We start from the raw sequence: 143,127 nt of genomic DNA, 5'->3' as shown, positions 1-143,127 counted from the left end.
AATCAGAAACAAGCTGTGTCTGTCCAGAAACCATCGAGGAGGTGACAGCCTAGCAGTGAGACTAGACGTGGGAAGCTGTTGAAAAAGCAGTCCCGGCCTGCTCCCTCAGGATACACAGGAGCAGGCAGGCTGCAAGGTGTGGGGTGAAGTTTGTTGGCTGCTACTGTGTGTGTGTGTGTGTGTGTGTGTGTGTGTGTGTGTGTGTGTGTGTGTGAAGAGCGGTCATGTAAGGGGGCAAGAATCCTTGAGGAGACACGGGCATTGGTTCTGAGGTGGCTGGGGGGCTGGGAGGTTGAGGTGACAGACTGACTTTGTGTGTGTGTGCGTGTACGTGTCTGTGTGTGTCTGTCTGTATGTGTGTGTCTGTGTGTATCTGTGTGTCTGTGTGTGTATCTTGTATCTGTATATATGTGTGTATATGTGTGTCTCTGTGTGTCTGTGTGTGTGTGTGTGTCTGTGGAAGTATCTGTGTGTATATGTCTGTGTGTATCTGTGTGTATATGTGCGTCTGTGTGTGTGTCTGTGTGTGTGTCTGTGTATCTGTGTGTATCTGTGTGTATATGTGTATATGTGTGTTTATGTATGTGTCTGTGTGTGTGTCTGTGTGTGTGTGTATCTGTGTATATGTGTGTCTGTGTGTGTGTGTGTGAGTGTCTCTGTGTGTCTGTGTGTCTGTGTGTGTGTGTCTGTGTGTGTGTGTGTGTGTCTGTGTGTGTCTATGTGTGTCTGTGTGTATGTGTGTCTCTGTGTGTCTGTTTGTGTGTGTCTGTGTATGTGTCTGTGTGTGTCTCTGTGTATCTGTGTGTATATGTGCGTCTGTGTGTCTCTCTGTATGTGTGTGTGTGTGTGTATGTGTGTATATGTGTGCCTGTGGATGTGTGTCTGTGTGTGTGTCTGTGTGTATATGTGCATCTGTGTGTATGTGTGTCTCTGTGTGTCTGTGTGTGTGTGTCTGTGTGTATATGTGCATCTGTGTGTATGTGTGTCTCTGTGTATGTGTGTATGTGTGTCTGTGTGTGTCTGTCTGTATGTGTCTGTGTGTCTGTGTCTGTTGTTGGAGTGGGGCAGAAGCCTTGGGCACTGTCCTCTGCCGTTGCACTGGTGCTGCCCTGCTTGTTTTGTAAGACAGTGTCTCTCACTGGCCTGGCACTTGGCAGGTAGGGTAGGCTGCTGGCCAGCAAGCCCCAGGGACTTGGCTGTCTTGTCACACCAACTGTGATGACAAATGTGTGCCTTCACGCCTGCCTGTGCTTTCTCTTTCTAACCTTTCTAAGGTGGGTTCTGGGCTCTTAGGTGAGGGGCAAGCACTTTGCAAATGGAGTCATTCCCAGCCACTCCCTCGAGCCATGTGATCTCATGCGTGCTTGTGCCTTTTAACCTGCTTGACTTTCTTTTATTCTTTTGTCTTTTTAAATTTCTTTCACCTTTTGAGCTTATAAATTGCATCATTTCCCTTCTTCCCTTTCCTCCCTTTCTCTTTCAAATCCGTGGCTTTTTTTTTCCCTCCCACTTTCTTTTGTTGTTCAAAGTAAGTTCTCTCTGTAGCCCTGGCTAACTTAGAACTTGATATGAAGAGCAGACTGGCCTCGAACCCACTTAGATTCCTGTCTATAGTCCCAAAGTGCTAGCATTAAAGGTGTGTCCCCCGTTGGGTCCCATAGGTTTGTCTCTGACCTACGTTTTGACCCTGAACTCGAGAACATCTGCATCTCATGTGACCAAACCCCAACCTTCTGCCTTGATTTCTCCTCCCAACATTTTCCCCAGCCAGGCTCAGACTGGAAGCTGACCGATCCTGGCTCCCAGTCCTGCACATCAGTACCACAAGAGACTCCAGAACCCAACACCTCTCCCTTGCCCTCCACCCCACCTTCTCTAGACTTCAATTCCTCTGCCTCCATTTCCCTCGAAAGCACAACAGGCCACACTATGGTGCTGCACAGAGTCTTAAAGTATCACAGAAGCCCTTGAGACCCTGTGGGCAGGAGGGGCTTCATTCCAAGTGAGGTGGGCCCTTTAGGACTCTGTGCAGCACCGTAGTATGGCCTGTTGTTTCTGCAGATGAGAACTTGGATCTGTCCCCTGACCCCCACCTCCAGCCCTGTGTACCTGGTTTCTAGAGTAAGGTCATGCACATTCGGGACTTGAACTCGTGTCTGTTGATTAGTTTTTGGAGATAAGATCTAACGTATCCCAGGCTAGCCCTAAACTCTCTAGAGAGGAGCAGGTGACCTTGAACTTTCGATCCTCCTGCCTCTGCCTCCCAAGAGCTGAGGTGGCAGCTGCATACAATAGATCTCTGTTGAAACACCAGGTGAACCCTTGTTACGTGCAGGGTGTGGGTCCAAAGCTCCTTTCGCCGTCCCACAACACCCTGAGGAAGGAGCTGCACAGCTATCGTAGAGGTGGGTAAACTGAGGTAGCACCGTGTGCGGCGACTTGCTAGAAGGTGACAGCCACTTCACACCCAGGTAGATGGGCCCACAGCTGTGTCCAAAGCTGCTGGACCATCAGCCTTTGCCCTGCTCTCACCACCCAGGGTCCTCCAGACCCCTCTGCTGGGAAGACCTGTCCCTTCTTAGTCCTGCCCAAGGCCATCGCTGGGATCTGCTTCTCCAGTGCCTGGCCACCTTCCCAATCTGCGCACAGAGGTCATTTGTACAAGGGGCTCTGAGGACACTTTGGAGCACCCTGTCCTCTTAGCCCATAAATATGTTATCAGGCACGCATAGGGCCAACTGCTGATTAAGACCTGCCCTGCCTCTGCCAGCCTTGGCCTGCAGGACAGTTAATAGCTCTGAGGACACTAAAAATAAGTTGTCAGTCGATGGAGAGGAATCACCCAGGGACACCAGTCACTGCCAAGCAGGGCCAAGAGAAAGCAAAGGGCTGGGCAGGGAGAGAGCAGTAGCCGGGCCTCAGATGCACAGCATCCAAGCAACTGCTCCTTTCCTCGGGTCAACACTGGCTCTGTGACCAAAGTCACTGGTTGCCATCTTAGTTCCCCATGTGTATCTGACCCTCCACTCTCCATGGCCCACGTCGCCTGCACACTGGTGACCTGCTCCTGTCTAGAAGGGAACCTTAAGATCTCAGAAACTAATGCTGGAGAGATGGAGAGGTGGCTCAGAGGTTAAGAACACATCTTCAGAGGACCCGAGTTCAGTTCCCAACATCTGCATGCAACTGCTCTCACAAACATGTTAACTCCAGTTCCAGGAGATCTGGTGCCCTCTACTGGCCCCCTAGGCACCAGGTGGTGCACGTATACACATACACGTGCTACACACACACACACACACACACACACACACACACACACACACACACACAAATCTTCATGATAAACAGTCTCTAAAAAAGATAATAATCTCAGAACTCTTCCAGCCCCACCCCCCGGAGTCATTACTTATTTTTGGGGGGCTCCCCATGCTCAACCCCGTGTGGTAGCCACATTCCTTGGCAAGCTCCAATTCTAAGACTTTGCTCTTGGTGGGGTTGGGGATTTAGCTCAGTGGTTAGAGCGCTTGCCTGGGAAGCGCAAGGCCCTGGGTTCGGTCCCCAGCTCAAAAAAAAAAAAAAAAAGAACCAAAAAAAAAAAAAAAGACTTTGCTCTTGCTGTCCCCCTGCCTAGAATATTTCCAAATTCCCAGATCTCTGAAGCTAGCTTTCTTGACATACAGGGACAGTGCAAACAACTCAGGGAGAGGCCTCCCTACGCCTCTAGCTGTGACTCCCAGGACAGCTCTAATCCCAGCCCTGTTTGCTACCACACATTGACTTCCTCAGCCATTGAGCATGCATCCTGGGCCTTAGCTCCCTGCCCCAGCCTCTCTGAAACACAAGCGTTCCCAGAAGGACTGAGGAACTTGAAGGAGCTTTGCAGTAATTCTCAGAATCACAGGTCTACACTCTACAAAAGCAAAAGTAAAAAATGCCAAGGTCATGGAAAGCAGTGAGAAGAACAGAACAAGCACCAGACGAATGGACACCGAAGGTACAGAGTGGCCAGGCACCACGCAGATGCTGACACAGAGGCCCCGGCAGGATAAGCTTTAAGTGGCTACAATGGTTCTCAGTTGTCAACTTGAGTTCTAGAATCCCCTGGAAGACTGGCCTCTCAGCACGCCTGTGAGGATAATCTTGCCTTAACCAAGATGGGGACCACTCCCTGGGTGGCTCCACTCCTAGGCTCTGCACTGTGTCAGGGGACAGAGGAGGTGAGCATTGACTGTATTCACTGTGACCAGAGCCCACACCGCCGTGGCTTTCCACAACAACGGACTGTAATCTTGAACTGTGAGTTAAAACACTTCTGTCCTTTCTAAGTTGCTTTGGTTGGAGTATTTCATCCCCAAAACAGAGAAGAAACCGGGACAGAGGCACATTTGGGATGACTAGGAGACACAGGTTAGACCGCGATCATGAGTCTGAGCTAAACCTTGTCGTTTGACATCAGGCCGTAGGACGATCTCGCTTCCTGGAGACACTGTGACATAAGCAAAGGAGAAGAGTTGGGTTATTTGCAACTTGGCCACAAATGGGACCAAACCACAGCAGGAGCGAGGGAAAGAAAGGAACTGAGGTGCGAGAGGTTAGAGAACCAAGTCAGCATGTACAGGAGTCCATTAAGCTATGTACAGAGTTTATAGACTGGAGGCAAACCTTTCCCAGAATGCCCAGGCTTTCATCTATCCCAGAACCATATAAACCAGGCGTGCTAGCACATGTCTGTAACCTGGCGTTCTACAGGAGGAAGGAGGATCACGTGTTCAAGATTATCCTTGGCTACATAGCACGTTTGAGGCTAGCCTGGGCTACATGAGTCCCATTTTTCTATCAGTCTGCCATGTTTCCCTATAAAGCCCATCATTTGGACCACCCGTTTACAAAGCTGCTGGCCCAGAGAAACAGTGTCGGGTGGGTCGATCAGTAGGCTGCGTGCTCACGCGTGCCCTCACCTGCTCACACCAGCACACGCACATGAATTCCACACCTACCCACTCATGCTTACTTGTGTGGCCCAGAGCTGCAGCACCAGTGCCCGGGCCTGCATGTCCTCTGACACCCCCATCTCCTCAAGATGTCTCAGGTAACTCTCCAACCAGCTGCTCCGGTCAGCCCTGGAGGCCAGTCCGGCTGGAGACAGCAGCTTCCACAGGCGGCTTTTGACACTGCATGCATGGTCTTTATCCCCTGCGGGGGACAGAGCACAGAAGAGGAAGGTTATAGTCGTCTCATTGAGGGCCACCCAGCCTCAGCCTCTCATAACTCGTCTGGTATCACCGATGGGAAAACCTGGGGTGAAGCCCTGTAAAGTTGCCTAGGACCCGTGTCTTTTGCAGAAAGGCGTAAGGGCCTGCTCCTGCAAGAGAGAATTTCTCCGTAGCAAGAACCCATGGAGATCTCCTGAATGTGGGAGGCTTTCTGGGGCCGTCTGGGAGGACCACATTCAAGGCAACGGCCTCTCTCCCTGGGACCTAAATCATGCATGAAAGGCAGGGGCTCAGAATCCCAGAAAGAGCCTCACTGGCCATGGTCAGGACACAGATCTGGGGTCTCCACTCAAACACCTCCAGAGCAGAGAGGTAAGGTCAGCAGAGGAAGATCCCACAGAGGAGGAGGCTAAGTAGACCTGAAGAGAGGGGAGACCTCCAGGCCGCCCCAATACACCCTTAGGCACCGCAGAGCAAGTGGCTCCACCCAGGCACATACCCCATTTTCTTTTTTTTTTTTTTTTTTTTGGTTCTTTTTTTCGGGACTGGGGACCGAACCCAGGGCCTTGCCCTTCCTAGGCAAGCGCTCTACCACTGAGCTAAGTCCCCAACCCCCATACCCCATTTTCTAAGGAAACTGATAATCCAGGCTAGGTGTAGTGGTGCATGCCTTTAATCCCAGCGCTTGGGAGGTAAAGGCAGGCAGTTAGATCTCTGTGAGTTCGAGGTTAGCCTGGTCTACAGAGCGAGTTTCAGGATAGCCAGAGCTATACAGAAAAACCTTGTCTTGAAAAACCAAATTGGGGGGAGGGGAGGTTGATAATCTAGGTGCTCTTGTGTCTGTCTATCTGTCTGTCTGCTTATAGTTCCTGGTTCTGTAAGAATTTGTTTTCTTGGGCTGGAGAGATGGCTCAGCCATTAAAGGCTAAGCTTACAACCAAAAAATATAAGAATTCGTTTTCTCTTTTCTCTTTGCTTCATCTCAATTCTTTTTTTTTCTTTTCTTTTCTTTTCTTTCTTTTTTTTTTCGGAGCTGGGGACCGAACCCAGGGCCTTGTGCTTGCTAGGCAAGTGCTCTACCACTGAGCTAAATCCCCAACCCCTCATCTCAATTCTTAAAGGCAAAAATCCAAGCATATGGCTACCACATCTGGATTGAGGTGGAAGGTCTGGCCAGTGTTCCCCACCTTGATCGCCAGCCCCCGTGGGTTTCACCCCCTTTCTCTTCCACAGGTTTGGGAGCTGATGTCATATGATGTTCTCACACATTGTGTCCGTTAGTCAGCCCCTGCTCTGGCGCAGTTCAGTTCCAGCTCTTCAGTCACAGTGTGGCCATTGAGTATTCTTACCGGCCACTACATGTGAGCACTTCTGTGGGATCATTGCCTGGAAGAGGCATCATGGGAGGAAAAGATGTACATTTGATATTTTTGGTAGGGTTTTGCCGGTTGGTCTTTCCGTGTATACCGCACCCACCAGGTCTGGGAACTGCTTGAATCCACCCGAGAGCAACTGTCCAACACTGCCACCTGCTGCTCACGCTGGGAAACAGCCTTTCACGGATGCGTCCTCTGCATCCCTTGGAAGGAGGACGAGTGAAGAAACTTTTTTCTGCAGAAGCAACCGGTGCTGCGATGGGACATATGTTTAACACGTTGGATTTCGCAATCAGACAAAGTGTGCCTGTTGCCTACTCTGCCACCTACCTCTTCTCCTGTGACGAGTGATTTCACCCGTGCGAGCCTCAGACCCCAGGGGACTGCATCAGACAGTGAACAATCTCTGTAATGACGATTGTCTGCACAGCTCACAGAGAGGGCTTGCAGAGACCGGAGAAGCCAAACCATCGCTCAACAGGTGAAGCGGGGAGGTGGGCAGGATACCAATGCTCTTTTCCGCCCTCCAGGTTGATGACTTGCATCTGACAATGCTATGACAAGAGGAAGCTATGGCCTCTGCCCAGCAGGCTGGCAAACCAACAGGAAGACAGGTGACAGCCCTAGGGTATGGCAGATCTTTGGGTAGGTGTGTGAATTGCTCGTGAACACCTGTAATCTTAGTTCTTGGGAGACTGAGATAGGAGGATCCTAAATTTAAGGACCAGCCTGGTCTACAGAGAGACCTGTTTCGAAAAAGCAAAGTGAAGCAGGGAGAAAATACATTTTAAAATGATAGGGTGTCTCTCAGATGTGTCCACACTCGGCCTGGTTGACACTCAGAACAAGGTTAAGTCCTCAGCAAGCAATGATGTTATCCATGGCCTCGGCGGAACCTAAAGGCCACCTAGGATGACACCGTCATCCTTCCCATTGGACACAGTAACACGACAGAGATCTGAGGAGGTGGAGCCCAGAGTCTGTTATGTCCCCTCCTCCTCCTCATGGTTCCTGTCAAACATGCACTTGGCTCAGTCTCAAGAGCTCTGAATCCAAATGGACCGCAACGTTCTGGATATGAAATGTGTCCCCAACAGGCTCATGTACTGAAGATTTGGTTTCCAGCTGGTGGCGTCCTAGAGAGACAGCTGGGTTGTGAGGGAACCAGCTACATAGGTGGATTAGCGCCCAGATGAGCTTACGGCTGGAAAGGGCTACTGGGGCATGGGGGTGCTTGAGGCAGCAGATCACTGGTATGTGCTTTTGAACGGTGTATCTTATCCCCAGACCCTTCTTCCAGCTTTCTCCACTTCCTGGCTGCCATGAGGTCGCAGCCTCCTCTGCTGAGTGCTCCTACTGAGGGCTCTGCCCCCATCAAGTTCAGATATACCACAGGCCCACAGCAATGGAGTCAGGTGGCTGTGGATCGACACCTCTGAAACCGGGAGCCAAAACACAGCCTTCCATCATTAGTGTTTTCCTTGGATATTTTATCACAAGGTTTTTGCTGCTTCTTTAATGTTAACTAACTAATTAATTGGTTAATTTTTGGTTGTTTGAGACAGAGTCTCACGATGTAGTAGCCCGGGCTGTCCTGGAGTTTGCTATGTAGACCAGGCTGGCCTCAAACTCACAGAGATCCACCTGCCTCTGCCTCTAGAGTGCTGGGACTAAAGGCGTGCTCTACCCTGCCTGGCTGCTGTTGCTTCGTAGGAAAAGACCATCCAGCCTGCCGTGCGTGGGACGCACCACCTAGGCACAGTGTTCTTGTGCACAGTGTGAAGATTCAAGAGCTCATTTCTGTCTCCCTTGTATCTGGTTGCAACCCTAATTCAGAGAACCTCCTGCCTCAATCTTATGTAAACACCAGCTCCTCAATTGTTTCCAGACATGTCAATAAAGAGCTTAACAGCCAATGACTGAGCAGGAGAGAGAATAGGGCGGAACTTCCTGTCAGCTAGGGAAGGGGATTCAGTCCAGGAAAGAGATCCAGGAGAGAGGATGAGAAAGCCAAACATGCCAGTATCTTGGGGATGTGGGCCGGGAGTTAGCCAGGTCAGCATAAAAGATTAAAACAGAGTAGTAACTGCTCAGTTGTTGTGCCCTTAATGCATGTTACATAAATATAATGGCCCAATCTCAATTATTTGGTAGCTAGCCAGGAACGAGGAAAACTGTAACACACTTATTGAAGTACCATGAGCAATCACCCATTTCTGCTGTGACATCACGATGCTTACCCACTGACAAGGAGCCTCGAGCCAGTTTGGGGAGCATCAGATCCAGCTGGCGGAAGGTGCGGAAAACGTCGGCTGAGTGGACACGGTCGAGGGCCTGACTCTCATGGGTGCGTGGTGAGGCCTCCACTCCATACAGGGTCAGGTAGCCAGCGCTGGGGTGACAGCAACAAGTCAGGTCCTGTCTTCAGTTCCTACCCTGCCTCAGTTTCCCCTCTTCAGTTCCTACCCTGCCTCAGTTTTTCCTCTTTAGTTCCTACCCTGCCTATTTCCCTTAGGGATGTTGTGTGACCTGAAAATGTAAGACGAAGTAAACCCTTTGTTTCCCAAGTTGCTTTTAGTGGGAGTGTTTTATCATAGCAACACAATGGAGCAGAACACCACGTCACCTTCCTAAGCTCCCCCAGCCATGGGTCTCCCAGGAGAGGGTTTTCCAAGCAGGGAGAAGGAGAAACAGGAAGAGAGGTGAGACTGAGAGAAGCACGTGTAGCCCTCACCCTGAGCCTTACTCACACCGTGCCTGCAGCAGTAGGCCCCCAACAGATGCTGGACCAATGGTGGTGGGAAGCCATGTCTATGGAGCAAAGAGTGAGTGGCTGAGTGGGTAGATTCGTGGGTGGATGAATGGGTTCACAGAGGTGGATGGGTGGGTGGATAGATGGGTAGATGGAGGTTAAGTCGGACGGTGGACAGGTTGATGGGTGGATGAATGGATGTGAGTGGTGTGGGTGGGTGGTAGAGTGACTGGAAAGATCGATATATAAATACAACACACTCCTGAGGACTCTTGTGACAGGCCATCATAAGTCTGTCTACCAGGAGCCATCCATGTCACCATCACAACCCCACCTGCACCCCACTCCCGTCTCCAGCCCAGCCCAGTGTCTGTGCTGGAAACAAACTGTCGAGGTAGGAGGCCCACACCTGCTCTCTCCTCTGTGCTAACAGGAAGCCAGCTTCGCCTAGGAAAAGTTAGGGCTCAGAGGCCAAGCTCAGCCTTCCCCATCCTCATCCTCAGCCTGAAAGGTTCTCGTGTTTTCCTCCCTAACTCTGGGCAGATGTGGGGAATGCATAGCCCAGGAACATTAAGTCAGCTCCCCTACAAGCTTATGTGGACCCAGGTGGCCACTAGGTGGCGCTCGGTGCCATAAACTAAAATGGAGCTGCCGAAGCCCACAGCTCTTGGGAGGTGCAGAGTTAGTGGCCTAGAGACTATGTAGCAAGCTTTTCCAGTCGGAAACCCAACTGAACCGCCCTGGAGAGGAGCCCTCTGCTCAGGGTGAAGTGAGTTGCCTCGGAGTCAAGGAAGCCAGAGTGGAACTTAGGATGCCACTTTGAAGGAAGGCCAGGCACCACAGGACACGTTGGAAGGTTCGGAAGTTGGGGCACAGGGACCATCACCTCGTATCTGCCTTTCTGAATCTTACGCACTTTCATTGTTCAGGTAACTGCAATGCCTCAGCACACCAAGCCTGGTGGAGGTAGAAACTCAGGCTAGGCCTAGACCCTGTGGGACTCCCTATGCTGGTGCCGACTGGTGCCCCTGCCTAAGCCCCCCCCCCCCCCCACCCCTCAAACCCCCCCACCCTACCCACCCCTGTACCTCCTTGCTGTTCCACAGGAAGATGCAGGGGTGACAGAAGCCAGGACACCTGAGTGTCACCCTGCTGAGAACTTGCCAGTCAGGGACAAGGTTCTGCTGTCCCTTGCTAGACCAGTTCTCATCCTAAACAACAGGGGAGCCAGCAGCATGCAGACCAGTATAGCCCTACTGTGTGTGTGAACTGTGCCAAACAAAAAGGCTGTGTCTCACAGAAGGCGTGCTGAGAGCAGCCACCTACCACCCTGACAGGGACCCTGGGTGAGTCCCCAGGTCTCAGTTTTCCCATCTAACTAGTGGGTCTGTAAATTACCACCTCAGGGAGCATGAGGTGAGTTTACCCACCCTGTCCAAACAGACGTGATGGCACCTGGGTACACACATGCACCCATGACAACAAACAAATGGTTGCCTCTTATCGGAACGCACGTGCGTCTCTCTCAACTTCTATGAATAAAGTGTCTTTTGTTGTTGTTTTGGGTCAGTGCTACTGACCATTGAGGTACAGTCTCCCAACTCTCCCTCTCCTGTTAAAAACCTTCCTGCCAACCTTGTATTCTTGCCCTCTCCTCGGTCCAGGCTATCGCTATGACCCACGGATGTCCTGGTGGGTCCCCTTGCCTGGGTCTCGCCTACATAGACACAAATCAGATTGTATTGGGGCCCCTTTGTGGGTCCCTAAAGGTCACCACCATCCAGCTGAGCCTACATTCCAAAGCCTTCCACCCGGCTGTGAGGCCGGCTTCTGCAGATATCTCTACCTGTTCTCTCTGCCACTTCCCCGCTTTGCTCTAGCGGCCCTGGCCCCTTCACCCAGCTTCTTGCCGCTCCAGGGCTTAGCACTTGCTGCTTCCCCACCAAAGTCTTCACACAGCAGGTGCCCCACAGCCCTGCAGTTAAACCTTAGCATTGAAGCTGAAAGCCCCCAGATGTCCCATCTCTGGATCGCTGCCCTCTCAGGCATAAGGAACTCATCTGCTATGTCCCCTGCTGTGTCCTGGGGGACCACTGAGGATGTTGCACAGCTGAAGGGGTTGCACTTTGCTGCACTGTTTTTACTACAGTTATGAGGTCTGACCTCAGGTCGAGCTCCCTGGTTGGTCTTCCAAGCATCATTGCTAGCTGACGAGAGCCAGGTGCCGGGATGCCCACCCAGGGGACTGTGCTGGCTGCTTTTGTGTGTCAACTTGACACATACTGGGGTTGTCACAGAGGAGCCTCCCTTGAGGAAATGCCTCCATGAGAGCCAGCTGTAAGGCATTTTCTCAATAAGTGATTAAGCAGGGAGAGCCCAGCTCCTTGTGATGGTGCCATCCCTGGGCTGGTGGTCATGGGTTCTACAAGAGAGCAAGCTGAGCAAGCCAGGGGGAGCAAGCCAGTAAGCAACATCCCTCCATGGCCTCTGCATTAGCTCCTGCTTCCTGACCTGCTTGAGTTCCAGTCCTGACTTCCTTTGGTGATGAACAGCAATGTGGAAGTGTGAGCTGAATAAACCCTTTCCTCCCCAACCTGCTTCTTGGTCACGGTGTTTGTGCAGGAATAGAAACCCGGACTTAAGATGGACTCCTGCTCTGGAGGACACTCGGACACTTGGCGCTCTTTACAGCTCACATCTGGTTCACAGCTCAGGTTGCGTAAGGTGAATTTGGGGTTCTACCTGAGCCACCTCCTTCCGATGTTCTGTTCTGAGCATCTCCCACAGTGCCCCCACCCACAGGGTACCCCCAATTCCCTCGGCCATGACAAGGTTGTGGGCTCACCTGAGCAGGGAGCTGTAGGAGAACTCAAGCAGACCTTTCTCCTGCCAGCCACTGCCTCCTTCTGTCGAGTCACCCAGCAGGACGGTGCGCAGGTTGGTATACATGGCTTCCGTGAGCGTCTGCAGGTCTTTGTGCATGAGCGTCCTGAGACCAGCAACACAAGATAGGCATTAGCCACTTAACATACTCAGAAAAAAAAGATTGCACGCTTGTCAAAGGAATAACAGCTACCACTGAGACAGTTTTACAGTGGAGAAACTCGGGCACAAAGAGTCCAGCGTCGGGACAAGGCGACGTAGGCAGGGAAGGGCACAGCTGAGGCTCAGACGCTGTTTGGACTCACGCTACATTGTGAGGTCCTGGCCAGGACAGTCTGTCCTTGCCTGGTGCACAAACTTGGACAAGGGACCCACAGGCTTCTAGACAAGTCTGAACCATTTCCTCTATAAAATCCAGCGAGGGGCTGGAAATCCAATTTCAGATGGATGGGGCATGGGACAAAGATTGAGCTGCTGACCCAGTCTCCCCGTGTGGACCGAAGATGCAGTCTGGGGGTGCGAGTGGCAATGGTGAGAGGAGCAGCTGATCTACTTCAGGCCGACCAAAGCCTGGAGAACTGTCAAGGGTCAGGGGTGGTCTGTTGACATGTAAGAATCTAAGCCACCAGGGGTTGGGGATTTAGCTCAGAGGTAGAGCGCTTGCCTAGCGAGCGCAAGGCCCTGGGTTCGGTCCCCAACTCCGGAAAAAAAAAAAAAGAATCTAAGCCACCAATAGCAGTGAGTTACTGAGTGTCTAGGGGACAGTGCCCCCCCCCCCGCCTGTGGAACCTCATGTAACATCACAGACTGCAGGTGTGGGCCAGGCAGTGATCCTGGTTGCATTTGTTTTTTAACCGCCTCTCCTGGACAGTGGCCTCAGGGCTGGGCTGAAGAGTTTTACAGCAACTTGACACAAGCTAAGTCATTGGAGAGGAGGGAGCCATGATTAAGAAAATGTCCCCATAAGATCCAGCTGTAAGCAAGCCTGTAGGGCATTTTTCCTAATTAGTGACTGATGAGGGAGAGCACAGCCCCTTGTGGGTGGTGCTACCCTGGGCTTGTGGTCCTGGGTTCTATGAGAAAGCAGGCTGAGCAAGTCAGGGGAAGCAAGGCAGTAAGCAGCACCCCTCCACGGCCTTTGCATCAGCTCCGGCCTCCAGGTTCCTGCCTGTTTGAGGTCATTCCCTGACTTCCTTCAGGGATGAGCAGCAATATGGAAGTGCAAACCAAGCAAACCCTTCCCTTCGCAACTTGCTTTGGGTCATGGTATTTCGTCACAGCAGTAGTAACCCTGACTAAGACAGGGGCCCAGCACAACAGGATGTGGGGTTGAAGCCCCTACAAGGGCCTGCCCACAGGCCCATCTCTACACTCACGGCTTCATCCTGGCCTTCTCCTCGCTGGGGTTGAAATTTGGAAGCTGCAGATCAAAAATCCTCTCCATGAGGAAGATGGCGTAGGGGTGGAAGTCCAGCCGTGTACGCAGATCCCACACCACTGTGTCGTAAGAGTGTGGGTCCAGGAGGACAGTGACGTACCTGCCCCCCACCAGCACCTGTTGGAGGAATGGGTGAATGGCACCCCTCTGCATTCAGGCATCTGTCAGCAAGCGTGGGCACGATAGGCACGGGCCGGCAGCAGTCTGCCTCATCCCTCCTGTCCTTTGAGCTAGGGACTGCCACTCCCCCATCTACCACTGCAAAACGTAAGCTGGGACACAAGACAACATGCCCCAAATCTCCATGCTGAAACCTATCCGGGCTAAGACTGGCCAATGCCTTCTAAAAGCAATGGTTGTAGCCAGGTGTATAACTGCAGCTCCTCAAAAGACTGAGACAGAAGGATCCCGGGTTCGAGGGCTGTCTGAATTAGAGTGGGTTCAAGGGCCAACCCAGGTCATAATAGTAAGATCCTGTCTCCAAATAAGAAGGGAGAGGGGGCCGGGGTACCAAAGTGAAAAATGATGCGGTCTTTGCCTGGTGTGTATGAGGTCCTGGGTTCGATCCTCGGTACCTCACCAAGGAGAAGGATGAGTGGATGGGTGGACGTTGCTGGGTGAATGCCAGCAGACTGACTGTAGGTGCTGCTGGGAGAGATGAACGGATGGGTGAGTAGGTGGGCGGGTGAATGCCAGTGCTGCCTGTAAATGAGTTGGGTGCATGGAGAAGGAGACATAATCTGAAGGGGAAATGGCTGGATGGAAAACAGGAAGGCAAGAGGAAGGAAGGAAAGGGAGGTGTCAGAGTGTCAGGTGGGGAACAGACCATATCGACCAATCTGCTAGATGTGTGACTGCAGGCTGGAAGGTTGGGGACCTGGGTGACAAGATGCTAGGTAGATCAAACAAAATCCTGAAGCATGAACAATGGGGGGCTGAGAGCTAGAAGTATTCAGGAACGAGGAGTGTTTGAACGGTGCGGAGGAGAAAGATGGATGATGGATGACGGATGAGTGGGTAGATGAATAGGGAGATGTATGAATGTGTGCGTGGGTCAGTGTATCTATGGGTGGGTGGGTGTACGTGTGGGTGAGTTGATATATGGTTGAATGTGTGGGTGGGTGGGTGGATAGGTAAGTGTGTAGATGGGTGGGTTGGCATGTGAATGAGTGGGTGTGTAGCTGTTATCTGTGGGTGGGTGGATGAGTGGGTGGATGTGTGGGTGGGTAGGTGGGTGGGAGGGTAGATGGGTGGGTAGGTGGGTAGGTAGACGGATGGGTGGGTAGGTGGGTGAATGGGTAGGTGGGTGGGTAAGTAGGTTGATGGGAGAGTTGGTGGGTGGATGGATTGGTAGGTGCATGAATGGGTGGATGGGTGGGCAGATGGATGGGTAGGTAAGTAGGTTCCTGAATGGGTGGATTGGTAGGTGGGTAGATGGGTGGATGAGCGGGTAGGTGAGTGGTGAGTGGGTAAACGGGTAGATGAGTGGGTGAGTGGGTGAGCAGGTAGGTGAGTGGCTGAGCGGGTAGGTGAGTGGGTGAGCAGATAGGTGAGTGGGTGAGCAGGTAGGTGAGTGGCTGAGCGGGTAGGTGAGTGGGTGAGCAGATAGGTGAGTGGGTGAGCAGGTGGGTGAATGGGTAGGTGAGTGGGTGAGCGGGTAGATGAGTGGGTGAGCAGGTGGGTGAGTGGGAGGGTGAGTGGGTGAGTGGGTAGATGAGTGGGTGAGCGGATGGGTGACTGGGTGAGCAGGTGGGTGAGTGGGTGAGTGGGTGGGTAGATGGATGGATGGTGAATACAGAAGTAGATGTGTAGGAGTAGACCAGAGTCAGGTGCTGAGAGGATGGATGCTGAGCGTTGGCTGGGCTACGGTGGGTGGATAACTGTGGGAAGAGGAAGGGAAGGAAGCCAGTGGACACGGAATCTAGAGATGGAAGCTGAATGGGTGCTGGGTGAAGGAGTGGAGAATGGTGGGTGACTTTTGATAGGTCATAGAGTCTGGAGAGCAGTTAAGAAGAACACTGGCGGGGTTGGGGATTTAGCTCAGTGGTAGAGCGCTTGCCTAGCAAACGCAAGGCCCTGGGTTCGGTCCCCAGCTCCGAAAAAAAGAAAAAGGAAAAATAAAAAAAAGAAGAAGAAGAAGAACACTGGCTACTCTTCCGGAGGAACTGAGTTCGGCTCCCAGCACCCCAGCGGTAGCTCACAGCCATCTGTAACTCCAGCTCCAGGGGGTCTGACACGTTCATCTGGCCTCCACAGGCACCTACACAGATGTCATAAACACGCACATGCACACACAGATACACACATGTATACATGAATAAAAATTAATCTTAAAAAATCTTTAAAAAAGACTAGATAGTTGATAAAAAGATATCAATACAGAAAGACAGATGGATAAACAGGCAAGCGGAAGTGTAATATTTAATCTTAATTGACCAGTTGATTGCATTGGAAGCACCTTAAATACTGACGTCCATCCCTACGAGAGCAGTTCTACACGCCCTTAGAGCACAGAACTCAGTTGATGACTAGTACATAGGAGGCAGCTGGAGGGACAGAGGGACAGTCAGCCTCCCCTGGGCAGGAATAGATGGATGGGTGGGTATGTGGGTAGATGTTGGAGGAGTGGATGGCCCCAGTATGAGCAGCCACTCACCCCTGTCGCTCCCAGAGATACTCACAGTAAATATGTCACCGTGCTTCTCCTTCATCCTGGTAAGGAAGCTGGCGGCATCCTTCCCAAACTCCAAGGCATGGCCCAGCCAGGGGATGCTGCCCAGGTCCAACGGAGGCTCACCGGGTCGCCTGCAGAAACCACAGCACCTAGCATCATGTGATGAAGCAAGGGAGGGGACAGAGAGCAGAAACCATGGGGAAGTCGGGGTGGGGCGGTGACTGGAGGTGGAAGGGGACCGATGGCTTCTGAGAGAAGAGCTTTTCAGTAAGAGGGAACCACAAGAGCAAAGACCCTGGGCTTGGTGTTATGGGCTCAAAGGACAGTATGGAAGTGGGTAGGTGTGGGCCAACAGAGAAAGGACAAGTGTGTGGAGCTACAGCCAGGTTGTGGGTGAGACCCTATGGTCATGTGGGCAGGAGGACTGTCTGTGGCTTTGTTTCTGAATGGGGTGGGGGTCCTGGGAGGGTCTGTGAGGAAGATGACTGGTGTGGGGAAGGCATCAGATATGTTAGCCTCTACACAGAGGATGGACCTGGGGTAAGGGTGGAGGCAGGGGGTGGGAGGGCAGGTAGGGTGTACGACATAGATGACTTCTGTGGGAGGGAGCTTCCAGCACCCAGAAGAAGGATGGAGAGTTCTCTGAGCCAGTCTGAGCTCAGGGCATCTCACGCTCCCTCTCCTGACCACAAGAAGAGAGCAGTGGCCGGGGCAGGGTGGCAGGGTGCAGGCTTCATCACAGTCTCTGCTCCATGGGAGCCCTGTGAGGCAAGAGCCAGGCCATGGCCTAGGGCAGGAAGGCAGACTGCCTCAGCTTCCAACAAAGGCTAGTCTGTAGAGTCCCTGGGGAAGGAACACTGTAAGGTCCATGCAGGTCCCTAAGAAAGGCAGGTCTGATCACAACCCATGGGTTTGATCCCTCCTTGCTGTGAGTGTGTGTGTGTGTGTGTGTGTGTGTGTGTGTGTGTGTGTGTGTGTGTGTGTGTAAGGCCTGGAGAGGCTAAAGAGTGTATCAGATTCCCTGGAACTGGAGTTACAAGCAGCCCAATATGGGTGCTAGGAACCAAACCAGATCCTCTGTAAGAGCAGCAAGCATCGTAACAGGTGAGCCATCTCTCCAGGCCCCAGGGGACAGCCTTTAAGACAAGCTTTCTTCTTACTGAGCCAGTCCTTATGGGGAAATGTGGCTTCTCTGGGCAAAGAGGTCCAAATCAGGAGAGGGATATGAGGACTGGTCTCTGTGGCTGGCTTTGAGAATAAAAGAGACAGCCACTGGCTGTAGACAGGGACACAGGGGTCTCTGTCCTCCACGTGGACTCTGTCCACCTTGGCCCCACCTCTGTGAGCTCAGGACCAGCTAATGGCTTAAACTGCTCCATTAACTACCACACAGGTTCCCAATGCCATGTGCTTGGCTTCCATGGGAAGTTATATTTCACCTGCTTCCTCCTGAAGGAGGGACGGTGGGCTAAGGAAAGCCCTTGGGAGGTCCCTAAGCCCCTATGAGGACCTGACTCAGTCTGAGAGACATCAGAACCACAGGAATGCCCCAGACATCCATCTACTACATAATGAATGAGTGAGTGCATGCATTAATGGGTGAGTGACAGTGAGTGAATGAGTGGCTAATGTATGAACGAATACTGACAGTGGATGAATGAATGAATGAGTGAGTGACCAGTGTGAGTGAATGACTGAGAATGACCGAGGGAAGGAATGAATGAACGACTGTATGAGTGAATGAGCAACCAATGTTTGAATGAATAACTGACAGTGATCTTGTGAGTGAATGAAAGTCAGTGAGTGAATGAATGAAGTGTTATATCTCTCCTCTCACTGTGGTTCATTCACTCACTCACCAAACATTAACTACGAGGCAGACACTGCCGTGGACACTGGAGACAGAGCAGAGAACTGGACAGATGGCCCCCAAACCCATCAGGAAGTGGCCCCCAAACCCATCAGGAAGTGGCCCCCACACCCATCAAGGAGTGAGAGAAAGAGAAGCAAGTTGGCCACAGAGAACAAACATTCCCAACTAAAAAGTGCATGAGGTGGGCGTGGCCCTGCACACTTGTGAGCCCAGCCCTGGGAGGCTGAAGAGAAAGGCGCAGAAGTCTGAAGCTAGCCTGGGCTACAGAATAAAACAGTCTCAAATGAACAAGGGCTGGGTATGTGGCTCAGTGGTACAGTGCCTACCTACCATTCATGAAGCTGTAGCTTTGAGGTATATATATGAGCCAGCATGTTGGCCGGACCTGGAATCAGTACTTGGGAGGCAGAGGCAGAAGAACCATGAGTTTGAGACCAGCTGTGATGAAGACTGTTTCAAAAAACCAACAGACACTTAATTATTAAATGTACAAAGGATTTGAATGGAATGTTCCCCAAAGAAGATGCCAAAATGACCGATGGGCATTTCCCTGGTTACCAGGGAAACACCATCACAAGATACTATTTTGCACCCACTCTTATAGCTGCAGTACTGCTTTGTTTTGTTTTTAGTTAAAAGAAGATTAAGAGTTTGTAAGGATGTGAAGGAACTGGACCACACAGATGTACACAGATGCAAATTGCTGTAGAAACCAGCCTGGCAGTTCCTTAACCAGAGTAGGGCAGGATGAAGGGGTTTAGCCCCAAGAAATAAAAACAGGTGCATTAACAGATACACTGTTGCGCTCACTGTTTCATGGAGCAGAAACAACACTGCATCCACTGACTGATGGGGGAAGAAACCAAGCTACAGAATAGTATTCCGCCTGGAAGAAAGACGTGATGGACCTTAAGACAAGGTGCTAAGTAGAAGCCAGACCAGAGAGCCAGGAGATACACAGGGCGAGGCTTAGTTTGGTGATTGCTTGGGGAACAGGGGTAGAGAGTAGCTGCCAACAGACATAGGGTTTCCGTTCAGGAGAAAGTGTTCTGGAATTAGGGGTGATGGTTGTTCAACCTTGAGACTGGACTAAAACTCTTGAGTTACTGTTTTAAACAGTGAATTCTAAGGTATGTGGAGTGCGTCTCACTAAATACAAAGTACGGAAGAGTGACTAGGACAGAAGAAGACAGGATAGATGAAAATGATGAAGGGAATGTCCCGGGGGCAGGGCCTGAAGGGTGAAAGACTCTGGAGGGAGGGAGAGGAACCTCCAGGCAGAGGGAACAAATGCAAGTGCCAATGTCCCAGGTGCCGGTGTGCCCATGGGGTCTCCCATAATACAGCGACTGGTGTGGCCCAAGTGCAGAACACGTTGATGGCATAAGTGAGGATGTCAGAGAAGACCTTGAAAACTGTGAGGGCCTGAAGGTCAAGGAGGGTCTGGCTTCTCCGCCAAGTACAGTGGGGACCCCGTGGAAGGATTGAAGCAGAGTCTCACAGTACCAGGACTGTTTTTTGTTTGTTTTGTTTTGTTTTGTTTTTTTTAACATGTGACAGCAATACAGAGAGGCAAGATGTCCGGGTTCAGGAGAGCACAGTGACTGTCCAAGGGGAAAGCCGTGGCATCAGCTCCCCCCACTCCAAAGTGAGGGGCTTTGGTCACTTCTAGCAATTCAAGGGAGCTCAGGCTTCCCCTATGCTTCCCCTCTGCTCCTCAGTCTGGCTGTCACTAGCCTCAATAGACAGTGTGCCAAGGGTATATGGGACAAGATGGCCAAGGCTGAGGGAGGCCCAAGGAGACACAGACGATGTAGGGGGCACAGGAAGTACCCCGCCCTCCAGCCCCCCAATACTACCTCACCACATTGCTTCTGGAGGCAAACTTAGCCTCCCTGGACCCAGGGAGGACCCACAAAGCCAGCATGGCTCTTGTGCTGGTGGCTTCTGAGAACTGCCAGCAACTTCTTCCTTTCTAATCCCTTTGAAGCCCTGGGCCAGAAGGCTCTCCTGGCATGCAAAGGAGCAGCCCAGTAGTCAGTGTGCATCTGCCCCTACCAGCCCAGACCCAAGCCTGGGATCAAGACCCAGAGCAATGTGTTGTGCAAGGGAGGCTGGAAGGCCAGGGGTTACCACCCAAACTTGGATGCCACACTTCCTGGCTTCAAATTCCAGCTGTACTTCTTGATAGTTTGTAACTGTTCTCTGCGTCAGTGTGCTGGTCTGTGTAATGGGAAGAGCTCCTTATGAACACTGTCAGTCTCAGGAGGGTTAAAGGGATGCCTAGGAGAGCACCTGGCAGCCAGGAGCACCTGGGAGAAGGACCCAGAGGCCCCCCAAGTGCCATTTACTGAGCCATGGCTGCACTTGAATAACCACCCATGACATCGGTCCTTGTTGCTTTGTTGGGTAGTAGCAGCTGGTGTTCAGAGGGCCAGAGCTCCGTGGCTCCTCCCCTCGAGGAACAGCTCTTCCCTCGAGGAACAGCTCTTCCGGCGAGGTCCATTTTCCAGAGGAGAAGACTGAGGCATGGAGAGACTGAAGCCCTTACCTGGAGGCTCCCTGCAGATGTTCTGGGTTTCCATCCAGAGCCCATATGATCACCCCACTGAGCATTTGTAACCCCCCCAGCCCCCCTTTACAGATGTGGAAGTAGTCGTACAGAGAGCTGGCAGCAGCTTACCAGTGCACAGGATCTGCCCCTGGGCCACCTCCTCCAGACTTTACCCTACAGTGGTGATGGGACAGTGAATCGGGTGTTATTTCTGGCCATGCTCTTTTTCCCCACAGAGAAACCCAAGAAGGTGCAGACAAAGGCAGGAAGCTGGAGCCTGGGCGCCGCCGGGGGCCCTTCCAGCAGTCTGGCGGCTCCCCTGCACTGGACCCCAAGCCAGTCCCGGCCACATTCCAAGATGACTCAGCCTGTGGACAGCAGGGGCTAAGGAGGCTCTATTTCAGAGCCTGTGGTCTCCCAAGGCTAATTGACACTCTCACTTTCTTGAGGCCCTGCCAGAGCAGGAGTTGGGGGAAGAAGGGCACTCAGGCCTTTTCATTCTGTTTTCTACATACCAAGATGTTCCTCCGCTCTCTGTCCTAGTGTGTCCCACCAGGTAGGGGCCTCTAGGCTCTGAGAGATTCTTATAAACAGAGCTAAGGGCCAGCTCTGCCACAGGGGAGGGAGTCAGAAAGGGCTGTCAGGCCCTCTAAGGCAACCCTGGCATGACGATGGTGTCCTCATTGAGTGGATCTATTCCAAGAGAGCAGGGGACCTAGTGTTCCCTCAAACTCTGGAAACTGTGCCTGGAACATAGTAGGTGCTTAAAGAATACGCATCACATGAATAAACGGTGCACATAGTCAGACTCAGTGAAAAAGCCTGCCTCCCAGAGTTGCTGAGAGGGACAAGAGTGAGGTCCCTAGCAGTCTGGGTTCTGGAATGACCAGCTCAGAGGCTGGCTCCATGCGCTGTGCAACATTGGTAAGCTGCCCAACCTTTCTGGGCAAACTGCAATTCAGAGCACAGCAAGAAAGGGCCCTGGGAGAAATTGCTGGGAAATGGAACAGGGCTCAGTCGAGTCTTCCTCCAGCGTGCACCCGCAGGGATTCCTATCTGCCACTAACACAGGCTTTTTCTTCAGCTACTCCATCTTGTTCGCCCGCCCTGCCGGCCCCGCCCCCTTCACTGCCTATTAGAAAAAGCATATGGCAGCTGAGTAGGCCTGGCTCAGTGCACAGAATGCTTGCCAAGAACGTGTGCAGTCCTAGGTTTCACCCTCAGCATGAATAAACAGGGTGTGGTTGCAAACCCCTGGGACCCCAGCACACAGGAGGTGAGTTAGGACTTATTCAAGGCTAGTGGGGTACGTGAGACTCTGTCTTTAAAAAAGACCAAAAAAAGAAGGGGGGGGGAGGAAGAGGAGGAAGGGGAGGAGAAGGAAGAGGAGGAGGAAGAGGGAGAGGAGGAAGCGGAGGGGGAGGGGGAGAAGAAGGGGGAGGAAGAAGAGGAGGGGAGGAGGAAAAGGAGGGGGAGGAGGAGGGGGAAGAGGAGGAGGGGGAGGAGGAGGAGGAAGAGAAGAAAAAGAAAGAAAGAAAGAAAGAAAGAAAGAAAGAAAGAAAGAAAAGAAAAGAAAGGAAAGAGAGGTTTTAGCATCATCAACATCCTCAAAAAGAAAACAGAAAAAAGAAAAGAAAAAAGACATATCTGCTTTTTGAGCACCCGACTCAGTGAAAGACGGTCTCAAAAAAAACCAAGCAATTGAGGACGCAACCCTGTATCTACCTCTCTGGTCTCCTCCGTGCCACAGAAGCACAGCACACGCACGAACGTGTGCACACAAGAAAGGGCCAGTGAGCAGGTCAGTGGGTAAAGACGCTTACCACCGAGCCTGACCACCTAGATTCAATGCCCAGAACCCCGAGGCGGAAGGTGAGAACGAACTCCGACGAGTTCTCTGACCGCAGCACGTGTGCCAGAGCACACAGACCCACACACGCGCGTGCGCGCACACAAACATAAATAAATAAACGTAAGCAAATCCTTAGCGAAAGGCAGCCGGAGCAGCGCAGACTTCTCGCTGCGGGTTCTTAAGTTTGGATTTTGCTTTTGAGGTAGACAAAGGAGTCAGATCACTTACTGGCCCGAGCAAACACTGCAGTGGAACCTGTCACGGACAGACCAGCTGCGCGCTGGAGCGGCAGGACGACGAAGGGGCTGTGGTGGGGGTTAGAGAGGGATAGACCACCAAGTACGGTGTGTTTTCTCACTTTCACGAGAAATTAGAAGACTGGATTTGGATATATGAAGCCCTCCACCCATCCCATCCCAATCCCAAGTCTCTTCAGCTAACACTGACGCTAGGACCATTTGGTGACCTCTGTCTTACGCTTGTTAACACAGACATCCATTTCTACCTAGAAATCCTGCCTCCTGCCTGGTCCAGGTTACGCCTTCTGTGCAGCCCTGGCCACGCCTTCCTCAGTGCCACCGAGGATGCCCCCTAATCCCTCAGCCACAGGTCCCACCCATGAAACCTCTCCACGCTCCCTGCAACAGCCAGCCCAGTCCAAAGGAAAGACTCCCTCGGCTAAGTGTCTAGAGACTGAGCACACATTTCTGCAAGCTACCTCGGAGTACCAATGGGGAAACTGAGGCCCGGGAAACAAAATAGAATGTTGCTGGCAACCACTTGCAAGTGACTAGACTGGGTGGGGGCCTACACGGGAGATTCCTAACTCCTCCTAACTTCACGATGTCCCCAGAGAAAAGTCACAGATGTTAAACCAGACTTTTATAACTCCTGTCAGCATTACAGAAATCTGGAGGGAGGGGTGCACGTTAATAAGAACTGTTTTTCTACTTGGACGGGATCACGGAATTGAGACTCTCTGTTTTTGATATATGTTCTGGAACATTTAGGAGTAAAAACATCATAATATCTGCAATATTTTAAACAAAATATGGGGTGAAGGGGGCTCTTAGATTCCTCCACAGGCATATTTGAATCCTCTGTACAAAGTTTTCAGTGTTTAACTCGGTGGGGAGATCAGGAGACCGGCGTGGAGCAGTAGAGAACCCCAGGTCTCGTCTGCTGTGTTTCTTATGGCCAGATCTTTGCTTAATTGTACTTGAAAGGATGTCACAAAGAGTGTGAGGATCTAAGAGTCACAGGAACGAGGTGGTTTGCATTGTCTTTTTCTTCACTGCTGACACAGACGTCCAGATTGAGGGCTGTGTTACTTGACAAGCACAGCAGCACCCTGTTAAATGACTGTGGCTGTGACCTGAGTCCTTAATGCTGTGTAGTGAGCCGCTTTGAAAAAATTAAAAAATAAAAATTAAAATTAAAATTAAAAAACAAGGTTCTTATTTTAAAGGAAAAAAAAGAAAGTTGTTTTTTTTTTTTTTGCTTTGTTTTGTTTTTCTTGTTCTTTTTGTAAACGCTGCAGGGCAGACTCAGTTGCCAACCCACTGGTGCAGTCTAGCTTTTGCTAGGAACAGTAGATCCTGGGGAATGGAAGGATGATGTGGAATATGCTCTCTGTAGCCCTTCAAGCCCCAGCTCTATGATGGGGGAGCGGTGTAGAAGTCACCCCCGGGTTTGGTCAGGAGAAAGGAATGGGGCAGGGAGGAAATACAGCCTTCCATATTTCACCCAAACAGTGGGTCCTGCCTACGCACACGTCTTCCAACACGTACCTATCTTTTCCTTCCTTGGAACTGTTTGGTTCAGAGCTGAGGTTCTTATCGTCTGGGATTTTTGAGTGGTCAGATCAGTGAAGTAATACAAGGCAAAGGAAAGGAATGCTCGCTCCAAGGGAAGGAGAATGCCGGGAGCCCAGAGTTTTAACCAGGGCTGAAACTTGAGCAAGTTACATGGCCTCCCCGAGCCTCTATCCTCCTCTACACAAAATGGGCAAGCGAGATGGGCAAGAGAGCTCCGCAGTGAAGAGCACCAGTTGTTCTTCCAGAGAAGCCAGCTTGCACCCCCCAACCCACACTGGATGGCTCCCAGCCATTTGTAACTCCAGTTCCAGGGGATCTGATGTTGTCCTCCGGGCCCTGAATACATATGGTTTACAGACATACATTTAGACCAAAACCTCGTACATACAATTTTTTTAAAAAAAAATGTAAATGGTAGTAACGAGAGCCCCCCTAGGCAAGTAGGCCCTTCTGTCACCCCACAGTGGCCGGGATCACCCATACCCAAGTCTCCCCAAGCCTTCTCAGCGACCTTCCCAGGTGCTCATTTGAGAAACAGTTTTGGTTTTGGTTTCTATAAAAAGTTAGTTAGTGGCCGGGCGGTGGCGGTGGAGGCCCACACCTTTAATCCCAGCACTGGGGAGGCAGAGGCAGGTGGATCTCTGTAAGTTCAAGGCCAGTCTGGTCTATAGGACAGCTAGGACTACACAGAGAAACCTTATCTTGGGAAGGGAGGGGGAAAAAAATGGCTAGCTCACCAAGGGCCAATATTTCATAAATCCCCTCACCCTGTAAAACTTTTATGAAAATCTTTTCATCTCCTACCAGGTGAGGCTGCCTCATTCCCAGAACGCACTGACCCTCAGCTGACCCCCATCCAACCCATAGCTGACCCCATTCAACCTACAGCTGTCCCCATCCAACCCACAGCTGACCCTATCCAACCCACAGCTGACCCCATCAGACCCACAGCTGACCCTAGCAGACCCACAGCTGACCCCAGCAGACCCACAGCTGACCCCAGCAGACCCACAGCTGACTCTATCCAACCCACAGCTGACCCCAGCAGACCCACAGCTGACCCCAGCAGACCCACAGCTGACCCCATCAGACCCACAGCTGACCCCATCAGACCCACAGCTGACCCCATCAGACCCACAGCTGACCCCATCAGACCCCATCAGACCCACAGCTGACCCCATTGCACCTGTCCTTTGTGTCCACACTGAGTCTTTCAAAGCTGCACAGCTGTAAAAGACTGAGAAGCCAGACCTCAGCCATCGGAGAAAAGACACAGTCACAATTCCATTAGAATAAACCTTAGGGTGTCTTCCTGCCCTGGAAGTGTTTGCCCGCCTGGCTTGGGTCCTGGTGCACACTTTTTACCCAAACAAATTCCCTGGCCCAGTTACTTTCATGTTGTTGGAGCTTTTGTGTGACATCAAGATTATTCTCTTGCAACAGCTTTGAGGTTTATCCCATATTTCAAAGCCACCGGGGAGAGTGTTTGGAGCCTTCCCCATGGGGGAGACATATCCTGTGGCCTACCGCCTTGGGCCACAGGGTCTTGACAGATGACTCTTTCAAATCAGTATCAATTCCAGGATGGAAAATTTCTCAGCAACTCACTGAAGGGCCCGGGAAAATATTGCAGTGAGTAGATTCTGTATTTAGACACAGAAACCTCCTTAGAATGGGGCCGTGAGCTTTAAGGTTTGGAATGTAAAATAATCAGGCCAAAAAAAAAGGGGGGGGCATAGATTCCCTCAGAGGGTTCCTCCATCCTGTTCAAAATGCTCCTCCTTGCCCCACGACTCGAGAGACCTCCAAAATGTAACTGCCGACCACCCTTCTCTGGGTGTGGGATTCTTCCTTCTGCCCCCTTCCAACCTGTTCCCTCAGAGAACCGGGGAGATTTTGGATCAGGTTTGGCAGAAGGAAGGTGAAGAGACATGGTTAGCCCAACACTATCTCGGACCACGAGATCCCAGGCGGCTGCCTCTGTGACCGAGGAAAACCATCACTGTAGAAGCTACTAGTGTTTTAAATCAAGATAAACCGATTTTAACAAGCTGGTTTCTCAGGGACCTAAATTCCTACCAGTGCCGGCTAGAGAGCTGGCTCGGTGGCTAAGAACACTTGTTGTTCTTTCAAAGGACCCAGGTTCAGTTCCCAGCAGCCTGTGATGGCTCACGGCCATCTGTAACTCTAGTTCCTAGTGACCTGATGTTTTCTTCTGCCATCTAAGGCGGCAGGCACACATGGTCTACAGACATGCATGCAGCAGGTAACTCCCTGCCAGACCGAAGAGGGTCATAGAGCAGCCTAAGGCCATGTCACGCTGAGGTGGGACAGAAGGACACCAAGGTCATGTTTTCCTGCCCAGTCTCTTCACGGGCTTCTGGAGAAATGGCGCCCCCTACAGGCACCGAGTGCACCTCCTGTTCTTTCAGTTTCCTTCATGGACCCCCAGCCCAGCAATAGTCTGTGCATGCAGCCCAGGGGACTTCAAAATGACCCCCAGGTGGCATTGTTTGACTCTCACCTAGAATCTGTGGTAAGACACAGGGACTCCCTGCCTTGGGTTGGGGCCAGGGAATTGCTTCTTGTTTCTTCAGTTTGCTAGCCTAGACCTGACGGTGTCCACCCTGAGTCTGACCATGAACAGCATGGATCCCATGATGCGTGCCCCGATGGGGATGGGCCCACTTCATCACAGAACTGAGCTCATAGCAATCAGAACGTAACTGTCACATGTGCTGCCATCTTGCCCAGTGTCCTATCAGGATGGAGGCAACAGTGTGACTTGGTTGCCATTTTGGCGAGTGACAACATCAAGATGGTGAGGACCATGGTCCAACCACATGGCAAGAACCAAGATGGCAGTGCCCTTAAAACTTCCTGGTACCACTGAGGCCTCAGAGGATCACTGCCCCCCTACACGTTCCTGCACCACAGGCATCAGTCCCAGGTCCAAATACTTTCCCGGTTTTGGTTCATTGCCTAATTTGGTCATGGAAGTAGGAGTCCCAGAGACGATGCCAACGCCGACTCTGTTGCCAGTGAGACCAGCACGCTTTTATTTCAAACTAAGGAATAAAAGCAGTTCACCTCGGACGCGTTTCTGAAAGCCTGACATGTTTTATATGATGTTTTCACTGGTATTTAGAGGGGACTTAGCGATTGCCCAGCCATGCTCCGAGAATTAGACAAATATCATCGGATGTGGTCAGACCTGGGAGGCTCTTGTGAACTTACAGCCGGCCAGGGCTGTGTCTCAGAAACGGAAGGTTAGACGCAAGACAGATAGACAGATGTTAGTCAAGCTGTCGGCCGCCGGGCTTGGGTCACAGCACAGCCTCTTCCGAGAAGAAATCACCTGGCTAGGTTTTTTTTTCTCCTGCTTTGTCCGTGTTTCTCGGTGCAACACTAAGATTTTCCTTTCTAACTCCCAGAGGTATAAAGACTGGTTCCATCCCAAGATAAAGGAGCTCTCAGATTGTCAGCCAACAAGATTCAGCCCAAACCACAGTGCTGGGGGTGTTCCTTCTCCCCTGCCACTCTACACCTCCATTCTCATCATCGTCGTCATCGTCGTCATCATCGTCAATGTCATCATTGTCATCATCATCATTGTCATCATCATCATCGTCATTGCCGTCATCGCCATTGGTTTAGACATTGAGAACTGGGACAGAGGACACTAAGAGCTTGGATGTCCTACCTCACAAGGTCAACCCTCTTCCTAACTGTCGTACCTGCCCTAGGGCGTAGCACAGGTTACAGACCCCAGCAGGCCAAGCAAATCGCCATCTGTGAAACACAAAAAGGTGTTCGAGTAGGGCAGGCAAGATGGCTCCTCGGGTAAAGGTGTTTGCCAGCAAACCTAATGACCTGAGTCGGATCCTCAAGACCCACGTGGTGAGGACTGATGCCCGTAAGTTGTCCTCTGACTTCCTGGTATATGCCATGGTGCACACACATCCACGCACACTAAAATAAATACACGTAACGTGCTCTAAACAACACGACAGCCAGGGCGAAGGCCCGTGGGCGAAAACATGAGCAGAAAGGATAAAGAAACCCACGAGTACCTGCACAGAGGCGTGAGCAGATGTCACCTCTAACATCTGACTTGAGAAAGGGAAGTCTGGAATCCGAAACCACAGATCTGGTGCAGAGAGAGCTAAAGGCACCCAGCTATTCCTGACAGGAATCCCTCCTTTTGGGGTGGATAAGCAAATGTTTTAACTTTTACCCGGAATTGTGGCTGGGGTGAGCTGACTACTGGAAAACTCAACTCAAACACATTGTTTAAAAACTCAAGTTCTCAGTGTTTCTGGGCTTTTAAGGCGCTCTAACGTAAACAGGCGCCAGAGCTGCCCTGTATTACCAGAGCTGGAGTCTGTGGAGGAGAGCAACTCTTGAAACATCTGGGGTTGTGGAGTTGGACAAGTTCACGCCCTGGAAGCTGACAGAGAAGACTGATGGGCTTCCAGAGCCTGAAATGCGGTTATCAGCCAGGGGCCGGGGCTGGCTTTTAAGTGAGACAAACATCCTCCAAGAATATAGGATGTGAACCTCTGTAGCAGCCGGAGGGAAGTCAATAACATTTACCACTTCTCTGAAATTCTCAAGCAAGTCTGAAGTAGCGTGATTGTGTCTGGGGGTGGGGGCTGGGGGGGGGGAGACTGGTTTTTGTTGTTGGTTTTTGGTTTTTTTTAAATCTGGAAAGTTCCACCCAAACGGAGCAACAGGAAAGGCCTGAGGAAGGCAGAAGGGGATTCCGAGTGAGAAGGTAGTTGCTTGGCTCAAGTCAAATGTATTCTGGTTCTGTGCAATTCAGATTAACTTTTCAACACCTTACACAAAGACCTCCTGCCAGTCGAACTCCCCGGGATAAAGAGAAGTTTGTGGTTTTCCTCCTAAATGTCAGAATTGCCACAACGCACTACACTTTTTTGAGGACCAAGGAGCTAGTTCGACTCTACCCAGGTTTCTCCGCTGGCAGGTATGTCCTGGATCCCATATGGGACCGTCATCCATGAGTGGGAATTCCTTGATCAGTGTGACCCAGGGAGGGCATCGCGGCCAGTCCCCAGCCTCAGCGTCCCCACCCGGGATCGAGCCACCGTTAAGTCTAGGAATCTAGGACATGGGACACCGTGGAGGCTGCAGAGTGGGTAGTACCAACTCTGTCCCGGTCCCACACTGCCGACCCTCAGTTTCACCTGGCGTCCTTTCCGCGCACCCTGGCCGGTCCCGGGGATACTCACCGCGCGCGCCGGCGGCTCAGCAGCAGCAGCAACAGTAACAACACGGCCAGAAGGCCGAGCAGAGCGGCCCAGGACATGGCTCGAGGGTGTGCGGCTGCCGGGTGGCAACAGGTCACCGCCACCAACACCGAACCACAGGATCCTCGGCTCAGCCAGCCCCACTCCAGGGGTCAGACTGGAAAACGTGGGATGGAGAGGGAGGAGCGGGGAGGGAGGGTTGGCCTGGCTGCTGAAGAGGGGAGGAGAGGGGATTGGGGAGGCGGGCCCCTGGTGGTGATGGGAGGGGGCAGAGAGGAGGAGACTGGACCAGAACGAACCAGGGGAGCCTTCCCGCCACATTCCTGCAAACCACGGTTCCCCGCCCATCCCCCACCCCGGCCCTGTCCACCTCACCGGGAACTAAAGCCACTCACGACTGCCCCAAGCTCACAGACCTGATTGTGGTGGAGATTGCGGCAGGGCCTTGGGATCCTATCACATACACACACCACTTAACACTCTGGGAGGGCTTAGCCTAGAGGAGAGTTCCCTTCGAAGACCAATGGTCAGGGCTGTACTTATCTGAGAGCAACCGATGTGTCTGCCAAGAAAGGGAGATTGCGCTTTCTCCCAGGTGTTATAAAAAGGTGGAACTGAACCTCTCACCCCAGTCCTGACACTTGTTCCCCCTCAATGTCCCCATTTGCTCCTCCCATCCCCCAAGTTGTTACCCCAACTGGTCCTCTGACTTCTCAGCTCAGTTTTTCTTGTCAAGCCTCCCCACAGCACCAGAGCTGAGCCTGTCGACCAGGCCTGTAATCCCAGCACTTGGAAGGTGGAGGATCAGGAGTTCAAGGCCAGCTTTGGCTACAGGTGAGTTGGAAACCAGTCTGAGTTCCATAGACCTCTAACACACTCTCTCTCTTCTCTCTCTCTCTCTATCTATCTATCTTGGGCTATGGTAGGTCTTAACATTTATAGACACCATGAGACAAGTGCCAGAACGAGGCAGATGGGTCAGTTCAGCTGTGGGAGCTTTGTCAGTCCTTCCCTACTTTCCAGGAGAGTGACTGGGGCCCCAGGTTGACCCCATTACCTGGGCTGTCAGTATGAGGGTCTGTTATATGTTCACAAGTCAAGCTGACAGACGCCACCACTTTGTCTATTCTTCAATCTGAATAAATATGAGATGTCATGCCACCTAGGGACCCGAGTGACCTTTTCTGAGCCGTGCCCCTTCCCTGTCAGGAGCTGAGAGGAAGCCGGCAGCCTGAGTGGGAAGAGAGCTTGCTTCTGCCTGAGCTCCCAGCTGCAGAGATGCTGGGAGGAGCTGGCCCAAGCCAGCCTGTTCTTGGCTGGTATGTCTGTGGTCCAGGCTGATCTGGCCTCTCGCCCTGTGTCTTTTGGTTTTTACTTTCCTCCCTTGTCTTAGTGCCATTTCTGAATGCCCTGCTGCTTAGCGGACCCTCATTGCAGGGTCTTTTCACTCGGTCTGATCTGATTCTGTGAAGAGGAAAGAGCAGCAGGCACGGAGCCTACTTTCTTGACCAAAATGAAGCATCTGAGATGTTAATAAATTCACTCCCTGTAAGCCTACGGGGGCCATTTTCATCCAAACCGCCATAGCATTCTTACAGTGTTCAGGATTCCCCTGCCTGGGGAAGGGTGGGGGGTCTTCCTATATCAGGTAATTTAGGCAGTCTCTCATGGACAAGCTACAGGCTAACCCAACCTAGATGCCCCCTCACGCTCTCTTCCCAGGTTGTGTCAAGTTGGCACAATAACCATCACACACAGTAATTGACCCAGCTTTGTGCTTTAGGATTGTAACCACGGTATCAGCAGATACAAAGTTTCAAAAAAAAGGCTCCAAGCAGTCTTTGACAGCAAAGAAAGTCAAAGACTTTAGGGCTGCATCAGGAGTCTTCTGGGGGTGTCAACTTTTAATCCTCTAAGCTATCGGAGCGGCATGGTTATCACACAGGTACATAGGCACATCTAATTTCTTTGTGCTCAAAAATAAAGATGATGGCTGTGACGGTGGTGCACGCCTTTAATCTCAGCACCCGAGAGGCAGAAGCAAGTGGATCTTTCTGAGAAGCCAGCCTGGTCCACAGAGCAAGTTCCAGAGTTCCAGGCCACCCACAGCAAGTTCACACACATGTGTGTGTGTGTGTGTGTGTGTGTGTGTGTGTGTGTGTGTGTGTGTGTACATCGTGGCACATATGTATCCTCCACACATTTAAGTTCCTTGCAATCATATAAACCAGTGGTCCTCAACTTGTGGGTTGAGACTCCTTCGGGGGTCAAATGACCCAGTCACAGGGTGCACTTCAGAGATCCTGCATATCAGACACTTAGATTATGATTCATAACAGTAGCAAAATTAGATTTATGAAGTAGCAATGAAAATAATTTTATGATGGTGGTGGGGTCACCACAAATGAAGAGCTGCATTAAAGGGTTACAGCACTAGGAACGTTGAGGACCATTGATATAAACCTTTAAAAAGAAGTCCCCTGAAATCTAAACAACATAATCTTTACTTTACTAGAAGAGGATGTTATCCTGGAAATCTGAAAGCCTGGATGTTGTAGTTTCTTTTCTTTTCTTTTTTGTTGTTGTTGTTGTTGTCGTTGTTGCTGTGATGAAAATATCCCAATAAAGACAGCTTGAGGGAAGAAGGGTTTGTTCTGACTTACAGATCAAGAGAACAGCCTGTCATGGTGAGTAAGATGGCAAGAGCTTGAAGCTCGCCCCTCTCATCCTCAATCAGGAGGTTCAGAGTGATGAGCACATGCTACCACTCAGCTCCCCTCGCCATTTATTTCCACTTATAGAGTCCAGGATCCCACTTAGGGAATGGTGCCGCCCACAGTGGACGTGTCTTCCCACTTCAACTAATGTCATTAAAACAAGTGCCTGTAGACTCTTCTCCCCAGTGACTCTGTGCTCTGTCCAGTGGACGGTCAGTGTTAGCCATTTCACCATATTTCTGAGTTATTTCCCTTTAAATCATTTTCTTTTTCTCTTCCAAAAATTTGGTTGGAACAAGAAAAATTATTGTTTTGAGGCAAGACTTCTCCATGTAGCCATGGCTGTCCTGGAACTCCCTCTGTAGACCAGGCTGGCTTCGAACTCAGTGATTTGCCAGTCTCTGCCTCCTGAGTGCTGGAAATAAAAGCATGTGCCACCCCACCCAGCAGAATCAGGTCTTTCCTGATATTTGGGGCAGTAAGTTTGTTCAGCTGCTAAAGGCACTTGTGACTGGGTCTAAGGAGAGAAGTGACAGCTGCAGTCGTCCTCTGAGCTCCACATGACAGCTGTGGAGCATGTGCACCAGCATGCACACCTCTCACATATACTGGCGAGCAATAAGATACAAAGTTTTTAAAAAGTGACTTCTGGTGTTACGTGTCAGTAACAATTACAAAATCCGTTTGAATTTCACTTCCTAGCTAAACTTAGTAAGTGGCTCTTGGCAGCTTTGAAGAAACTACTTGGCTAATTAACACGTGTGTGAAACCACATCTTACTCCAGACAGTCTGAAACAGGAAAAGTCTAAGGGTTTATTTGGTTTCGGTTTTTTACTTTGCCTCTGAATCTTCTTTGTGTGAGTATGCGTGCGTGTGTCTGTGTGTATGTGTGTTTCTGTATGTCTGCACGTGTGTTTAGACACACATCAGAGGTTAAAGTTGAAGCTGGCCTCCGCATGTCCTATGAGTGTGAGTGTGTGAAAGTGTGTGGATTTTGCACATGAGTGCAATACCCAAGATGGCCAGAAGAGAGTGCTAGATCTCCTGGGGGTGTTACTGGCCACCTGAGGTAGGTCCCGGAATCCAACCTCTCTGCAAGAGCAGCACACACTCTCAAACACTAACCCATCTCTTGGCTCACACTTACACACATGTGGATGTACACATACACACACAAATAAAAATATTTAATAAAAAGAATCTTTAACAAACATAGACAGCTATGATTTTTTTTATTCAATTTGTCTTTGCACGTGAGTGCAGTGCCCACACAGGCCAGAAGAGGGCGCCAGATACACTAGAGCTAGAGTTACAGGGCCTTGCAAGGGGTCCCATGTGGGTACTAGGAGCCCTACTAGGACCAACTGCAAAAGCAGCTATATCTTCTGCCCAGACTTCTTTGATTTGAAATCACAGCATGCATCTGGAGCTCAGAGGACAACCTGTAGAAGTCGGTTGCCTCGTTCAACCATGTGGGTCTCTGGAATTGAACTCGGGTCCTCTTATTTGAAGACACGTGCCTTAATCCGTTGAGCCACTTTGTCAGCCTGAGCATCAGTGTGGTTTTATGCATAGTCCTTCCTTCCTAAAATCTATTTAATAATTACAATCCTGAAAAATAAGCCCACAGCGATAACATAATAAAAGTGCTGATGACATCATTTGGATGGATCTGATCTCATCTCCACAGAGACAAGCTATTTATACAGCTGAGAAGCTCATGTACAGCAGACTCCACATATCAAGAAAGCATCAGGGCTGGAGAGATGGCTCAGCGGTTAAGAGCACCCGACTGCTCTTCCAGAGGTCATGAGTTCAATTCCCAGCAACCACATGGTGGCTCACAACCATCTATAAAGAGATCTGGTGCCCTCTTCTGGTGTATCTGAAGACAGCTACAGTGTACTTGTATATAATAAATGAATAAATCTTTAAAAGAAAGAAAGCATCAAAACAATTACATTTGGACCCCCTGTAATGTACTTCAAATAGTGCATTTTAATTAGCATAAGATATTTGTATAGCCGCTTTGTGTGTGTGTCCTTTGGCTATTCAGTAAGAAAATAAATGTGATTCCCTTTTTTAGAAATAAATGTGATTCCCTTTTTTAGAATCTACTTTAGACAAGTTTTGTTATCAATATCCTTATACCAATACAAAAATTCTTAACTTAAAACTTTTCTCCTGTGGTGTGGTGACACGGCTCGGCCGGTAAAAAGGGGCTTGCGGCCAAGTCTGATGTCCGTGGTTCAATCCCTGGAACCCACGTGGTGGGGGCAGAGAACTGACTCCCACAGGTTGTCCTCTGATCTTTTCATGTGCTCAGTGGCACGTGAGTCGCCCCAATATGAGCAAATGGTTTTTAAATGCTGTTCAAATTTAAATGCCAATCGTTAGTTTTGCTGGGGACTTTGGCTTTCTGGCTCTTTATCCAACAACAGTGGTACCCCAAAATCTAAGCAACCTCACCACCCATGCCTCAGACAACGGATACAGTTAAGGTGGTAAAGGCCCAAACCATTTCTTCTCCTCAAATGTGGAAATAAGGATTAAAACAGAATCCAAAGGGGTTGGGGATTTAGCTCAGTGGTAGAGCGCTTGCCTAGCAAGCGCAAGGCCCTGGGTTCGGTCCCCAGCTCCGAAAAAAAAAAAAAGAAAGAAAAAAGAAGAGAAAAAAAAAAACAGAATCCAAGCCGGGTGTGATGGAGCAAACCTTTAATCCCACCACTCTGACTTTGAGGCCAGCCTGGTCTACATAGAGAGCTCTGGGACATCCAAGGCTACATAGCAAGACTCTGTCTCAAAAAAAAAAAAACAAAACAAAACAAAACAAAAAAAAACAACAAAAAAAAAACCCCAACAACAACAACAAAAAAGAACAAAGAAATTCTATCCTGAAAAACAAAATAAAACAAAACACACAACAAAAATTAAAATTGAACGAACTAAATAACTCAGTTACCACATAGGCAGGGTGGAAGAGCAAACTCAGACGGACCCAGGGCAGCTCAACAAGGCCCAGGCCAGACTCACGCACTCATCGGTGCCAGACCAGCCCACAGATGTCCCCGCAGTCCAAGTGAGACCTCTTGCAAACAAAACCTGACCTGAGCCCCCTTGTCACATAGCCAAGCAACTCCCCAGCCCAGGCCTCGGTGACGAGCGTCTCCAAGGCCCCTGGCTTCTTTCAAAACATCTTTACGAACCAATGCCAAGACAAAACAAAACCAGGTCCTGACCCCGGCATTCACCAGGGACATTCCAGATCATAGTGCCGACTAGCACGCTTCCAAAATAAGACCGGACAGAGTCTAAGGTCACCCGTGTAGCACCCGTCCGTGCTGCACCAACGGCCTCCAGAGAGACATCCGCAGGAAGCTGTTAGCCCCTTGCACCCAAAACTCTAGGGCTCAGCCCTTTTCCTCCAGTGAAAATGAAGCTAAATGTTACCAGACAACCTGGGGCCTCAGTTTCTCTATGCTCCTGCAGAAACCAGGAACCATGAGATGATCTGGGAGGTTAATTCCCTCCATCGTACCTGTGACAGCCTTACAATCTAGAGAGAGCCATGAGACAAAAGCCAGAAGATGTGCAGATTTAGCTGTGAGACTCTCGGGTTAGTCCTTGGTGTGTTTGCCACTTCTCCTCGCTTTCCTGTATTGAGTCGTTGGCCGCATGGAGAACCTGTTGTGTCCTACAAGTTGACCTGTTATAGCCTCACACTGACCCCAGGGCCTTTGCCTGTTACTCCCTGTCTCCAGAGCCTTCTCCCTTGAGAGATTTGCACAGCTCACTCCTATGCTGTGTCCCCCAAGCTTCAGCATGGCTGTTCCCTCCTCAGAGAAGCGCTGACTGTCCTAGCTCGTTCCTATTGCTGTGATTAAAAAACAAACAACTCGGGAAGCAGGAGTGGTAGCTCACACAGATCTCTGTAAGTTTCGGTCTAGCCTGGTCTACATAGTAAGTTCCAGGACAGCTGGTCTACATAGGGAGACTCTGTGTCAAAATAAAAGAAAAAAAAAAATCACCCTGACCAAGTCAGTCAGAGAGAGGGTCTCTTTCGGGCTCACAGAGAGATGAACACAGGCAGGCTCACGGTTCAGCCTCCTCTACTCTCAGGGTAAGGCCCCTCCTTAGGTAATAGTCCCTCCAGCTTTCAGGGTGGCTCTTGTCCTATTAGTTAAGGCCATCAAGGCAAGTGCCCAAGGCACGCCCACAGGTCAGCCTGGTCTAGACATCCTCTCATTGAGAGTCTTCCCAGATGATTTTAGATTGCGTCCAACTGATACTTAAAAGCAGCTGTCCGCCTTCTGTGAGCCTGACACCGTCACAGAACACTTCCTGCTTCTCTGGGCCCTGTTTCCCAAACCCTGCTGAGGGACTCAGCTGCCTGCCTGCCTCAGGTTGGCCTTCAACCCAGCCACATGGACCTCGGGTGAACTCAGGCGACTCAGAACAGCAAGGGACAAAGAAGTTTCCAGACCCTCTTGTTTATGCATGCTGTCTGTCCGCTGCTGAAACCAGCAGTCCCCAAGAGGCCGTCAATGGATGGCTGTCGGGATGCTCCTTCAGAATGCTCACTCGGGAAAGCTCAGAGTCATAGACTGGCCTGCCAGCTGCCTCGGCTTTTTATTTTTTGCCACAGCAGGACAGTGATGCATCTCGGGGTAAGGGATACATCACAGACTCCAGCTGTGACAATTTGGAAGAGTATAGAGGTATGCATGGTGGCCCGTGCTTGTAATCCCAGCACTTCAGAGGGCAGGATTCTGAGGTCATCCTCAGCTGTGTGGTGGGTTTGAGGCCAGCCTGGACTTCTTGAGATTCTGTCTCAGAGCAGAGAGATGACTCGTTAAAAGCCTTGGTTGTTCTCGCAGGGGTTTTGGATTCTATCCCTGACACCCATGGCTACAATCACCTATAACAAACTGAACATCTGTAACTCTAGTTCCAAGGGATCCAGTGCCCTCTTTTAGCCTCCGTGGGCACCAGGTAGGCACTGTATGCATACCCATATGCAGGTAAAACACTTTCACACACAAAGTAAAGTAAAACAGAACAGAATCTTAAAACACTCAGAAAAACAAACTCTCCCTGCCTCTCAAAATTCCCACCCCTCCCCACACACCCATCACCCCTCCCCCCACACACCCTTCACTCCCCACACCCTTCTCAGTCACATCCCTCACCCCACATCTCTTACCCCTTGCTGAGGGCTTTAAGGAATCTGTTGAGGGCCTGACAGCTGGTGTTGCTTCAAACAGAAAGAGTGAGGCCTCCCCAGAAAGTGACCTCAGATCTGTAGTGCCAGAGTAACCAGGGTGACCAGGGTGACCAGGGTGACCAGGGTGACCAGGGTGGCCAGGGTGGCCAGGGTGGAATATAAGGATCAATGACCCCAGGCTAGTCCCTCACCTGCCCTGAGTCTCACATGCCTGGAGGTGTATGCTGGGACTGGGGGCAGAGGAAATGCCAGTAAAAGTCTAACCTTGGCATAGGGCAGGGGCAGGGGCAGATGGGGCTTCTTAGTGGCAAAAGGCACTTTGCCGCCAAGCCGGAAGACCCAAGCTCGGTGATTAGAACTCATGGGGCAGAGAACTAGTTCCCATGTTCCCTGTGGGACTCCACCTTGTGCCACGGCACGCACGCACGCACAGACACAAACACGCAATAAGAAAATGAAGCACAATCATTTAACAAATAGACCCTGCCAACCCCAGCATGGAAGCCTCCTTCTGGGGTCTGAAGCCCTATGTCCTGCAGACTCTCAGTTGGTAACGAGCCCGAGCACTTCCCTGGAAAAGTCTGTGCGTCCAGATGTCCCCTGTCCACAGCTGGCCAGCAGCTGGACGAGGCTCTCCTTCCTGCCGCTGCTCCTGCTCAGTCACAAGCGAAGTGTCAGGACATAACCCATCAAACAAGGGGCTCTGCCTGGGAACGCACGGCCCCTTGGTCCCATCAGGCCCTGCTTTCTCCTCCCAGGATTCCGTCTGCTTCATGTCTGTGACCTAAAGACTACAAACTGTCCAGAGGGGAAACACCACGCACTGCTCTCTTCAAAGCTGAAAACCGGCCCATCAGAGATACCCTGGCTTCAACTCATAGCTTAGGACATCTGGCACTTTCTCATAGTCCATTTAACTTTCATCTTTAACCTTTAACCCTGGAAAGTGGGTGCTGTCATTACCCCCAGTCTTCAGAAGGTGAACTCAAAACTCAGAGAAGGCCAGTAACTTGCCCAAGGCCACACAGCCTGTCCTGTGGTAGGCTGGCAGATGGGATTGTGATGTCCTCTCTGTATGCCCTCACTTGGCTCTGCTATGAACACAGGCCTCGGACTTCTGACCTCTGACCTCTGACCTCCAACCTCCATGCTTGGCTTGTGCTGTTTGCAGCCTGGATGCCTCTTTTTACTCTCTGTGGGTAAAACCCGTCAGCTATGGGAACAGGTGTTTGATCAGATCCCTCATCGGTCAGAACGGGAAGAGGTGTACCATGCACTAAGACAGCGTTCTTGTAGCTTTCTGTTGCTGCAGCAAGAAGGTCCAAGATGCTAAGCACAAGACAGGATCCTTGCCGCTTCCTGGCTTCAGAGGTCCATCTGGCAACAATGTATCAGTGACAATGTATCTGTGATAAGGCAGAAGGTTGTGGTGGGCGCCGGTGACTGAAGGGGTCTGCTCATAGCACCCAAGCCGCAGAGGGGTGGGAGGCTAGGGGTCTCGGTGCCCCCACTTCTAGTTCCCATCACTTCTGAGAGGCCCATCAACTGACTTATGAGTCTACCGGCAGATAATGAATCTATTGCCCAGGTCAGGCCCCGCCTTGATCCAGCCATCTTCCCAGAGCCCACCTCTGAGCACCACATGGGGACCACACCTTCAATGCATAAGCCAGAGTGCATTTCACCTCCGAACTAGAACGGAATGCTCTTGAGAGGAAGCCAGAGGAGGCTGGGAGAAAGGGAGAGTGGAGAGAGAGGGAGGAGAGCAGTGGGAGGGGGGAGAGAGGGAGAGTGGAGAGAGAGGAGGAAGCAGTAGGAAGGGGAGGGAGAAAGGGAGGAGTGGAGAGAGGGAGGGAAGCAGGGAGTGGGGAGGAAGCAGGGGGGGGGAGAGAGTGGAGAGAGAGGGAGGGAAGCAGTGGGGGGGGAGGGAGAAAGGGAGAGGAGAGAGAGCAGTGGGAGGGGAGAAAGGGAGAGGGAGAGAGAGAGAGGGAAGCAGTAGGGAGGGGGAGGGAAGCAGTGGGAGGGGGAGGAGAGGGAGAGAGGGAGGAAGCAGTGGGAGAGGGGAAGGCGAGAAGGAGGAGGAAGAGGGTGACCAGCTGCAGAGGATTCCAAGAAGCCAGAGGACTCCAGCCTCCCTCACAGAGCACAAGGACACCAGGACTGTCTCTGTGCATTAGGCCCCAACCAGGGAACCCCAGGAGGAAGCCCTTGAGAGCTGCATGGGTGTCCCCCTCGTCTCCTCCCTATAAAGGAGACAGGCTCCACTCACAGGTGCTAAAGGGTGAGGTGAAAATAGGGACGTGTCCCACCCCTACCTGCTGCAGTCTCTGCTAATGACTGGTGCAAGTTTGCATGCTGGGGGAGGTAGTGGGCAGGGTGGGGACCAGGAAAAACTGGATAATGGTGTTCCATCCCAAACAACCCACCCAGCCTCTCAGTTCCAGCCTACAGATGGGTAGAGAGACAGGCCCTTATGCCCAGGTCTCCTGACTTACGACGAGAGGCCAGAAATAGCGGCTCGAATTATTTCAAAACACAGGACAGCCAACAACATATATCTGTCTCCTAGTTTGATCCCCGGAGTCTAGCTGTGCCAAGGGCTTGTGTTCTGGAACAATCTGTAGCTGTCTGTAAAAGAACCAACCACAACAAGGTGCTATGAGACCAAATAGAGTGGCAGACAGACCCATGGTGGCCGACTGTGACCTACAGCATCCTCAGTTATGGACACTTAGTGACAGCAAGACCAGTTAGGTGGCTCTCACAGAAACGGTGGGGACAAAGATGACTTCATCCTTGCTGCAAAGTGCTGGTTTGTCTGACACTGAGATGGGGTGGGGTATGCTGGGTCTTGGCTCATAGAGTATGAGCTCCCCCCACCTCTCTGGCTTTTCCTTACAACTGTAGGAAGCATCCCTCCAGCTCAGTCACAGAGGTCATGACTCAGGTGACAGTGACCCCAGGATTTAGTGAAGATGATGTTGCTGGTCAGCTGGCTCCGTGGGACTAAGAAGGTATTGCCCAAGCCTGATGACCCAACTCCAATCCCTGGATCTCACAGTAGGAGAAAACTGGCTCCCGAAAGTTGTAGTCTTCTGTCCTCTATGTGGCCATGTGGTGGGGGGGTACTCAAACTCACACGACAGACAGGCAGATGGGCAGACAGACAGACAACAAATAAAATAGAAAGGGCAAAGTATAATCATTCATAAGTATCCTCACCAGGGACTTAGTCCCCAGCACCTGCCAGTCTCCCTGTTGGGACCAGGGACTTAGTCCCCAGCACCTGCCAGTCTCTCTGTTGGGAACAGGTACTTAGTTCCCAGCACCTGCCAGTCTCCCTGTTGGGACCAGGTACTTAACCCCTAGCCCCTGCCAGTCTCTCTGTTGGGAACAGGTACTTAGTCCCCAGAACCTGCCAGTCTCTCTGCTGGGAACAGGTACTTAGTCCCCAGCACCTGCCAGTCTCTCTGCTGGGAACAGGTACTTAGTCCCCAGCACCTGCCAGTCTCTCTGCTGGGAATTTTAGAGGAGGAAGGAAGAGCCTCTTCCCTTCAAGTTTGTGTGCAGCAGATGAAGCGTGTCTAGGTCCAAAAGCCAAAGGAAACAAGAAACAACTTTTCCCCAAAACTTAGTTCTGAAAGTTCTCAGCTGCTGCAGCCTCCCAAGGGAGAGCCAGGATTAGGTGAAGAATGTACTCAGAACAGATTGGGGGGCGGGGGCAGGGGGAGGGCAGTCCAGACAAACACAGCCTGCTAGCCTAATTCCACCTGGGCCTCAGCTGGGGCTGGGAGATGGCGTTCACCAAGCACCACCTCTCTCTCACAGGTCACCTGCACCTTTGAGTGCCCCAGGACTGGGGCATGGACAGCCACATGGCTCCTGGGTAGCCACTTCAGAGTCTGCAGTGGAAAAAATGATGTAGCCCTCAACCCCCTTAATTCCCGCGTGCGTTCCTGCAGAGAGCAAGCCTGGCAGGGAGGACGGTGCCAGCTCCCCCCCACCCCCACCCCCCGCAACCCCATCACTTGGTCCCCCACACCCCAGGACTGGTTCGTTCTCCTGCCAAAGTGCAGGTCTCCGACTCCCCAGCCTGGGAACCTGTGCAAAATGAGGACCAGTCATGGCTGTTCTGCCTGTGTCCAGAGTTGCTAGAGGGGCCCAACAAGATGGTTGGTAGTGGGGACAGGAATAGAGTTGCCTAACAACACTCTCCCTTCCTTTGTACCAAAGCATCACAGAAAACGGGGAAATGAGCAAAGCAGGCACAAGAGGGGATTTCATGGAATTTACAGTGTGGGTGATGTTTCCCCAAAGCAGCTGAGACAGGGGAAGTCACATGGGGTTGGGAGCGGGGGTGTCCATGGTGATATCCAGGGAAGCTTCAGCAAAACATTTGCCAGGGGCGGACAACACACTTTCAATCCCAGCACTCGGGAGGCAGAGTGATCTCTGTGAATCTGAGGCCAGCCTGGTCTACATAGTAAGACCTGTCTCAAAACAAAAGAAAACCCTGCAAAGGAAGTTACATTTCCTACTGGTACGAATGGAGGGGCTTTGGGAATGGTGATAGGTGCCCATGGTCGCAGACCTGGGGAGGCTGAGGCAGGAGGATTGTCAGTTTAAGGCCTGCCTGTGTTACATAGCAAGACCCTGGCCCAAACAAACAAAACGGAACAGTTTCTAAAGGACATACATTGGTGTGAAATGTGGTGTGTGTATATGTGTGTATGTGTGTGTGTGTGTGAGTGTGTATGTGTGTGTGTGTGTGAGTGTGTGTGTGCTGTTGTTGTTGTTGTTTTGAGACAGGATAATGCTATGTATTCTAAGTTTGCCTCAAACTTCGAGAAGTGAGGAGTGTCCTCCTGCCTCAGACTTGCCAGAGCTGGGCCCACCATGCCTAGCTGTAAAACAGATTTTTAAAGCTTTTAAAACTTTTAAAAACAAATGGCAATTGTGTCTGTGAAGGAACTCAATAAAGCAGAAGTTTAGGAGCTCAGGAGGAACTTGACAATCAAAAGGTCAAATGCACAGAAGGCATTTGGACAGAAGGGATGGGTGGGGTGCTTGTGTATCCTGCATCTTAGAGAGACTGAAAAAAGGAGCGGAGCGTGGGCTCCTGTGCTCGCTGTCCCGATGCCCCGGGGAGGTGGGGGGGGCTAGTACAGCAGGAAACAGCTAGACTCCAGGTTTAAGAAGTGCCTGAGGGGGGTTGGGGATTTAGCTCAGTGGTAGAGCGCTTGCCCAGCAAGCGCAAGGCCCTGGGTTCCGTCCCCAGCTCCGAGGGGAAAAAAAGTGTCTGAGGGAGCCAGGCAGTAGTGGTGCACGCCTTTAATTCCAGCACTTGGGAGGCAGAGGCAGGCAGATCTCTGTGAGTTTAAGGACAGCGTGAGTTCCAGGATGGCCAGGGCTACACAGAGAAACCCTGTTTCAGAAAACAACAAAGTGCCTGACTGTCTGGGGAGATGATGGCTCCCGCAGAGCACCCAGGTTCCCTTCCCAGCATCCATACAGGGTAGCTCACCACGGCCTGTAACCCTGGCTCCAGAGCATCTGATGCCGTTTTCTGGCTTCTACATGCACCTGCACACACACACACACACACACACACACACACACACACACACACACACACACACACACACACGAGTTATATCTTTAAAAGAAAAAAAAGTGTTATGAGCCCAGATATCTGGGAGGGGGCGGGGCAGAGCGCAAGGCATGATCTGGAGAGGGGCACGGGCCTCACAAGTTTCAGCCACGTGGCTGGCCATGTGACTGGAGAGGCAAGCCTGAGCTCCGGAATGACTGAACGCCTCTGTCCTTCCTTCCCTCAAAAGGCCAGCTGGCTGGAGATGAGACGGGCGGCTTTTAGGGCGTTAACCGGCTGCCTTCTCAGAGTGCTGGCTCTTAGAGCCCAGTTCAAGGACTCAAGTCCTGCCTTGCTCATCGACCTCCGAGGTGGCAGGCAGTGAGGGCCCCCGGTTACAATCACGCACAGAAAAGATCCGGGTGGGAGGACATGAGAGGAGTTAAGGCAAACTGGAGCCTCGTGTGGTGACTCATGCTGCAAAGCCAGCACTTAGGAGGTTGATGCAGGAGGATTGCTGTGAGTTTGCGGCTAGCCTGAGATACACAGACACATCTCTAGGATAGCCTGGGCTGTAGAGTGAGACCTTGGCTCAGACAAACAAACAAAAAGCAAACCTGGGAGAAGCATAAAATGGCCCTGCAGGAAATACAGTGATGGGAACAGCCAGAGGAACGGGGTGGGAGGGGGAGGACTGAGAGAGGTAAGAGAGCAAGGCCGGAAAAAAGCTAAGTAAGAGACTGGGAGATGAGGCGATGATGGAGTCCTCAAAGACACGCAAAACAACTGACAAGAGCAAAATATGCAGACACACAGTGCCATCAGCACTCAGGGGCTGCTCCACAAAGACTAGCCTGAGCTACACAGTGAGACCCGGTCTCTAAAAAAAAAATGAAAAGAGAATCAGACATGGAGACAAACCCCATGTCAACAGCACTTGGGAGGTGGAGGCCAGCCTAGGCTCCAGGAGACAAACTGGTCTGGAAATAATCTGAGTTCAATCCCCAGGTTCACATGGTGGTCGGAGAGAACCGACTCTGTAGAATTCTCCTTTGACAGGCACGGAAGTGTGGTGACACACGGAAATTAGCACTCGACACGCTCTAAATAAATAAATGCAAAAAGATGATTCTGGTCTGGGGAGATGGCTCGGTGGCTAAGAGCATTTGCAGAGGACCCAGGCTCACTTCCCAGAACCCACACGGCAGCACATAAACAGACGTAACTCCAGTTGTAAGATCCGATGTCCTCTGGTGACTTCTGCAGGCGCCAGGCACCCATGAGGTACATACATACATGCAGGCAAAACACCCATGCACATTTAAAAAAAAACCTTACTCTTTAAAAACATACAATTATCACAGACTTCTCTGTGTCCAGGATTGAAGCTGTAAACTCCAGTGTGACTATATTTGGCTAGAGCTAAAGGAAGTGCTGGTGGGGGGTTACCCTGCTCCAACAGGATCAGCACCTCAGCTCTGGGTTTGATTGAGAGACCCTACCTCAGTACCCTACTACTCAGTGAAAGTAGGTAGAAAACAGATAGAGCAAACTCCAGGTTTCCATATATGCACATACACTATACACGCATATGCGCACACATGCACACCACACAGGCATGCACACACACACATACACACAGGCAACACACACACACCACAAACACACATGCATGCACACACACATACACAATATACACATGCATACCACACATGTGAGCATACACACAAACACACACACAGTACACACATGCATACCACAAACACACGTTGCAAGCACACACACACACACACACACACACACACACACACATGGAACAATTTTTAAACGGAGATGTAAAACTGAGCGGGAGAAAGTAATCTGAGCATCTTGCACACAGATGCTCTGCATCTGGAAATATTCAACAGTTGAGGGAAGTGGCCTGGTACGAAGCTAACATATTTAGCCTTGCACATTCAAATAAACCAGAGAAGATACCAGGAACAAACCTGTCCAACTTCAGCATATTCAGATCAGGGGCTGGGAGACAGCTAGTGCATAAAGGATCTGCTGTGCAAACAGGAGGATCTGAGTTCAATTCCTGGCTTCCCTGAAAAAAAAACAACCAACTATGGTGGGTGGTGTGCTCCAGTAATTCCCCATCCTCACCCCACTGGAGGCAGAAACTGATGGATCCCAGGGGCTTAGTGAACTCAGATTCGGTCTCCATAAAGTGGAGGGACATTAGGCAGGCACCTAGACAGGCGTGGTGGTGCACACCTTTGATTCCAGAACTCAGGAGGCAGAGGTAGGAGGATCTCTGTGAATTTGAGGCCAGCCTGGGCTACAAGTGAGACCCTGTCTTAAAAAACAAAGAGGGGGGCTGGAGAGATGGCTCAGTGGTTAAGAGCACTGACTGCTCTTCCAGAGGTCCTGAGTTCAATTCCCAGCAACCACATGGTGGCTCACAACCATCTGTAATGAGATCTGATGCCCTCTTCTGGTATGCATGAAGAGATCAACAGTGTATATGTGAAATAAATAAATAATTTAAAAAAAAAAAAACAAAGAGGGGAGAGGAGAGGAAGGGAGAGGGAAGGAGGGAGAGGGAGAAGAGAGAGAGAGAGAGAGAGAGACAGAGAGAGAGACAGAGAGAGAGAGAGAGAGAGAGAGAGACAGAGAGAGAGAGAAAGAGAGAGAGACAGAGAGAGAGAGAGAGAGAGAGAGAGAGAGAGAGACAGAGAGAGAGAGAGAGAGAGAGAGAGAGAGACAGAGAGAGAGAGAGAGACAGAGAGAGAGAGAGGGGAAGTCGGAGGAGGAGGGGAGGGGAAGGAAGGAAAGAAAGAATAAAATGAAAGGCATTTGATGTGGATATCGACTGTCCGAGAGGCAGGGAGCTGCATAGCTAAAATGAATGAAATTTTCTGTCCTGGAAGGAGGCTCATTAAAGCTTTCTGCCTCTGAAATTGTACCTGATTCTCACAGCCCTTCCCCCACGCTGAGGACAAAGCCCTGGAGGAGGAGATTCTCTCTGTGGAGCTGTTTGGGCTTCAAGGAGAGGAAGGCTGCTAGGTACACAATGTCCGTCCATCCGTCCTCCCCCAACCCCAGGATGATTCAGAGGTCAATGCTCACAAAGAGAAATACCAACAGCCTTTTAACTCCAATTTTAGTAATGAGCAAAACACATGAGCAAAAACACCCAGAAAATTCTCAGCTATTATAACTGATCTTTTAAGCTTTTATTTATTTTTTTTACACTGATATATCAATGGGGAGAAATAGCCTAGGAATAAACCCAAATCCATTCAGAAATAAATATACAGTAAAAATGTGGCCAATTGTATTTTCTTTTATTAAAAAGTTGCCCTATTTTTAGCTACATGTATGTGGGGGTTGGGTAGGTGCCAGTGAGTGCAGGTGGAAGAGTTAACATCAAAAACCACTGGTAAAAAGATGTGTTATTCTGTCAGCGGTGTTGGGGCGAGCTGAGAAACTGTCTGAAATAATACTGAATGCGAGATGCAAGCTTCACGCTTCTGTTAGAAACACATTCTCTGAGATCCACGAAGACATGCAGGACCAAAACGGAGTAGTCGTTTGAATAGAAATGACCCCCATAGGCTCATAGGCCGCAGCACTATTGGGAGGTGTGGCCTTGGTAGAGTGGGTGTGGCCATGGAGTGGGTGTGGCCTGTGGGAGGAAGTGTGTTACTGGAGACAGGGCTTGAGGTTTTAGGTGCTCAAGCCAGGCCTAGTGTCATCCTCTCTTCCTTCTGCCTGTTAATCCAGATGTAGAACCCTTAGCTTCTTCTCCAGCACCACGTCTGCCTGCATGCCGCCATGTTTCCTGCCATGAAGATAAGGTACTAAACCTTTCAAACTGTAAGCCAGTAGCACTTAGATGTTTTTCTTCATAAGAGCTGTGGTCATGGTATCTCTTCACAGCAATAAGAGCCTAAGACACCCAGCAAGGCAATTTCTTTCTTTCTTTCTTTTTCTTTTTTTGTAAAAAGGATCCTATTCCATGGTCCAAACCAGGCTAGCAGACAGGCTGGGGTGTCGGACCCTCCTGGGTCCCCTGCAGTGTTTTGACCCCAGCTGAAGCCCTGCTGATGCGTTTAGAAGCCTTTTGTTGAGGGTTGGGGATTTAGCTCAGTGGTAGAGCGCTTGCCTAGCAAGTGCAAGGCCCTGGTTCAGTCCCCAGCTCCGGAAAAAAAAAAAAAAAAAAAAGAACTATAAGGGGTTGGGGATTTAGCTCAGTGGTAGAGCGCTTGCCTAGCAAGCGCAAGGCCCTGGGTTTGGTCCCCAGCTCCGAAAAAAAGAAAAGAAAAAAAAAATGTGTATCACCATAGAAGCCTTTTGTTCCTAACTAAGGAACGCCCTGGCTCTGGTAGCCACACACCTGGGCGTACACCCAGGCAATAATCCATTCCTGTCTTTTGTTCTCGGTCTTTTGTTCCTGAGGGCATAAGCCAGTTTTCCCACTGTGCTTCCTGGAATTTTCCACCCTGTGAACTTGGGGTATATATTCAGTGAATAAAGCTAAAGATTTTGCATTCTCCTGACACTGATGACCTGAGTTTGTGTGTTTTTCTTAACCCCGCAGGCTTACGCCCGGCTCTCAGTACCATGTCGGCGTGGGCACCAACAAATGGAGGTTCCACCAAGATCGGGAAGCTAAGGAATTTTCTGACGGGATCATCCCGGGAAGCCGGCCGTCAAAGGAGGAGAGACGTATTGGGGTAAGGTGGGCCAGAAAAGGCCTCAGTGATTTGAGCTAGCGTGAGTAAAACTTGTAAAAAAAAAAAAAAAAAAAAAAAAAAGGACAAGGTAATGGTAAAGTGTTTTTGTGTATGTGTTCTTCTAGAGTTGTTTTAGTCTTTGGACCCTGACTAGAGATAGTTTACACCCTAGACATGAGAGAGAATGGGTTTGATGAGAAAAACAGTCCTCCCGGACTCTTCAAGGATGCTTTGGAGAAAGAGAAGGAAAATGAGCTTGAGCTTTTTCAGAGCTTTCCTAGGGACAGAAGGAAGGCGGGAGACGTCCTACCTCCTCCCTGGCTCCTATTGGAGAAATGCTTATTTCTGGTTCTGGGTTCCGTAGGTAGGATATCTGGGTCCCTTTGGTGGGACACCATCTAGTTTTTTCCCCTCTATGTCTATTGTCTGTCCTTGGTGCACTAAGCTGTCCATGTCTGTCAGTTTATATCTGTGGTTTTTGTTTCTCGTTGGTTAAATGTTTTATGTTTCATGTTCAAAAGTAAAAATGGTAAAAACTTTATCTGCTGGTCGTTCATGCCTTGATTTGGTTTTAACTTGTTTCAAAAAAGGAACAAATAAATAAAAAACAATATTTTTCATGTTCAGAAGAAAAAATGGTAAAAACTTTATCTGCTGGTCGTTCATGCCTCGATTCGGTTTTAACTTGTTTCAAAAAAGGAACAAATGAATAAAAAGCAGTTTCGATCGGCCTTTGGAGCCCTGCACCTGTAGCTAGGAGCCTAGGTCAGCTGGAGAAGCTGCCCGGGGGCTGAGCCTCTGCACCAGCTGATCTTAAAGGCACCAGCAGCTTCTCGGCTTCTATGGTAGGGAGCTGATGGCTGTTAGAAAAATCCATGACTATGATTATTGGACTTAGCAGGTGACAAGGTGCTTCTCTTAAAATTACAGCTAGAAAAAGTAAAAATGGTGTTTGGTCTAAATATTAAAGATATGTGTAGCCACTTCATTTTTGTTTCTGTTTTAAATGTATAGATATGCTCTACATGTCTTGGTTATAGACTATTGGCTTTTAAGTTATTGGATATGGTTAAAAATTGTAACATTGGTAACAGAAAGTTGGCTTAAAACTGGTAATTTAGATGAAGTCATTCTAGACAACATGTGACATGAGCCAACCCGAGAAAACAGGTCTGAATTGGGATAATATTTTTATGGAATTCTTACCCTAGAAACCAGACTTATAAAAGAATTTAGGCCAATGTCTCACAATGTCTCTTTGTTGAGGTATTGGAGGCCACACCATCGTGCGTTCATATGCAGGAATTGGCAGTCAAACTTTATAGCATGAGGGATAGACTCGGTGTTTTGGAGAGACTGGATTTTGGAGACTGGATTGTTTGTTGGAGGTTAAATTTTGCTCTCCAAAGTTGTAGTTGTGCTTTAGTGTTGCAAGGAGAACGTAAAGATTGTGGTTAAGGATTGCCAGTGTTACATTGGTTCACTCACACATATTTGTAATTAAAAAAAAATCAAAAAATCAAACAGGTTGAGATGGTTACAGGATTTACGAAGGGTTGATGAGGCTATGGAACCTGTGAGAGCATTACAGCCTGTTTGCTTACTCCAACTGCCATTTCAAGATAGACTTAGAGGATTGTCCTCATGCCGTTTCCTTGCACCCTGGTGATTTCGAAAGGTTTTCATTTAGTGAGCTTGCTTATAATTTTAGAGAGCCCATGAAGTGATATCATTGAAAAGTTTTACAAGGAAATGGCTAATAGCCCTACACTATGTAATTTTGTCACTGCTTCAACACAAGAAGTTAGGACTTTGAATCCTTCAATATATAGTATTCATTACATAGGTATTTTATTAGCTGATCCTTCTGAAGGAATTTTACTACAAGCCTTTGCTCTTACAATGTGCTTTAAATTTTTGGAGTAGTTAATCCAGAAAAGATTCAAAGACAATATCCTTTACAATATTTGAGACATTGCTTATATCCTAAACAAATTGTGGCACAGAAAATTCAGGATAGTCTAAATTATTTTTTTAAAGCTTCTCAGATATGTTAATTGGCTAAGACCTCACCTTAAGCTTACCACTGGAGGATTTAAGCCTCTGTTTGATATCCTCAGGGGGAGAGAAAGCTGTTGTTGGGTTAATACAGAACTGTAAGATAGGGTCATGGAAGTATTTTAAAAAGGGACCTGGTGAAACATACCTTATTCCAAACAGCAATTAAATTGGTTATTATGAAATACTGATATTTGGCCTATTACCTATACAAAGTTTTCAGGTAAAATTGATACTTTTACTCTATGCATGCTTTTGTATTTCCTGTAAATTTGCACATGCAGGCCATAGGAAATGCGCTTACTGTATTTATAGATGGCTCATCTAATGAGAAGGCAACATATATAATTGGATCACATGTTTATTCTCTTGAGTTTCCCCTTGCTCCAGCACGGATTATTGAATTATGTGCCATAGCCACTGTTTTTAAAATGTTGAAAAATCAAGCTTTCGATTCATATGCTGATAGCCAATGTGTGGCTTATGGTTTACAACTGATTAAAAATTTTTCCCTTTTTAGATACTGCTAACCCTCAAATTTTACAATTATTTGTGCTATACAACTGATTGGAGGCAAGTTTTCTTTTTTTCTTTTTTTTCTTTTTTCTTTTTTTTTCGGAGCTGGGGACCGAACCCAGTAGGCAAGCGCTCTACCACTGAGCTAAAACCCCAACCCCCCGGAGGCAAGTTTTCTACATGAAATCAGTGAGTTAAGATTTCAGTGTGAGTGTCTGACAACTCGCTGTCCATTCAGAGCTTTGGCTTAGGCGACTGACTAGACAAAACCATAGGCTCATACCTGGCTCTTTAGAAATGGTAGTGGAGGGCTGGAGAGATGGCTCAGCGGTTAAGAGCACCCGACTACTCTTCCAGAGGTCCTGAGTTCAATTCCCAGCAACCACATGGTGGCTCACAACCATCTGTAAAGAGACCCGATGCCCTCTTCTGGTGTGTCTGAAGTCAGCTACAGTGTACTTATATATAATAAATGAATAAAATCTTTAAAAAAAAAAAAAAAAGAAATGGTAGTGGAGTTGATAGCACCCCCTCAAGGAAGACTCCATTTTCTCACTCTCGATTTCCGGCCTCGCCCTGCCAGCTCAGGGATTTCTAAGTAAGGTTGAAGTTGGACAATATTTACAGGATCTGGCATTTCTAATTAATGTTTAATGTTTAGGTAAATAAAGCTTGTGTAGGGCCGGAGAGATGGGTCACAGGTTAAGAGCACTAACTGCTCTTCCAGAGAATGTACTGTTCCTTTATAGGTCATTTAAGAACTCAGACTGGGTTACCTGGACCCCTTAGCGAGGGCAATGCCACGATAGATTTATTACCAGGCAGATTACAGGCTTTACATAGGAACAATTAGCCAAGCAACCTCATTCTTTATATCGTCAAAAACAGTAACAGCTAAAGACAATAATTTGGTATACAAGTCAAATTGTAAATACAAGTCCTTGGTGTCCTCAATTTCTGTCATGGGAAAGACTGGCATCTTCACTGCTATTGTAGCTGCAGCCACGGTGTCTGCCGCGTCTGGCATTGCCCTCCCCCAATCCGATGTTAAGGCAAGCACAGTGGGTAAACTCTCAGGATTAGTTGCCGGATGATTGGGAATTCTAAATTTAAATCAACAATCAGTACTCTTACAGGAACAGCTTGACAATGGCCCTCAGTGCTATGGCCCGCAGTAGTCAGCTTTGTGCTTCTTATCACATGCGCAAACAGCACTCCCAGTGCTGGGCAGCGACTAAGCAGGTGTTGCTCTCCTTGGTAGGAGACAATCCCTCTGCCCAAACCTGGCTCGCCTTTATGAGAAGCGGTTAGCCAAAGACGGGCAACTCTTTGGGACCAATCCTCACCTGAGACAGGAAACTCTGAGACTGGCAGAGTTTTTCCAGAGGCGGGCAAGAGGCTGCCACCCCAAAGTGTCTTGAGACAGGCAATGCTTAATAAACAATAAAAAAGGGGGACTTGTCGGACCCTCCTGGGTCCCCTGCAGTGTTTTGACCCCAGCTGAAGCCCTGCTGATGCATGTAGAAGCATTTTGTTCCTAACTGAGGAACGCCCTGGTTTGGTAGTGACACACGGGGCGTACACCTGGGCAATAATCCGTTCCTGCCTTTTGTTCTCCATCTTTTGTTCCTGAGGGTATAAGTTTTCCACTGTGCTTCCTGGAATTTTCCACCCTGTGAACTTTGGTATATATTCAGTGAATAAAGCTAAAGATTTGGCATTCTCCTGACACTGATGACCTGAGTCTGTGTGTTTTTTCTTAACCCCGCAGCCTTCGCCCTGCTCTCTCGGTACCACATCGACACTGGGGCAGGATGGTGACTTGGTTTTTGTTCTAACCTGGGTGGCCACTGTGTCTTTTCCTGTTGCCTGGGGCTGGATATCACATTCCTTCGCAGTTGGTATAATAGAATCTGAACAAAGGGGAGAGCTGGCTGATCTGGGAACACAGCAGGGCCTCTGTGTAAGCAGAAGTTTTACAAGGTGGGGAGGTTTAGGGAGTGTTGACCCATGGTGTGGGAGACCAGCTGGTAGGGCAGCCAGGGTTGATGACCATGACTGTGACCACAGCTTTTACAAGGTCGAGGGGGTTGGTTGCTGCTTACTTGAGGCCAGCGTGGGCTACATAGCAAGACCTTATCTCAATAAATAAATTAAATTGGATTGAATTATATTGTTTTACTGGCTGGTTTGACATGTCACTCTGACACACGCTAGAGTCACCAGAGAGGAAGGAGCCTCACTTGAGGGAATGCCTCCGTGAGATCCAGCTGTAAGCCATTTTCTCCATTAGTGATTGATGGGGGAGGGCCCAGCCCATTGTGGGTGGTGCCATCCCTGGGCTGGTGGTCTTGGGTTCTACAAGAAAGCAGGCTGAGCAAGCCAGGGGAAGCAAGGCAGTAACTAACATCCCTCCATGGCCTCTGCATCAGCTCCTGCCTCCTCCAGGTTCCTGCCCTGTTTTGAGTTCCTGTCCTGGTTTCCTTTACTGATGAACAGTGCAGTGGAAGTGGAAGCTGAATTAACCCTTTCCTCCCCAGCTGGTCTTCTGGTCACGGTGTTTCACTGCAGCAACAGAAGCCACAAGGCAACTATATTAAAATAGAATAGATTAACGCCAGAATAAAACGGGAAGAACTGGGCATGGTGACCCACCACTCAGTCCCAGCACTCAGGAAGCAGAGCCAGGTGGATGGATCTCTGAGTTGGAGGCCAGCCTGGTCTACATAGATAGAGTTCCGGGACAGCCAGGGCTGCACAGTGAGAATCTGCCTCAAAGAAACAAAACAATAAACAAAAAATAATAATACCCTTCCTGGAGCCATATGTAGTAGCACAGGCCTGTTACCCCAGACTCAGGATAGAGGCTGGAGGCTCAGGAGTTCAAGGTCAGCTTCAGCCAAACTGCAAGCTTAAGGCCGGGTAGGACAATGCCAGACCTGTTTCACAAAAACCAAGACAATAACACAACAGCAGTCATCCTGACAGGAGTGGGGATGGGGTAGGAGGGGGGAGTGGGGTGGGTGGTGGAATAGGGGATAGTGGGGTAGGAGGGTGGGGTGGGGTGGGATGGGATCAGAGGTGGGATGGGGTGGGAGTTGGGACAAGGTGGGTTGGGATGTGGGGAGGCAGATGAGGTGGGATGGTGGAGTGGGAGATGGGGTGGGATGGGGGAACAAGGGGTGAGGTAGGATAAATGAGTGGGGAGAGGGTGGGGGGAAGGGGGTGGGGGGAGGAAGGTGGGGAAGGAGGTGGGGAAATGGAGGGTGGGATGGGAGAGGGGGAGATGAGGTGAGAGGTGGGATGGAGGAGTGGAGGGTGGGGTGGGGTGGGATGGGGGAGTGGGAGATGGGGTGGGGCTTCTTCACAATCTTGGCAAGAGCCCCACAGCCTCTGTCACTAGTCCTGAACTCCACCTTCAAGCTAAGGAAACTGAGGCCCTGAAACAGGAATCAAGGTCTCAGTGTGAGGCAGTTCTGCCTCTGGCCTGAGCTCTGCCATCCTGACCCAGCGCCTGGTGCCCCTGACCTCAGCTTGGTCTGCACAGCCCAGGCCATTCAACTCACATCAGCTTTAGAGTGGACAAGTCACCCTGGTGGCAGGAGAGCACCTGGACTTGGGCAAGCGGCAGAAACTGGCATTAGCTCGTTGGAAGGAAAAGCCGACCAGAGGACTTAGAAGAGACAGGAACAGCCAGCCACTCCGGGCCAGGGAGGAACAAAGCGAGACAACACTAGCCCCCAACTGCCACTCCTGTCCCCTCCAACGTTCTTGTCATTGGCTCACCTGGAGAGCTAAGTCTCCTAAGAGAGAGTCTGATTGGCTGATCTTGTATATCTCTCTCTGTCTCTCTCTTTCTGTCTCTGTCTCTCTGCCTCTCTCTCTTTCATGCATGTGCGCGCGCACACACACACACACACACACACACACATACACACACACACACACACACACACACACACAGAAACTCCCTGCCCATTAACTCTGATGAACACTAAACAAGGAAGAACGTCTGATGCTTGCCCATTTCATAGAGGAGGAAAGTGGAGCCCAGAGAGGCACAGGTGAGGTGGCTACGGAGCTGACATTCACGGGTCTGTGGTGTGAGCAGAAGCCTGGTCACCCTTCCTTCTTAGACAATGGCTGGCAGAACTGGACACCTCATCCTCCCTGTAGGATTCAGTGGCTAGGTCTGCCCAGAAGAGGCCTCGAGACAGGGCACAGGAAACCGCTTCAGACTGGCCTCACCCCAGCTGGGGCCTCTCCTGTTACCATGACCAGCGGTGAACTGGCTCCCTTCAAACCCTCAGCCCAGCCCTGTAGTTTTAAAAAGAAACTGTGGCCAGGGGCGATGCCTGTTTTCCAAAGAGCATTTTTTCCAACACGTACACACAGTGCTAACCAAACTAAATAAGCCTGAACCTGGAGGCTGCCCAGGCGCGGCTGGTTACTAACCCTGCAGGGTTCCTTTCTGAACACAGAAATGAAGGCCCTAGTCACACAGTTTTACTGAGAGCCTTGGGTAGCAGAGTCCCCAAGTTCAGTCCCACCACCAAAGAACCTCTGCAGAAACTAACACAGGAAGTGATTGGAGCCCAAGGATCTGGGTTCAAATCTCAGCTCTGGCACTAACTGTGTAGCCCCGGGGAAGAGACCTAACCTCTCTGGGCCTGGAGGAAGTGAGGTCCAGATAGCTAGACAGCAGCTTAGTTCAGAGGAAATTTCCCAGAAGGCATTGCTAGAGCTCTGCCCGGCTGGGCCGGCGGCCATGAACCCTCAACTATAAGGAATCATAGAGTCTGGCTGGGCTTCCTCTGGCAGGATCAGCCTCACTGGGATGCTGGGGTGTCAAGCCACTGTTGGTGAGTCTCCTTCATCTTCAAGACTCCCAGACGCCCAGATGGTGTCTGCCTGTCCACCCTAGTGACGGGAAGTGGAGCCCCTGGGAGGAAGATGAAGGTGAGGAGGGGCCACTGAGCCTGCCTGCACAGGGTGCCCTGGAACCTCACGATCATGCTCAAGGCAGGCATAGCTCAGGGGACTGACTGCAACACTATCTTTTCCCTGTGCTTCCATTGCTGGTGGTAACACAAGAGACAGAGGCTTCTACACTCCTTTCTCCCGACACATGTCACTCAGAAAGGCCAAGCACTCTCCAACTCTTTGGCCAACAAAATAGCGACTTGTTCGTTCGTGTGTTTGTCCTCAGCTCATGCCTGAGAACTTGTGGGTTGAATCTTGGTTGCTCCAAGACATTGTCTGCACTCATCTCCGTTGCTCCCTGCGGACTGACTCGCCCGGAGATGGCCTCTGCCAGTTCACACATCTGTGACCTCATTCTCAGTAAGTTTATTTCCACAATGACTTTAGTAGATGGAATGGAAGGTGAGTGCTTCTCCCGGCCCAGGCCTCCATGTAGTTCTTTGGAGAGCCACAGTGACTACCAAATGAGGAATCTCATAAGGGCCTTGGGATGGGGACAGTATCTGTGACAGCACTGTCAATGGCCACCTAGGTGTGTGGGGATGCACATGAGAGTGTCCATGCACAGATGTGCACATGCATGTGGAGGACAGGGGACAACCTCGGGCATTGGTCCCCAGGTGCCGCCCCCTTTTTATTTATTTACTTACTTACTTGCTTATTTTTAAAGAGGGTGTCTCCTCAGTCTGAAGCTCAGTCAATGGGCAAGACTGGCTGGCTGGCAAGCCTCCGGCACCCTCAAAACCACCACGCCCGCTTGGAGTTGGACTTCCATCCTCATGCTTTTCCTGTGGGTGTTTTACCCAGAGTCACGTCCCCAGGACTGAAATCCCTTGGGGATAAATCTTTCTTAGGTCCTTTCTGTTCACCTGCCCCCGCTGTGGGACCTGCACATAGTAGGAACTCCCTGCTGTGAGACCTGTACACAGTAGGAACTCCCTGCTGTGGGACCTGCACACAGTGGGAACTCCCTGCTGTGGGACCTGCACACAGTGGGAACTCCCTGCTGTGGGACCTGCACATAGTGGGAACTCCCTGCTGTGGGACCTGCACACAGTGGGAACTCTCTGGTGTGAGACCTGCATACAATAGGAACAGAGAGCCTCTACAGCAAGTTCTGTTCCTCTTTGGACCTGTTTCTGTCTCCTCCAGGAAGAGATGCTGTTAGGGAACTTCCCTCCTCTTTTCTGGAAGTGTGAAGTCCTGGTGAGGGTGTGGTGATGGCTCAGTGTTCAGAGCATCACTACATAAGTGAATCATAACACTTTCCAGCTGGAGGCTGGGTAGAGATAAGGATTGGTGAGGAGGAATGGTGATGCCTGAGTGGCTAAGGCATTCACTGGGCTGGAACTTCTCAGCATGGTGATTAGGCTTCAGTGCCTGCCAGGGATGAAGCCGCTGACCTAAGCCAAGGCTGATCTAAAGCCAACGTACTGACCGGCTTTCAAGGGGGGTGTCCCAGGCACCTGACTCAGACTGACACAGGCTGGCTACAGTGGCCCGCCCTGCTTCTGGAGCCTGTGTCTAGTCAAATCCTCAGGGAGCTGGAGGAGAAATGGCCGGTTATGGTGACACAGGCCACTGTGGTATATTAAGAGCCCATGTACATGGCCAAGGCTGAGCTATGTGTGTGGGACCAGCAGGAAGGTCTGCATGATGGAAGGAGAGATCTGACTTCCTCACAGTGTCCGCCATCGAGACCGTGCACCTCTGAACCCTACACACAGGCGCACAGGCACACAAACTAAAATAAATAAGATGCTAAATAAATAAATAAATAAATAGATTAAACTCCTGGTTTAAAAGCAGAATGGGGAAGCAAGGCATGGCGACAAACGCCTTTAATCCCAGCGTTGGGAAGCAGGGCCAGGAGGCTCACTGTAAGTTCAAGTCAGCCTGGTCTGCATTGGGAGATCCAGCCCTGCCCAGCCTCAGAAACAGAAATGGGGGGAGGGTGTTGAGGGGGTGAGCCAAACATGGCTGTACTATGAGTCTGCCATCCAAAGCCCAGTCCTGCGATGCTAACTCCCAGCCTGGTGTCTGCAGGAACCTTCAGCAAAACAGAGGAGGCCCAAGGGCCTCATATAGAGGAAACAGAGCAAGTACAAATGTCAACAGGAGCCAGGCCTTCTCCATACTAGAGAGGAGCTTCTGGTCCAGGATCTGGCTCCTTTGGGGGAGCTTTAGAGAGAGCAATGGGGGCCCCAGAGTCTGTTTCCAAGTATGATCCACACACCAACAGCATCAGGCTCTGCAGAAGGTTGGTGAGAGCTGACTGGTACATGCTTCTGGGACTGCCATTTGAGCTGCTTTGCCCAAGGGACTCCAAGCACCCTTTTTTTTTTTTTTTTTTTTTTTTTTTTTTTTTTTTGTCAATTTGGAGATGCTGTTGACATCCCAGTTTAAAAAACAAACAAACAAACAAACAAAAAACTTGGTCTCCGACAAGCCTGGCTTCAAATCTCAGCTCTGTTGCTTTCTTGCTGTGTGACTTTAGGTCAGTTTCTGTACCTCTCTGAGTCTTGTTTTCTCCTTCTTTAAAATGGAGACAATCTTCGTGTTTGCCCTATAATCCCGTTTTAAGGAATGCTTCATGTGACACTCAGAAAGCGCTCAGCTTAGGTCCCAGACCCTCTGACTCTGGGGGCTGAGTTGGGAAGAACAAGCCAGAGGCTGGATGACAACCTGCGTCTGCCCTTTCCCAGCCCCCTAGCAGCATGGTTCTTTCTCTCTCTCTCTCTCTCTCTCTCTCTCTCTCTCTCTCTCTCTCTCTCTCTCTCTCTCTCTCTTTCTCAGGAGGCTGGATAATACTTGAGGTCTTCCCTCAACAGAGACAACTGACAATACCCACACACAGGTCCAGTCACACCCAGCTTTTACACAGATTCTGGGATCTGAACTTGGGTCCCCATGCTCACATGGCGAGCACTTTTACCTGTTGACCCTCCTTCTCCTCTGCACAGGGTGTCTTAGGGTTTTATAGTTGTGAAGATACACCATTACCACATACAGAGGAGCCCAGAGACCCCCAGCTCCTGTCCACTCAGCAACAGAGCTGTAAGGAGCCAGAGTCGCGGGTGTTAACCTCGGCTATGACGAAGTCTCTGTGGTGGCAGACCCCTTCCCTAAGGGTATCACCAGTTGCTCCCACTGGCGCCATCTAGAGGATGGGATGCTGAGGGAGGCAGGCAGGACCAAGATGGCGTCTTCTGGAGAAGTTAAGTATTTACGGAAGACTCTCCTTCCCGCCTGTTTGGGCAGCTAGAGGCTTAGAGACAGGGAGACAGAATCCAGAATTCTGGGGTAGGGGGAAGGCCAAAGGTCAGAGGGCAGTAGAAAGTGTTCCCGACTTGCAAGATAGTGTGTTCCCTCCCTCGGTGTCCCTACCACCCAGAGCTGCCCACTGCCAGTGCGGTCAGTTCCTGGAGGAGGGGTGGAATCTAAAATATGTTTTGGTTTCCTTAAAGATATTTGGGGACAAAAATGATATGTTTCTTTCTCTCGGTTTTGTTTTTTTTTCTTTCTGTTTACGAAGGGGGAGGGTGGTAGAGGAGACACACGGTTGATTCAAAAACCTGCCCAGAGGAGACTGTTCTCCTAGACCCAAAAATACTCTGTTTACAAGTTGATACAGGTGGTTGGTGTGAGGGCCTACCTGAGGCTTGAAGGAAGTGGGCGTGGTGGGGAGAGCCCCACCTCCATCCTCCTGTCTCCTCCCCCTCAGTCAGCAAGCTCTGTGCCACAGCTGCTCTGAGGAGTGCTACCCTTGAGTGGTGGACGAAAAGCAAGTGCCCTCCAGCGGCCATTTCCTGTGTTCTCTGACCTCTAGGCTCTGGTGACCCCTGCAGATCTCAGTGGACTACTACAGGAAGGCAGCGCATGCTTCCTTGAGGAAATAGAGCCTATCAAGAAAATTGTGGCACACAACTTGAGAGAGGGAGGCAGGTGAACCTCTGAGTTAGAAGCTGGCCTCATCTACAGAGTGAGTTCCAAGATGGCCAGGGTTACACAGAGAAGCCCTGTGTGGTGGTTTGAATAGATATGGCTCCCGTAGACTCAACTGTTTGAATGCTTGGCCATAGGACACTATTAGAAGATGCGTCCTTCTTGAAGAAGGTGTGACCTTGTTGGAAGAAGTGTGTGTCACTGTGAGGGCGGGCTTTGAGTCTCAGATGCTCAAGCTAAGCCCTGTGTGGCACACAGTCTCCTGCTGCTGCCTGGAGATCAGCTCCTCTTTCAGTACCATCCCTGCCTGGACGCTGCCGTGTTCCCCACCATGGACAGAACCTCTGAAACTATAAGCAAGCCAGCCCCAGTAAAATGTTTTCCTGTATGAGTTACTGTGGTAATGGTGTCTCTTCACAGCAACAAAACCCTAAGACATCCTGTCTCAAATAAATAAATAAGGAAAAATAAAAAGAAAGGGGGTGGTGGCTGAGGTGGATGGGTCAGTGGTAAAAGTGCTCGCCACGTGAGCATGGGGACCTGAGTTCAGATCCCAGATCCCATGTGAAAACTGGGTGTGGTAGCAGACATCTATAATCACCTGGGAGGGGGGAGTTGGGGGAGGGGTCGCTAAAAGTGCAAGCCCCTGACTCAGTCAGTGACTGGCCCTGTCTCATAAAGATAAGGTAGTCAGTGATTGAAAAAGGTATCAGGCATCAGCCTCTGGCCTCCACACACGCACACACAGTGCACCTGCACATGCAACACCCACACAGAGAGAGAGAGAGAGAGAGAGAGAGAGAGAGAGAGGAATGTCAGTGGAGTCACTAGAAACAGAAACCCAGCACCCTCACACTATAAATAGTGGGAAAACTATATAAATAAATCCCCAGCATAGTGACGTTATCCAGCAAACACTGCCTCTGATGGAGACTTAAACTGGAGGATGACTCAAGGCCTCACTGTGTCCCCAGGCTGGCTTAGAACCCACCGTCCCCTGCACAAGCCCCCCAGCTGCCGGAGGGGCAGGTGTGCACCCCATGGCTGCCTCTCCCGTTCTTATAAAGGACTTGGTGGATGTTGGAGAGGCTTGGGCCGGCTAACTCCATGCTGAAGCTCCCTCATCTGTCATTTTAACCTCTCCTACCCCGAACCTTCTGCAAAGTGAAGAGGCAGTGGCCTTCCACGGCCTCCCCTGACACCCAAATCCTGCCAGCAATGAGCCGCCCAGAAAAATATGAGTCTCTCAGAGACGAGAATCCAGTGAGCTCATTTATAGGAAGAGGCAGAGCGGTGACCACACCAGGAATGACCAGCGCTTACTGATAACGCAGCCTCTGAGGCCCCGGGGGTAAGCGTCTGGGTTCACTGTATCATCCACACCCTTGATGTGATTGATGCTGTTTATGATGCTGTTTATCCTTTGGCAAATAAGGAGACAGAGGAGCCACATGGTAAAGCTCCCATCTAGGCCACAGCAAGGAGACAGTAGAGGCAGACCTGACCAGGCTGTCTGGGCTGTGAGGAGCTGAAGTGCCATTGCAGTCTGTCCAGACCCACCTTCCACAGGTTGCCGTGTGTGTCCCGTCTGCTCTGAGGAGACTCCCTTCCTTGGACCCTTGAGCCTGAGGATTCCAAGAGGGAGAAAAGTGAGGTTGACATGGATAACTCTGAGATTAGGGTGGTGACCTAGTCGGTTTTCTGGAGATCAGTTTCTCAGAATTAGGCCCTGGCCATGCGCCCATCTGTTTCTCCTGAACCACCCACCCACCCCATCAGTAACCAACTCATCCCCCTATCCATCCATCTCTCCATCCTCTCTTAGTCAGGTTTTTATTACTGCGAAGAGTCACCATGACCTCAGCAACTCTTAAAAAGGCAAGCATTTAGCTGGGGCTGGCTTACAGTGGCAGAGGCTTAGTCTACTATTGTCATGGTGGGAAGCACGGCAGTGTGCAGTCAGACACGGTGCTGGAGAAGGGACTGAGAGTTCCACATCTCAGTCCACAAACAGCAGAAGTGAATATGACACGGGGCCTAGCTTGAGTGTCTGAGACCTGCCTCCTCCTCAGTGGCACACTTCCTCCAACAAGGCCACACCTCCTAATAGTGTCACTGCCTATGGGCCAAGCATTCATATACATGAGTCTATAGGGGCCATACCGATTCAAACCACCATCCATCCAACCATTCATCATCCACCCACTCATCCATCCATCCATCCATCCATCCATCCATCCATCCATCCATCCATCCTTTTACCCATCCATCCATCCATCCATCCATCTATCCATCCATTATTCCATCAATCCATCCATCCATCCATCCATCCATCCATCCATCCATCCATTCATCCATCCATCCTTTTACTCATCCATCCATCCATACATACATACATACATACATACATTCATCATTCTACTCATCCATCTGTCCACCCCTCCACCCATCTATTCATCCATCTATTTACCCATCTATCCATCCACCCATCCACCCAACCATTTATCACTCCACTCATCCATCATCATCCATCCATTCATCATCCATCCACCCATTGTACATACATCCATTCATTTCCCATCCACCTATACTCTATCCACTCATCTATTGTGGTGGTTTACTTTCTTTTTTTTTTTTTTTTTTTTCCGGAGCTGGGGACCGAACCCAGGGCCTTGCGTTTGCTAGGCAAGCGCCCTACCACTGAGCTAAATCCCCAACCCCTATTGTGGTGGTTTAAATAGACTCATGTCTCTGAATACTTGGCCCACGGAAGTGACACTATTAGGAGGTATGGCCTTGTTGGAGGAAGTGTGCCACTGTGGAGGCGGGCTCTGAGGTCTCCCTATGCTGGGCTATTCCCAGTGTGGCACTCAGTCTCCTTCTGCTGCCCATGGACCAAGATGTAGAGCTCTCAGCTCCTCTAGCACCAAGTCTGCCTGCGTGCTGCCATGATGAACTAAACCTCTGGAACTGTAAGCCAGGCCCAATTAAATGTTGGGGTGAGGCTGGGGCTGGACCTGAGATGGGGCAGAGTTGAGGCCAAGCTATGCTGGGTTGTCTGGAAGTGGCTGTGAGTACAGCTTTCCTCTGGGAGGCTACAGCCAGTGAGGTTCTGTCTGTTGGGTCCTGGTCCAAGCCCATGGCTCCCCAGGGCTGGGCTCCAGCACTGTGGCCTTCACCCCTCCCCCACACTCCCCAGGTATCTGAGCTTACCACATGACAGAGGACCTCTTGCTGGGCCTGGACTCAGCCAGAACCTTCTGCAGCCATGGAAAATAGTCACAAACACCAAAGTGACATAGGAGGGCCACGTCAGCTCTAACCTCTCAACCCGGTGGCTTCCCTGGTTCCAGTCCCCTCTCACCTTGTCTTGTCTGCCCATCGTCTGCCAGCCTGGTTTCACACATATTCCCTAAGGGTCACAGCTCCAGGAGCCACCCAGATAGCCTTGTCTGTCTGTTTAGTGGCTGTGGACCGGCCAAAGCCAATACTTAAGGAGTCAGGGCCAACAAGCCAGGGCAGACAAGCCAGGATTCAGATGCAAGCCCTAACCCTGGCCGAGTGGCCCTGACCACCACATGACCTCTCTGAGAAGCCATTTGTCATCCGTGAAGTAACCTGTCAGGCTTGCCACCTGGTCCCAGCATACTTAACATTTAAGAGAATAGGGCATGGTGGTATATACCTATAATCCCATTATTTGAAAAGCTGAGGCAGAGGGATTATTTTGAGTTCAAAGCCAGACTGGAGAACACAGTAAAACCCTATCTCAAAAAAAGGAAGGGATGTGCCAAGAGTGGCCTCAACAGAAGTAAGCAGATCTCTGTGAGCTTGAGGCCAGCCTGGTCTACATAGCAAGTTCTAGAACAGCGAGGGCTACCTGAGACTCTCTCAAAAACAAAAACAAAATATAATAATAAGATGAAAGAAACAGAGAAAGGAAGAAAGAAAAGAGAAACAAGACTCAAACATGGTGGCCTGATGGGTGGGGCCTGGTGACCCAAGTTCAAGCCCCAGGGCCCATGTAGTGGAGAGAAAGCCAGTTCCTGAGTGTTGTCCTCTGAGTGACAGCCACGTGCTCACCGTGGACACGCACATGGCCTGCAGTTCCAGGAAATAAAAGAGGAAGAACGGCAGGAGCCTCAGAGCCCAGATCTGAACACTCAGCCCCCGAGGGCCCAGGCGAGAGCCAGCGATGACCACAGAAGCTGGGTGGGAACTTGGCAGTGGCTCGCTCCCTCAGCCTGGTTACCCGCAAGGCCAGATCTCCCAGTTGCTTGGGGGTAAAGGGAGGGGCCGGGAATCTCGAAATTTCGGGAGTTTTTCCCAAGTGTTAAGTGTGGACAACTAATTTAAAACATGTAGACACGTCTGTGAGTGGGACGTGTCCACCAGCTGATTGAGGCCTCTCCATTAACCTAGTCACTCAGGCCCGGAGAGGATGAGCCACCAGCCCCAGGCCATGAAGCACAGGAAGGGAGGAAACACAGTGACCTTTTCTTCTTGGACCACAGACGGCGGCCCAGACTTGGCTATCTATCCTCTGACCCTCAGGAGGGCAGCTCAGCCCCACCCTCCAGGCCTGGCAGCTGGCACTAAGGCCCATGCTGTCCTCACCAGGGTGCCACCACCTCTCTCTGGCCTGACTGGCCTTATCAGATACTGAGTGCTGTGTGTTAGTCACCAGAGAAGACTGCTCGGGATGGGTTGAAGCAAACAGACAGCCTTTACGAGTAGGCTGGTGTCTGGGATCCCAGTGTAGCCCTGAGCTTTTCTCAGGGTGGTATTTCAGCACCAAGTCCTGGGTCGGCGTACTTCAATGAACAAGAACAGTTAGGTACAGATGACAATGAACAGAAACAGAGGTACAGATGACAAAGAGCAAGGCCAGTACAGTTAGAGACTTTCCCATAACTGTGGACTTTGATGGACCAGGCCTTTGTTTTCGTTTTAGCAGGTGATACAGCCTGACTGGCATTTCCATCATGGAGTCAGTTGTGCTATGGTTTCAGGGCCTACTAAGGTCTGGACCCTGCTACACCGAGACCAAGAGAATCTCTCCAAGAAGGAGCCACCCTAGTGGGCTGGAAGTGGTGGTAAGGAAGGGCTCACTCCTTCCATGTTATTGGTGACCTGGAACCACTTTGGCAGGCTTGAGCAGAGCGGGGGAGGCGGAGGCTGGGCAATCAAAGTCCTGAACTGTACGTAGGCTCAGGGAAATGGTACAGTTGGTAAGCATGTGCCACGCGAGCATGAGGACCTAAGTTCAAATCCCAGCACCTCGGAAAAGCCAGGTGTGGTGGCATGCATCTCTAATCTTAGAACTTAAAGGCAGAGAGAACGGGGGTTCCCTGGGGCTAACTGGTTGGCCGGTCTAGTCAAAACAGCAAGCTCTAGGCTCAGTCATGAGATTCCTTCTCAGAAAGTAAAGCAGAGGGCAAATGAAGAGGTTATCTGGGGGCTGGAGGGGTGGCTCAGTGGTTAGAGCACTGGCTGCTCTTCCAGAGGTCCTGAGTTCAAATCCCAGCAACCTCATGGTGGCTCACAACCATCTATAATGAGATCCAATGCCCTCTTCTGGTGTCTGAAGACAGCTACAGTGTACTTATATATAATAATAAATAAATCTTTAAAAAGTAAAAGAGGTCGCCAACCCCTGGCTTACATGTGCATACACACACAGACACACACAGACACACACACACAGCATGTGAGTACTGGAGAGGTAGTTGAGAGTTCTACATCTGGAATCAGTAGGCAATAGGAAAACACAGCAAGACACTGGGCCTGGCTTGAGCATCTGAAACGTCAAGGCCCGCCCCCAGTGACACATTCCTCCAACAAGATCAGACCTACTCCAACAAGGCCACACCCCCTAGAACTGCCAATCTCTATGGCCCAGGGAGGCTTTTTTTTTTTTTTTTTTTTTTTTTTTTTTTCGGAGCTGGGGACCAACCCAGGGCCTTGCTCTTCCTAGGCAAGTGCTCTACCACTGAGCTAAATCCCCAACCCCCAGGGAGGCCATTTTTATTCAAACCACCATACTGACATTGCTTACACTAACCAATCACCACCGACCTAGTAGCAGACAGTAACGTGGAGTTATTTTCTTACAACTCCGGAGGTCAGAAGAGTAATTTTGGGTCTCCAGAGAGAGAAAACCACAGTAAGGGAAGGGCAGAGCTCCACCTCCTGGATCTCTCTCTCCCCTCTCTCTCTCTCTCTCTCTCTCTCTCTCTCTCTCTCTCTCTCCTCTCCCTCCCCCCCTCCCTCTCTCTCTCTCTCCCTCCCTTCTGCAGCTTTAGAGGCCGCTGCACCTTAACCAGCCATTTTCCTCTGCAGTCTCCCAAGCCAGAGTGTGTTAATCCTGTCCTGGGTCGCATCTTTCTCGTCCTACCTCCAGCCCCTGAGTCTCCAGTCTGTACCCTGTGATGACACTGAAACCCTCTGGCTGATGAGGACCACAGCCTGAGGCCAGCTGCTTAGCCGCCTAAATTCCACCTGTAACGTCTGTCCTCTCTCCCACAGCCACCCACAGCCATGGGCCCACCAAGACACTCTGGGAGTGCGGTGCTATTCTGTTACCGCACATGAGAACACATGTGCACCTGCTGTCCTGCAGGCATGTCAACTCTGCTTGGTGCCTGGCACAGTGGGTGGCTTTGTGGATGAGCTCATGGGTGACAGAGAAGGACATAGCGGCTGTTAGAGGGAGAGGCAGGAAAATGACTCAGACCGGGCATCTTCTTATCAGACAGTGAAGAAACAGCGGCAGGCACCAGTGTTGACGGCTTCTTTCTCCATCACCCAGGACACACCGTGGAGACCTGGGTGCCTCAGGGAGCAGGTCAGAGGGCGGGCAGCCTTGGGTGGAATGGGGGAGGGAGGGGGCTCTGAGTAGGTCAGGCAGGGTGTGGGTAGCCCTCAGCCCAGCTCCCGGCAGCACAAGGTTAGTTATGGCAGGCAGCCAGCATGAGGCTGTTCCCTCCTGCTCTTCATGTCTTCCCAGCCTTGGCATCACAGCAGACAGGCTCCAGCCCAGGTTTCCTCACAGCTGAAAAATGTTCTGGCTCAAAGGGAAACAGAGCAAAAGAGTTCTTGAGTCTCAGGCCAGGCTCTGGCCTACAGAGGTCAGTGAGCCCTCCAAACACTTGATGCCACTGTAGCGCACAGATAGAGCCTGCCTGGGTACCAAGGATGAAGGAAAAAACAAAATAATGTATGAAGAAACAGGGCCAGCTAGATGGCATAGCAGTAAAGGGGCTTGCGGCCAAGCCTGATGACCTGAGTTCAACTCCTGGCACTCACAGGGTAGAAGAAGAAAACCAATTCCTGTGAGCTGCCCTCTAACACATGCGTAAACATATGTACACACACATGGATACACACATACATATCCATGCACACAGACACTACACACACAGGCATACATATACACACACAAAGCACAGATACACACACACACAAAACACACATACATATGCACGCACCCAGAAATATGCACATAGACACAAACAGAACACGGATAAAGTAAACAGACACATACCACACATACACACATACCACACACATATACACACGTGTGAGTGTGCCTACACACACACATACAGAACACAGAGAGTACACACATATATACACACATGTGTGAGTGTGCACACACACACAGCTCCCTGCCAAGGGAGATGCTCACACATAAGGTTCTGCTTCCCTCTTAGCTGAAAACTGTCATTTGTGTCATTTGGATTTTTTCTTGTTGCAGTGGGGGGGTCAAGTGCTCTATTACTCAGCCTCCCTTGCTCGTTCCATCTCTCCTGGTCCTACAGTGTGGCCCAGTCCTCCGCCTCCATAGCTCTGCCCTCGTTCCCCTCCCAGCCACACAGTTGGGTCTGAAGGTTCAATCAAGTTCGCTCTTAGCCTGCTCTGAGGCAAGCCGAGATGGAGCTCCCTAGCACGGAGCCAACTTCTGCCACAGCCTTTCTGCTTGCCTCTTTCTGAGCACAATGGGCTTAGAACAGGCCCACTGCTCACTACAGGGACTCCCACCCTCTCCAAGCAGGAGAGGCCACTCAAGACAGATGTTTTCTGTGACCCAGATGAGGCTGTGATTTGAAGGCATAATGCCCACTCTGTGCCTACATATTGGAACACTTGGTCCCAGGCTGGTGGCATGGTCTTGGGACTGTATGTGTCTTAGGGTTACTATAGCTACAAAATGTCATGACCAAAAAAAAAAAAAAAAAAAAAAAAGCTGGGGGTGGGGAGGCTGGAGAGAAGGCTCAGCAGTTAAGAGCACTGACTACACTTCTACAGGGCCTGAGTTCAATTCCCAGCAACAGGTGGTTTACAACCATCTGTAATGGGATCTGATGCCTTCTTCTGGTGCGTCTGAAGACAGCTACAGTGTACTCATAATAAATAAATAAATAAATAAATAAATAAATAAATAAATAAATAAATAAGAAAAAAAACAATTGGGGAGGAAGGAGTTTATTCAACTTATACTTCATCACTGAAGGAAGTGAGGGCAGGAATTCACACAGGAACCTGGAGGCAGGAGCTGATGCAGAGGCCATGGAGGGGTGCTGCTTACTGGCTTGCTCCCCTGCCTTGCTCAGCCTGCTTTCTTATAGAACCCAGGACCACCAGTCCAGGAGTGGCCCCACCCACAGTGGGCGGGACCCTCCCCCATCAATCACTAATTGAGAAAACGCCTTACAGCTGGATCTCACTGAGGCATTCCCTCAAGTGAGGCTCCTTCCTCTCTGATGACTCTTGCTTGGGTCAAGTCGACACCCGGAAGGCTGTAGCCTGGTGGGCCCCGTGCTGTGGTAGAGCCCCGCCCTGTTTCCGGTCCTGATCCACCACAGGCGGCAACAGCACGGACCCAGCGGCTCTGCCCTTATGTGTTCTGATGTGACGGGCTGTGTCTCCTGTCCAGACCCTTCCTCCTTTAAGTTTAATACAGGTGGGGACCTGGGAGCCCCAGGACAGGAAAGGCACGGGGGACAGAATTGTGCATGTGGCAAGGGCTGAAGGAAGAAAAAAGCCCAGGTCTGATGGGTATTCTGAGAGCCCTGAGGCAAAGCCTGGAGGAGTTGGATATGGAGAGAAGTGAAGCAAAATGCAGGGGACAGGAGCTATGGAGCCTTTAAACTTTCCTTTTTCAAGATTTAAAATCTTTATTTTATGTGAATGAATGTTTGGCCAGCACATACCTCCTCTGCTCCATGTGAGCGTCTGGTGCCCACAGAGAATAGAAGAAGACCTTAGGGCCTCTGGAAGCCGTGTCGAGCACAGCTTTAAGTCACCATGTGGGGTCTTGGAATCAAACCCAGGCCCTCTGAAAGAGCAGCCAATTCTCTTAACAGCTGAGCCTTCTTTACAAGACTATATCTGTCTGTCTGTCTCTTCTTCCTTCCTCCCTCCCTTTCTTTTCTTTTCCTTCCTTCCTTCCTTCCTTCCTTTCTTTCTTTCTTTCTTTCTTTCTTTCTTTCTTTCTTTCTTTCTTTCTTTCTTCCTTCCTTCCTTCCTTCCTTCCTTTCTTTTGAGACAGGGGTCTCACCACATATCCCTGGCTGCCCTGGCATTGACTATGTAGATGAGACAGAGATCCACTTTCCCTTGCTTCCTGAGTCCTGGGATTATTGAAATTAAAGGGGTATGCCACCACACCCAGACTTTTTTTTTTTTTTTTTTTTTTTTTTTTTTCGGAGCTGGGACCAACCCAGGGCCTTGCGCTTCCTAGGTAAGCGCTCTACCGCTGAGCTAAATCCCCAGCCCCTCAGACTTTTCTTAAAACTTAAAAAAATAATCCTGTTTTTTTTTAACAGTTCCTGATCTACCAACATGTGTGGCGCCATTTTAAAATCTTATATTTTATTTATTTGTATGCTGTGTGTATTTATATGGTCCTGCAGACCACAGCACACCTGTGGAGATCAAAGTCAACATTCAAAGACTTGATTCTCGCTTTCTTCCACACGGGTCCTGGGGATGAAACCGGTGTCCTCGGCCTTGTGACAACTGCCTCTACTAAGGAGCCATCTGGCCAGCCCTCTAGGAACATTGATTTGTTCCTAATTAAAATCCTTCCAAGGGGCTGGGCGTGCAGCTCACGGTGATACAGATGGACACGCCCAAGCCTGATCTCCAACCCCAGAACCACAAAACACCCCACCTCACGATCAGAACGACACAGTGGTGGACAAGCTCCCAGAAATTTCCCTTCCATCCACTCACACAGAACCTTGGAGGGTGTCCCAGAGTCCCAAGGCATTCAGACAGAGAGTGTCCTAGCCAAGTGTTCCCTGTGCACCCTGGCTGTTCGCTCAGCCTCTGGGTGAGCACACGGATCCCATCTCCATCCCCTCGCTGTATTCCACCACAAAAATTCATCAGGTGGGTGCAGGGAGTGAGATAGCCCATAGCAGCATCAGCAGCTTGCTTGCTCTGGGAGTGATGACCCCTCTACTCCCCATGTCTCCATGACCCTCTCTGTGTGAGGAATACTTTAAAGATCTTTCCTTAACCCCAGACTCTGTTTTGAAAAGCAAAACAAAACAAACAAACAAACCCCACATTGTCCCTTTCCAACCATATATCCATTGTTGCACTGGGGCCAAGCCACAATTTTGGGGTGTGTCTCTGGAACAGGTGACCTGGGACCTCTTCAAGATGATTCTGAGTCCAGGTGGTAGGGAGTTGAGTGGGTCGGTCATCAGTCATCCTTTGAGGCCACAGACACCGTTTAGGACCCAGATGTCCATGACCTGAACACACTCAGTGCAGGACACTTCAGTCTCCCAGCACAGAAAGCATCCAGCGGCATCAGGAAATCCCCGAGCTGGCCCAGTGTGTTGTCCCAGCGGGAGTGGGTGGCAGAATGGCCTGTAATTTCAGCCTTTCCTTGTCCCTAAAATTATTGCCCACGGGAAATGGGTGCCCAAGCCCTGCCCAGGAAAGAGTTGGCGGTATGGGGAATGCTTTGCTATGCAAAGGAAACAGAGAACGGAAAGAAATGGAGCCGCCTATCAGACGTGAAGGCTCCGGAGGCCTGACAGCATCAGCTGCATGTCCTGCCTCAAGGGGTCTCTATCTGGGCCTGTGCACGCCTTAATCCCAGCACTTAAAGGCAGAGGCTGGCTGATCTCTCTGAGCTGAAGGCTAGCCTGGTCTACAGAGTGAGGTCCAGGATAGTCAAGGCTATGTAGAAAGACCCTGTTTCAAAAGGAGGAGGAGGAGGGGATAGAGGAGGAGAAGGGGGAGGAAGAAGAGGAGGAAGAGGAGGAGGGGAGGGGAAGGGGGAGAAGAAAGAGGAGGAAGGAAGAAGAGGAAGGAGGAGGAGGAAAAGGAGGAGGAAGGAGGAGGAAGAAGAAGGGGGAGGAAAGAGGAGGAAGAAGAGGGAGGAGGAGGAAGGAGCAGGAGGAAGAGGAGGAGGAAGGAGGAGGAAGAGGGAGGAGGAAGGAGGAGGAAGAAGAGGGAGGAGGAGGAGGAGGAAGAAGAAGAGGAAGAAGAAGAAGAAGAAGAAGAAGAAGGAGAAGGAGAAGGAGAAGGAGAAGGAGAAGGAGAAAGGAGAAGGAGAAGGAGAAGGAGAAGAAGAAGAAGAAGAAGAAGAAGAAGAAGAAGAAGAAGAAGAAGAAGAAGAAGAAGAAGAAGAAGAAGAAGAAGAAGAAGAAGAAGAAGAAGAAGAAGAAGAAATAGTAATAGTCTGTCTGGAGTATAGAGGAGTCCACAGCCCATCCCACCCTGAGCCTGCACAAGGTTCCGGTGGACACCAGGTTTGGAGGCCTCAGACAAGCCAAGGATTTAACCTGTAGCCACCTGAGGCCAGAGGAGTTTCTAAGTCACTCAAGCCAGGAAAGTCAGCGACTAGGTGTTGTCCTATCTGGACTCATTGTGGCTGCTCAGAACCTGTTTAGGGCACAGCTTATCACCGGGTGGTACTCCAGGCTCCCTCTGGACCAGCTTCTGACAGGGTTCTGTCGGGTCAGAGCCTGCAAGGATGTTCCTCCACTCTCAGGGCGACCATTTTCATAACTGCCACGAAGATGGCCATCTCAGCCCATGATTAAGCTCTACAGCGCCCTCTTTCGGTCACAGATGGGACAGGCACACTCCCCTGCACCTTCCCTGCAGGAGTCAGCCCAAATGTTTAAGGCAGTCACACTCTTGTCCCGAGGTACGAGACCTGCCTCCACATTCCTGCCATGCAGTGATGGGAAAGTGTTACCCTGGCTAGTGAACACCCTTGTCCAGCCATGCCCACCACCTTTGATTAGCAGGGATGGCTGTGGGTCCTCTTAGCACACGGTGAATGCCGCAGGGAGTATTTGTGGGAAGGAGTGAGTGTCCTGTACAGGAAAGAGGTCCAATAGAACCCCTCCCCCCAGGTCAGGTGATCCTAGGGTAGAATAAGGAGAGTACTAGGCCACCAGAGGTGCTGATGCTCGGCTGGGATTCCCTGCAGTCAATGAGGAACCCCAGGCTCCAGTCTCCCCCTGCTGGCCAGCATGCAGAATGACAGTCTGGGTCTGAGCCCCACTGAGCGCTGGGTAGACATCAGCATTTAATGAGCACCTATTGTGTTTATGGGAGGAGCAACCAGGCTGAACATAGCTCTCCCCTGCAGGGATTAGAAGTAGAGGAGGAGGAGGCTGAGCGTGGTGACTAAAGTAAGAAACCGCCTTTATTAAGCACCTAGTGTTTGTCCTGAGAGTAGTCAGAGACGTTGTCCTAGAGCCTGGTCAGCCACACACATTTGCTGAGAACCCACTACGTGCTGAGCCTGGGCTTACCTGGAATACTCATGGTCTACTATATACTTGCAACTCTCAGAGGGGAATTTTTAATCTCTCTCTCTCTCTCTCTCTCTCTCTCTCTGTGTGTGTGTGTGTGTGTGTGTGTGTGTGTGTGTGTGTGTGTGTGTGTGTGTGTGTGTGTGAAGTTGCCCTCGAAGGCAAGAAGGCAGTGAATCCTCTGGAGCCCCTGAGCTTAAAGAACCAAACCCAGACCCTCTGGAAAAGCAGCAAGTTCTTTTAACCACTGAGCCACTGCCCCGGCCACCATGGGGACTGTGCTTACAACATACTGTAAGGCCCAGAGAGATTCCCCGTTTAGCCTGCAGGCGGCGGGAGTGGGACTAGGATCCTTAGTGTAAGGGACCTGTCTGTCCCCTCACACCACTGCACATTCATCTACCCGTGTACAGAACAAACCTTTGCAGGGCTCCTCCTGTGCAATGGCCACTGTTCTGCCTGAGGGGACAGTGGTGACATCAGGAATGGCAGCGTCCCCAGGGAGCTGTTCTTGAAGAGGAGATGGGTGAGAGCAGAAGCAAGGGGCTGTGTGGCCCTTGGTGATCCTGCAGCACAGCTCGGCAGAAACCAGGGTGAGGCAGCACACGCCTGTGGTCCCAGCACTCAGGAGGCGGAGGCCAGAGGGTGAGGACCTCTATGAAGCCAGGCTCAGCTACATAGGGAATTGGAGGCACCCAGGGGTGCTAACCCTGGGGTGCATCTGTGACAGGTTCACCAGTCTCAGAGGAGAGGGGGCTGGGGACACCTCAGTCAGCACAGAAGCACGGAGTCCTGAGCTCCATTCCTGGCGTGCGTGTAGAAAGCCACGTTTGGTGGCATGCACCTGTGATCCCATGGCTGCTACCAGAAACAGGGTCACCTAACCTGAGTGTTGGGTCCAGGTGAGAGGTTTTGCATCAAAAGCAAAGTTGGGTTGGTAAAATAGCTTAGCAGATAAGGGACTCACCATACTAGCCTGACAAATTGAGCTTAACCCCAGAACCCATGTTCTGGGGCCAAACCTACTCTAACATCCCTGCGAGTCAATTGCTCTCCAGTGCCCTCCAGGCTACAGTAATGTCTTCTGCGGCCGCCAGGTGGCGCCAGCCCCAAATGCAAGACCGGTCTCAGTCCCGGGCAACTGTTGGTGTTTGAGGGTTCACGGGAGGCTCTGCCATTCAGGGCAGGATGTTAAGAGCAGCCGTGGTCTGTTAATTCAGGCCGGTGGCATGCCTCTTTTCTCACACAGAGCTCATCATAATTGTATCCTAATATTGTGGAGATCATATGCAGAGAGGATCCACCAACAGCACGGGTTTTTCCTGGCAGAGGGAACAGCAAAAGTAAGGGTCCCATCTAGCTGGCCTGCTTTGGGGAGACTAGCTCACAGGCCACACACAGCTGCTGGTGGAAAGCCTTGAGCAGTCAGGAAGCAATATAGATGCCCATGACAAGCAGCAGGAAGAGTAGGAGGCGGGGCAGTGACACACATCTCAGGACACAACACAACACCAGCTGGCAGCAACTCCCTGAGGCAGGATGGTTGCTGGGAAAGAGCAAAGATGAGGAATCTCAGAGCATCACGTTACCCCAGAGGGGGAAGGGCAGGCAGGGACCCGGTCACCTGGACACCAAAGGCAGCTGGGAAGCTGGGAGGGACCACACATCACGCTGGCTCAAGAGCCACATGTCTCTTGAGCTCAGGGGTCTTCCCTAACATGGTGTGAGAATGGACCAGTCCTTCCTGGAAGGAAAGGGCCCCTGGCCTGGGAGTGGTCATCTGCAAAGTCAGATGCGGTATCTGCTGTGATGGTCAGCTCTGGGGGCCTGCTCTCGTGGTCATTGTGGTAGTCAGCTGAGGCGGTCACCACGGAGGTCAGTTGTCAGGGTCACTGTGATGGTCGGCCATAGGTACTCAGTGTAATGGTCACTCATCATGGCCAGTGGTGGGCAGGTGTAATGTCGTTATTAGTCAGCTGTGGTGGTTGTAAGATTCAAACTTAAGGACAAAGGCTGTCTTAGGCAAACACCAGGTGAAATTTAGGATAACACCCTGTTCTAGGAAATGAGCTAACCGCCCTTAGCAGGGGTCCTTCACCACCCCCTCTGCATGCCAAAGATATTTCCCCACCAAGGGCCTCCAGTGAATTCAAAGGACAATAGGCCCCACCAATGAGAAATAACCAACTCGTGCTGTAACCTAAAGCCTATACCCTCAAACAGTATAAATGTTGTGGGCCTCTGTTCTTCAGGTCGCCTCTGTCCCAATTACAGGGTCACCCCAGTGCACTGGATCATTAAACCTCTTGCTTATTGCATCGATCTCCGTCTCTGTATGTTCGTGAGTGGCACCTCCTATACGTAGGGCTGATCGGGTCCTACAGTGATCACAGTTATGGTCACCCATAGTATTTGATGTGGTCAGTTGTCATGGCCACGCTGGTGGGCAGGCATAGTGTTTATTGTAATGGTCACCTCTAGTGTTCACTACTACAGTCAGCTCTAACGGTCATTTGGATGTTCAGCTGTGAAGGTCATCACGGTGAGCTGCTGTAGTTGTCAGCATGGTGGTCAGTTGTAATGTCAGCATTAGTGGTCGCTGTGGTGGTGATCCTATGGTCACCATTGTGGTCTGACGTAATAGTCAGCTGTAGCCGTTGACTGAAGCGGTTGCTGTGGTGATCAGTTGTAGTGGTCATTGTGATGCTCGGTCACCGTGGTCACTGAAGCCCTCAGGCCACGGAGGTGGTGAGTCATAGTGTTTACTGCTGTTACCTATAGTAAACACTGCTACTAGTCATGACCTCCGCAGGGACCACTACAGCCGACCACCAGTGAATGTTATACGTGGCTACCACACTGACTACCATGGCCGATCATCACAGTGAACACTACAACCGACCATTTCAAGAAAAAAAAAAGAAAAAGAATCTTCTTTGACTCCACTGATCTGTAGAATAAACAGCAAACTCCTTTGGAGGACATTCAAAACTTTCAGAACTGTTCCCAAGCTGGGGGCTCGCTGTACGCCCAGAAGATAAGCAATTAATTCCTACAGAAGAATTAGGAAAGGGGCAGGATGGGGCATCTCAGCTCTGTTCTTATTGTTTCTCAAACACTTGGACCAAATGCAGGGGGAAGGGAAGGGCTCATTTCCCTTTGCATCTTAACAGTTCATCCTCCTGGGAGGGCAGGGCAGAAGCTCGAACTGGAAGCTTGAGGGAAACTGAGGCAGAGGACGTGGAGCACATGGGCTGGCCCCTCCCACATTAATCAGTAATCCAGAAAGTGGGGGCAGGTGTGGTGGTACACGACTTTATTTCCAGCACTGGGGAGGCAGAGGTAGGTGAGATCAAGGCCAGCCTGGTTTACAGAGTGAGTTCTAGGACAGCCAGGACTACACAGAGAAACTTTGTCTCAAAATAAAAGAGAAAGGAAAACAAACAAATAGAAACAAAGAAAAGAAAAGAAAAGAAAAGAAAATGTCCTATAAGCCAATATGATGGAGACATTTCTCAGTTAAGGTTCCTCCCTGCAAGTGACTCTAGCTTGTATCAAGTTGACATAAAAATTAACCAACCTGGGGTTGGGGATTTAGCTTAGTGGTAGAGCGCTTGCCTAGCAAGCGCAAGGCCCTGGGTTCGGTCCCCAGCTCCGAAAAAAAGAAAAGAAAAGAAAAAAAAAAAATTAACCAACCTAAGTAAGAGGTGAAGACAGGAAGTCAGATGACCTGAGTTCAGTGTCTGAGAACACAGGATGGAAGGAGAGAGCCAACTCACGGAAGGTCAGGGGTCAGGTCCTGCATCCCGGTATGAGGGGGCATGACTCAGTTATCTTCCTCTGACTCAGCTTTGACTCCTGCTCAGCCATGTCAGTGATGACTGCCAGTGTGTGTGTGTGTGTGTGTGTGTGTGTGTGTGTGTGTGTGTGTGCGTGCACTCACGCAGAGAGAGGGAATACTGAGTGTGGGTGGATGAGTGTGACAGATCCATGACTGGCCAAGGTTCGAAGAGCAGGAAGGCAGGTCAGCTCAGGGACCTGCTGGCCACTGAATGTGTTCCCTGAATGACTCTCCCTGTGGAGAGGCCCAGTCTCAGGTAGGGCCATGCTCTCAGGCTGACAGCAGCTTCCAGTGCTGACAGCTCCAGGGGGTCTCTGTCATGAAGAAATGCCCATTGAGCACCAGGGGTCAACTCTGTGGAGCCCTTCACTCCCAGAAGTCTCTGTTACCCATCACCTCCTGCCTGGGCAGGGCTACAGGCTTCCTAGGTTGCAGTTCCATGCTGGTTCCTTTTCCACGGCCCCACTGAAGCTCTGGGCTGCTCTGATGCGTGAGCTGTCTTTCTTCCCTCTCCACGGTTCAGTCTCCCCAGAAAGACCTGCAGTGGGGTCCAGCTCCTCACCAGGGCCATGTGGCCCTGCAAGAGCCCCTCTCCCTCCCTCCCTCCCTCCCTCCCTCCCTCCCTTTCTCCCTCCTTCCCTCCCTCCCTGCCACTCTGGTCCACGTCTGTCTGTCCCCTCACACCTGTTGTCCTTACTGTCTATTTCTTCCGGACCTCGTTTTATTTTATTAACAGCATGTGGCTTGACTCTAGCGCCTCTCACTCGCCTGGCAAATTCTTGACTAGTGAGCTAAACCCCCAGGCGTCTTTTGAACTCATTCATTCAGTGACATACTCGAGCCTTCTCCCACGTGCCTGGGATGTGGGCCTGCGCATACTGGAACTGGGAGCAGCTGCCTCTGTCCCCTGACCACACCATCACCCCGCCCAGCACTTTGAAGACACTTCTCGTCCGTCTTCTCCTGAGCCCCAGGGACAGGCGTCCCGGCAGCCTCTGCTCCCTGCAGCTCTTACACAAGCACTGGGGTGGGTGTCTCACGGATTCCGAGAAGGGCTTGGGATTGTATTTCCTTACTTCCCCCAGTCCTGCTCTTCCTGTTTTCTTTCTTAACCGGGGTTGCTGAGAATTTGCTTCTCTTCCCTTCCCCCTCCTTCCTTTCTCCCGTGCTGCGGATGGAGCCTCACGCACGTGCAGCAAAGGCTCAAACCCGGGGTCTCACCCCATCCAGTCCCCTCCTCCTTCCGCCATGCTTTTTTGTATATTTTAATTTTTGACACAGGGTCTCTGTGTCCCAGACTGACCTTGAGTTTGCTATGTAGCTGAGGATGGTCTGAATGCACTCGTTTTCTCATTCATTCTCTCTCTCATTCATTCTCTATCTCCCTCCCTCCCTCCCCTACCCCTACCCCCTCTCCCTTCCCCTCCCCCTTTCCCTTCCTGCTCTCATTTTTGTTTGGTTTGGTTTGTGTAGCCCTATCTGTCCTGCAACTCTGTAGGCCAGGTTGGCCTGGAGCTCAGGGAAATCCACCTCCAGAGTGCTGCGATGAAAGGCATGTGCCACTGCCGCCCCACTCCTAAATGTTTATAAATATTTATTTATTTATTTTTCATGTATGTGAGTACACTGTCGCTGTCCTCAGACACACCAGAAGAGGGCATCAGATCCCATTACAGATGGTTGTGAGCCACCATGTGGTTGCTGGTATTTGAACTCAGGACCTCTGGAAGAGCAGTCAGTGCTCTTAACCACTGAGCCATCTCTCCAGCCCCCTCCTAAATGCTTTTTTTTTTTTTTTTTTTTTTGGAGCTGGGGGCCGAACCCAGGGCCTTGTGTTTGCTAGGCAAGTGCTCTACCACTGAGCTAAATCCCCAACCCCCACTAAATGCTTTTAAATAAGCATTTCTTTTTTCTTTTTTTTTTCCGGAGCTGGGGACCGAACCCAGAGCCTTGGGCTTGCTAGGCAAGCGCTCTACCACTGAGCTAAATCCCCAACCCCATTAAATAAGCATTTTTAAGGGCATCACTTGCCTCATTGCTTGGACAAAGTACCTAATAAAATCAGCTTAAGAAAGGATTTGTTTTTGCCCAGTGTGGGGTTACAGTCTGTCACGGCAAGGAGGGCGTGGTCCCGGGGACTTGGAGGTGACTGTTTACACTGTGCCGGGTCAGGGAGAGTTTTAGAAAGGAACACCGGTGCTCTGCTCACTTTCTCCTGTCTATGCTGTCCAGAACCCCTGCCCGTGAGCCAGTGCAGCTCCGGTGCAGGGAGGGAACACCCTCCTCAACTAACCCAATCTAGAAGCTTGCTCACAAGCCCGTTTCCATGGTGACCTTGAGCCCGTCAAGTTGACAGCTGATAGGAATCCTCACGTGAAGAATGTGGAGTCTCCTGAGGACTAACACCTACGTGTATGAGAGTATAAGGTGCAACTGGCCTGAAAATTCAGGAAATTTGTGGCTGCCATCCCCACCCCCCTACACAGGCATGCGGGCGCGTGCGCGTACAAACACACACACACACACACACACACACACACACACACACACACACACACACACACACATATTTCCTAGGCAGAGGGCACCCTTAGTGAACAGTAAGTCTCAAGGGAGACTTGAGAGATTTGGCCGAAAGAACACAGGTTTGTCTAGAGGCCGCCCCAGAACTCCCAGGCTTTCCGAGGCTGTATGTTTACCTATGGTGGCTTGGGAGTTATTAAAGTTGTAGCAAACAAAGGAGCCAAAGGCTCCTACAGCCTAGCTTCACGATGTCACCACTGTAAGCCAGGCCCTCAGACTGCTGGCTCCTCAAACCCTGGCCCTGGACACTGCAGGACAGCTCAGTGAAATGTTCTAACGACCTCTAACACGGTAAGCAAGCCAACTAAATGCTTTCTTAGGAGGCTGGAGAGATGGCTCAGTGGTTAGAGCACTGACTGCTCTTCCAGAGGTCCTGAGTTCAAATCCCAGCAACCACATGGTGGCTCACAACCATCTGTGATGGGACGCAATGCCTTCTTCTGGTGTGGCTGTGGACAGTTCGTGTGTGTGTGTATAGCTTTCTTAGTTGTCATGATGATGATGTCTCTTCACAGCAATAAACAGCAATAAACAGTGACAGCAGCAATAAACAGTGACAGAAAGCTGGTAGCACATTTCATTCATTCATTCGTGTACCACACCTTCAGTGGCATCTCCTGTCAGAACCTGTTCGAACCTGTTCTAGACATGAGTAAGAACCAATGACCCTTCCCCCAGGAGTTACCACAAATGGGAGAACACAGATCAAGAAGCCAGAAAACAAACCAAACACCAGCCATCATCTGGGGGGCCCTGGCACAAAGACAGGGTGAGCTTTTGTTTTCGTTTTGTTTACTCAGATAGACTCACTACATAGCCCCAACTGGAAACATAGACCAGGCTGGCTGTGAACTCATACTGACTGGCAATCCAGCAGGGAACAAAGGCTCCCACTTCACTGTGGCACACTTGAGGGGCACTGCCCCACCTCAATAGAAAACAATACAAATGTTCTTTGTGTGTGAGTGGGGGGAAAAATAAAAGGACATGACTGCTCCTAGGTATGGCGGAGAAGGATTATTGTATATAAAAGGAAGAGTACAGGCAGGGGCAGAGACATGCCAAAGAGTCCAGGGTGACCGTGACCAAGCCATACCATGTGAAAAGGGACGGGAGAGCCAGGAGACCAAGAGGCCGAAGGGGTCAAGTAACCGAAATGTCTAGATTATATAGGACTCAGAGATGCTGGGGGAAGAGAAGCCCAGCCCCTGGCTGGAGAAGTTTGGGGTATGCCAGCCATGAGGACCCACTATCAGGTAGGGACTGAAGGATGCCGGGAGAACCCTGGCGGCCAGGTTCTTTGATACGTGGTTAGTAGGTATCTCAGCGGTTTGTCCCTAACTGTGTGAGAAACAAAATGGAGCAGAGAAAAAGAGGGAGAGTGGTGCCTTAGCCTGGGTGTTCACACAGGACTCTCAAGGGAGGCGACACTTGGCCCTACAGAAAGCAGCTGCAGAATCGTAAAGGTAACCAGTAACAGGGCGTTTTACAAATCATACAAATGAGTAGGCAAACTACTGGGTGATTCACCACCCCCTCCCAACATACACTTTTTTATTGCTTTTAGAATAATTACTTTTAGGCTATCCCTGGAATAGCTTTTAGGCGCCCACAGCAAGGAGCGGCTGGGCTAGCCCTTGCTAGGATTCCGGACTTTCTCGGGATGATGCTTGGCCTCACCTTCTGACCTCGAGGCAGCCTGCCTGGCTCCCACTCCCTTAAAGCAACTGCCTCCTGAGACATTTCAAGTGGAGTGACTTTCAGATTGGCCCTTAGTGCGGAGGCTGCAGAGCACCCATAAAGTACAGCCACCGCCCCGCCCTCGGTCCCAGAGGAGACTCGGGTGACGGACAGGTGAACCATCAAGAAGAGATACACTTCTCCAGAAAAGGGGGGATGGGGACATCTTCACAGCATGCTCTGCACAAACAGGGCCCCCCAGACCACTTTCTTACTGGGGGACACTGCCAGGTGAAAGTCATTCTGCAGGGTGTGGTGGGAATGGAGCCTGTCACAGCCTATGTCACACTTGCCAGGAGAATGACTCCCCTCCCACTGGTATTGACACCTCCCTTGCTGTGCTCAGCAGCCCTGGGTCTTCTGGCTGCTTTCCTTGTAGCACAGTACCTGGGTTACCCACCACCCATCTCCATTTTCCACCCTTCATCGCGTGTCACTTTTGGACTGTAGTCAATGATTCTTGAAATGTCCAACTTTCCCTGTCCTGTGTTCCCAGCAGCCACACCTCTTCTGGGGTGCAGCACAGCTCCATGGCCCCATAAACCCCACCCAGATCCAAGCATCTTGTCCTCTGTAAGCCCCCACCCCATGATTTCCGTTCTCAGCATTCCTGCTCCAACACTCCATGCCTGCACCCCCAGTCCCCTGAGGAACTAACCCACCACCTGGATGTCTTTCTCTGCCGCCTTCTCCAGGTTACAACTGCCCACCTGCTGTTATTCCTTGGTGGTCTCCAATCCCTTAAACACAATACAGAAAATCGTACCTCACAAGTGGGGAGGCTGGCAGCTCTCAAGGACTCCTCCGTCCTCCAGGCCTGGGGTCCCACTCTAGCCACTTTTCTCCATCACACCTAACTGTCCTGACATCTTTGCTCCTCACCCCTGCCCCGAAGCTGGTGACATCCTTAGAGACTGTGTGAGGTCCCTGACTGTCAAATGCCCCAACTCCATCATTCTCTCCCCACCCCCACCCCGCCCACCCCCGGAGCTGAGGACCGAACCCAGGGCCTTGCGCTTGCCTGCGCTCTACCACTGAGCTAAATCCCCAACCCCTCCCATCATTCTTACTATGCTCCGGCCTCCTTCCCTCTCCCACTGGTCCTGCGGAGTTCTGCCTGCTTTCTGTTGCTGTGAGCACGCGGCTCCCCTCACCCACCTCTCCAGTTCCATCTCACAAGGCTACTGCCTGGACCAAGTGAGGAAAATGGCAGCAGCCATTTTCCCCAGAACACTGTACAGACTGAAAGTGGCTTCCTAGCCCCCTTGGAGAGCTTGCTTTCAGGTCTTATTTTTGTTTACAGTGCCCAGATGCAGGGCTTCCTCCTGTGTTGTGAAGAGAATGTTGTGGGGATCGGGGTGGGGGGGTGGGTGGAGAGGTTAGCTCAGTGGTTAAGAGCATGGACTACTCTTGCGAAGAATTTGGATTCAATTCCCACCACCAACATGGTGGCTTATGATCGTTTATAACTCCATTTCCAGGTAAGCAAGACTCTCTTCTGGCTTCTGTGGGCCCCACACACACAGGCTGGACACAGACATTCAGGTAAAACATCTGTACTCATGGAAGGAAGGGAGGATGGATGGACAAATGGAGGGACAGACAGACAGGGCTAGGGCTCTGTTGATGGAGCAGTGACCAACGCCCACGAAGGCCTGGATGCTAATTCCAGCACTACACAAACTGAACTTGGTGGTGCAGGTCTACCAGAAGCTCAAGATCACCTTCGAGTACACATACACAAGCCTGTGGCCAGCCTGGGCTACAGGAGACTAGAAAACAAATCAAAACTCACACACACTGGCAATGACAAACCAATTCATAGCAGTTTGTGATTACAATGTGAGCAGAATCGGGTAGAAAGCAACTAGGACTGCCCACCGAGAATGGTCTGGAACCAAATCTTCCCTTCGTTTTGCTCGTGTCCCCCGTGGGTAGTGTTCTACAGAGGAGGGGGACCTCCATGAAAGGCAGTTGGAAAGAGAGATGACCACCAAGGTTTGGTTATTGAATATGTATTTTTTACTGAAAAAATCATTCATAAATTAACATACAAAAATGTACAAACACATGAGTGAACAATGTAATGACAAGGACTATTTCTGTGAAAAGTGTTTTTAAAACATCTTTAGGCTTCAGTGCAAAAATGTCCCCCTGGCACCTTTAAAACAAAGAGCAAGCTCAGAACAAAGACAGTAATGGTGGCTAAGCCAGTGGCGTCAGTGCCTCGTCGATGGTGGGCACAGTCAGTGTGTGCTCTGCCGCTCTGCTGCTGTCCTCTGAGGAAGGAACTCGATGACAGGAGTCCCCATTTTAGCAAAATTAAAGTTTTGCAAATCCCCCCTCCCCAAAGAAAGCCTGTGCGGAGAGAGACCTTGCACACACAGGGCAGTCAGTCAAGGGCAGGTCGGCTTAAGGGTCACTCGTCTGTAGCATGGAATAATTTCAGCTGCCAAAGTACACCAAGGTCACACTTGATTCTCAATGTCATTTTCTTTAAGCAATGACCTAATGTGTGGTCCAGTGGTGTGGCTCTGACTGTGACATTTCCCACTCGGTATGTGACTGGGCGGACAATGACCGACAGTGCCCACAAGAGTCCACACTAATAACAAACTTGGACATGATTGCAAGGGAACATAAGTGACCCGACTTGAGCAGTAAAAAGACCTTTCTTTGTCCCCAAATCTGCATTTTCCTTCTTAAATCAAGTATCAGCCTTTGGCTTAAAAAGGTGCCCTGTGGCTATTGTGAGGATGCAGGGCTTCAGCCAGGACACATGCTACACACACCACTGTCCCTCCACGGACACCAAGGCTCTACCACAGCGACAGCATCCCTGGCCTTCAGAGTGGAAACAGAAGAATGAGGGGAGAGAGGGCTGGACCCGTGACTCAGTGGCAGAGCTCTTGCCTAGCACATCAGCCATGGGTTTCCTTCCCCGCACTGTAAAATAACACAGGGGGGTGGAGGGTCGAGCCGGGCAGGCGGAACCCAATCTTTATTGCTGTGTGTACCGTAAGACAAAGGCAAGTCAACGCAGCGCCGCGTGCAGCTCCTTGCCCAGTGCAAACAGATGACGTGGCTCACCAGCTCTCAAGGGCAGGCACCTGCTCTCTCATACGAGCGGGAAGCACTCTGCAGCGCCATCTGTTCCCTAGATACCACTCTACTCTACAAAAAGAACAAAAAAAAGGCCTGGCCAATCACTCCCACAGTCTGTGGGGATCATCTGTCCTCAGAACCAACTGTGTGATGTAAACCCCATCCCCGTGTATCTACACCCCACCCCCACCCATGTAAACCATGAACATCAAGGGTGCTGAAGGCAAAAAGGCGAACAGCCGGAGGCCAGAGGAGAGCGCTCCTCGCCACACACAGATCCCTGCTTCAGGGACAGAGGCTGCAGGGAGGCAGACACAGGAAGGAGCTCTGGTTCAGGAAGGAGGTGCCTTAGGAACTGATGTCAGGAAGCAGGGGGACTGCTGGGCCGCCTGTCAAGGATCTGGTGAGAGCTCACCCGGACCCTGGCCGCCATGCACCCCAGGGCCACCTGCTCCCTGGCTGTGCCCTCCCCAACCAATGGCTTCTTAGCACAAGCACAGCAGCTTCCTAGAAACTAAAAAGGGAAACGGAGAAATCACTGAAGCCAGCTGGTCATGCAAGCAGGGCCCAGAGAAACTGTGGCCAAGTTCCAAAGAAAAGAGGGAACAGTCACCCAACAGCCACTCTGCGTGTGAGATGTTGTGGAGCTGGAGTGGGCTGCATACGTAGCACAGGCTGACTTGGAACTTGTGACATAGCTCGCTGGCCTCAGATCTCCTGCTCTCCAGCCCTGCCATCCACACTGGAGTGATAGCCTGTGCCCTGTGCCTCTGCCTCCCCTCCCCCTCACATCCCGGCTGGCTCGGGGTCTGTAAGAGGGGACAGCACTGTGCCCCAACAGTATTTCCAGCTTAGCTGCTGAGTCTCTAGGAGGAAGCCCCTATAGAGGGGGAAGGAGGAAGGAAGGGAAGGGAGAGGCAGGAAAGAGGGGCAGGGCAGACAAGAGGGGCTGTAAGGAGCGGACTGCATTCATTTCCTTCCTAGATGACTGGGACTTGGGAGATGGCACTCAACTGTGTGGGAACCAAGTTGTGTTTGCCACCCAAGGTGATCTTAATATGTGAAGCTCTCACTTTGAAGTGGAGCCAGCTATAAAATTAAACTTTAAAAAGGCATCTTACATGGCTTATTTACAACTGCACTTCTTCAAGAAGTGACTGGTATGTGTCTATCACCCCAAGTCCCTCCCCTCCGCCCTCAGTCCCCACCTAAAGCAGAAAAATTTCTTTAAAAAGAAAAGAAAAAAAAACCCTAAACTAAACCAAATGAAAGCCAAAGAGAACTCCAGAGATGCAGAGACCGGCATAGCCGGTCTGCTTCAAGCCAGGGCTGGCTGACCATGGAAGCCTCTGGGCTTGGCCATCCGTCTATCCTGGGGCGCCTAGCCTGGCCCTGCAATTCTGGAGATTGCAGCTGAGACAGGACCTGGGTGGACGGAAGAGAGCAGCAGGGCAGACATCTGTCTTGTAGAATAGAAGCCAGTGCTGATGACAGTGTCCTCAAGTCTCCTGTCCCTGTTGGGCCCTGCAGCGAAGGCCTTTGTGCATGTGCTCTGTGACAGTTTTCTGGAGCCCTGTGGTCCTGTGCTCCACTCTCTTTCTGTCCTCCTGTGTTGACCCCAGGATGGCGCATCACAGCCCGTCCGAGGGGTGGGTAGGTGGGTGTGTTTCTCCTTGCGTCTCAGTACTCAGTCACCTGAGCCAGCTCGGGTGTCAAGTTGACAGTTATGTTTTTATACAAGGCGTCGTACGTGACGTTAGCAGAGTAGCTCAGGTTGTTGAGACCGTCCAGTCCTTGCCGCTCCTTTGACTTCCTCAGCAGAGCGTACCTGGGAAGCCGAGGACAGAGGGGGACGAGAACTGATATCCCAGCTTCACAAGCCAAGGGCAGCTGCCTGGACCAGCCTCACAGCAGCTCATCTAATGCCTCTTAGGCCCAAGGAAATGGAGGCCCCAGAGACTAATCCAAGGTCAGAACTGGGAAGCTCAGGAAAGAGATTTCAGAGGAGCGGGCAAAAAGTAGCCAGGCTTGGAGCCCTACTACCCCCTGGCAGACACCTTCACAGCTCGGGTGTTAGCAGAAGTGACCCCAACTCCCTGCCTGCAGAGAGATCCGAGGATCTAAGGCTCACCAATGGTCACCTAAAATGTCTACCTTGGTTAATCAGAAGTGATGCACACCCATGATGCCCACCCACACATGGGCACAGGGGTGTACAGCCAGTGATCCCAGCACTGAGGGGGTCGAAGGCAGGAGGACAGAGCTGGAGGCCAGGCCGAGGCACAGAGACAAACTCAACAGAACAGGCCTGGCTAAGGAAGGTGAGGGAAGAAAGTGGCTGAAAGCCACCCTGAGGACCAAAAAACAGTACCAACCTGCCAAGAAACTGGACCTCTCCTCGATGGTGATGAGGAATGGACTTGTATTTTCCTGTGTCCCCTTCTGGCCGGCTCACAGAATAGCCTGCATTTTGTACCCTGTCCAAAACCAAAGGAGTAACAGTGAGACGCTAGAGAGACTAGTAAACTTTACACCACCTCATGACCTCACCAGCAGCAATGTCCAAGCACTTCTCACTCAGCTAACTGATCTGATGATGGTCACTCAGCAGCCAACTTTTCGTGTGTGTGTGTGTGTGTGTGTGTGTGTGTGTGTGTGTGTGTGTGTGTGTGTGTGCGCACGTGCACTGGTGTGCTTGTGAAGGTAAGAAGACACCTTGCATGTTGCACGTCTCTTCAGGCACCATGTGACTTTCCTTTTTGGAGACCAGGCCCCTCGCTGGCCTAGAGCTCATCACACAGGCGGACAGCCAGGGGATTTGAGGCCTCCACTTCCCATGGCTGGGATTATGGTGGTGCTACTGAGACCAACAACCTTTTTGAGACAGGGTCTTCTGTGTAGCTGACTCCCTATATAGATCTGTCTGACCTGGAACTCACAGAGATCCTCCTGCCAAGAGCTGGGATTAAAGGCATATGCGACTGTGGTGGTTTCGTGACAAATGTACCCTGTAGGCTTCAGTATTTGAACCCTTGGTTCCCAGATGGCAGTGCTGTTTGGGGAAGGTTAAAAGGTGTGGCCTTGCTGGAAGAAGCCAGTCTCTGGAAGCAGGCTCTGAGAGTTCACAGCCATTTCCAGTTTGCTCTCGCCACTTCATGCCTGAGGTTGAAGACATGTGCTCCCAGCAGCCTGTCCCAGCTACATGCGCGCTGCCTCTCTGCCATGACGGACTCTACTCCTCTGCAGCCTGAGCCCAGATACACCCACTCTTCTCTAGGTCGCCTTGGTCCTAGTGTAAAGTAACTGATAGAGCTGCCACTCTCATGGTTTCAGAGACCAAGGTCAGAGCTTTGACAAGGAACTATCCCCTGGCTTTCCCTGTTTTTAAGAGAGTGAGAGGGACGGACGGAGGGAGGAGGGAGGGAGGGAGGGAGGGAGGGAGGGAGGGAGAAAGAGGAGTCAGGACTAGTGCTTGCTAGAAAATGTTCCATCCCTGAGCCACACCCCAGCACCTGCCATGATGTGTTTTTCGACTGTGTAGTCACACTAAATATTTAACCAATCTGGAGAATGCTTGCCGGTGGGAACAAAGGATGGCGTGCTTCCGACTGCTCACCAGCAGGGTAACTAGCATTTCTGTCTGAGGGGGCTGGGAAGGTAGCTCAGGTGATAAAGTGCCAACCTTGCGAGGCTGAGGACTTAAGTTGGGATCTCCAAGAAGCCACGTAAACGCTGGCCCAGTGCTATGTGTCTATATCCCCAGCACTGGGCAGGGGAGAGAGGGAGGGGCAGCTCGCCCCTGGAGTTCAGTGCTAGCCAGCCTGGCTGAGTCAGTGAGCTCCAGGTTCACTCAAAGATCCCCACACTGCAGGGACACGCCTGTGAGCAGGTCACCAGGTGGCCCACCTTCACCTTGGGGGTGGGGGGTGTTCCACCGACATGGCCACTTGGTGCAGAGAGCCACAGGGAACATGGGGAGATGATGTTCTAACACGGCCCAGGAGCCTTAACAATTCTGACCAACTTCACCTCTAGCGTTTTTTCTAAAGTCTGAGTCGGTCTCCTTAGTCACTACCTGCAAGCATGGGAACACTAAACACGACATTAGGAGCCCATGTAAGTGTCAGATGGTATTCCATACAGAACCCCAGCAGGACACTCACCCCAAGACTGAGGCACTGCCACTATGGGTCTGAGAAACTGACAAAGACGTCTGGCGTGACTCACTCACCATGTTTTAAAGACAAACTGAAGTAGTGACGATGCTGTGCTGGGGTGCACAGACTGGGGAACTTTATTTTTCGTCTCATATGAATTTTATAGTAAGCATACTCCTTCTCTCCCCTGTTCTATGAAGCAGGAGTCTTACTAGGTAGCCTAGGTTGGCTCTGAATTCAAAGAACTCTCCTCCACCGCCTCCTAAGAGCTGAAATTACAGATCTGAGGAGACACCAAACCTGGCTGCTACCTTATTTCTTTCTAACACTGAAGCAATGAAAATGTCTTTTACATTACGTATGAGTGTTTGGTCTGCACACATGCAAATGGTCCTTGTGTAGGCCTGGTACCCTTGGGGGTGAGGAGAAGGCATGGGATCCCCTGGAGCTGGAGTTAGAGCACACAGTTGTGAGCAGCCATGTGGGTGCTGGGAATTGAACCCAAGTCCTTGGCAAGACTAACAAGTGTTCTAAGCTACCTCTCTGGCCTCAAATTAACCTTTAATTCTGTGTGTGTGTGTGTGTGTGTGTGTGTGTGTGTGTGTGTGTCACACGGGGTAAGTGCAGGTTCCCACAGAGGGCACCGGATCCTCTGAGCTACAGTAACACACAGCTGGGAACAAGCCATGGTGTTCTGGGGCAGCAGTGTGTGCTCTTAACTGCTGAGCCATTTCTCTGGGTTCCATGGTCATTAGTATTAAAAAGTTAAGCTGTAATTTTAAGTTTCATTTTACATGTCAAAGGGGAAAATGAAAATAGTTGCTTTAGTGGGATGTATAAACTATGCTTTATGTTTTAGTTTGAGTTAGAAGGGTTTTCTGTTGTTTCACGTTCCAGCCCTCTAATTCTTAAAACAAGCTCCCACATCCACCTAACTCCAATACTTATCTCTGCCACAAAAGAAATCAAGGGGCCACCCCAGAGCTCAGTGCAGGACGGCTGTGCAGGCGCTGGCTGCTCGCAGGGGCAAAAGCTGGGCATGAGCGTGTAGAGGTGCAGGAGGGAAATATCCTCTCGGGCTCACTGCCTGCATGCACAAACACTATTCTGTGAGCTTTCCAACGTGGCTGCTGCGAGGGCGCTAAGTGACCTGTGCAGCTCCTGGTCTGTGAGACTGGGTGGTGCCAGGGTCGGGTGGGGTGTGTACCTGTTCCACAGGTCGTCATCTTCTCCGCCCCAGCCCCAGAAGGCATTAGGGAAGCCATTGATTTTCCGGAACTGTTCCACAGTCAGGCCACTCACACCGCCAAAGAACTCTGTGTAGGGAAGTCTGAAAAGAGGCCAGCCGGGTTAAAGATCTGACTTGAATCTCCTCATGAATTTGTCTTTGTTTTCCTGCAGTGCTGGGGGTGGAACTTAGAGGCTCGCCCAGCCAGGCAAGAGGACTGACACCACCCCAGCTGTTAACTGGTTTGCAACAACCTCATTCATTGTACAGTGAGTGCCAGCACGGAACTCAATGTGCAACCAAGGGTCACAACCAGTGCTCAGCTACTTTACTCCCACCACAGGCTGTTACCACCTGACCACCTCACCCCACAGTCACAATATGACCCATTTCACACCCTACAGTCACACTATGACCCACTTCACACCCCAGTCACAATACTAACCCACTTCACACCACTTCACACCCCCAGTCACAATACTAACCCACTTCACACCCCCAGTCACAATACTAACCCACTTCACACTCCCAGTCACAATACTAACCCACTTCACACCACTTCACACCCAGTCACAATACTAACCCACTTCACACCACTTTATACCCCCACAGTCACAATGTAACCCACTTTCCACAGTGAGCAAAATGGTAACAACTGGCCCCACACATGCTCACTGCTGAGCTCTGTACCACACTCTGCAAGCCACTCATCAGCTGGCACAGCTTAGACTGGCACAGGGAGGAGGAGGCACTCACAGGTACATGTACTTGTCCAGTTTGGTTGCAAAATGCCTGGGCATCTGTCCACAGCCATAGTAGTTTCGGTCACTCTCAGGTATGTGATCGACGTCATGGAAGATCAGACAGTCCCAATCCAAGTCCTTCATGGCTTCTTGAAAGCCAACGTTGAAGAGCATGGCTCGGTTAAAGGGCTGGGTGCCAGCCTGCAAGAGCAAATCGTTCCTTAAGCAAAGACCCGACTGCCTTCTCTGCTCAGCGAAAGGGCTCCTAGGAGCCATGTGGAAGACCTCTGGGCCCGCAGAGCCTGGGCAGCACTGCTCAGCCGGGTCATCAGGGAGTTCGCTGAACTGTGCCCTGTTTCTTCAGAGAGCACTGCAGCAGCATGTGCTGCAGCTGAAGAGGCAGCCACAGAATATGCAGGGCCAGGCCAGGCACTACCAAGTCTCCAGCCTACACTGCTCACACAGCCCTCACTGTCCCTCGCATGCTGCCCACCTACTTCACAAACACTGAGTCAAGGAGGGTGAGCTCTCTACTCATCTCAGCCTGTTTATTCTGAAGCTTCCACCACAACAGGAACTGAGCTCTCCAGGGATAAAGGTCTGAGGATTTCGAATTCTGTGGCAGGTAGAGACTAGTTTACACTAGCTCTGGCCTAGACGAACTGCATTAACCTTCACTTCCCCCGGCCAGTACCAGAACACACGCTCAGGAGAGGCAGAAGGGTGTGCTGGCTGGTTTTTGTCAACTGGACCCAGCTGAGAGGAAAGCTGAACCAGGGGCTCTTCGCTGAGAAAGCACCTCCTCAAGACTGGCCTGGAGCGTGTTTTCTTGATTAACAGTGATGTGGGGGGAGGGCCCAGCTCATCGGCTCTTTACACTGAAGACAGGGTCACCTGCACCAGTGTAGATTTCAGGCTCAGAAGAAAGAGAAGGAACGACGGACCACTCACTTGCTCGATCACATAGAAGGCAAACTGCAGGCGCTGGCGCTGGAGCATGGGGAGCAGGTGTCGCAGGAGGACTGGGAGGTGCTCGTGGCGGTTCCGGAAAGGGATGAGGATGGCCACCTGCAGTGGATCGGAGTGGGGTGGGGTGGGGTATCAGTTAGCTGCTGGCTCCAGCCCTCCAGTAAGTTCTCTGCATTGTTACAAAGCTGCATACCCCTGGATGTGCAACCCTTGGGGAACGCTAAGAGGCTCCTCTCCTTGCCCCCGACATCCTCTAACACTGACCTGTGCAGGCAAGGCCACCCTGGAATGACCTGGATCCTATCTAGACTGCAGCTCTAGGAGTTACATATATCCATGGTGACCAAGCACAAAGTCCCTCCACCCCCAGGCATGCAGACACCAAGTGATCAAGGCTCTTCCATGCTGCACACAGCACACTCTGTGACACTGCATCTGTGGACACCTGCTGCCACTACACTACGCTTATCCTTGGCTTGTGTCACAACCCTTCCCTTTACAGGGCCAGCAACACACAAGCATTTATTAAACACTTGCTCAAACAATGGCCTTGAGCTGCTGTCTCTTTCCCGATACACTCATCCGGCAGAGGCCTAAGTGTCCAGCTGGAGGACTGCAGAGTCCACTTGTCCTCTGGTAAGCTGCTCTGCGGATACACAGTCCACAAACGTGTCAGCTGACCTACTGGCCCTTCCTCCTGCAAACAATCCTGCCTGGGAACAAAGGGGTTCAGTGGCCTGGACAACGTCAGGGTGTTGCCATTCTCTATGGCCACAGCAATCAGTCCTTGGGGGAAACCATTTCTTGAGAAGGAGAGGCAGGGTACAAGTTCCCTGCCGCCACGGTTCTCAAACCCTGGCAATCCCAGATGGATTCCAGCCCCTGGGGTCTGACTCATAACCCACCTTCCACCGAGGCACGCAGTCTGCAGGCTTCCAGTGTCCTCCAAGCCTGATGGCCGGGTCTCTGGAGAAGAGCTCATGAATATCGTCCATTCTGATCTCACTCATGTTTATGTCTATCGGGCCCTCTGAACAGGGAGGGAGGACAAACAATTAGCCTTTCCCAGCAGCCCTTTCACCTCTGCCCTTTAGTGTGTCACTACCATCCTGCAAAGAAGCCTACCAAAGGGACAACACTTTGGAGACCTGCTTCTGCCAAGGTGGAAAGAGAAACAAAGACTCTGAAACTGAGGTAGGGTAACTCTTTCTCAAGACGCCTCCCTGCTACAGGGGCTCCTATTCAACTTCCCAATAAACTGGGGCCCTTCCGAAAGCCTCTTATGTGGACACTGCCTTCATCAGAGGAGGAGCAGAGCAGCACATTTGACTTGTCAGCTCCATCGGAAGCATGGTCAGCTGCCTGCCTCACCTCCTCTGACTAAAGGTGCCCAAACGCAGAGCAGTCATCCTTGACCACGCCCCAACATTGACACCACGACAATCAGTAAGTGTTAGGGAAACCAGGCACAGGGGCTTTAATCCCAGCACTTGGGAAGCAGAGGCAGGAGGATCTTTGTGAGGTCCAGGCCAGCCTGGTCTACACAGGGAGTTCCAGGACAGCCAGGAGGACCCCCACTGGGGTTAGAGGCATGGCTACCATGCATGGCTTTAACATTTTTTAAAAGACTTGTTTTTTTGTAAGCACACTGTAGCTGTCTTCAGACACACCAGAAGAGGGCATCAGATCTCATCACAGATGGTTGTGAGCCATTATGTGGTTGCTGGGAACTGAACTCAGGACCTCTGGAAGAGCAGTCAGTGCTCTTAACCGCTGAGCCATCTCTCCAGTCCTAACCTGTTCTTAAAACCAGTATTTTGTTAAGAAAATAACTTCTAAGGCTGGAGAGCTGGCCCAGCGGTTAAGAGCACTCGTTGCAAAGCACCCAAGTGGAGGCTCACTACCTCAAGCCCCAGTGTATGTGCAGAGACCCACACGGAGGCAGAACACGTGTATACATAAAATAATGAAAACCTAATTAAAATACTAAGGAAAAGAAAAGAAAGAACTTGTAACAACTATCCAGCAGGTGGCGGGAGGGAAGTGGAGGGTGAGCGTGGGAGGGAGCATGTGAAAGAGTGTGACAGAAGGAGGAGGGTGGGGAGAGGGCTCCTGCATCAAACCCCTTAGAACCAGTGACACTAAAGTGACAGCCAATGCCCAGCTCTTTCCTCAGATCTTATGAGGGTCGCTACGGGGTCAGAACACAGCACCACCAGGCATCTGGGGGCAGCAGCAGCAGGTTTAACAGAGAGAGGCTGGGTCATAAGGAATTCCTACAGCATGGGCCAGGGAGACACTTCACAAAGAGGCAGGGAGGCCGGCTGGTCCCTCCCGCTTCTGGAGTAACAGAAGCCTGCCTGAGCAGAGGAGGCAGGCTGAGGCTACTTACTCATGGAAGGGAGCCTCTCCGGGCAAGGGTGGTTGGCAAAGTAGGTGAAATCTTCAGGAAGAAATGTTGTGGTTGGGGGAAAGGCTTCACTGTGGTTCAAGTCCAGAGGATAATCTAGGGAGGGAAGAGAAAGGCAGCTCGGATGAGCACCGGTGTGCTGGTTTCCCTCAGATGTGCTCTGTAGCAGCGGAGCAGGGGGCTCAGCGCTGGAGCTAAGAGTAGGAAGCTCTCCACAGGAAGGAAGCGGAGGGACTGCAGTGATGGCCTCCTTCCCGCTTATACTGGCACTGCTGGCTTCGGGCTTCGGGTACTCAGTTTACAGCTGCTGGGGCTCAGCACTTCCAACAACAACACCCCCTCCCCCCCCCCACCCCCAGCAGCAGCCTTGGCGCCTGCACTCATTCAGAGAAGCACAGCAGCCCCACCGACCTGCTTCTGGTCACCTCCTCTGTGGATTCTCTCTTGCTCATCGAGAGCCACACTGCACTTCCTTCCCATGGCCCCCATGCCTGCACCTTCCTGTCAGTCTCCCAGGTCCTTGCCATAACTGGCCTCTAGTGTTCAGGGTTGACCTGAAGATCCGTGAATATGACTTACTGAGGCCTGTGGGAGGCGGTGCTGGAGTTTTGGACCCATTCTCATCTTCTGCTACTTTGGTTTTACACGGAATTAATTATTCCCGGTCCAATGTCGTTCCTGCCTCTGCACTACCTCCCAGAGAAGGGTGAGCACCTCCTTGCTGTGAGGGTCCCCGCCCCCAGACTCCTCACCCATACCTCAGGATAGACTTCACCCCATATGCAAGACTGAACCTCATTTTTGAAGTTATAGTTTCTTCTCACTCACTATGGAGCAGATAGAAGCTCCAATGGCTTCCTAAGGGGGAGGGGGATAGAGATGCTCAATGGTTAGAACACTGGCTGCTCTTACAGAAGATTCCAATTCTGTCCCCAGCACCCACAGCTCATGACCATCTGTAACTCCAGTGTCAGGGATCCAATGCCCTCATTCTTGCCTCCATGAATACCATTAAAATTTCAAACCTTGAACAAAGGGCTGAGGTGCCTATTAAACACATCAAAGCAGACCTGGCCTTCAGGTTCTCCCAGCATCCCTCAGTCCCTACCTGTTACAGAGTATGGCCGCATACCCCACCCTTTTTCCTGAACTCTCCAGCCCAGGGCCTGAGACACTGTGGATACTCCCCTTTTGTACCTTTGGCCACCAGGCTGCTGTCCTTGACCGCCACCCCCTTCCCCCACAGGAGTCAGGGTCAGGACCACTCTGGACAGATGTCCCTGCCTCTGCCTCTGCTCTCCCACAGATCTACAGTACACTTTCTCCTCCACCATACCTAGGAGTAATTATGTCCTTTCCCTTTCCTTTTTCTTTTGCTCATCAGATACTAGCACGAACATGGTGCACGCAAGTCACACATGCGAGCAAAACACTCAAATATACAAAATGTTTATTGCTTAAAAAAAAGAAAAAAAAAAAAAAAAAAAGAGGTGGAGGAACCTGGTGGTGGCAGCACCACATGCCTTTAATCTCAGCACTGGGGAGGCAGGAGGATCTCTGAGTTCAAGGCCAGCCTGGTCTACAAATCAAGTTCCAGGACAGTCAGAGTGACACCAAGAAACCCTGTCTGGAAGAAAAGGGAATGGGGAGAAATATCTGACTGTGAAGCCTAGTGTATGTGAGAGTGTCTGTTCTCACATGATTCATGATGGTTGAGCTACACCCTGCAGGCGACTTCCCTATACTGGCCCAGGCCCTCGAGACTGGAGCTGGACGGGCTGGTGCCATTCAAACAGTGGCTTTTCTCTGAAAGTGGAAGAGCTTGCTCCCTGTCCAGGAGCTGCCCTGGCTTTGCCTTGCTGACAATCTACTTCCAACCCCATGGCCGTTCAGGGCCCTTTCCAGCCTGGAACACACGGCTCTCTGGCTCTGCAGTGCTCAAGTGGGGTAGCACCTGAGTGACAGGGAAGTCGTCCCTTCGCTGGCCTGCTTCTCCTTGTTAGAATGGGAAGTCAGGCAGCTGCCAGAGCGTGGACACCAGGTCACATGGCAGTGTGTTCTGACAGGGCACTGTGGCTCAGTGCCCCCACTTCCTCAGATGCTCCTTGTAAGATAAGATAAGATTCCCCAGAGAAATCTGTTGTAGCCCTCGGCCATAACCACAGTCCTGAATTAAGCACCAGGCACAGAGCATAAAAGCCCATGTCCTTGTGGAGGGAACTGCTTTACTGCGTGAGGTTCCCAGGCTCCCGCCCCTTAGGCTGCTCAGCCAATTCCGGCTTTCCTAGACTGGTCGCTCACTTTATTCCATTTGGTTTTTTGAGAAAGAATCTCATGATTCCCAGGCTGGCCCTCAAACTTGCTATGTGACCAAAGAAGACCTAAAACTCCCAATCCCCAGCTCACACTTATTCTGGTCCCCAAAACTTGGGGACATTGGCCATTCCTGTGCTTTGAGGACTGAGGACACTCTGGACAGCAAGGCTCCCTGTTGCATTATCTCAGCCCTTCACCAGAACTCCCCAACCTCATTTCCCTCTGCAGTCTTCTTACTCTTAAGGGTTTGCACCTTTTTCTTCTTCTTCTTTTTTTTTTTTTTTTTTTTGGACTGGGGACCAACCCAGGGCCTTTGAGGCTAAATCCCCAACCCCTAGGGTTTGCACCTTTAATCTCATGTGCACACAGAATGCCCACACATCCTGTGCCCATCACTTGAGTGGACTTAGGAGCACGTCAGCAGAGGACTCTTTTCCAGGGGACTGATCCTGCCACACCAGAAAAGGCCCTGGCATTTCCTCCCACAAGGCTCAACAAAAGCAGCAAGCAGAAGACCCCCTGCAAGGGCAGGGCCGGCCTGCAGAGCAGAGCTGAGCTGCTGCACCACACTTCTGCATTGTGAGAATGGCCTCCTGCCCCAAGCTTTAGAGTCACACAGGGGCACAAACACTAAAGCTGGCTCTCACTCAGTCCATGACTGGACTGGAGAATTTTCAACTCAGCCTGATTTATATTGTTGCCATCTTTTTTCTCAAAGAGTACTAAGAGGCTTCCAATGACCCAATGGCTAATACATTTAACCCAATGACCTAATGGCTAGTACATTTAACCCAATAACCTAATGGCTAATACATTTAGGCCTTTTATCCAGGGACAAAACTCAGGAAGAACAACTTGAACACTGGACCTGTCTTGGGAGCTGGGGTAAGAAACAGAATGCTTTTCTTGGTTTTGAGATTTTAATGTGTATGAGTATTTTGCCCGCATGTGGGTCTATGTAGAACACGTGTGCCTGATGTCTGCAGAAGTCAAAACTGTGGTTTCAGGTGGTGGTGAGTTGCCACTCGGGTGGTGAGCACTGGGTCTGAACACCACAGGAACAGCTGGTGACATCCTTCCCTGCCCCACCTGCCAGCTCATGGATTACACCTGATACCAATCTACAACCAAAAGGAGGGCAGCATTTCTGCGGTGGTGGGGGGGATGGACTTGGGACTTTGAGTTATATTATTTCTCTTTAAAAAAAAAAAAAAAAAAAAAAAAGAAAGAAAGCTGGAGATGGCTCAGCAGTTAAGTGTGCTTGACACTCTCCCAGGTTCAGGTCCCACTCACTTGTAACTTTAGTTTAAAGGGATCTGACACTCTTTTCCTGGCCTGTGTAGGTACCTACACATAAATGAACTCTCTGGATGGATGGATGGATGGATGGATGGATGGATGGATGGATGGATGGATGGATGGATGAATGAACAAACGAACGAATAGTAAATAAATCTTGAAAGAAGGAAAAGCTGAGAGCAGTGAAGTGCTTAAGAAGGAAAAAGTGCTTGCCACCAAGCCTGAAGAGCTGAGTTCAACTCCTGAGACCCACTTAGTGGGAGAACCAACTTCCTTACTCACTCCATAGCATTCGCATACCCCACACCCCCAGCCCCTGTAAATTAAGGTGAGTGCTAAGATGACCTTTCCCCATATAAAGGTGTGTCTGGTGTGCTAAGTCTTGGCAGAGCTAAGTGCTGTCAAGTGCTTGGTCTTGTCCTCTCTGTGGCCCACCACCAGCTCTCTATGTAAAGTCCTGTCCTTTCTCACCAGCCCAAAGATGATTCTCTGAGATTATCATGTTAAAAAGCAAGCTGCTGGGCGCTGGAGAGATGGCTCAGTGGTTAAGAGCACCAACTGCTCTTCCAGAGGTCCTGAGTTCAATTCCCATCAACCACATGGTGGCTCACAACCATCTGTGATGAGATCTGATGCCCTCTTCTGGTGTGTCTGAAGACAGCTACAGTGTACTCATATAAATAAAATGAACAAATCTTTTTGAAAAAGCTTGCTGCTGAAGGTCACACAGCCCTTAAGGCCAAAGGGCAACCTAAAGAGATGGATCAGCACTGTCCTGCTGACTGGTTTAGACTAGAATGTGACTTTTTGGAGAATAAAGAGCTGGTGGCTGGGCTGGAGCAGAGGTCAGGAGGAAGGCTGGGGGAGATGGACCAAGCCAGAGGACACAGATTCAAGGACAAGAAGGTAAAGACACAGAGCAGCATGGCAGGGCAGTCAGGCTAAGCTAGAGTATAGCTGAGTCTGCCCCAGCAAAAGGCCAATACAATAGCCTTAGACTGCATAGATGTTTCTGCATCTTTATATTAACCCTTTTGCGGGAAGCAGGTTCCCCAAAGGCCCCCACAGTAGCTAGGTGCAATAGTGAATACCTCTAATCCCAGCACTTGGGAAGCAGAGGCTGATGTATCTGTGAGTTTGAAGTCAGTCTGGTCTACATAGGGGAACGTTATCTCAAAAACAAAACAAACAAAAAGCCATATTTTAAAAGATAACATTAAGTTCAGAATAAAATCCAGTACTTGGGAGACAAAGACAGGCAGATCTCTGAGTTCAAGGCCAACCTGGTATACAGAGCAAGTTCTAGGACAACCAGTGCTATACAGAAAAACCCTGTCTTGAAAAACAAATCAAACGCAACAAAAGAAAGAAAGAAAATGCAGCCTCTGGTCAGCTCGCACATTCTGAACACAGCTGAGATGACATCTGGACTAGCCCGTCTTTCGACACATTCTTATGGAGGTGATTCCTGAGCCCTCCCTGCCTTCCTTGGGAGCAGACACTGTTTAGGGCTCTCTTCCCTAGCTCACCTGAGTCATTCAGGCTGCTGTTCCTCTTGGCGTAGGCGCTGCGAACCACCTGCTCATACACCTGGGCACCGATGGTCCTCACGTTGTCCCGAAGCAGGATGCCTTGAGCCTGCACCATGAAGAGGTAGGTGTTCACTGTGGAAAAGTGGGGGGAAAGAGAGATGACTAGCATGCATGGGCAAAAGCATCCATCACACAGCAGTGAGACTCTTTATTTCTGAGCCTTTAAAGCCTCTCTCACCTCTAAAACCTTCTGAGGTCTCATCCCTGGTTCTCTACCCAGGATTCAGGATACTCACAGCTCTTGGGCAGCCAGTAGGGCTCAGGGGGATTTCAGTCAACCCGAGATAAGTGTAGAAAAGCAGTAAACTGCAGTTATGTCCCACCTGATCTGCAAACATTCATTCACAGTGCTGTCAAGCACAGTGACAGTAATAAAGACCTTTACAGACCAATGAAAACACTTTCAAAGGTCTCTGTTTGCTCTCAGCACATAATCACTTTAAACTTATTCCTCACACAGAATGAAGCTACAGGTTACTCTTCCCCACCCTCTCCATTCCTACCCCCAGCCTCACCTCTATCCCCACCCCAGCACTGAAGTCTGTATAGAATGATAGACTAAAATGTCCCACCCATCCACCAACACCCAAGGCAGTAAGCTCAGGCTGCGTGCTCTTCAAGTAACCTGAGTAAACTAAGATGTACTGTGTAAACGGGCCAGTCACCTCACCAGGAGCTAGTGTGGCTGCTCATTCAGGCTTGCAGGAGGCAAACCACACCCCACAAGTAATATCTTCTTTCCTGGCCAGCTATTCCACGTGACTCAGTCCCTGTCACAAGGACAGGAGTGACTTACAAGTCTTCTCTGCTAGTGTCTAAGGTGGAATCTTTGACACTTGGCTGGCCTCCAATGTGGCCTCAGGCTGTTGTACAGGGTTTACTGTCTTGGCACTCGGTCCTCAGCACATGTGGCCTTGGGCTGCCAATTCTGGCTTAACAAGCTGTATCCAAGTGACATGCACCTCTATGATCCCTGTGCCCCACACAGAACAGGCGGTAAGAACAGAAAGGACGCCACTGCACTCCACTCAGCCAGTGATGCTACACTGGTGGTGGGAATGGCGTGGGACAAAGCAGCTCAGTGTGGAGACCCCAGGCACTCAGCACAAGACTGTCACACTGAGAACAGCTTCGGCACTAAGGCCACAGGATGCAACAGGGCTCTGTGCTGGAAGACACATGCACACTCACCCCACCCTCCAAGAACAGAACAGATATAGGGCTTGTTCTCCACGTCAGAATCTTAAAGCTGTAGCTCTGAGAAGCTTGTGCACAAGACCAACATCTCATTTTCTATACCTGCAGTGAGTGCAGGGTCATGGCAGGACAGCATTCCATTGACCATTCAACATTAAACACAAGACTTAAATCTCCTATGAGATCTCTCGCCTGCTTCTTTCTGTGGCATTTTTCTATGTTCACATGACCCCATCTTCCCTCACCTCTAACAGACTGTTACACCAGCTGCTGGGAAGCATCTTAAAACCAAGCTGTTCCTTCAATGGACTGGGGGGAAGGGGGTGTAAGCACAGGTCTGAGGACAGAAGGGCCTTCAGTGAACGGCATCCGCCTCCTTTCAAACAGGGCTTCTCTTTGGCCTGAAGTTCACAAATGAGGCAAGACTGGCTGACTAGTGAGTACTGAAGATGCTCCAGTTTCCACTGCCTGGCGCTGGGGTTCCAAGCACAAGGCCTCGTGCTTGGCATTTTCACATGGGCGCTATGGATGAACTCAGGCTCTTTGGAAGCAGTTTACCAACTGAATCTCTCTCTGGCCCTAGACACATGCTCACGGAAGGTGCAGAGTACCTGGGCACTGCAGACAATCCTCTCCCTCCCCCCTCCTCCTCCAGAGGGGGCCCTCTGGTGCAGCCATCCCCAAAGCCGGCTCAGAAAGCCAGGTTCTTGCATCTGCCCCCAGGCACTGGAACCAGGGCAGTCGTGCTTGGACCTAAAAGTTATACCAAGCTCACAGATGACACTAATGTGGCTAGCCCACGGGCACGCCTGGAACCACGGTGCTACAGGTGCACATTTATCATCCTTCTTTGTCTCTCTTCCTCTCCTTAAGAATTCAAGGCACTGAGAAAGCCATCCACACTCCACAATGACTTCCGAGAGGTGGGATAAACCACTGTTCCCTACTGGCTCCATCACTAAGAGCTTTTCGTTTGGATCTGGATTTGTAGGGGATTAAGTAGTGCACCTGTGGAGGCCAGCATCTTGTCTTCACCCCCCATCTCTCAACCCCTTATTTTCAAGGAAAGGTCTCTAACTGAACCTGGTGCTCACCAGTTTGTAAGTTGGGCAGCCAGTGAGTGTTGGGAGATCAATCTCTGACTCTGCCAGCTCAATGCTGGGAGTACAGATCACCAACCACACCCAGCCTTCGTGCTGGTGCTGAACTGAGGTCCTCATGCTTGCACCAGAGTACTTTATCCAGGGAGCCATTTCCCCAGCCCTGCTTTGGTTCTTTTGATTCAGGGTCTCCCTAAAAAACCCTGGCTGACCTTAAACTGGCTGTGTAGTTCAGGCTGGCCTTGAACTCACAACCCTCCAGCATCGCCCTAATGCTGAGATTTTAGGTGTGTGTCACCCTCCCCAACTACAATTGTTTTGTTTTTCCTTTTTGTTTTTTATTTTTCTCCTACAATGAACACCCTGCTGCTGTGCTGTCACAACCGAGCCCGGTGGCTGAAATGAAATGGTTAACAGATTGAAGCTGGACTACCCTGCCAGCATGCACAAAACTAGACAGAGCTTTCTAGGCTTAGCCATACACATCTGCTTCACTGGGGCTATAATGGTCTCCTCTTCAGACATATAAATCTCAAGAAACCTTCAAACTTAGGTCAGCACAGAGTTCTTGAGGAAGCCAATGCCAGCCTTCCCTTTTGGTCCCAACTGTGTTTCTGCTGTTGTGATAAAAACCACCCTGATAAAATAAGCTAGGGCAGAAAGGCTTCGCCCTGCTAACAACCTCTGCTTATAGTCCATCGCTCTAAGGAGGTCAGAGTGGGAAGCAGCTAGGAGAGAAGTGACTGTGCGTGCTTGTTAGCTGGTGCTCAGCTGACTCTGGGCTCTTCTGCAGTTCAGGGTCCCCTTTCAGGCCTGGCTTTGGGGTCAAGATGACTCACTGGATAAAGGTGCTTTGGTCAATCTTGACCACCTGAGTTTGATGTCTGGGATTCAGGTTATAGGAGACCTGACTCTTGAGAACTTCCATCCCTCATAAATAATAAATTAAAAATTTAAATTGTTTGTAACTTGTTATATTAACAGTTTGTAAATACTGAATGAGTCTTGTCATTTGACTAAGAAATTCACATATATGTACACTCACTAAAGCGTCTCTGTTTAACCACAGGAATGTGCCCAACCCTGAAAAAAATAATAGAACAGGAAGGCAAATATTGCCAAACAAAGAGAAGCAGTCACAGACCCAGACTCAGCCCGCTTGGGATCAGCACCATCTAACAAACACCATCCAGAAAGAATGATTTCCAAGAACACAGGCAATCTGTACCATCTGCAAAGAAAATTCCACTGTGGAGTAGGTCCAAAATGTTCCCCGTGACGTTCAACACATTCCTTACTCAACTTTTCCCAGCCACTCCAGACAACCCCACTTCCATGTGTGTTCCTCCGATGGTGTCTTAGCCTTCAACTTGGACAGCACTGGTGGCCATGCTGACAAGAGTGTCCAGGTGCAGAGAGCAAGCGCTCGCTCATCTGCTACCCCAGAACTGCCAACTGAAGCCCCCCATGGAAGGCTCCAGCAGCTCCCCAAACCAGCACCTGGCCCTGTCATGTCACCAGCAACATCAACAGATCTCTGCAGAATCAGCTGGAGGAAAATCTGTTTGGGGTATTTCTGGTAATAAACCTATCAATCCCTGGCTAGAAATCTGCTAAATATTGGTAAAGAGCAGCCACAGCCTGTTATTAATTCTTACTAAGCTTGCTGGAGGCAAAAATCCCCTTAATCTTATTAGAGAAGCTGCTAAGTACCTTCTGTCACATACAGAGTGACCGGCAGTGACAGATTGTACAGGACCCTACAAGTGTACCCTTCTGTTACATGCACAAGCCAATGAGATGAACTATATATAGAAACTTATGGGCATCCCTAGAAAGTCATTACTAAACTTAGTCATACAAGCTAATGTCCAAGCAGAAACACAACCTCCAGTTTGAACCCCTACTAAGAGAACTTCGCCTTTATGGGAAGATGCTGTCTTGACCTTTTTTCCATACGAGTGAACACTTTTTGTTTCAAATTCCTTCTGGAGCATTGGCCACATGTTTAGTGAAGTCAGAATCTCATAGGTACAAACCCCATGCTCTGGGACATTACAGTGATCTTCTCTTTGACAAGCACTACTTTCCATCACCATGGTCCTGATCCGCACTGGTTGAACTGCAGTTAAAAGCCAATTTTAGTTGGATATCCAACTGTGAGGTGCTCAGTGGAGTCAGCAAATGCCTCCCACAGACTTTAGACTTCTTTTGTGGAAGCAGGCGAGAGCATGGGGTGGGGGGAGGTTGAGACAGCACAGAGCAGGCACTGGTTCAGGAATGCTGCTGTAGTGTGTGGGCTGCTAAAGTGACACTTCACACAAATCAGCCTTGCTGATGGATGACACTGTAATTACTACCCAGTCCATGCCCACATTGAGGAGTCTCTTATAACCATGACACAGATAAGAAAAATAAACTTTTCCACGCAGCTGTAGCTTACTCAGAGCATTTCCAGGCATAGACATAGCATCTCCTCTCTCCTCCTGGGTTCTAATCAGGACCTGCAGTTTTCTCTTGCACACACAGAAAAAAAAAATCCCTCACAAAATTACCAGATTGGAAGTAAAATAATGGGGCATAAGGAACCCATGAGGAAGAGAAAGGTCAAGAGCAAATACACTTAGGAGAGTTTGTTGTAGACCTGTGCCCTAGTTAGTGTGCCCAGGAAGAAAGACACAGCCCAGTAGAGCTGTCTGTGCTACACTAAGGGTATAAGCACCACTCTGAAAGCCATGGCGTTGAAGAAAGAGTCCAGGACTAGACTTCAGTTGGGCCAACTAATAAATCCTCAAAACGAATAAATCCACACCCCACCTAAACCCCAAGGTTCCATCCAAGGCCAACCCTGGGCATTTGCTCCTTCCTGCAAAGCTGCCCTTTGAAGGCTGAAGCAGGAAGATGGTCCTCAGTTCAACCTGGTCTGCACAGCAGTCAGGCTCAGCCCTCATCTGTAATGGGTAAAGCCAAACCTGACAACTTGTTTGATGTCCAAGACATACACTCTGGAAGGCACCAGGAGCAATGTCTCTGTCACATGGGTAACAGAGGACAGGAGGGCATGTGTAGAAAGATAGTAATGTGATGCCAGTGTGCTGGCACAAAGTGCATGGACTTCTAAGTCTGACATGGGCTATGGTTCTGAATAACCAAATCCCACCCTAACCACCAGAGATTACAGGGTCCTGGCTCCCACTAAGGTTGTCAGAGAAGAATGAACCCATTCATTCTGCGTCTCCATGGCTTCCTATGGAGTCTGTGTAGTTCCTGTTTCCTGATTCACTAGTGTTTTCCTAACAACGCCTGCATGTGGGACCTCTGAGGTCACTGACTTGCAGGCTGTTTGTTGCCTTTGAGTCACAGAAGCGGGAACAGAGGTCTGCCTAAGTCATCTGACCTTGCAAACTCAGATTTCACAACAGGGCTATCTCTGGAGTCCAGGTCTCTCAAGGGCCCAAACCACCCTTGTGTCACTCTCTGATAAGATCTTTTTACTGTCAGGGCCACATGCCCAATTGATTCCCAGAATTCTTCAATGCTAGGCACCAATACAACATGCCAGGAGGCATTCTGAGAACCTTCAGAGATTTATAAAGGTTTTAAAATGTAGTGCTTGAAGAGAGTCACTGACTTAAACATTTAGAATCTACTCACACTGAGACAGCATAGAGAGACTGACAAACACAAAGTTTCTTTTTAAAAAGAAGCTATAAAGCTAGAGAGAGACTCAGCAGTTAGTGCTTACTGAACAATCATGAGAACCAAAATTCAGATCACAACACCCATGTAAAGAGCCTGGCACTCCAGCTCCAAGGTGGGTAGAGACAGCGAGATCCCGGGGTTGCTGGCTTTGAGTCTAGCTGAGGAAACTCAAACCCTAGGTCGCTGGAAAAGAATCTGCTTCAAAGGCATTAAGGGAAAAGTGACAGAAGAAGATGCTTGGTGCCATCTGACACAGGCACACATGAGAGTACACACAGGTGCACACAGGAGTACACACAGGCGCACATGCACTTATACACAGACACTTAGCTGGAGAGTAGCATATGCCTTTAATCCCAGAACTTGGGAGAAGAATCAGGATCTCTGAATCAAGGACAGCCTGGTCTACACAGTGAGTTCCCGGACAGCTGGGGCTATACAGTGAAACCCTGTCTCAGGAGGAAAAATAAGAAATTCTCAAATACACCGACATTTACACATAAATAAATCTTTTTTTAAAGAATTATTTATTTATTTTATGTGTAAGAGTATACTGTAGCTGTCTTCAGACACACCAGAAGAGAACACTGGATCCCATTACAGATGTTGTGAGCCACCATGTGGTTGCTGGGAATTGAACTTAGGACCTCTGGAAGAGCAGTCAGTACTATTAACTGCTGAGCCATCCTCCAGCCCCACAAATAAATCTTTTTTTTTTTTTTTTAAGCTATAAAAAGTAAGTATGGTGACTCATGCCTGTAATCTCACTAGAGACCTGAGTGGATTAGGAATTCAGGGTTATCCTTTTTAAGTGTTTGGGGCTAACCTCAGCTATATGGGACCCTGGTTTGGTTTTGTTTGTTATAAAGCCTGTCCTGGTAATCCATACCTTTAATTCCATCTCACATGAGGCAGAGGAAGGCCAACCAAGGCTACATAGTAAGACCCCATATCAATAACCAAGAAACTCACACAAACCAAGAAAAAGATTGGCTTTTAGAAAGTAAAAATAAAAAGCTACATTTCTTTCCCCTAAAATGCAAGGAGACTTTTGGCTGCAGAATTTGCATGCATGCATTATTCTATCCTTTAAATGCTTTGGAGCAACAAAAGTGTTAAGGAAACTGGATGTGGAATCACAGAACAGTGGAATCACAGGACAAAGGGCAAACAAAGGCTTTCATTTCAGGCCGACTAAGGGAGAAACTGCCTTTTGTTCTCCAAGGCCTTCCAATCCCAGACACAAAAGCCACTCAGTCTACCACAGGTTGTTTCCAGTCAACTTATTTCCAAACATTAAAATATAAAATAAAACAATGTGATGAAATCAATAGCCATACATGCAGTGTCTTGCAAACAACCCCACCAACTGGCCAGTCCTTTTAAATGGCACTCAATTAGACATCTAAACAAAGCTTGCTGGGCAGCTCAAGACAGGTAGTTTAAGCCCCAGCTCCCACTCTTACCAAGGTTGTTGGTGAGAATGCAAATTCTAAGTTCTCCCCATATTTATATAGGTAGGAATATAAATTCTAACTGCAACTAAGATTTTTAAATTCTGAATAGCATGAAACTGACCAACCCTCACCAGGCACATGCCCCCCACACAGAGAGTCAAGCAGAGACGCTCAAGTCTCACACTACATGCCCAACGGGAATCCTGGGCCAGAAGGAGCTGCACAGAGCCTTTGGCTACTGTCAGCAGCACAGTGTTGACCAGCACCCACAGTGCCCTGGACTGGGTAGTTAGACAGGGAAAGATACTGTGGGAGCACAGCCAGGCTCTGTGTGTCTGCTTTCTCGTCCCAGACTCTCTCCACTACGGCCTTGGTTCGTCCTGTGATATCAGGTTCCTGCTGCTGCCTGCTCATAAGTTCTTACCTCTCCTGATGCCCTTCCATCCCACGGCTGGAACTGCCCACTCCTATCTCTGATCTTCCTAGCTGACATGCTACCTTGACCCTGCCCACTTCACCAAGAGGCATCTTGCCCTTGAGTAAGCCGCAGCCTGCCGCATAGCACATGTGCTGTGATGGGCACCTGCCCCTGCCATACCTAATGACCTCAGCTTTACAAAAGCTAACAAGGGATGCCACATTCCCCTCAAGTCATCTACCTTGTCTTGAAACCCAGAAGAGAGAGCTTCCCAGAACCACAACTATCTATAAAAACCATAGCTCAGTACTGACAAAGGCTGCAGGGCCCCTCTCCAGAGAGCGCCATTTATACCAGACTCCGAGTAGTCTTCTGGCTCTGTGTGGTGAGAGAGCACATCTATAACCTTGGCACTTGGGATGTACCAGACGTCAAGGTGACACACAAGTTTGATGCTAGCCTGGACTATGTGAGACCCTGTCTCAAGAGAAAACAAAACAAACTTCTTCCTAAGGGCAACTGACTGCAGGCACAGAGAGGTCTGGGCTGAGGAGGTGACATGGTGCCCAGCATATTCACCCTGAAGGCTTCAACATCTGGACAGGGCCGGCGAGACGGCTTAGTGTGCAAGGCTATGTGCTGTTAAGCCTGTCACCTGAATTGGATCTCTGGGATCCACATGACCTCCATATATGTACTCAAACATATTCACATATCCACAGATACATGGATACATACAAACAAAACAGCAATGTAATTAAATATTAAAAAGCAACTCTACATAAACAAGAAGGGTAGGGAGAATTCGGAGTCAAAGACGCTCTACAGCATGCTGTTCTCTCTGTACTGAACCTTTACAGATTTGGTAGTGAGAACAGAAAGCAAAGGAGAGATAAGTTTGTCTGTCTGTCTGCCTGTCTCCTTTCCTTTCCTACCTAGGAAAGGAATCCTCCTGGATTGCCTGGAACTCTCTATTTGGACCAGGCTAGCCTCAAACTCACAGAGCTCTCCCTGCCTTTGTCTCGTACCACCACCCCTGGCTATTAAGAGAGTTGTTTTTTGTCCTTGTTTTTTAATTATTTATTTTCTTTCTTTGTTACAATAAAACATTCCCCCCTAGGGAAAGCTTTGTATAATAAAGGTTTCTGTGTCAAACCGCACTGATTTTCTGCTCTTTGGCACACAGCAAGTCAAATGAATTCTATCTCTCAGGTGACACACGCCCTGCAACCCAGGCCTTAAACTTGCATCTTCCTGCCTCAGCTTCCTGTTAAGGCTCCAAAGGACCTCTCTGACTCAGCTTCTGCGCTGACCCTCCTTCAAAAGGCCACCCTCCCCTCTTTGTGTCTAGTGAGGAGGACACTATAATTGGATCACAGTTAGCCTGGAGGATCCTAACAGATTAATGGGGTTATCTATTCTTTGAGAATTCCAGTTTCTAAGAAGGCATCATCCCAGTTTATATTAACACCCGACTTGCCAAACATTTGAGGTCAGAGCCAAGTTTTCATCAGAGTAGCCAAAGACCCAGAGAAAGCACTAGAAACTGCCCAGCCTGAAGCACACACACAAGACTCCAGAGTCTGAAGGTGGAGGCTTCCCTCCAGTCTAAATAGGAGACTGCAGCTAACACTTGCCTGCAGCCCCAGATAGCAATGCAGAGCAAACAGAAGACAGAGGCCACCGAAGATGGGTGGTGCCTCTCCTGTGATCTGACAGAATGCCAGTCAGACAAAGCTCAGAGCAGATGGGTGCTTGCTTTTAATCCCAGACTTAGGAGGCAGAGCCAAGTAGACCTCTGGGAGTTCTGGTCATCCAAGTCCACACAGTGAGGCCCTGTCTCAAAACACAGTGCAGGACAAGTTTGATTTTGGATCTATCTAAGTTGCCAAATAAACCTAAGTCAAAATATATTAAAACTAAGAATCCTGTAAATGAATCGAGGATCATGATTTAGGGGTATATATAGGCCCCAGCTGGCTATGTAAGAAGTTAAGGTGTCCAGTGACTATCTCCTGTCCCACAAGCCATTATTTGGTTTATAGGATCTACCATACCATGCTGGACTGGAGATGGCTTAGGGGTTCAGAGCATGCGTTACTCTTACAGAGGGACCCAGTGTAATTCCAGCACTCGCTTCAGGTGGCTCTCACACGCCTGTAACTCCAGCTCCACAGATTCTAACACCTCTGGCCTACAGGGGTACACCCCCACACATGACACACACAAACATATATGCATGATTAAAGGTATCTTGGGTCCACGTCCTGTTTGGCACGACTTAGAAGAGAGTTCACAAAGCCTGTAGGCACTGTGGTGCATACCTGCAAGTTCAAAGTTCACAAGTGGAGGCAGGAAGACTGAGGGCTCAAGATTATCCTTGGCCTTGTAGCAAGACCTGTAAGGCCAGCCCGTGGGAGCTTGTCCACACACACAGGTACCACATACCTCAGTGCAAAGGCAGAGCCTTTCGTTCTTGCCACTCCAATGCCTGTCACAACACTCTAAGAGCAGCTCTGTAAGGGTCATGACCTCAGACAATGCCCTGCTGCATCCTGGACTTTCAGAAAGCAACTTATCACTACAACAAAGTATTCTCTCTGGAAGCAAAGAGAGGGCTGGGGAGGGGGGACAGCCGAAGTCACCTTTGTAGGAATACCCAAACACAAACCATTCATTCTCAAGTCAGTATTTCCATCACTCTCATCTCGGTCACTCACACACTGTAGTTACAAATAAGTAAGGAAACAAACAAACTAATGGATGAACAAGCAGCTGAAGCCTAACCCACACTGATACCATGCTGGCAACCGTATCGCTCAGAAATGCAGCAAAAATTAAATTACAGAGGCTGTAATAGATTTGGCACTTTATTTTTAAATATTAACAAGACTGCCGAGGGGAGCACATTTGTCAAGGGACGGAGCTCAGCAGCAGCCCTGCTCGCTCAGAGGCCAATTAGCATTTCCCATCTTGCCTGACAACAGCATCTCTGGGTGCTCAAAGCCTCTTGGGATTCTGGATTTGCAGCTCTGGCCTGTGCTGTGCCAAAAGATCAGAGCACCAGAAGCTGGCCAAGCAGGGCTAACCCAGCAAACCTGTCTTGCTTTGTTTGGTTTCTTTTCCTGTTTGGAGATTAAAACTCAACATACTACACTGAGTTCGGTCGTACATGCTGGTAATCCCACCCCATGGCAGGTAAAGGCAGGAAGTTTAGGGGTTCAAGGTCAGCATCAAGGCCAGTCTGGGCTACATGAAACCCTGTATCAAAACACCAACGAGGCTGGCAAGATGACCCCGCAAGTAAAGGAACTTGCGTCAAGCCTAATAATCTGAGTTTGTTTCCAGAGCCCATACAGTAGGAGAATCCATTCCTACCAGTTGCCCTCTGACCTCCACAAACACCCGAGGCACAGGCATGGTTATTGAAATGGTTTTGTTTTATTCCCAGGTGTGGGATGAGGCTGCTTCAGACCGTCCACAGCAGCTGACTAGGATTTGCCTTGTGCTCTAGCAGGGGTGTGATTTTGCCAGCTGCAGAGAGTTTCTGCAAGTGTTTGATGTTAAGACTCTTGAAAGGTTGTATACATGCTAGACAGAGCCCAGAGAGGGCTGCGGCTGCTCTGCCTGCTGCTGGTTGTGGTGGGTCAAGAAGTTGTGTGCAAAGAGATGAGAAGAAATGGGTATCCTAATGGCAGAGATCAAGCTTGCCCCAAGAAACTTGCTGCCTCTAATCAGCTGGAAGTAGTCTAATGGTCCCCGCGCCCCCTTCCCCCTCTAGCCTTCTCTCTCTCCTACCTAGTGTTGGGGGTTGGAAGGGTGAAATAGGTTGGAGAAGAGTGGTAGAAAGGGTACCCATAAAGTAGTCAAAAGTTGAGCCTTAGGGGTTGGGGATTTAGCTCAGTGGTAGAGCGCTTGCCTAGGAAGCACAAGACCCTGGGTTCGGTCCCCAGCTCCGAAAAAAAAGAAAAAAAAGAAAAAAAAAAAGTTGAGCCTTGTGCATGCATAAATAAGTTAATGTAAAAAACTCTCAAGGCTGGAGAGATGGCTCAGCGGTTAAGAGTACTGACTGATCTTCCAGAGGTCCTGAGTTCAATTCCCAGCAACCACATGGTGGCTCACAACCATCTATAAAAAGGAATCTGATGCCCTCTTCCAATGTGTCTGAAAACAGCAACGGTGTACTCAAATACATGAAATAAATAAATAAATAACTCTCCAGAAATTAAAATAATAGACAAGGGACTAAGGGGCTAAGGGTCTAGGGAAGCATGAAAACTTTGGCCCGTACTCACATTAAAAAGCTGGGTGCTGGTGTGCACCTGCAACTAGGGCCAGGGAGGCAGAGACAGCAGTTCCCTCAACAGCCAACTTAGCCTACCCAGGAAACGCCAGGCCAGAGAGACCCTGACTCAAAGATGAGGTGATGGTAACTAAGGAACCTAAGCTGACCTCCGTACACATCCGAGCACATGCGCACACGCATACACATAACGTGGTTACTTTATGTTTAGTTTCTCTTCTTGCCTTGTCTTTCCCTCCTGACTCATCTTTAAAGTCAGACAAAGCTAGATCTGGAGAGATGATTCAGCAGTTCAGAGCACTGGCTTCTTTTCCAGAGGTCTGAAGTTTGGTTACCAGCACCCATAAGGTTCTTAACCATCTATAAATACAGTTCCAGGGGAGTCAACATCCTCTTCTGCTCTCTAGGTACCAGCGGCCCACATGGCACACAGACAGACATGCACATAAAATACCCCTACAAAATAGAGGCATGCAGGCAGGCAGGCCAGCCGGCCAGCTGAGTCTCTTGGTTCAATGTCCGGAGTTGCAGCTGTAGGCTCCGTTCTGCCGCCTGGAAGATCACTGGAGGTTGGGTATCCACTTCATGTTTTAGGCTGTCTCAAGGCTATCCCAAAAGTCATTCCTGAATTCAAACACCCATAGGCCCTTCCAGAGCCTTAGAGTATGTGCCTACTATGCTCTAACTCACACCCAGCCCCATACATACAATGCACACCTCTGGAGCCCCCCTCTCTCACACACACACACAGAACAGCTGTCTATTGAGGGCAAATGCCTTTAGGGATCATAACAAACAGGTGTGGCAGTGTCCTCACACCTGTAATCCTAACACTCAAGGGCTGACGCTGGAGCGGACATGATAAAGAGCAGCCTGGACTACATGGGAGAACCGGGTCTCAACAAAAACAATAGAATATTATAGTGTTCTAACCACAACATCCTACCCCAGACACCTCTCTAAGTAAGCTTTCTAGAAGCATCTTGCTAATTTGCAGTTAGAACAAACACACTCAAGAAAATGATGTTCCCAGCAAGACACCAATGTTCCCTGTGGGGATGAGAATGTGTCTGCGTTTTGGTCCGGTAACTGAACTGACGTTGGGAGCAGCCATACAAGCAGAGATGAAGTTAGGCTATTAGCTGAGGACTGTGCTAACTCTGCTCCAAGACAGGATGGATGCCCAGCTCTCCACAGTTTTGTCAGCCCGTGTCAGCCTTTCAAGCACACTCGTGAGTTACAGACCAGGGACATAAACTAACAGATGAGAGTTACAGCTGGGAGTGGAGCTCAGTGCCTGCTTCTTGTGTATACAGCCCTGGGTTCACTTCCAGCACCATGAAAAAGAGCTAGGCTGGCTTAGCGATGACTGCCCCAGGCTGGCACAGGAAGCGAGGATGTAAACAAGGCAAGCCTTGGGATCAAAGCAGAGCTGGACTGTCACAGAGGAGCAGAAGGAGTGGGAGCCCCTCCTTTAGTTCCTCTACTGTCCCAAGAACATAGCAGTCCCGCAGTGACCACAAGACAAGCACTAGCCACAGCTTAAGAGGTATACCCTCTGCTGTGAGCTCTCTCAAGGACAAGCCTTGTGAAGAACCCAGAGACTTAAGAAGACGATCAGCCACACACAGTGACATCAGCATCACTGAGCCCAGGACCAGCCAGGGCTGTGGCAGGGCTCCCCAGACTCCCCTCCTGATAAAAAAGGCGTTACGATAATTTATGGAAACAGAACAAGAGCAGTTATTTATAGGGGCTCTTAAGACTTGAAGAGCCTTGACCACCTACCTGTCCATCTACCTCACTGTGAGCACTGTCAATGCTATGACAATGGTAGGTAGCAAGAGTTCTGGAAGCCCAAAACAGAGCCCTTCCCATCTCCTGGACAGACTGGTCTGATTCCATGCTTACTGTGCAAAGACCAAGGCTAAAGGCAGAGACAACAACGGAACAAAGGGTACCTCATCTTTCTGCTCACCCACCTCCCGCCTCAGAAATGCTGTGATGATTAAATGGATTATGGGAATTGATCAGACAGGAGTCTAGGCCCAGCTCCATTTATCTCTGTGTGTGTGTGTGTGTGTGTGTGTGTGTGTGTGTGTGTGTGTGTGTGTGATGTGAGTGTCTGATGTATGTGTGATGTGTGGTGTGATGTGTGGTGTGTGTGGTGTATGTGTAGTATGTGTGTGGTATGTGTGTGGTGTGAGTGTCTGATGTGTGGTATGTGTGTATAGTGTGTGGTGTGTGTGTAGTGTGTGTGTGTGTGTGTGTGTGTACGCACACGCACAACCACGTACAGTCAGAGTCTCACTATGCAGTCTAAGCTGTCCTGCAACTATGTAGACCACGTTAGCTTCAAATTCAAGAGATTTGCTTGCTTCTGCCTTCCCAGTGCTAGAATTAAACGCGTGTGGCTTGACCCAGTTTCATTTTTAAAATGACCTCTTGCCTCTACCTTTCTTTTCCACCCTTTATAAAACTAAACAGTACCTTTGTGAAACAGGTCTCAGACAAGCTGAACGCTGGCTAAACAAAGAAGTGTCCTGTTCCTGTTTGACTGAGCTTCCTGCGGTGGACAGGACTGGAGTGCTGAGCCCGAGTCAGGCTTTCCACAGCACATGTCACACCGCCACTGCCAGCAGGCGGGCAAACAGGAGACTGAGAAGATTCGGCAGAGCACTCAGTCAGACTGAGAGGCAGCACAGCAGAGTACTTACTTACCCAACACCTAGGAGGCCCTGGGTTCAAACCCAAGCACTATCACCAAACACAAACAAACAAAGCTGTGAACTAAATTAAATAAACCTTGGGGCTGAAAGCCTGAGGTTAGAAGCACTGACTGCTCTTAGAGGACCTGATCTAGCCTCTGAGGAATTGCTTTATGCATCCTATTGTATTACTGTTGTTATTGTTCTTATTCTTACTTTATTATTTATTAGGTAAGGTCTCAAGTAGCCCAGGCTAGGCTGGCCTTGATATATAGGTGAGGATAAATTTCTGTTTCCCTGTGCTGGGATTCACCACTATACTAATTCTACGCAGTACTGAGGACCAAGTCTACGCAGTGCCAAGGGTCTAAGCCATGCATGTTAACTGGGTAGCTAACTGGGTGCCTCAGCAGCCCCTAGACCGATTTCTTAGCACCTTTTACCATCAACATCTGGGTGTCCACTGCGGTAAGCAACAGCACTCCAAAGGTATTAAAAAGGGCGTAGAGTGACTCTGGCCTCCATAAGGACACCTGGGCCTAAGCACTGGCTTTACTTCAAGCTAATAGTGCAATCTGGCCAGCCATTTAAGCTCACAGACAATCTTCCCACCTACACAATGAAAAAAGCAATAGTCCCTTGGGTTAGTAAACGAAATCAGTGGACATGAGCGGTACTCACAGTCTACAGAGAGCTCCAGGACAGTCCTATACAGAGGACAACTCTGTCTCAAAACAAACAAAAATAACAACAAAAGCCAGACACAGACATGATGGCTCACACCTGTCATCTCAGCATTCCAGTGGCTACAGCAGAAGGATTGCCACAAGTGCAAAGCCAACCTGGGCTACAGTCACCTTCCTGCTTGGGACGCCAATAGTGCTGAGACCCAGGGACCCTGTTTTGGGTGAAGCGTTTAACTTCCTGTGTTAACCCCAGCTTTTATGTTAGGCTGGTCCAGCTAGAGCTGGGTAGGAAGTCTGACTCACAAGCCTGTGGAGCTGAGTTTAAACTCTGGGTCGAAAGAGAACAGACTCCTGAAAGCTGTCCTCAGATTCTCACTACATAAGCATGAAGCCTTAAACCCAATTTCCTCTCAGTAAAGGATACACCTATAATCCCAGCAATGGGGAGGCAGAGATCTGCCTGTCTCCTCAAAGACAGTGTGAAAGGATTTGTAATTTTACAGAACAGTCTAGGACTCAGGAAAGCCATATTTACTCTGCCCTGGAAAAGTCAGACAGTAACTGCAGCCGACCCAGAAATCAAAACGCAGGTCACCACCTAGATGCAGTCCTCAGATCTATCAGAAGCTGTGCATCATTTTTAAATCTTTTGAGTTTCATATAGTCCAGGCTGGCCTTGAACTTCCAATGCAGCCGGGGGGGGGGGCAGGGGACACACACCCCTTGAACTCTGGATCGCCCTGCTGCAGCCTTGAGAGAGTAATGAGAATGCGTCTGTGACCTGAGAGCAGGATTACAGGTGTGTGACACCAGGCTTAATTTGTGAAGCCTAAGTCTTTTGGAAACGCCCCCCCACACACACACACACATGCTCCAAGCCGGAACATGCATGAACAGTGATCAATCTGTACAGTGCTGAGAGTTCTCCTCATCCCAGATGCCCAGGTACTGATGTCGTCTTCTCTGACTTAGCACCCACAAGGTCCCATGGGGCCAGAGGATCACCAAAAGAGCCATGACTTAGTAATAACACCTCTGGCACCAAAGGAGAATTTGGGAACCTGGGAAATGCCTATGGAACAAGAGCACTGTTCAGCATCTGCCTGAAATCATGCAGGTCGCATCCCAGCATGTAGGAAGGTCCACTGTTTCTTCTACTCTCTCCTTCCCTTCACTCTGAAGACAGGGTCTCCCGAGTTTGCTCAGAGCAGTTCACGTCCTTTGTCTTCTGGTTCCAGTTCGTAGTTTTAGCCCTAACTCTTTGTGTCATCCCTCTTCAACCCCAATGCTACATTGCTACATTCTCTGTACCAACTTGCTGGGCCAGGTCAGGTAACTGGTTCCTGCATAGGACTGAGGAGGAGACGGAAGGCAGGAAGAAGGTCGATGCCTGTCCCTGCCCAGAGCGTGTACTCAGCACCTTGAGACCCCAAAGACGGCTAAGCTCTCAGGTCACAGACACACACTACCTTAGTCTGCAGGAGCCCAGGGATCTCCTCTCAGCTGTCAGTCCAGAATGAGGGTAGCAGGTGCACTAGCCACAGAGAGCCACTCAACAACTCAAAACTCAAGTCTACTTTTCTGGTAGTGATAAGAAGTTAGGGCTGGTAACTTCTCACATGTTACCAACAAGTCTTAAATGGGGGGTGACTTTGCTTCTCAGGTGGTAATATATAGGATTTTCACACCCATAGGAAAGAGTACTACTGGTCCCCGGGGCATAAAGGCCAGGGAGGCTACCAAGTGTCCTGCAACTTCCCAAGACAGATGCCATCCTGCCTGGACTGACTATCAGCAGGGCTGAGACCCGGGGACCCTGTTTTGGATGAAGCTTTAACTTCCTTTAACTTCTCTTTTCTTTTCTTTTTTTCTTTTTTCTTTTTTTTTTTTTTTTAGGAGCTGGGGACCAACCCAGGGCCTTGCGCTTGCTAGGCAAGCGCTCTACCACTGAGCTAAATCCCCAACCCCAAGCTTTAACTTCTCTATGTTAACCTTTAAAACCTTTTAAATTAGGCCAGTCCAGAACTACAGTGTGAGGTCCTGTCTCAAAATGGGATAACTTGTCTCACAAACCTGTGAAGCTCAGTTCAATCTCCCCACCCAAGGCTGAAGGAGAGAATAAACTCCTGAAAGCTGACCTCTCGTCTTCACAGAGAGAAGGTTGGTTGGTTTGTTTGTAACAGAGCAGTCACCCAGCAGCTTCTGTTTTACCACTGTAGATGACCTACAGGAGGACTCTGGACTCTGAAGTAGCTCCTACTGTGCTGTGAGCTGTCTTACTGTGTGGGAGGCTCTCCCCGGGTCCTCTCACTGGGTAAAGATCTGCAGAAAGCAGCTTCTGCTTCAGTGATAACTGAGAACCTGTGACAGGCCAGAGACCAGGAAAAACAGACAGACAGACAGAACTACAGACTGTGAAGAGTTGCCAAGGCCAACACAAGGCTAAGAGATGGAATTCTGAGGAGAATCCCAGGGTGAAACGACACACTGCAGCTGCCCTGCCCCTCAGGGCTTTGGCCAATTCCAGGTACCAGGAAGAAGACTAAAAAGGGCTACATACCCTGGCACAGGACCAAAACCATTAATGCCAGCAAAGAGCCTTGCAGGCCTGTGATAGCACCTCAGGTCTAATGAAACAAAGAACAAAGGGACAGGAGGCCCCACAGAAGTGCTTCAGGGACACAGTCTGAGTACCAGGAGACTTAGGTCCTCTGCTGGCACTTATAGGGCAAACTCACAAACCAGAAGAGAAGGAACCTACCAAAACCTCACCTTGGGGTCAGCTTAGCTGCAGTCAGTCAGCTTTCTGGTCTTATAACAAAATTCTTTAGACAATTGGTTCATAAAAAAGAAAAATAGTTCATCTATAAAAGAAGTTAAGGCAGGAGAATAGAATGCTCTAGACCAGCCTTTGGGCTTTGTAGCAAACAAGCAATGCCAATGAGATGAGCTCACTGCCCAGGCTGGTGTGCAGTCCCTGGAATTTGTAAGATAAAGGAGTTCCCACTCGAGCAACTCCTCTAGCCTCTGGGCTTGTGGCATGGCATATCTGTGCCTGTACTCACAAACTAATTAAAAATTAATGTTAAAAGACAGTGACACAAGCCAGGTGCAGTATGCAGGCCTTTGGTCCCTGCACTCAGGAGGCAGAAGCTGTCAGTTCAAGGCCAGCCTGGTCTACAGATCGTATTCCAGGACAACCAGAAAAACCCTGTCTCACCTTGCCCCACCCAACCTCTCCCCAAAGAGAGTGATACTTGGAACAACCTCACTGGTAGATGCCTGGATTCCATCTGCAGGACTGCAAACTGGGCTTGGTGGCAGCACAGGGAGGTGAGGCAGGAGGGCCAGCATTAAAGCTCATCCTCCCAGCTGAAGGAATGGCTCAGGACTTAGGAGTGATCGATACTCTTATAGCAGACCTAAGTTCAGTTACCATCATCTACATCAGAAGGCTCGAAACTACCTGTAACTTCAGCTCCAAGGGAACTAACACCCTTCTGGCCTCTGTGGATACCCATGAACACATGCCATATAATAAAGTAAGTGGCTAATCTTGGCTACACAGTGAGATTGAAGCCATCCTGGGATATATGAGATCCTGTCACAAAAATAAATACATACATGCATACATGCATACAATCTAGAATTCAACCTCGAATTAGAAATACATTTACTTTAATAGGGGTAAAGGATGGTTTATCAAAGTAGATGACAAAATAGAAGAAAAAAATCCACAGAATATACAGACTGAAGTTTGGAAAAAACCAGAAAACTAACCCTGGCAAACCTGCTTTTCCTCCCCTCTTGATACACAGAGATGAGCCTGCTCCTTGGCCATCAGTACAGTGCGTCAGAGAACTAACCTTGTGCCTTGGTCTGTGAGAACAGAGTTCCTCACTTCGCTCCCTCTCTGTGCTCTCAAAGCCCCCAAAGTGAACTGCTAACATTGAAACCAATACTCAACAAGGTTGAAAGAATCTTTCGGTGTCTCTAAATGGCTGAATGGAGTCCTTGGGTGGAGCCCATGGCACACACCGTCTCTGCTGTGACGTTGTTTAACAGAAATCAGCAGAGTGGGCCTGAGGACTCTTATGTAATAGAGAGCAGGAGGGTTGGAAAGGCCCAAATGACATGCTGTCCCAGCAGGAGCTCCTTAATGTGGGCTATGCATTATGCTGTCCATCTTCAGGACAACCTATAGACGAAGACTGAGTCATCCCCAGGAAAACCATCTCAGAGAAGAGATATCGCCACGTTACCATGGACACGGAGAAGCTGCCCTCTAAGGTTCTGTAGAGGTGGGCCCTGGTCTCCTCATATGTAATGGAGAGCTGGACAGGGGGCTGATAAACCAAGAGAGGAAAATAACCTTCGATCCTTCAGGCAGCACAATCATACATGGGACAAAAGCTTAATTATGATTACAGTTCTGGAAAGTTACACACATACATTGTGTGAAAACTACTGTGTAACAGAGGCAGACAGCAGTCAATGGATTATCTCAAAATACAGATGATGTCTACTGTTTCCACCACAAGCTAATGTACGATAGAGGCAGCAGACAGGCCGATTATACACAAAATTTTAAGTAAAAAACTTTTAGTTAGCATAACAAAATAAAAAGCCAAAAAGAGCATCAAAATATCAGTATGTGTTATCTCAGATTTCATGTTTTGTTTTGTTCCCAAAATTTCACAGCAGATTATTGGCCTTTTTTAAAAATTACCTTTGGTTCCATTTATTTTTACTTGTTACACATAGAGGGGGGCAGGCACCTTTGAGCTCACTCTGAAAATACTGTTTTTTTATTCCAAAATAACTAAGGGCTCCTGAGGGGGAGGGAAGCTGCAGTCACTAGTTGACCTGAAATAACCCATGTGAGAGATTTTAGGTGACATGGATGTCCCTCTTACCCCATCTACCTCTGTACAACCAGGTTCTCCCAGCGACAACTGCCGGGGCACTGCGGCTGCTCCAGGAGCTGGACAGTGGCCAGCGGCTGCTCCAGGAGCTGGACAGTGGTTAGCCTGTTTAAAGGTGTGCCCTACAGTTCCACTTTCTGTCTTCACTGTGCTCTCACTTTGCCACACTTGTCCCCGAAGCCCGGATTAGATAACAGTGATGCCAGTGTGCAGTTTCTATTCATACGAGAGCCCTCTGCCATACCCACAACCAACCGATATCACCACCATTACCCAATGGGCCAGATGATGGACCGTCAAGTTCCTTAAGGGGACAAAAGACACAGAAGCAACCGATCCTTGCCCTGGAAAATACTTCCCTGCCACATAAAGGCTGGCTAGCCACCTGGTCACACAGAAGTGAGAGTGGGGCTGGAGATGCTATCCGGGCTCTGAGGAAGTAAGTCAGGAAGTGTGTGTAAGGCTCAGACAAGATAGGAAGTGCTCCTCTCACTTCAAAGTCCCTTTCTCTGCACAGGAAATGAGCTTGGATGGACAGCACGGGGGGGGGGGTATCTGGGCTCAGCCTAACGCAGATATGGCTTATTCGAGGGTACAGCTAGTCAGCGCTTCTCCACACTGCGGCGTCTGCTCTTGTTTCCCAGAGTTTAGACCTCTTTCTGATCAAAAGGCTCAAATCCACTGACCAAAGCACTGCACCGGGTTAACATCCGGTTCAGTCTCATCAATCGAGGTAGGAAGGGGGACGACCTGAGATCCTGTGGCAGCTCCACCCTATGCAAGTCAGAGGGGGAAATCCTGGTGGGAAATCCTCTGTAACCTCTGGGCACCCAGGCTGCTAGGTTTGAGGCACCTACAACCCCCTCACAGGGCCTCACAAAAAAGCAGGCGTCAGGAAGGTAGATTGACTAGCAAACACAGAGGCCACATAGCAACCTAAGGCCAAACAAGTCTCACCACACAAGATTCTTTGAAGGGCGTGGGCTAATTGGTTTCTTCGTTACCTAGAGGTAACTAAAAGTGAACAGTCCACAGGAAGCAATCAAAACATCTGGGAAACCAAGAGACATGGGAAAGATTACAACAATCTCAAGCATGCTCAGCTACAGCGGCTCATGCCCTAACACACTCTCATGCTCAGCCACAGCGGCTCATGCCCTAACACACTCTCAAGCACGCTCAGCCACAGTGGCTCATGCCCTAACACACTCAGGAGGCAGAAGGAGCACGTGAGCTCAAGAACTGGAGATGTCTTGGAGAATCACAGAGGCTGCGTGACCAAACAGAATGCCCATTTCAAGTGAGGCTCTGATGGCACAGCTGTAATTCCAGCTGCTGGGAGCTGGAGGCAGATCAGCTGTTCAAAGTCCACATTAAACTTACCCAGAGGGCCACGCCATTCAGTAGAATCTGAAATTCTCCTTAACTTTTTCAATAGTAGGAATGAAATGAAGTAGATTTGACAGCAAAGGGTCAAGCATTTTACACAGCAGTAAAGACAGCATGCCTTCTTATATTTTTGGTTGTAAGCCTAGCCTTTAACAGCTGAGCCATCTCTCCAGCCTGTCAACATGCTTTCTTTATGGTCTCCACGTCCTTACCAGGGACAATCGCATCCAGACACTATGTTTACAATTACATATGAGAAACAACTATCCCAGAAAAGAAAGACTACAGCAAACAGCAGGGCAGAGACTTGGCTTCAGGGGAGGGAGAGGAGGGGCTGTAGTACTCTATAGAATCCCAGTCCCGCCGTACTCGCTGCTGTTCCTTCTTCACCTCTCAGCCTTCTCAAGTACCTATGCTCATAGAAGAAAACAGAAATTAAGAGGGCGACAGAGATGATTAATGATAAATTAGTCTCATTTTCCTTTACCACTCTTAAAAGTCGACTTAATGGCTTAAAAATATTGTTGCAACAGAACAAGAATGGCAACGTGTTAAAACCCAATCAAACATGATTCACTCCAGAATGTTCCATGTCTGGTAACAGCTTACATCAACAATCTGCTTGCAAGAGTCACTATCCAATGAAAGTCCGTTTTCTAACATACAATTCGTACCTGAACCATCAGCTCTGACAGGGCCACCTGCTTTGCCGTCTTAATTAACACTAACAGGTTAACAGGGCTAAGCACACTGATTTAGCTGTGTTGAACTGGTAGCCATGGGGCATGGATCTGGAACAGAAACCACAAGGGCAGGAGCCAGGCGGCAGGTGCTTTGGCAGGTCTCCCCTACAAGCACAGACTAGGCCCTGCCCGAGGCTACTGTGAATCAAGTACCACAGAAATTAGCAACAGCTTCTCAGAGGAAAAGGCCAGGGCCTGCCCGCACACCAGTGCTGTACTCAAAGCAGCGCCTCCCTTCAGGTTTGTCCCAGTCTGAGAGACATGGCCCCTGCAGGTGGTCTACAGTGCAAGGGTTCAAGGGAAGGACAGAGATGGTGGGAATTTCACTGAGATCAAGAGCTTCAAGCGTCCACACACAACAGGTATCTCAATCCTCCCTGTGGGCAGACGTCCTTTCTCACAGACAAGCACCTGAGTGGGCAGGCCATATGAGGAAAGAAGTCAGGCACTCAAAGCTTCGGAAGTCCAGACTGCAGACGGCAGACCCGCGTTCGCCTTCTGCTTTCTCCCGCGGCAGAGGGGTCTCTTCTGAGCCTTCCACTTCGTTTCATGATGAGGTCCCTGGTTCATCCTCCACTATGCTACTGACTCTATCGAAGCTTTGAAGTTTTCTGTAATAAAGTAATCACTAAGGAAACAAATTAGCTTGCCCCAAAGTAGCTCTTGAACCCTAGTTAATCTTCCCTAGTGCCAACTGAAATTCAAACAAATCCAAATATTCTAATTCTTACAAATCTTAGGATTCCTAATACCTTAACCAGAGTGAAAAGAAGCCAGGCTCACCAACTCCACAGCGAAACAAAGGCAAGTGAACGCCAAGCCAGCATTTAACTTCCTCCCCCACTCACAGACTCCCGGTGGTACCCAGGCCAGAACCCTGTGGTGTGGGGTCCAGCAGCCCCTGCAGGTAACACCTTGATGGGGGGCCTTGCTGCAATGAAATAGGGCTCTTCCCACACTGTGCTCACTAATACAGAGCACGGGGCACGAGATTCACTGAGGGCAGGTTCCCACAGCTCAGCAGCTTCTAGTCTAAGTCAGGGCAGACAGCTTCCTTGTGTTTATTGATTATTTTACCTCAAGGATCAAAGCAATACTGTATTCACTTGAGATGTGCGGTATCAGTTTTCACACAATGTACAGGCACTGTGCTTACTGTGATGTGAAAGCATGGTTAAAACCCATCTTGAGGGGTTGGGGATTTAGCTCAGCGGTAGAGCACTTGCCTAGCAAGCGCGAGGCCCTGGGTTCGATCCCCAGCTCCGGAAAAAAAAGAAAAAAAAAAAAAAAAACATCTTGAATCCTAAATTGGGATGGGGAGCCCTCCCACTTGTCAACAGCCCACAAACCCCATATAGCAGGCAAGCATCTGACTTCAGTGGGCATGGTGACTCTGAACTATGCTATGATTCATACTTGTGATCATAATCAGCATTTTAACAGATCTATAATGTTCTTGTCTGAATCCTGAGTCCCTTGCCTTGAAGGTTACTAGTAGAGAAAGCATCAAAGTTCTCTAGCAAGAGGGAACACTCAGGATCTCAGAGAGCCCCACCTTCACTCCCCTTTCATTTGCAACAAGTCCTTCTAGGGCACTGGGTGGTAGGGGAGTCAGAGCTCCAACAGGGACCACAGCATCAAGACCCATGAACCTGATGTCGCAGGAGAGAGAGGCCTGGACAAGCACAAAGCTGGTACAGAAAAGCCAATCCCGAGCTGTCTATGCTGGAAACATGATGCACAACAAATGCTTTCTGAGCACCTACTAAGTGTCACACTGATTGATGTGGCCTCACTATGTAGCTCCAGGCAGGCCTTGAACTCTCAGTCCCCGTCTCTGCCTCCCAACTACTGGGACTGCAGTGTGTGCTGTGGCGATCTCTGTATTTACTTCCATAGCTGGAGGGGCTCAGTGGATAAGTGAGCACTGTTTCTCCAGAGATCTGAGTTCAGTTCCCATTACCCACGCGGAGTGGCTCGCAACTGCCCCGCTGCAGCTCCAGGGATCTGATTTCCTCTTCTGCCTCTACATATGTAATCAGACAAACATACACACACAAATAAATAAAAGTAAGTAAATCAGTGGGTGAGGAAAAAATAAATAAATCTTGGTGCTAGAGAGCTGACTTGGGGTTAAAGGACTTACTGTTTGGAAAACATGTGAACCTGTATTTTTCCAAATCTCACTGTATTTGTTTAACCCAGAAACTGCACTGTCTCTCATATAAAAATGTAGTAGGAATGTTAAAGTGTTGAGATATTTCAGGAATCTGGACAATATGGCTTGGCCCTGTTCATCCTAAGCGGTCACAGGATGTTTCTAACACTTAAAACACTGGATGGGACGCTCCTTATTTTTAAGGAACATTATGTAAAGGCCAGGTAGTGGTGGCACAGGCCTTTAATCTCAGCACTCTGGAGGCGGAGGCAGGCAGATCTATGAGTTTGAGGAAAGCCTGGGCTACCCAGAGAAACCCTATCTCAAAAAGCAAAAAAACCCAAACCAACCAACCAACCATCAGCAACCTCAACCTTTGGGAAATGTGAGCACTGACCAAGCAATGACAGCAGGTTGGGGGGCCACTTGCTTAGCTGTTTTTTGAAACAGGGTCTTACTCTGTAGCTCGGTTTTTTGACTCTGGCCATGAACTGGCAGTGATTCTGCCACAGCCTTGAGTGTTTGCAATCAGCAGGTAAAAGCCACCAAGCATAGGTGCCAGGGCTCTAGATTTAAGTCCTAGCATTGAGAATAAAACTAAATTATCTTCTGTACTCCAAGCACTCTAGGAAACCGACAATGACAAGCCACAGAGTAAGAGTAAACATATAAAAGTCTTCCGTCTGATAGGGGTTTAACAGTACTCACAGTGGTGCGGTGGCCAACCAGCACAGATGCTGAGTGCTGGCCAGGAAATGTAAGCCGAAACCAGGGCGAGATGCCACTTTACTCCTACCGCATGCCTCTTCTTTTGGACACAGGTTTCTTGTAGCCCAGCCTGGCTCTGAGCCCACTGTGTGCCTTTGACCTTGAACTTCTGGTGCTTTTGCCTCTCTAATATCCCACCACACCTAGCAGTTCTTTTCTTTAAAAACAAAAACAAAAGAAGCCCAGCTTGCTGGCAAACAATTTAACAATTTTAATCCTAGCCAGAGGAGAGAGGCAGAAGCAGGTGGATCTTTGTGAGCTCCAGAGCACCTTAGTATATAGAATCCCAGCTCAGCCAGACAGGCCTCAAAAAAAAAAGGCAAGGCTGGGATGTAGTCACTTGGTAAAGTCCTGGGTTCAATCCCCAGCACCACATACAAACAGGCACGGTAAGTCAGCACTTGAGAGGACAGGCAGGAGAAAAGGGGCACCATTAAGTCCCTTATGACATTTCTGGCTGACCTAGAACTCACTATCTAAGACTCAGAGCTCGGGCTGCCTCTTGCTTAGGCAGTGCTCGCATCAGACACACACACCACTTGGGTACTTAGGAGTGTGCTTCTTCCCTCATTAACCAGCAGTGTTTGCTGCCAGACTAGACTCAGGGAAATTACAAACCAGAAAACGGCCCTATCATTACTTTGAGGAAATGGAGAAAACCTGGTGTTTATTTTTAAAAATTAAATCCCTTTCCATACAATTCCTAGAGGGCAGATGTGGTGGCTTCTGCCATCACTCAGGAGGTATAGGCAGGAGGATCAGGAGTTCAGTGTCAGCCTCCACTACCCAAACTTGGAGGCCAGCCTTGGGTCAAAGAGAAACAAACATAAGCAGTACCCTGTGAATTGTGTAGTATCCTGTGGCTCAGGAGTGGAGCACTGGCTACCACTGGGGCCCTGGATTTGTTGGGGGGAAGGGGAAAGGGGGTCTGGGGTTGAGCAGCCTGTCATTTCTAGTCTGTTTTGACTTCCTTAGCCAGAAACTTTAAGTGAGTCAAGTAGGAAAAGGTATAGAACTCCTCTAAGGAAAAATACAAAACTGAAATCCTGATGAGGAACTGAAGAGACAGAGTGGGGTGGGATGGGGAAGGATGGGGCAGGGTGGGGTGGGATGGAATGGGATGGGGTGGGATGTGGTGGGATGGGGTGGGATGGGGTGGGATGGGGTGGGGTGGGATGGGGTGGGGTGGGATGTGGTGGGGTGGGGTGGGATGGGGTGGGATGGGATACCTCTGTGGCTAAGAGAACTTCCTGCTCTAGGAGAGGATTGGAGCTCAGCTCCTAGCACCATACCAGGTGACTCATATATGCCTGTAACTCCAGCTCCAAAGGATCTGACCTTCCTGGACATGCTCTCACATACAACATACATACATATAAATAAATCTCTAAAAAAAAAAAATTTCCATCCAAATACTTTATTTCAGAGTTTTCCAAGGGTTGTGGATGTAATAAGATAGTGGAACGCCAGTGTGAAAAATCAGATTCTTTCAGAATTGGAAGACAAGTTAGGCTTTTTAAATTTTATTTTATTTTAAAGACACGGTTTCTGTGTAGCCCTGGCCATTCTGGAACTCCCTTTGTAGACCAGGCTGGCATCAAACTGAAAAGATCTGCCTGCCTCTGCCTCCTGAGTGCGGAGATTAAAGACATGCCCACCACCACCTGGCTTAGACTTCCTTAAACCAACAATTCTGTCATTTTTCTGAATGATAATAAAGGTTTAACTAACACAATTATGACAACAGTGTAGTCTGTGAGAAATACTATTTTCTGATCATCACAAATGGCCCACTGATCCAAAATCTAAACTGAGCAAGAATGCTTTATGCTTCCTGCTTAAAAGACATAAACACAGAATTCCTCAGCTTGATGGGCTCTTTCCCAGAGATGAAGCCCGTCGCTCAGTGGGCTTACCTCAGGAAGAAGCTAGGGCACGGCTTCCAAGTTCGTTCTTTCCCGTCCAAGAATAAGAAAACAGGAACACCAAGTGAGCAGAATGAATGGCAGTTTGATTAAAGAAATGTGGGAAAAATTCCCAAGAGTGGGAAGGGCTCCGAGGGAGGAATACAGTCCAGCTGCCCTGCCCAGTGGGCTTTTATAGGTTTTATGGTGGGAATTTCTAGGAGACAAGACATCTGCATATCAGGTACCCAAGCAGTAAAGAGTCCACTGTTCTAGGTCACCTGTGTTTCATGAGTAGTCAGTTCATCATCCTAACCCTGTCCTTACTGCCTAAGAGAAGCTAGTTCCTGTACGGAGCTGGATAAGTGGTTCACACCTACAATCCCTGCCGACCGGAGGATCTGAGTTCAAGGGCAGCCTGATCTACACATTTGTTTCTCAAGAACAAACAGCAGAGCAACAATCAGCAGCTTTATGAGGTGAAATAATTTTCTCATCTTTCCAAGTTTCCACTTATTAGACACAGAATTAAGTAATAGGTTTAAAAGCCTATAAATTATAGTGTTCACCTGGAGGGTGAAAAAAATAGTCCTCTGTATTGATACTTATTACAGTGTGTTTGACTTTTTATTAAAATAACAAAGAATTGTGTCCAGTAACACAGAGATTAATTTACAGCCCAATTCTCTGCTTGCTTTTTTACCACTCCGCACCCACAGCCGGGCCACTCCACCGGTACAGCTATCTCCATAATTAGGCCACGCCCTACCTCAGACAGCTATTCCTCAGTGATGCAGGTAACTAAGGCACCTGGGAACAATGTCCAGGCTCCTTCCACAGGCAGTGTCTGTGTCACCAGAGGACCCAAGGCAACCAACCAATTGCTTACTCATGCTAACAAAGGGAGAGGGGGAAAGCGGGGAATTCGAGAAGGGACAGCTCTCTGAATAATTTAAGGTGCCGCCCATGCTTAGGGAAACTGAATTCATGGGAGGATCCCATGTGAACGCTCCTCACACAAAAGCACTGTATAAAAAGTCCCTGAGTCAAAAGGCAGTGCTCTTCCCTTCCACTATGCAGACTGGAGGCCCAGGGTGAAGGGCCCTGTTTGCTGCTTGAGACCTTGGAAGAGGGGCTGGGAAAAGCAAGACTCCTCTGCATACTGAAATGTTAAGGATGACCCCAGGGCAGAGGCTGAGACCCAGACAGACACCATCCTTTGCAGTGCTTTGCCCCTTGACAGAGGACTGAATGATCCTGTTGCAGTGTTTTCTAAGACAACCTTCCGTGTAGATTCCAAGTCTTGGATGCAGAACCAATGTCCTCAAGCAACAGAACTGTGTTACACATGGGGACCAGACACAAACCCTTGCTCAAGCTTACAGCAGAAGTTTTACAAAACTTGCAGGCAGGACAATGAAGCTTTAAAAAATAGGAGTTGCCGGGCTCTCTCCCCAGCACCACAGAAAAGGGCAAAGGGCATGCACCCTCAGGTCAAAAGGTGACTCTGCTCAGCAGTTTCTCCAGTTCACAGGTGAGAAGACACAGCAGTTTTGCACCTAGGTGTGGATGGGAGCCACGCCCACCACAGTTAGAGCAGCAGCAAACAGAACGGGCTTTCCACCCTGCATTATGCTGAGCCCTTTGACAGCCACGTTCCAATTTAATTCCGGCAAGCACACAGAGAGGTGGTTTCCTCTATGAGAACAGGTAGGGAAAGGGAGAACAAAGTGTCCTCGGAGTCAGGGCTCCCACTTCAACTAGTCTCAGTCTGCCACAGCTGGGCCTTCGCAGATCCCACACTGGTCTTCTACTGCCCCTACCCACAAGTCCCTACTCTTTCCTGCTCCAGGCCCTCCACATCCTAGTGTTCTAGCACTACAACCTCGCCCATGACCAATGAGTGACAGTATTATTCTGCTTTCAACCAGGCTGTCTGGCCGCCCCCAAGATCTTAAAACTCTCTTGCATCCCGCATCAGAATAGAAGCAGAAAACCTTCCCCTGGAAGGGAACACAGAGGTCGAAATGCTCTGTCCACCTCACTCCCAGGCTACCCCGCAGCTGAAAGTGCACAAGGATGCCACAGAACAACCTGCTGACTGACTGACTGAGTTAGTGAAGCCTCTCCACCTCCCTATGTTGGGTCTGCTGGTGACACTGGGATGGATGTAGCCCTTCAGGACACACTGTCTTCCCTTGCTATGTGTTTCTTCCAACTAACCTTACCATCATCCCTATGCCTTGGTGCCCTTAAGCTATCACTAGTCTTAACTCTGGGCAAATGAACTGAGGTCCAGCTGATACGCCATCTTTAAAGACAGACATGCAAATGCTAATTTGCTGAACCATTTTCTTAACTCCCTTTGTCTCAATGATCTACAAAAAAACAACAAAACAACAAAGTAAGGTCAAAGGTGGGTCCTGGAACCTGAGGAAGGACTTTGACTTCCCAGATAGTTCTTGACGGGATGACTGGAGGCCTCCACTCAGCTCACAGCCACCCTGCTGTCTTCTGATTAACCCTTATCTACCCAGCTTCACCTCTACACCTGCTCTCCCCCCCCCCAGACTATAGCAGCATTTGTTTCTCCATTTGAATGGCTGTCCCTCCCCTTTTACGTCACAAAAGTCCAAGCAAAGAGACCAGATAAGTCTGGAGTGTCTTAGTGAGTTGGCAGTGTCTTGGCCATTGTGGCTTTGGGTTGTCACTCTCTCAAAGAACTCTAGAAGACCTGGTAAAAGAGCCTCTCCTTCCTGGCTGCCATGATCTCAGCCCGTTGACCTGACCAGACTGGGAGGAGGAGCAGATCCACCTGTTCTCATTGCCAAAGATCAGCTCAACTCCAAACCTAAGACCTTTTCTGGATAGCAAGAACTCTCCAGAGAGGACAGAGAACACAGTCAGGCCTGACGGCAGCAGTACTGCTCTTCCTGCAGGTCAGCCTGCTCTCTCTCTCTAGAGTCCTCCAAGGAACGGAGGATGGGCGTTACTCAAAGACATGTCCGGAACTTGAGAGGTGAAGGAAGAATGATCAGTACTTTACAATCTCCAGTCCAGTGTTTTTTAGAATGTCAACAAACCACCAGCACTCCATATCTAAGTCATTCACTAGCTTGATTGAGGTATAATTGAGTCTTTTAACACACAGACTCCCATAGACTCAAGGAGCATGGGCAGAACAATTCAAAGGTCAAAGCCTGTCTAGGCTACGAGTGAGTAAAACCCTGTCTCCATTTCCCTATTGTTTTTAAAGATTGATTTATTTATTTTATGTATGAGTGCTCTATCTGCATGTGTACCTGCATGCCAGAAGAGGGCATCGAATCCCATTACAGATGGTTGTGAACCACCATGTGGCTATGGGGTTCCAGGACCTCCAGAAGAGAAGCCAGGGCGCTTTACCACCCTTTTAAATTACATTTACTTATTTGTTGTATGCCCCAGGGAGACTGTAAAAGTCAGACCTCCTTCCACAAGGCTGGACCAAACTTTACTCACTGAGCCATCTCAACAGGCCCTCAATTCACACACACACACACACACACACACACACTGACACAGATACACACATACTCTCTCACACACACACATACACACACACTCATGCATACACACACGAGTATTCACTCATGTGCATACACACACTCACACTTACACATGTACTCACTTAAACATGCATTCACACACATACACATAAACAAATTCAAGAAACCAAATTACTTCCTCAAAGTTATCTGGTCAAATCAGGAGGGATTTGAACTGGTTCTTTCTTGTCTTTCAAACACTCGCCACAAATCAGCCCCTCCTTGGGACTAAGTGAACCAAACTGGGAAAACCATTCCTCACTTCCTTTCTTCAGCAGTGAAAGAAAAGAAAAAAAGCCGGCCAAAACGGCAAAAGCAGAACTTCAAATAGTAAGCTTTCAGTAGAGAGCTCACAGTTAGCCTTAACCACAGGCAGCAAGTCTCTAAGAGTTCCTGTTGAAAGGCTGGCAGAGGTCGGCAGCCTCTACACATCTTGCCAATGAAGGATCATAAAATTATTAAGATGTTTTCCCACCAGCACTTTATGCCTGCATCTGTTACCAGCTCACGCCCATTCTCCTTTAAAAGACCTGATCAGGTTGGAAGCACTCTGAGGTCTGAAATTCCTCTAGTCAGAGGGTTATAAATAAGGTCAAAGTTTTCTCCAGAAAAGAGGAGGGCATGTCAATACTGCAGGTAAGAGAGATAAGAAACAAACATTCCTCAGGCTGTGGAGAAGGGCTTCAAGGAAAAGAGAGCTCAGCATAAATTCTCCCCTACTTCTTTTTCAACTCTCAGCCCCGCCCCCAATAGGAATTGCAGCCAGGGCTTCATACATGCTAGATAAGAACTCTAATGCTGAAATATAACTGTGAGCTTTTTAAAAAATTAATTGATGAGCAGATGCATATCTCTGTGTGTACGCATATGCCACACACGTGAAGTTACCTAACAAGACCAGAAGGGGGCCTGAGATCCTTTAGTGTGGTGGTTCTCAACCTTCTCAATGCTGCGACCTTTTAATACAGTTCCTCAGGCTGTGCTGACGCCACCCATGAAATTATTTTTTGTTGCTACTAGTTCTGGGATTAGCCTGTCCTACATGTCTCAAAAAAACATTAAAATTGAAAATTTTAATGTGTATGGGTGTTTTGCCTACCTGGTTGTCTGTGCACCGTGCAAGTGCATACCTAGTGCAGAGGCCAGAAGAGAGCAATGGATCTCCTAGACTCAAAGTTCCAAGTGGCTGTAAGCTGATGGGTATCTGCTGGGAATTGAACTCAGGTCCTCTGGAACAACCAGTGCTCTTAACTGATGAGCCATCCTGAAACTCACTTATGTAGACCAGGCTGGCCTCAAACTCACTTGAGATCCTCTTGCTTCTGCCTCCCGAGTGCTGAGATTAGAGGTGTGCACCATGAGGCACAGTTTCAGTTCGTTTCTTATAACCATCTCAAATAAGAGTTTTATACCCTAGGGAACACAAACCCTTACATTCTCTAGACTGCCTCAACCTTCAGGATAGACTTACCACAGCACAGTGGAAAGCTAGACATTTGAAAAATTAAGTTCCTTAACAAGAAAGGCATGGAAGGGGCTGGTGAGTTGGCTCAGCAAAGAACACCTGCTGCTCTTGGGGGAAACCAGGTTCGGTTCCTATCACCAACAGGGTGGCTGCTAAATATGGGTAACTCCAGTTCCAGAGGATCCAGTGTCCTCTGCATTGCATGCATGTGGCACATAGCTACACACACACACCCATGCACGACAGACATACATGCATGCACATCATCCATACACATAAAGTACAACATATCTTTTTAAAAGGCAGTATAAATGAAACAGTCAAATAGCTAAGTGTAAGTGCAGTGATGCGAACTATAAAATGTCTTCTCTTTACCACTCCCCTCCACCCTTTTTTCTTGTTTGCAGTGCTAGGAATCAAACCCAGAACCTTGTACAACGCTAGGTACCACTCTCCCACCCAGCTACATCCCAGCCCTGCTGGTCCTATTCTTGACCAACAGACTTTGAATGGCAATGGATCTGTTCTCTCAAACACTTCTAAAGTCACTAATGAAATCCCAAAAGAGTTGAGTCTTGCAGTGACACAGGGTTTAGGATGCTAAGCCTGGTGGTGGCACGCACAGGAGCTCCACTAACCTACCATCTACTGCAGAGAAATCTAAGTTAAGTTTCATTTCTGTTGGAGAGCCTGGCTTCTATTCTTTCTCATCAAAAACAGCTGATCACCATGGAGATGCAGGACATACACAGACCCAGACCAGAAACACCTGTCACTTTCACAAAAGGACAAAAAATAGAGGGTCTGGCTGGAAGATGCCTGTAAGTTTAAACCCATCACTCCACACCCATTTTATGAGAACCTAATATCCTATTTGCTAATGAGCTCTCTTCTCAATTAATTCCACTAATTAGTTATCTATTCTTGTTCAGCCAAAAATGCCTGCCCTTCTACTTGGCAAGCCTAACAAGCCATAGTAATTATACATCCCTAGTGGGACGCCACTCACCCAGTCAGTTAGGACAATCTCAAGTTAGCTTTTTCGTCTTCAGAGGTCAGGCTGGCAACATGAACACCAACTTTCAACCATCAAGTGAAAGCAGGGGAGAACCTCCCACTCTCTGGAAATTTCTCTGCCAGTTCCGAGTTGCCAGGTCAACAGAGAACAGCAGCATTTACTACTACCGATCTCAAAGGCACTTCCCCTCAGCGGCACCCATCCCAACCATCCAGAATTCTCGCCCTCGGCCCCACCCCCAACAGCATCTTCTCATTTTTCACCATGGGCTGAAGTTTTCTCTAGCACTCCAAGACTATATTAAAGCAGGCAAGTCAGTCGCATTCCTTAAACCTATCCCCTTCTGTCCCCCAAACTACCTGTAACAGCAGATATTTATTTATGTATTTATTTTGAAGACTTGGGGCGTCCGCTATAGCGATAAAAGCTTAAAGGGCATTTATGGCCCTCCGTCCTTTATAGGCTGGGATTCGTGCCCCCATTTCACAGGAGAGAAGCTGAGGGCCCAAGGTCATACAGGACATCCGACCTCAGTGTCCTCTGCCTTTAACCCTCACGCTGCCTGTGCCTTCCCATCAGCGTCCAGTCTGTTCCGGGAAGGGCTCGCTTTCGCCCCAGGCGGTCTCCCCCTCTAAAGGGCGGGCCTTGGAGAGCTGCTACCCATCCGTTTCTTCTCTGAGCGCCCCCTCCCTTCCACCTGGCACCGCTTCCCCAAGGCCCCTGTCACAGCACCTCCTCCAAAGCCAATTCAAACTTCCCATCGGTCCCCAGAGCAGGTCGGGTCCGCTATGAGGAGCCGCGGGCGAGCGGCGGGCTCCGGGGAGGAGGAGGGGGGGGAAAGGGACGCGCAGCCCGCAGCACCGCCGGGTCTGGGCAGCCAAACGCGCGGCCGGGGGGCGCAGGCGGCTGCGTCAGGGGAGGAGGCCGCGCGTGCGGGCGGGCTGCGGGTGGCGCGGCAGGAAACGGGCGAGTCACGGAGCGCGGGGCCGGCCGGGGCGGCGGCGCGGGCCGCGGCGGGAAGGGGCGTGGGGTGGCCGCGGGTCGCCTTCCTACCTATGCCGGGCGCCACATAGACGAAGTAGAGCAGCGAGGACGACAGCGAGAAGAAGAAGAGCGCGGCGAGCAGGGAGCGGCGCGGCAGCCGCAGCAGCCCCGGCGGGCGCGCATGCTGAGCCGGCGGCCGCTCGAGGGCCGACCGGGCCCCGCTCCCGCCGCTCCGGTCCGCCGCCTGGGCCTCGGCCGCCGCCTTCCGGGCTTCGCGCGCCGCCGCCTCGCCGCTTTCAGCCGCCGGCCGCCGGGCCGGGCCACATGAGGCGGGAGGGGCCGGCGACCAGAGGAGCGCAGCGGCGGGGGCGAGGCGGCGGGGCGGGGCCTGGTAAGAGGGCGGGGTGATAGGCGGGGTCTGATGCTGAGGGCGGGGCGAGGGCAAGGCCCGCAGCCTGAGGAGCAGATGGGGGTACCAAACCTAAGGCAGGCCTGATGGGGAACGAAGAGGGCGGGGCCTAGAGTAGGGGCAGGACGAGGGCGGGGCCTGATGTTAAGGGTGCTGCCGCGAGCCTGAGAAGCACACGGGCGGGGACCGGGCTTGAGATCTGATGGGGAAGGGGATAAGGGCGGGGCCGCGAGCATAACAAGCATTTTGCCCCTGACCGAGCCTGAAACCTGACGGGGAGGAGAGAAGGGCGTGGCCTGAGGCAAGGGGGCGGGAATGGGCAGGGCCTACAGGCAGGGGAAGCACATCTCTGGGGCGGGGCCTGGATATGGGGGCGGGGCGGGGTTCACGCGCGTGCACCCTAGCCGCAAGATCCTCGAGCGGCCGCCGCCCATGCTGGCAGGAAGCGTCTCGCTAGTACTAGTTGGTTCCCGTGCGAGCACCCCACGCGGTTGGGGTCGAGGGCGGCGGACAATGTGTGAGTAGCCAGTTAGCGGGCCGCTTCAGGAGAGTAGGGATGCAGAGGCCCAGGCACTCGTGTTCGCCCTCATTCGTCCATTCCAGTCACCATTTAGGATAAATTGGCAGTTACGGATCCTGGGGCTGGGGATGCTCCACGGAGCAAAGGTTCCTCTGGGAACCAGCATTCATGTGGATAAGAGAAAAAAGTCAATAATAACAGATGATGATGAGAGATATGAAAACAACTGAACATGAAAATGTTTTTAATGCATTCTGCTCTGGTGTGGGGTGGGGGCGTGAAGCCCCCTTCACCACTCCGTAGGTGGCATGAACACAAAAGGGTGAGAAAGTGCAAACTGGAAAAAGAGAAGCCCCACTAAGGGGAACAACAAATGCAAAAGCCCAAAGGAAGAAGGGGCTTGATCTGCCTTCAATGAATCCAAGGCCAGCATGGATAAAATCCCAGGAAGGAAAGAGAGATCCAAACGAGGTCACATCCTACTGGACAGAACATTAGTGGCAACTGTCGAGATGGGGCTTCTCAGCCAATAACAGCCTAAGTCCTGAGGTAGTGACTCCCCCACTGTGCCCTTTAACCCTATGGCACAGATGAGAGAACAAGTTTCTGGAAAGACTAAATTGTGAAGTAAGGGCTCAAATCGAAAGTGGCCTGCCACCCAGGCTTGACCACTAACCCCATTTACATTTCTCATTCTGCACTGTCGTGTGTGTTTCCGAGCCCTGACTTTCCCTTCTTCTCTAAAGCCACCCTTGGGTTATGTGTTCCTTTTGGTTTCCCAGATCAGAGCTCCACAAGGACAGGGATTTTGTTTTCTTTCCTGCTGCATCTGTGCCCAGAGCTCAGTGCCCAGTCCCCAGAAGAGCAGCAGAGGGATGCGGAGTACCCGCTAACACCAGAGGAAACAGATGGCTAGTTCCAAAAGTCCCAGAGCAGGCTCCACAGGAAAGTAAGTGAGCTTGGGGCAGGATTCCTCAGAGGGAAGGCATCCATGCCTGGCCTTGGATTCACTGAAGGCAGATCAAGCCCCTTCTTTGGACTTTTTCAGCCGACCTCCACACTTGCACACCAATATATTCAAGATAAGTAAAATAGATATTATAGAAAATGTTTAAAAGAAAAAGAGCATAGGAAGTCAAGGTGGGTTTAGGGGGGATGAGATGGGTCTTTTCAGGCTGAAGCATCCGCCCTCGTAAGCAAAGAGGCATGGCCAGAGGCTCAACAGAACCCTAAAGACGGCTAGTCCCGTTTCTTCCTGTCTTCCTCCTTCATCCTGACCAGTTCTTCCTGCCATGCCCTTGCCCTGTCCTCTGACCTCTACTCAGTAAACATGAGACTCATGAAACGGTCTTGTTAAGCAGAGGCCCCCTGTTCCTCCAGACTGGGATTCCACGGTGAGGAGTGAGGACAGAGTCTCTGTAAAGTGTCCAGCCTGTAATAGTAATAGGTACTGAAGCAATTCGAATCACTCCTGTTCTTAACACAATCAATCCACCGACCCGACTGCCAGACCCTGTCTCAAAGGAGAATCACAAGTAACAAGGCTCTTTCCTCAAACTCTCCTGAAGGTTCCCCATGCCTGCCCTGAGGGAACCATTACACAATGCATAAACATGTAGGAATGAGATAGCATCTCTGGGCAGGACTGTCTCAATTCCAATTCCCAGGGGCAGAGAAAAACCAACGCCTTTGTAAAGGTCGCCCAGGTCCTGGAGCCGCTGAGTGTTTCTCCAGTCTGAAACCCACGAAGGCTGAGTGTAGTTTACTGGGTGGTGTCTCCAGTCTGAACCCCATGTATGCTGAGTGTAGTTGACTGGGTGGTTCCTGTGGTCAATCACTCCCTTTCAACAGAAACGAAACTCAGCATGAAAAGAAAAGGTGGCACTTCTGGCAGCAGGTTTGAGAGCTGGTAAATCCTCAGGGCAACACCAGCCTGTAATGCCAGCACTTGAGAAACTGAGGCCAGTCCAGGGGCTGCTGTTCACATCAGTACAGCCCAGTCTATCCTAACTAATCAGGATTATGCTACATTGAAGCCTGCTTCCTCAAACCTTTTCAAATAAGATTCACTTAATTATATGTATGTTGCAGGGGTAAGGGGGTGTATGCACATGAGCGCACATGCCTGCTGAAGCCAGAAGAGGAAGGTAGATCCTTCTGGAACTGGAGTGACAGGCAGTCCAGAGGCCAGGGGATTGCCACAAGTTCAAGACCAGCCAGGGCTACATATAATAAGACCCTGTTTCAGAAATCAGGGCGTTGAGGTTGGAGTGGGTGGGAGGGAGTATGGGAGGTGGGGGGAAGCAGATAAAATTTGAAATGTAAATACATAAAATATTCAAGAAAAATAAAATTATTAAAAAAAATAACCTTAGAAAGGTTAACACATGGGCTTCAGTACAAGCTTGAGGGTCTGTGTTTGAACCCCCAGAACCCACATAAAAACCAGGTGCACAGCCTAAGTGTCTCTAATGTGGGTGTTACTGTGGGAAGGTGGGAGGCAAAGACAGAAGAGTCCCCAGAAGCTCACAGGCCAGCTAGCTCAGTGTGCTTAGTGCACACATGCGCGTGCATGTACACACACACACACACACACACACACACACACACACACACACAGAGGTAAACTCATACACCCACAACATAGAGGCACACACAGAGGCACAGTCATACATGCACACACAGAGGAACACATGTACACACACATACAGGCACATGCATGAACATGTATGCACATACCCACAAACATATATAAAGGCACATATACACACACACACATGATCGCATACACAAATACAAAAAGAGTTTAGAGTATAAGGGGAGCCCTCTTGTAGCCCAGGCTAGACAGAAACTCTCTTTGTATCAGAGGGTAACCTTGAACTTCTGATCCTTGGGTCAGAGACATGGCTTAGCTAGTAAGGTCTCATATACCCAAACTCCGGTCCCACATGGTAGATGGAGAGAAGTGACTCCTGCCAGTGTCCTTGGATCATGGCATGTGCACACACACAATAAAAACGAATGTAACTTTTCAAATATTTTCACTGTTTTAATATATTTGATGTTTGGCCTGCATGCGTGTCTGTGTATCACATGTGCGCGGTATCCATGGAGACCCTGAGAGGCTGCGGAATCCCTGAGAGCTGGAGTTGCAGGTGACCATGAGTCACCCACCAGGTGGGTACTGGGAACTGACCCTCAGTCCTCTGGAAGGGAAGTTCTTAACTGCTGAGCTGTCTCCCCGGGCCCAACGGCAGAACTGTTTCTGGGAAGTGTCACACACCCCTTCCTGAGCTGTCACTGACTAATGGAGCAGAATGTGCTGGCCAGCCGGACCTTGCCAGAAGCCCAGGCCAGAGGGCCCTGTCGATGTCACAGGAAGCACATGGCTGAAAAGTTGGAAAGGGGTCTCTAAAAAGAAACACTGTTGCTCGGGTGGAAGGAACAGGGGGTAACAGCAGACGCCTGGCGTCCAGGCCTTCACCTCTTTAATATTCCTTTTATGGTGCTGAAAACAATACAGTCTCCTTTCCCTCATCCACTTAAGACCCAGTTCGAATATTTTTCCACCAGGCAGTGTCTCAAATTAGGGTGCTAGATTTATTTATTTCGCAGCCCTTTACTTGTGTGTGTGTGTGTGTGTGTGTGTGTGTGTATGTGCGCGCGCGCGCGCGCTGGTCAGAGAACGTGCAGGATTGTTTTCTCTGTGTAGGTCCTGGGGATCAAAGTCATCAGGCTTGGCAGAAAGTGCCTTTGTCCCCTGGGCCCAGGAGTTCCTGAATAGATGTTTCTGAGCACCACCCACTTCTCTACTAGGAGAGTCTCAAAAGCTTCCCAGGTATGCCCTACAACTGGGATGTGAATGAAACCCTTTTGTTATTCTGCCTTTCCGGTACAGGGTCTCGCCCTGCAGCCCCAGCTTTCTTGGAACTCACTCTGTAGCTCTGACTGGCCATGAACTCAGCAGTCCTCCTGCCTCAGCATCTGAGTACAGGCTGTCATGCAAGCGAGGTCCTGCCAGTCCAGTGAGATCTTCAGAGTGTTCTTCCCGTCTATCAGTTGACCAGCCAGTCCTGTTAGAGGGGAGAGGCACCAAACAGGCTGTCTTCTCTCTTGTCCCCAGTTTGGAGGGTGTTGGGTGGCAGGGCCTCAGCTGTGGGGGTGACAGAGGCAATGGTAGTTTGTCCGTGACCCCCTGCTATTGTCCTGATGGTTCTGTGTCCGACTAAATCCCTTTTTTGGCTAATGTTCGTGAAGTGGCTTTAACCAACCAAATGAATCCCTGAGCAAATTCTTATGCACAGGGCTGAAATGTAGCCTACTGGTAGGTACTTTGCCTGGCAAACTCTTAAGAAGCTAACAGAAACTCCCAGGTAGGGTAATTGTAGGTACCTCAGCGTACCATACAGATAGGATTTACTCTCTGAGGTCATAGAGTCTAAGCCTGTAAATAAGAACCCAGAGTAGGTGGTAGCGATGCACTCTGTAATCCCAGTATCGGGGAGACAGGTGGATCAGAAGTTCAAGGCCATCCTCAGCTACGTATTGAATTAGGACCAGGAAGGACTACATGAAACCCCATCTCAAAAAGAAAAGAAAAAGAAAAGAAAAGAAAAATAAACCACATATGGAAGCACACGCATTTAATCCCAGCACTTGGAAGGAAGAGGCAGGGGATTTACGTGAGTTCCAGATCAGACTGGTCTGCAAAGTAAACAGAGCAAACTCCGGGACAGCCAGGGTTACATAGAGAAACTTTATTTAAAAGGGGGTTTGGCGGGGAGCTGAAGAGAGAGCTCAGTGGTTAAGAACACTGGCTGCTCTCCCAGAGGTCCTGAGTTCAATTCCCAGCAACCACATGGTGGCTCGCAGCCATCCGCAACTCCAGTCCCAGGAATCTGACACTCTCAAACACCGATGTACATAAATAAACTATTAAAAAAAAAAAAAAAAAGAGGGAGTCAAAAGAAAAAGAATGGGTGCTATCCTACCCAACAAAGCTGTGAAGAAGTACTTCTATCGCCCCCATCTACGGAGGAGGAACTAAGCACAGAAGACAGAAGAGTTAAGGAAGCTGCCTGAGCTCACACAGCCCATTTCTGAGGAACTGGAAGAAGCCGCGGCTCTAGTTCCTTCTGTCTCCTTCGTCTTTCCTTCCTTGGGCTTAAGTCAGCATGTGGCACACCCTAGTGCTTGGAAAACACTGGTTGAATGAATGAGCCAATGGACGATCTGCGAGTTCAACAGAATCTACACAAAACAACAGACAGACAGACAAACGTTAAACTACATTTTCAGGTGACTTTCCCCCCTCCCGACCTTGTGGGACACAAGGAGCATCGTAGAGCAGAGAGTAAAGGCTCTGGTTTTACAAGCCGTGCCGTCTCTGTGACAAGTCCAGCTGAGCTGCCACAGAGAATATGTGACAAACATGCATGAGTGGGTGCCAGGGCAACTCTATTTACAGCATGCGGTGTCTGCACTTACAAGAGTCTTATTCCCTAAAGCTGTCTACTCTGGACGACTGTACTTAGTTAAATCTAAACCCCAAGCCAGCCCCAAGTCTCTCTCTCCCTGCTGCCTGCAGGTCCCGATGCAGAAGTCTCAGCTACTTCACCAGCACCATGTCTACCTTCCTGCCGACGTGCTCCGCATAATAACAGGCTAAACCCCTGAAACTGTAAGGCAGCCCCAACGAAATGCTCTCTTCGGTATGAGCTGCCTTGGCCACGGTGTCTCTTTGCAGCAATAAAACAGTGACTGTGACGCTTCAACTGTTCCATCTGCAGGCAGGAGCTCACACTCCAGCATTCTACACACATGGAGGGATCCGGCAAACCTTCCTTGATTCTGACAAGCAGAGAAAGAAGTCCTGCAAATATTCCTCAGCGTTGCCCGAGGTGACTCCTCTAGGCTCCTGCAGCGGCCCAGGATGGAGCAGGGCTAGGGCTAAGGTTTTCATGAGCTATGGTCAGCTTGGCAGGTCTTGCCCAGTACAGGAAAGCCAGTGGCTGGACCGTTTTGCCCACAGATGCATTGGGCCATATGTAGTTCAAAGGGCTCGGCAAGATGACTCGCCAGGTAAAGGTGTTTGCTGGCAGGCCTCACCACATGAGTCTGATTCCGAAGATCCTTGTGATGGAAGGACAGAAAACAATTTCTTAAAGTTGTCCTCTGATCTCTACACACATGCTATGACATGTGCTCACTGCATACCCTACACACGCAAACACTCGTACTCTTGCACATACAGACATACACTTATACATACCAGAGTGCACACACACACCTTTTCTTTAAATTTTTTTTATTTTTTTAATTTTTTTTTTTTTTTAATCGGAGCTGAGGACCGAACCCAGGGCCTTGAGCTTGCTAGGCAAGCGCTCTACCACTGAGCTAAATCCCCAACCCTTTTTTAAATCACCATAATTTGCAGACATTACATTATAGGTGAAAAGGTGCTCACACACCATTAATTCCAGCACTTGGTAGGTAGAGGCAGGAAGACCAGAAGTCAAAGGCCGTCCTCTGACACAGCGAAGTGAGGTCAAGGCCATTGTAGGATACATGAAACCCATTTCAAAGAAAAAAACGGTGCTGGAATCCAGTTGGAATGTATTGAAGAGGCAGAGCCCTTGCCTAGCTTCCACAGGGCCCTGAGCTTAATCCAGTGCCATAAAAAAGAATTAAAAACAGAAGCTTAGGTGAAGTCTAGTGGTGCATGCCTTTCGTTTAGGCACTCGGGGACTAGGGAGGTAGAGGCAGGTGGATTTCTATAGCTTGCTTGGTCTAGGTAGCAAGTTCCAGGCCAGCAGGGCTACATAGCGAAACCCTGTACCAAACAAACACAAAACCACCGAGACTTGAGATCCAACAACAATATTGATTCCAAAGGAGAGAACCCAAAATTGAAGTTAGCCAATGACCACTTAAAATGTCTAGAGGGGAAAAATGTATTAGACCAGCTAGCCACTTGCTTCTGACCGCAGACTGTTCCATCTAGGGGTCATTGGAGGAAAGTGATAATCTTACACTTTACAGGGTATGGAAAGGGCCTTGAAAGTCATGCAAGGACCCCGGGCAGCTCCTGAAATGACTCTAAGTTGGAGAATTGCTAGAAATGCCTATTCGAGGACTCTTGTGTGAGCTGCCTGCTGCAACCGATGTGCCAGCCCCCTCCTGAGCAGGGTCCCGCTATGCCCGCCCTGACTCCCAAGGGATGGACAGAATTCAAACGTCACCACCTGGGTTGAGGAAAGGTCCCAAGAAGAAGCCATAGATGGTATACTGTGATGGGTGTCATGGAATCAGTGTCACAGGCTCAGGGCAGAGTAACAGCTGTGTCAGCTTCCCTCCACAACTACAGGCAACTCAGGAGTCCCCAAAGAGGACTCACAGCCAGTAACACCACAAGACGGAGAAGACAAGAAAAGGAACCATGGTTACTACTACTCCCAGGCAGGAGGAGGAATGCTGGGTAAAGACAGGAGAAAAACAAAAAGAAGAATCCCGGGTCTTCCTTTCTCCTTTTATTTTGTGAACAAGAGAAAGTTATGGTAGGCCTCAGTATTTATAGAGGTCAGATGACAATTTGTGGCCATCTGGTCTCTCCTTCCTTCCACCACGTGGGCTCCAGTGTTTAAATTGGGATTGAACTCAAGTTGTCTGGCCTGACAGCAAATGCCTTCACCCACAGAACTGCCTTTCCAGTCCTGAGTCCAAGAGAATATATTTGTTTTGTTTGAGACAAAGTTTCTCTATGTACACCTTCCTGGCCTGGAACTCACTCTGGAGACCAGGCTGGCCTGAACTCACAGACATCTTAACATCCCTGTCAACACAAAAACCCAACTGTCACCTCAAAGAAGGATGAGTGACTGTGGCCAGGGAACATGGATGTTGGGTCCCTTCCAATGCCATGATCCAGCCAGCATAGTGTCTCAAGCTAGCCTCTTGAGCTGCATGCAGTGAGACCATCTCCAAAAAACAGTTCCATCAAGTTTTAGAGTTAGAGGAAAAAAAAATCTTAAATCAGGGCAGACAGACGACAGGCTATAGGCAGAAATCTCTACTGTGGCCTCAGATACTATCTTGTGACATTCTTAGCTTCTGAGTCAACGACAGATATTGGTCTGTTAAGTTACTACGTTCTCAAAAGTTTCATGTGACAGTCACAAGGATGTTAGGTCGGACATGGGTGAGCAGTGAATGCTTACTGAAGGCGCTAAAGATAATTGGATACCAGATTGGCAACATTGTAACTCTTTCAATCTAAGACGTTCTAATCAGCAAACCCAGCTGAAGAGCCTTCAGCTGGCTTCCTTTCTTGGCACTTGACGGCAAGTCTCAGAACCCAGCCTTGATTGCTCAACTCAGGCCTGGGAGGGGTCGGGGAGTGTCTCCTATATTCTTAGGCTGAGACCCTAAAACTAGAGTGGTCAAAGGCAAAGATCAGAAGCAAAGAGTTGCTCACGGACACAGGCATCCAGACTCGTGGTAGTTATAAGTGGTCAGTCGAGGTGAGCAAGGGCTGCAGAAGTCTGGCTAGCAGAGTGAACAATTTCTTGCAGGGATGGAAACATCCTTTATACAAGAAAAACTAGCCAGGGCATGCAGATGTATTGGCTCCTGCATGGGACCCAGCACTGGAGTGTAACTTTAATATTTTTAAATCTTATTTTTAATGATGGTTCTTAAACTTTTTAACCTTTTTTTGTAACCTACCACCTACCAGAGGTAGAGGAAAAGAAAGTATACAGGGGAAGTGGACCTATTTAGAAAGGTTCTTGGAGCAACTCCGGTCTGTGTTGTCTGGAAATCAGCAGTGCAGGTCACAGGTCAGCAGGCAGCGGGAGCTCCATCCATGTGCAAACATTTTATGGATACACCAGTAGTCTAGTTTGGTAGAGTCGGGTAGTAACAGCTGTGACACGACCCAGCAGAGACAGCCAAGCCTCAGCCTAGCTCCAGTCAGCAGGAGGGACCAACAGGAACATCAGGAGAAGTTCTCAGCTGTGCCTCTCTCAGGGACGTGAAGATCAGTGAAGACTCGAGACCTATAAGCAGTGCACAGCTAGTTGTCCAAGTAAGTCAAGCTGTGTCTCTGTCACTCTGTGGAGTCCTATTTATACCCTCCAAACGTCACATGTCTTCTGTGTGGCTCGGCTCAGCACAGACCTTGCCTCAGCAGGTGTCTTGCCTTAGCATGGGTCTTAGCCTGTGTATCTAATCAGAGTCCTTGGAAGTGGCAACAAATTGTAATGCATCGGGGGAGTTTTGGGGTGTGTTTTTTACTATGGTGTCCCAACAAATGTAACTCAACTATGTAATATAAGGCGGACCAAGGGGCTAGAGAGATGGCTCAGTGGTTAAGAGCACTGACTGCTCTTCTGGAGGTCCTGAGTTCAAATCCCAGCAACCACATGGTGGCTCACAACCGTCTG

At 50.0% G+C, this 143,127-nt stretch overlaps 2 protein-coding genes across 3 annotated transcripts in view; both read right to left on the bottom strand.

Moving 5' to 3' along the window:
• Ptgis (prostaglandin I2 synthase) overlaps nt 1–45,283 on the bottom strand; it is a 51,344-nt gene extending 6,061 nt beyond the window's left edge. The window contains exons 1-6 of one of the 2 annotated variants that reach the window (XM_032904761.1): nt 45,229–45,283; nt 16,347–16,470; nt 13,604–13,782; nt 12,190–12,333; nt 8,833–8,984; nt 5,015–5,196 (exon numbers count right to left, since the gene is read on the bottom strand). In XM_032904761.1, the coding sequence (XP_032760652.1) occupies nt 5,015–5,196; nt 8,833–8,984; nt 12,190–12,333; nt 13,604–13,782; nt 16,347–16,470; nt 45,229–45,245 (798 nt within the window). In that variant the 5' untranslated portion in view covers nt 45,246–45,283. Of the gene's footprint in view, nt 1–5,014; nt 5,197–8,832; nt 8,985–12,189; nt 12,334–13,603; nt 13,783–16,346; nt 16,471–29,690; nt 29,900–45,228 lie in introns of those variants that run through there. The other variant, XM_032904760.1, reaches the window with a different exon arrangement.
• Nucleotides 45,284–82,423: 37,140 nt separating this feature from the next.
• B4galt5 (beta-1,4-galactosyltransferase 5) lies at nt 82,424–133,103 on the bottom strand. The gene is made up of 9 exons (XM_032904759.1): nt 132,825–133,103; nt 98,181–98,315; nt 93,019–93,132; nt 91,532–91,656; nt 90,609–90,725; nt 89,671–89,858; nt 88,894–89,016; nt 85,905–86,006; nt 82,424–85,357 (listed from the first exon to the last, which is right to left on the bottom strand). Exons 2-9 carry the CDS (start codon nt 98,296–98,298, stop codon nt 85,210–85,212), a joined length of 1,035 nt encoding a protein of 344 aa, XP_032760650.1. The 5' UTR covers nt 98,299–98,315; nt 132,825–133,103; the 3' UTR covers nt 82,424–85,209.
• Nucleotides 133,104–143,127: the final 10,024 nt, after the last annotated feature.

Source organism: Rattus rattus, chromosome 5 (assembly GCF_011064425.1).
Source record: "Rattus rattus isolate New Zealand chromosome 5, Rrattus_CSIRO_v1, whole genome shotgun sequence".
NCBI classification, from domain to species: domain Eukaryota; kingdom Metazoa; phylum Chordata; class Mammalia; order Rodentia; family Muridae; genus Rattus; species Rattus rattus.
This window is presented reverse-complemented; position numbering and strand designations above follow the sequence as displayed.

Bases quoted from the DNA above. Each gene is read 5' to 3' on its own strand.
- B4galt5 (XM_032904759.1), bottom strand. From the start codon at position 98,298: ATGGTGCAGGCTCAAGGCATCCTGCTTCGGGACAACGTGAGGACCATC. The intron at 89,859-90,608 runs GTGAGTGGTCCG...TTGCTCTTGCAG, and splicing joins CCTTCTATGTGATCGAGCAA to GCTGGCACCCAGCCCTTTAA. The intron at 85,358-85,904 runs GTTGGTACTGTT...TCGGCTTCCCAG, and splicing joins GAGGTCCAGTTTCTTGGCAG to GTACGCTCTGCTGAGGAAGT.